Raw genomic sequence first — 144,179 nt, forward strand, 5'->3', positions numbered from 1 at the left:
ATTTCTAGAATTATTTAATTGTTGTTATTATATTTTTTCTTTCATTTTTCTGTGTATAATTAAAATACTTTATTCCAGAAGCTTATGAAAAACACACCTCTCAAAATGGAAATGACCAGGCTCCATTCAAGTACTTTTAGGCCATATGTATCATATCATCATCTTTATTATCATAATTCTTCCAGGAATATAATGAACATTTTTACTTTCTAGTAGCAGTTAATTTGCCAGTGTGGCATTATTTAAATGGTTCTTAGAATATCAATAGTAGGAAATTAATCTTATTTGTATAGTACAGTAGAGTTCAAAAATTTCTTACCTTCAGAGGTTTCTTAAAATTATTCTTTTGATATAATCACTATTTAGAGAACTAGATTGAAGAAACTGATAAAGGAAAATGTAAAATTTCTCTACAATTGGTTTGTGATAAATATTTGTAGAAAGCAGAGCTGGTTAGGTCAACAAGCACACCAAAGACCTGATATTTGTTAAAGCTTTTTTTTCACAGTGGTGAATGAAATGCTGTGATTCGTGCCATAACCCTTAGTGTTATTGAGGAAATTTTATAGATAACCTATTAGCAATAATCCCAATGTCTAAAATTATTAGACACTGAGTCATGCTGCAGACAGTGCAGACACTCACCAGTGCAAAGCACTTGATTCGTAAAAGCTCACAGTGAAACAGCTGTAGTAAGTGGATACAGCAAGAAGATGGATTGGGGTGAGCACCAGGAGGTTCTACAGCAAGGAGATCTTTTGTAATCAAGTGCCCAGAACTCCATCGGCCCATGCTGCAAACTCAGTATTAAAGTCAGTTATGAAGAAAACAACTTAATCTTTGAAACTTTCTCTGATGCCCTGAGGCTAGTGCTTCGCTATTCTGTCACTTTTCAAATTGGTCTAAGTTTTCAAAACCAAGCTGAACTAAATGCCTTCACTTCATTTCGCTGTCAGTCCTTGTTATTTTTAAAATGTTCGTTTAGTTCTTTGGGTTTATTTCCCATTCTTTTTCCCCTACACATTTTGTCAAATTTCTAATTGCTACATATGTCTCCCCCAAACAGAGTTCAAGCTAGATGGAAGTTTTCATTCATTTCTTTCAATATTAAGAAACTGGTTGCAAGATCCAAATTGGATTGTATTTGTTTCTGACCTTTTATGAAGTGAATTTATATTCTATGTAATTAGTGAAGATCCAAGTGAAAGCAACTCTATGGAATGTCTGAGATGTGGTAACATCTTCATTCCTCACACAACTGTTCATGAATCTGTGTTTTAAAATTAAATTAAATACCTCTATATCCATGACTAGAAAATCATGGATTTTTAAGATGTCATTACTCCCTTTTTTTTTTTTTTTTTAACAAAACTCTTCTGGTGATTAGTAGAAGAAAGACTTGGCAAAACAGAATTGATCCCTGGTACTTATCCATATCAGTCCAAACTCAACTGGTTTACTTTCAGTCAGCGCTAAAAGAAATTAATCTGTCTTCCAAAGAAATTATTCACAACTCCATCATGCAGTCCTAAACACTCTAGACAGCTTCAGGAGAATAATGGCTTTCTGTTTCCCTAAAGAAATGTGAAATGACTGATTTGTACAAGTACTCATCCATTTGTCCCATGCTGCTTTTCAGCACTCAGACATCTGAGGTAAAATGCATATTACAAAAGGTGATATACCTAGCACTAATTTAGATTTCTAAATGAGCTTGTATCTGCAAGAGAGAAGAGGCATTTGAAAGTTCTAAATGCAGATTTGTTTTCATCTGAGTGAAAGCTGTGAACAACTCATGGCTGTGAATTTACTGCATGGATTTTGAGGTCCTGTTTTCACTATAATACTGTCTACATTAGTTTCACTTTTTTGTTTTGACAGAATAATGTGCAATAAAAACATTGTATTCTTTTGACTCTTAGGTAAGCCAATGTCTTGTATTTTAAGAAAGGTTTATAATAAACTAAAATATTTTTTGTAGTAATCCCAAAATATTAGTATGATAAATTGAAATTAAGAGGGAGTAGTGAAAAAGACTACCATGTCCCTTCCTTCTCTCCCTACACAGAGATAGGGAGGGGAAGACTCGGGGCTCCCCAGGACATCAGAGATGCCTGGTTCCTCTGAAATTGGGTTGTTGTTTTTTTTTTTTTTTTTTTTTTTTCTGATGGTTACAGTGATAGATTCTCATGGTGCAAGGAAGCAACCAGAAGCCAGTAGAAATCTATAGGTGGTGTTGACACAGGTAACATGGAAGAAGCTTTTTTTTAAGTATTTTTCCCGCTGCTTAAGTTAAGTTCTTTGATGTATGCTGACACAGGTTATGTTTGTGGCACTGTGCTGGGACTGGCACATCCACTTTGATTCCTGGCTTGCAAATTGTGAGGAAAGCCAAAAAGGAAAAAGTGATGTTTGACAATGTGTGTATTTTATGCTTGGATTAGTGTTAATTTTTCACCATTCCACATTTCTGCTAGGGATGCACTGTTTGCCTTTTTTTGCCGGGTCTTTTTCTTCCTAAGTAAAGTCTTCTTTAATGAACTAGGGTTTGCAATGCGTAAGGGTAGTAAGATAAGATTGTTAGCTAAATTGCTGGACCACTGTTTCAGTATTGGTGAAATTTCCATGCTTTGTGTGCAATTAAATCAAAGTTTCTGGAAGATGTTCTCTTTGAACAGAAAATTTTGAGCTTTCAGTTGTGTTAATTGAAATCATCTGACTCCAAAGTATTGGCTTCTTGCAGTTCTAGTAGATAAGGCAGAACACCACATTGCTTATGCCACTGGCTTTATTGAAGAGTTTTATCTATTTTCAGTATCACTAGGGTCTTTCATACTTAGAACAACTTAATTTAAGAGTGAATATACAAAAATACATGCTTGAACTATATAGCGAGGAATGAATCCACTTTTCTGGTGATCTACAGAAGAGGTAACATCCTGTGAATCAGTCCAAATGAGGTCAGAGCTAAAAAAAATGTAAAAATGCTAGTGATAATATTTGTCTAATTTTATGCTTTGCACCTAGCCCTGACTTGCTGTTTCTTCACAAAACATAGAGAAAAATGCCTTTGCATTCTTATTAATTTTATTTTTATTTCTTGACATTTCTTTAAGTTTTCTTTTTAATCCTTTAGCAATTAGATGTGCACTTCTTCTGCTCTACTGAGTAAACTTACATCACTGATGACCTGAGCTGTACAAAAGAAGATTTGCAACTATGTGAAAAAAAAATCCTTGCTCGTTTTATTTTGGCCTTTCTGAAGCCTTAACGACATGCATTTATTCCAAGCTTCCAGTACAGTGCCTTTCAATTGTATCCACCACCTTGCAAAGATTTGATCCCTTGGTTTCTTTCCAGCGCGTTTCAATGTTTCCATGTAGCTTTCCTTTGGAGAGGAAAACATATTGTTAAGCTCATTTTGGGAGGTTGTTGCACCCACAATGAAGGTGAATTTGAGGATATTTTGATTACTGCAACACTGTAACTTTTCTGCACAACTTTTTTAACTAAGTCCTGAGCCTTAACCAGAAGCTTCTCTTCCTGTGACTCTGTGACCTGGCTGCTCCTTGAACATAGATAAAATGCAAGTCCAAAAATTCAATATCAACATCTTTCTCTAGTTCCTTTACCCTAATTACCTTAATAAGGAGATAACTGAGGTTTCATTGTAATTGTGTTTTCAAACTCTATAGCCTTTTTGATTTCTTCTACGATGTTGTATTTGCTGCCCTCTTGGTTGGAAAAGCAGCGATATGCTTCCAAAGCTATATTATTCTTTTCTTGAACTTGAATTTTCATCCATCAGAATTCTGTGTTATATATAGACATTTAGTTAATTAATCTAACCTGAAGCATTCATATAATATTACTTTTCACCATCATGTCATTACCTTTCCTGTACTGTTCTATTAGTCACATTAGCATTTCTGGTTTTCACGAGGTTTATTTCTAAATGCTCTGTCAAAATTAAATCTGCTTTGAGGAAAAAAACAAAACAAAACAAAACCACCCAAAAATGACACAACAGAAAAAAACCCATATTTTAATTATTGTTTTTGAATGAATCCACAAGATATTTTTATTTCAATTAATTGATATATCCTTTTCATGGATTTATCTGAAGTGGTTATTAACCATTTTGTAAACTATATATAATTTTCAGTTTCCTTTCTACAGCATGAGACTAATCTGAATGCATCTTCTGGTTTGATCTGTGGGAATTAACACACGGGCACAACATGTCCTATGGTTTTTCCCTTAAAAGGTAGGTGGAAATGAACACATCAAATAATCGCAATTCCTGAAGAACAAAATTATTTTTATATGATCCTTGGACTAAGGAGATCACAAAATTTAATATTTTGGCTATAGCCAGAACGCAAAATCTGTCACCCACTGTTGTGATTTATATGCAGCCATATTTGCAATTCTCTCTTTATGACAGAAAGAGCATTCTCATAACATTAATATGTATCTAGGAAACTAATAACTTGTTTAAAATAAAGCTGCAAGAACTCGAAAAGCCTACCTGGCAAGGGAAGAGTATTTGCTTTTAGAAACAGACAAAAACCCCATGCTCTGAGCCCCAGTTACTGGAAAGAACTGAACGCAGCAGAGAAAGTTGACAAGAAAAGAAATGACACCTTAAATGTGATTTAAAAGAAAAATATTTTTTTGTTCCCTTACCGATCTTAGTCTCAGATGAAAAAAATTAATTTCTAATGGCAAATACACAGATATTGGCAGTACTGAGGCATTCTTTCCAGCTAAACCAAGCTGATAAGTTAGTTTCTGTGTATGCTTGGCTAGAGGGACTTTTGCCATCCAAGAGGGACTCTCCAGAGAGCAGCTTGCTACTAATCAGTTTTAAACTAATCAGGTTATTAACGTACTAAAACAGAGCTAAAACATGAGCATTACAACCTCTTTGTGCCCTCTGGGAGTACATAATTTGAGTACAACTAAACGTTCCTGACTAGGAAGCAGCAGCAGCACTTGTTAACCATGTGCAAACTGCTGAGCCCAGTCATGACACCAGAGTAGGCAATGCTGGCTGAGCAGAATGCTAGCTAGAGATGACTCTCAGAGCCCTATCTGAGAACAGACAGGACTCTGCATCAGCCCCACAGCAAGATTTTGTGCTGCCCTAATCTTATCTGAGAGCAAGAAGTGACAAATTGCTGAGTTAGAGGAGATTGGGCTGAGATTGGCATTGGGATTTCTAATTTTTCATCGAGATCTTGCAACTAATTTGGAGTTTTGAGAATTGCTAAACTGAAGTCATCTTCAGCTTTTTCCTCCATATGTGTGTTCTTTAATCATTACATTGACACAAATCTTGCAAACTTGACAGTTACTACAGAAGTCAGCAGGGGGCTACAGTACTACAGAAGTCACCCCTTTTATGTTTCTGAACAGTCCAAGATTCAACTAAAACAATCATTTAATCCCATATAATTTAGGAGAGAAGTGCTCTGAGGAACTGTAAGATATCTTGTTAGGTCAGAAATCCTTTATAGTCTCTGGGAGAGCCCATTTTTTCAAAGTAAAAAGATAAGAGGATTGACTGGCTGAATGAAGTTTTAGACAAAATTCTTTTGGGGACCTAACCCTTTTTGGTTATGTTAAAAACAAAACCAAAGGGGACAAGGGAGCAAAACAAGTCACAGTTAATGTGAATATTTCAGATCTAGATTATATTCAAATTCAACTTCGATTTGGAATTAAATTCTCATTCATCAAGAACTAGTATCAAAAATCAGAAATTGAATTTAGGTTTTACATATCATTTTTTCATGGAATGATTCCAAAATATCTGCAAACTTGATACAGTCTGCACCAATTTCTTCAATTTCTTCGTATGCTTTTGCTTGGCCAGAGCTAGTTTAAGCAATGAGGGTAGGTTATACAGCTCAACAGAAATTATGAGCCTATAGCAGCTCCCACTGTAAGATGTAGTAGTGATAAAAGCAGTCTTGATTTCCTTAATATATTGGTCTGTAAATTGCAGCACATCATAACTGGCAAAGCCGTCCTTCCAGCAGGGACTCAATAACTGTGTCAAGGCATGCCATTTCTTTTAATTACTCAGACCTCCCCATTTCTCAAAAGATGAAAAGAATAACAAACAAAAAAAAATAATAATTGGACTTGAAATGCTCAAGGTGAGGATTCCTTTTTGTCTCTAGTCTTCATTTAGTCTCTCACTAAGCTTTATTTGAAATTTGTAATATACAGAAGAAATTAAGTTTTAAGTAATTCTAAAAGTAGATGCTAATCACATTGAGATTGGGGCTGGAAGCTGATGTCATCTTTTGTACTTCTATGTCATTATTACCAGGCTTCTTATTCAACAAGAACAGAGGAAAAATATTTTTCTTTCTAGTTGCCTAAAATGAAATACTTATTGTATTAGCCAGAAAGACTTTCAGTGCGCATCTGTGCAACACAAATGTTCTTTTTTTTTTCCATAAAATCATATGTTGCTAAGTATGCCTGAGCATGGTATTTCTTTAAAATGTGTATAACATGTTTGGAAAAGCATTTCTCCATTTGGATTCCTTTTTCATTTACAGCAACTAGAAGCAGATGAGGGCTACCAAACTGCAACTTCAAATTTACGTTATTTCAGCAATGTTATTCCTTTCTTTTAAAATCCATTGATATGTAGCTATTGTCTCAAGGAATGTTATCCTCGAATATTGTAAACAAAGATAGAATTCAAAATCTATTTCTTAGATCTGTATTGTGTGTACTTCCCATAAACTATTATATCATATTTATAATTCCTTGTAAGAAATTGAGTCATACCAGGGTATTTTGGATTGAATGAGGGAAATTCCTGTTGTATATTGTCCCTATAAATTACAGTATTTACAGTAGATGCAAGTAATATTTCCAAAAGTTTGGGAATTATGATCAAATTATTTTTAGCTTTGACTTCTTTTATTGCTCAATATCTGGGTAGTCCTTTTTATAATGTCAAAATAAATCTAATGTGTACAAAATACAGATGAAATACCAGACTAGTAGAACTAAGGTGATAATACATAATTTATATGCTGTCTTATTTTCTTACAGGAAACAGACACAAGATTAATACTGAAGTAAATAAATGGACTATATTTCTTTAGATACGTACAGCTATCCTTACAAGTTCTAAATATTTTTAGTGCTATTTTAGAAATTTACTTAACTTCTTTAGCATCCTGTTCACTTCACATCCAAAGTATGAGCACACTTTACAATGTTTTAAGCATCTTACCTGACATGTAATGGTACAGCGGAGCTAAAGTCATTGTTCAAAATGCTACAAAAGGCTGCACTTCACAGTAAGATAATACATAAATTAACTACAGCAAAAATATTCATGATATCCATTCCAAGTGGATGTTCATCCCTAATCTATAATAAGTATATGTATTTTGAAAGCAGATTGCAGAATTTTGTGGTTGTGCTAAGAGTTAATTCATGGAAGCAGCATTGGAAAAGGAGCTTCTCAGAAGTTCTTGTAAGCTAGCTTTCCTTTCTAAATGAAAATAATCAGCAAATGAGCTTTTTGTTCTTAATATATAGGCAGCTTACAAGCTTTAGACAAGGTACAGTTGGGCTAGAGAGGTGCCTGGTAGTAATATTACATCAATAATTAATCTTTCACTAGAAAAATTAAAACATTGAAAATTGTTAAAATAATATCATTTTCATATGTCAGAGATACTTAAAAATAAATGTGTTTAATAATTAAAAATAAAAAGTCATATTTCTAAATGTTTCAAAGTAATTTTGGCATGAAGTGGCAAAATATTTTCATCAATCCTAGTTTTCACTTTATATCTTTACTTAATGGGCAATTCCAATAAGGAGCTGCATGCTTTTCTGTTTGTTCTGTGAAGATGTCTGTTGGAAAGGCCGAGGGATCCATGAATAGACAGTGCTGTGAGATCAGTTCATCTCTTTTACCATGGGAAATGACAAGTATGGCCATATCAGAAAACTGTAAAGTTTGCTTTAAGGAAATAATTCAGTATTGATCTCTTCTAAATCATCACATATGGTATATTCAGTGGGATTTTGCAAATTTTGTAGAAAATAAAAGATTTGGAAGAATAAAGAAACAAAGCTGAAGTCCTTAACTTAGAGGATCATATCTACATAGCCTTGCTTTTCTCTTTATTATGTCCCTTTTATGACTTAGAAATTTTTCACCATTAAACCATTTTCCATTAAGTCTAAAGTAGAGGTTTTTTTGTTCTGTCTTGTCTTGTCAAGTAGACTACCGCTTTTTTCTCCTGATGGTATTATTGCCCTGCTGTAGACATTTCAGAGGCCATATAATGAAATTTGTTTTCAAGGCTTTTTTCTAATTAATTCTTATAACAAGTTTACAAATCCTGGCTACACCGTGGGACTCACTGGACAAGATAATTAAGTAGGTCCTTTTTGTGTTCAGCTGGACGTAACTGTTTCTATCAGGACACAAAAGATCATAAACTAACAAATTATGTTTTGTAGGTAGAACAATACGATATTAAATAAAATAGAGGCCAGAAGTGACAGACTTGATGTACAGAGGGTTGGTTCAAGAAACTACATAAGCATAAAACCAAAACCCTAGACACTAATATCTTAAACGCGAGGAAGATTAAGATACAGCATTTTGAGGTAAGCTGGTTTGGACGGCTATTTGTTATTAATCATAACCTACACTTCTAACTGCAACTTGTGCCTCTAAATATGGAGAAACTTCATAACAACAAATAAATTTTAAAAAAGAGTATTTTCAACTCTTTTGTGCACCCTGCAAGTTCCACAGCAAGAGACAGAGAGCTCAGCAAGCTGTCAGCCATCCTCATTCTGAATTCTGTAAAAGGCAGCAGCAGTCAGGCAGAGGTCCAAGGTTAAGTGTGTGGTGGCCTAAGTGACGAAAGAAAATGATGTTACATTCTTTCTCTGGGATTTCTTAATTGCATATCCTCTTCCTGCAATATTAATTTCAGTTGTATGCTCTTGAGCAAGTTTTGAATTCCTTGGGTTTTTTCTAATCATGAGTGGTGTTTCCTTCCTATTGCAAATTCATTCACAGGGATTTTTTTTCAATATTAACTTAGTAGATAATGCAATGCAGAAGATACTCTAAGAAGAGAACGATGCTGTGCCGTTCTCTATTTCAGTCACTTTGCTAAATGTCATTTCCAAAGTAGATGCTGTCAAAATGCTCCAGAAGTAGTTAATTATATCTAACAAATGAGACTTGTTTCAGAGTATCTTTCTCAAGCTGTGAAAGAAGGTATGAATTAGATAGGTGGCAAACTGACAAAATTCACAGTGAGGTCTGAGAAGATTTTGGCCGTTTCTATCTTTTCAGTATTCAGAACGTTCTTTTCTATATGGGTTTTTATGCCATGCTATCAGTATCTTCACATAATGTCCAGAAAGCAGAATGGCCATACACTTCTTTTACCTCCTTTTCTGCAGAAAAGCATGGGGACTCTTGAGTTTTAATATGGTATTAGAGCTATGGCATCTATGATGTTGGGTGTTTTAGTTTATGTTGTGTTCAGGTGGGACAAAGTAGAAATAGGGACAGTGTTTGGAGAGGGTTTTTTTGAGGTAGGAAAGTAAAAAGGATGCGGCTTGCTGAGGTTCAAGAGGAATTGACTCCACAATCCAGGCTCCATTACCGAAGAATCACAGGCCTTCCTGCTGGGTCACTGCTGAATCTTTGGCATGTCCTGAAACAGAACACAGGGATTCCCAAAAGGAAAGGAATGAGTGATTGAACTTCAATCAAAAGCTGGTGAAAAAATAAAAACTGTGTTTAATCTTGCATGTTGCTGAGGAAATGAGCAAACCAGTGCAATTTTGTATAACTTGTAGTTTCCTAAATACAAGTTTTTTTTTGTTAATATATCTCCAAAAGTCGTAAAGGTTTGAAATTTGAAGGAGAAAAAGCATCACTCTGAGACAGTAGTACGGTTGGTGTCAAGAGTAGTTAGAGGGAAGAAATGAACATACAAGTTGTCAGAAAATATTTAAGTTGCACTTTGCAAATGTGGTAATGTACTGAAACCTACAGAGCTGAAGGTATATCAGTGGCAAACTACAGCAGTGAATATTTGATTAAATGGAGACACTGGAAGTGTATAAGAATCTTGTTTTTGTGTTAGTTGTGTATTCCAGTGCCCACATATGAAATATGTCGACATAGTAGTATAGTAGTGTGTCTTTCTGCATATACAAGAATAGTTCCTCTACTATTAATTATTTTATTTCAGTTGCTTCCTGCAGTTAAAATTAATGAACCACTTTATATCAACCTAGAGAAGTTATATGCATGTGTACATGTATATTCTTTCAAATTGTTTTATAGGTGGCTTAGCTCCTACATATCAAACCAAAATCTAGTACCACAAATGTGCCAGTGCTTAGTCTTAGTAACTGTTTTACTTCTTACATTATCTCACACTAATGCACCGATCCAAATGCTTGTATGTAAAGTAGATGCTCAGTGTTAAGCTTCATCAATATTTTGTGTGTTATATAAAATGTCATGGTGATTATGCAGCCTCAGAGAGTAAGGTCATGCCATCTTAATGAATTAATTATAAACCTATATGAAAATGGCCACAGCTTTCTATTCTTCAGTAACACTAGAATAGGAAATAAATTTATTTCTCATTTAAAGGCAGTTGTCTATGGGTCGCATGTTTCGTTAGACCAAGTTCTACAGTCTCCCAGACTGAGCTATGTGTGCGCTGACAGGAAGCAGAAGAGTGTGAGTTTTGCTGAGTTTTTGCACATTTCTGCCCTTCTTAATTAAATGGCTTAAAACTCCCTGTGATGACAAGTGCTAACTTCCTGCAGTTTTGCACTGTGTTGTGTCATCCAGAGAAAACTAGAAACAGTTGTGTCGAAAGGAAAAGACAATATGAAGTGACAACTTGTGCTGGCCTGCAGGAACTTGATCACATTAACTCTCTAATGGAGGAACTAATGTATGTCACCATTGTACCATGTGTAATGAGTTCAGACTGGAGGGAACAGTGTTTCCTCTAGTTGAATATGTTTTGAATAATTTGCAAAATCTTACTATGGCTTTCATTTTTATCTATAACTGGTAAAGATATTTAGACATTACTGCTCATTTTTTCAGTTTAAATGGAATTCAGTGAAGTGAAAGATCAAATGATAAATTACTAATTACTTAAAATGTAAATAAACAACAAAATAATAAGGTACTGTGATCCATTCCATAGAGTATTTTAAAAAAAATAATCGAAAGGGAGCAACTATTTTCATGTCCAAGTAGTTCTCTTGGGGTCAATTCATATGTAAAATTATAAACTAATGTGTACTTTATATATAGCAAATTCAAGGTGCTTCATAGTATTTAAATTAAGTTTTCTTATAATTTGCAAACCTTGCATCTATAAGTGTGTATGTGTGTGTGTGTGTATATATATATATATATGTATAATCCTTTCCTTTCAAGAGCAGGGGTAGTCTTGTGGATAAGACACTTACCTGAAACTAGAAAAATTTCCTTCTCTGCCTCAATTGCTGTCACCCAGCAGCATTCTCTTAATATCTTATTGTAACTGTAAAATGGAAGCAACAGTTAATCTTTTCCTTTACCTTGCCTGCTTAGATCTTATTAACCTTAGACCTAATAACCATTCCTTCAGTGATGTCTACAAGTAATCCTGAGCTTAGCTGCTCAAAATGTTTCCACTGTGTAATAATCATAGCACAAGACTATCAATATTTAAAATCTATTCATTGTTGGTGTTCTTTAACAGAGGACTCATGAGGTAGAAGTGCTGAACTATTCCATTCCTCCTCCTTTCTGCTCATAAGGAATTTTCCTTGTCAGGATTCATTAAGCATTCAGCAACACTCTCAATGTTAATGTTTGCATGACCTGTAAAAGACATTGCCACTGAAGTTTCCAAGGCACCGTAATGATACTAACTGGTATATGAATGATTCCAAAATAATTTTAAATGAGGGAAATGAGAGTTTATGCAAGAAACATCTTGAATTGAATGCTCAGTTTTTAGAGCAGAAAGGAATTTCTGAAATTAATCTGGAAGGACAGTTCCGGTGCCATTGGAAGTTACCCTTCAGGTCACACGTGTGCCTCCCTCACCCAAATGCGTTCTGCATTCTTTAACTGTGTTTGCTCACCAAGAAATAAGCTGCATCTACAAAAATAATTCTTTCATCATTTCTAATTAAAAAGCTTAGAAGAAAATATGTAGCGATTTTGTTTGTACCACACTTCTCACATAAATGGCACTTCAGATCAGCTGCATGCTTAGTCACACGAGTCTTCCATTGAATTATTCACAGAAATGCACCAGTCTCATCAGAAAGAAAACCTTTGCTGTGTAAGTAAAGTTGACTGATGGTTACTTTAATTCCAAAGCCTCGAGGGAGAGATGAACCACTGAAAGAGTGGTAGTGTGTGCCCCACAGAAGGTTCCTGAACTTGCATGGCAAAATACTGATTTGGTGTGCAAACAAGATAATTACTGTCAATTAGGCATTTGTACAACTGCATTCATAATGTCACTTCTTTATTTCATCTAGAGCTTTTGAAGATCTGTTTCTATTTTTTTCACACAGCTGTAGCATATACCTTTATCAACTATTTCCTCTGTATAAGAGGTTTGTATATTATCACAGAGAAATGCTGTTTAGTTCACAGTTTATCAAATTGGGACTGAGGCAGTCTATTGATTTTTTTTAAATTGATATATTATTGATTGCTAATTAGTGAACTATACCTTCCAGATCAATATTTGTAATACACCAGATAAAAAATATTCTCTTGAAAAAGTGTACTTCCTTTTGAAATATGCTAGTCATAGTAAGTGAAAAACTCAGTTGTACTCATGAGGAGAAATTAAAATTACAATGATATTAAGTCTGCACAAAAACTTAGCATCTACGCACTGTCATTGGCAACTGAGTGCTCAGATACCAGTCTTATTTCTTGATACGACTACATAATTTGGAATACTGCATTCAAAAAGCCATCCATGTGCTTTTTATATACAAGAAGCAAGTTTACAAAAATTATTTAGACACATTCTTGGACAAAAATGGAGAAATGGTATTGTGGTTTACATATTCCTTAAAGGTGCTGTGTTGCTAAAATAATTGATATTATAGAAGACTAACAGAATTATCCCAGTCTGTGTTTACATAAGACTATCGTCAAGAAAATATTTTGAGGGAGTGGAGCATATAAACTTGCCAAAATACAGAAGTGCTATCCTAAGAAAAAGTTTAACTTCTGAAGACTAGTATCACCTGGCATAAGTAAAATTCCCTGGTATAAGAAAAGCACTGGGAGCAAATAGATGAAAACAAGCAGTTTGTAGTAGTGAAAAGCAATAAAGCAATTGGCACAGCATGACGGGCAGTTGGGTGTTGGACATCCTGGTCCAAAGAGGTATCTGAGTATTATAAAGTCTAATGGAGACACAAAGTATTGAACAGCATGTACAGAAAGAAATTTCATTAACTTTTTTTTTACTGTTACCAGTCAGTGTGTATCTACAGGGCTTTGCGGATGTGCAAAGACAGAAGTCCATTTCTGATTTCTGCACAGTTCCAATTGGACAGTTGAAGAAAAGTATTATAAGTATAGTGGAATGTTTCATCTGAGGTTACCGCAAGCAACTGAGCATTTATATCAGTCCAGAGATGACGATCAATAACTGTAATTGTCCAGTGTCTTTGTGTATGCCAGCACAAAAAGTGCTTTGTGCCTCATGTCCTCACAAAAACCACTGCCCACATCCATCCCTGTGTGTGAAGGCATTGCATATTGACTAAAGATCTTTGCAGAGAATTATTTTTCTGGTTATCCTATGGAGGACCTTGCTCACAGAATAAGAGCTCCTCCACAAAATTTGACTTGTTTTCACTTACAATCTTTTTTAATGACATTTTATTTTCAAGCCTTTTAGTATTAAGGCATCGTGAATCCCATTACATGTTATTTACAGGTTATAGTAATCAGGGACAATTTCCTGTCTGTTGAATTTCTTATCTCTTTCCAGGTCACCTTAAGAACAGAGCATGTTCATAGGATTTATTGAAGCTTTAAGACTTTAGTCCAACCATTTAAATCTTTTATCTTATGTAGGTGGGGATCAAAAATAATCCAAGTCAGGGAAGAATAGTCTGGCCTATAGTGACCTTCATCTGTATGCTTTAGAATGTTTTATGGACTATAATTAGTTGACCTTTATAGCACCTTGTGTGGCAAGTTGTACTATTTACCAACAATAAGTAGGTGTTTTCAAAATCATTCAGCAACTGGCTCTAATGAAACTGAAATTTCCACTGCTTTATGCATGTAGGCAGGGCTAAACTGCAACCTGGTCTAGAGAAGAAGGAAACAAAAAACTACATGACAAGATGAGAATTACATTTGTGCTCCTAGCCTCTGCTTCCTCAATCATCTGAGGTCTATAGGTAAAACTGCTTTTTAGTATGTAACACTCTTTATGCTTGGTTCACATAGTTCATAGTCTTGTTTCAAGAGAAACAAGTCTAACTCTTCAAAGGCTCCTTAGAGATCTTTTGATATGTGTCATTTATAGCCATTTTGGTCTCTGTCTGGTACCATCTGAGGTTTTATGCGAGTGTGATCCATAGTTTTTAAGCAGCCATCAAGGAAGATCTCCCAGGATCATGTAATTTATAGTTGCCAGTCCGGAGTACTTTTCTTGGAGTTTCTGGCAGGTATTTTTCTGTGCTTAGCCAACTTGAAATATATGAACATATAAAATCATGAAGACCAGGCACCTGAAAATGTTTAAATATTAGTCACCACACTCAAAATCATCTGGATAGCCAATGGGAAACAATACAATGAGGGAAATTTCCCCAGGCCTGGAGATACATGAAAAGCAAAAGGAGAAATAGGGGACAGCAGAAAGTGAATTATACATAAAATGCCTCTTCGTGGATCAAACAGAGAAGAGGGGAAATGGTGGAAAACAGGGAGAACAGTTTCACCCTTTTCTGCTTTTCTCTGTGCAGGTGCTCAGGGTTTCCATAGAAACTTGAACATAGTCTGAACTTGGGGGAAAATAACACTTCTTCCATTTCTGTTTAACTGCCATAAATGCTATACAAAAAATGATGTATGGTTTCCGTTTTGCATAACTAGGCTAGCTACTTCCACAAAAAACATTCACTAAAGCCAATGAATCTATTGAGCCTTGTGAAATTATGAATATGTATTCTTTTTACATGTCACTGGAACAGTTTTGGTCATAAAACAAATATAACTGATATCAGGAGTTAAAATGGAGCTTGTCTTTCCTCTCAGCAGGTGATGCACTTATATTGTTTAAACTAATTTCTTGAAATACATATATCTACAATTTCCTCAGTGATTATGCAAAATGATGGTACTTTTCTTTAAAGGAACACTTCTCTAATACATATTTTTTTGGTCTTTCTGCAATGTATAATATTAGCTTCAGTTAACAAATAATGTGTTTATATTATGGTACATTGCTACCTAATAAATAATATCTAGAAATTGATAAAATTAATTAAAAATAGGCTATGTGAAAATGAGATGCATTCCAAATATGTTGTTTGTAGTTGGTGAATAGTATTTTTTTTCAGAGGATGGCTACATGTATCTGTAGTTAATTCAGATACTGTCAGCCTGAAGAAGCAGACAACTACTTTGGCATTATCACCTTTCAATACTATCAAGGTATGAAACAATGCTGAATTAAATTCATAAGTGTGGGTTAATTTTAAAGTATGTCTTACTTCCATGAGAAAGTTAGAAGTGATTATTATGGATGGACATTTTCCTCTACTGTAATCTAAAAAACTGCTCCTGAAGCAAGTGCCAAGTTAAACAGTAGCTTCGCAATCTAATTTTAGAGAGTGGTTTTATGTGTATCTACACATGCCCGGGGGCAAAATATGGAATTGAGTGTATCACAGGGAAAGGCAGTTACTCCTTCGTGTTAGGAAGCAGGTAAGTTCAGATCTACAGAGGAATATGGATACTGCAGTGCTAAGAAGGTAGAGATGACATGCCCAGTCTTTGTTAGATGGACTTTCTAGGTTTTTTTATAGTAATTGATCATAGAATTTAATGCCTTTTAAAAAAAATTTAAAAATTCAGAAAGGAGCAGAATATGGTATTCCCTATTCCAAAATGAGAGGTCAGAAATGAGGAGCATCACTGGGCACAGGCAAATAAGTAGTGTGTGTGGCAGGCAGAGGGGATGGGACAAGCAGGGCTGCTGCCAGGGCACTTGGCCTGTGCCAGAGCCTGGGAATTTGGTATGGCAATGCTCTCCTAAAGCCTGTCCTTGAACTCTGGTGCACACCTAATCCAAGGTGCTCCTCAAATTTTGTTCCCAACGAAGCTATTGGATACTGCCCACCACATGACATCACTTACTCAGCTAAGCATGGACACATGTAATACACAACACTCTCCATGGTTGAAAACAGGCTGGATGAATTTGGGTCTAGATTTTGATAAGAACTCCAAATTGTGGTAATTCAGTTCCGTGTAACTGTGGCAAAATGAAAGTTTCAGCCTGCTTTTTGTTGTTGACTTTCCCTCTGTCATTTATCTCACTTTTTAAAAAAATCTCATGTATATGCTAAAAATTAAATAGGTGCAGTTATTTCTATACACGTAATATTGTTCATAAGAAATAGATTTGTTCTGAGATAGTGTCCTGGTTTCATCTGGGATAGAGTTAGAAATACACACTTTGAAAAATTTGTCTATTGAAAGATAACATATTAGTGGAAAAATACTGAGTATATGAAAAGAAATGTTTCTTGATATTAAGCCTAAAATGTCAATAATATTCTCATTTTTAACCTTTAATATTTACAGGGTATATCACATCATTTACTTTTATTGTGATGATTAACCACAAAAATTTCCTTTACCTTTTTAGGGTGTCTACTCTTTCTCTTCTATTGTGTCATGGTTTAAGCTGGGGGGCCACCCTATAGCCCTCTCCCCTGCTACCAAAAACCCCCACCACTCACTCAAACCCAGGACATATTGTAAGCATTTTTTCTGCCTTTCCAACCTCCCACCCCCACTTCCTTTCTTCGTATTTATTTTTAAAACCAAATACATGGTTCAACAAACATACATTTTTGTAATATTCATATTGCAGCTGATATACATATTCTGAATTTAATTCTTTTCTATGCCAGTTGAATTACTGCAATGATGGTTTTAACCTCTGCTCTTGGGTGGTAATCTCCAAAGTCCGTAAAAAGGGTCTCTGACTTCCACGCAATTTGAATCAAGTTATATTGGTTAGTACCTCATAGTCTCACTGAAACAATTGATAAACAGTATTTCGTAGTGTGTTGTTTCCTGAGTAATATTGGCAGAAAATGTCTGGCTCCGGTGGGCTGGAGGCTTGAATGCTAAATTGAGAATGTTGTTCTCACTGAAATTATTTTAATGATGCCTTTCATGAGCATTAAAATGAATAAATATAAATGAAAATAAAAAAAAAATAGTTGTTAATTGTACTAAACAAGAAGAGAGATGACAGATGCTAGTCATACAGCTTAGTGAACTACTGCAAAACACTTAACACTTTGGGGATGAGGGCAGACAGAGATCAAATACAATATCACAGAATATCCACAAAATTACCTCAATGGAAAAAGATCTGTCTGATTGAGCACTCCTGACACTCACCAGTTGGATAAGACTATTTGCTCAAGTTGTTCAGAGAAGAAACATTTGAAGTATAAATTAATAACAAATAATAAAAAAACATAAATTACAATTCTGAGAATTTTTACAAGTATCAGCATGTGATAAACATCTCAGCTGCAGTTGACAGAGAATACATTAACTTCAAAAATGTCTGATATTGGAAATCTCTCTTAGAAGTCTGCACCTATGGTTGACATTGTAACTTTACACTGTCAATGCCTTGAAATAATCTTTTGAAGCTCTGAAATGCACAGTTAAAATATTCTCTTAATATGAATCAACTTTAAATAGATAGAAAAGCAAACATGCACACAAGAGGAATTTCTAGATGATCCATTTCATGTTTTATTAAAACACGCTTTAGTATGCTTTCCATTACCTGAGAACTTGACTCCTGTTCAGTCTGTATATTTCTAAAAGAAATAAATTTATCTTAAACTTCACAGCTTTAACTCACCTCATCACTATTAAATATGCTTTTATTTTTTTCTGATCTTATATCACCATGTACAGACTAAAAGAGCAATAATCTGAGATTCTGTCACAAGTTAAAATCTGTAGACAGGTAGTATTTGCCCTTTCCCTGATAATTAATATAGTTAACAAACACAATAACCTGGGTACATCTTGTGATTAGCAGGGCAATCTGGTTTAAAGCACTAGAAGACTACTATCACTCCATTCCTTGAAAACACAGCAGAAAGTGCTTTTTATTTTGAAACAGTCTAAACCTTGTGAAATTATATAAAAAAAAAAAAAATAGTAAGAAATCCATTTTCATTTGGCTATAGCTAATTTGTATTCAAAATTTTCATAAATATTGTTTCCCTAATAAATAATTGCTTGATGGGCTCTAAAGTCCTTCAGAGAGGTAGGACCTTGTTTTATAGACCTCTGCTAGTGAATTTATTCCCCAATTTAAATTTTAAAAGTCCAGCTGTTTCCAGTGTTGAATTCTTAACGACTGAAATATTGGATTTATTTAGTCATGATAAATAGGACAGCATTTGTAGCATTAGAGGAGAATTAATTTACCAATCTATAGTAGTAGGCCTCGATCCCACAATTCAAATTTATGGAGACCATTTATGTGAAAGTCAATGCCAGCATTTTACACCATTAAAATGAACAATATGATCCATGGGATGCCAATATAACGGCTCTCCAGGACCTGAAAAATTTACTAAGAGACTTTCAATTTACTCCGTTGTTGAATATCCATGGAAACCACTTCCAGAAAGCTCCTAGATATTTCTGTTTTACAGCGGGGGTACAGGTGTTTGGATTCATAGCCTAATATTTCTAGCTATGTTACTTAGTAAATAAAATAGATTTTCTACTAATAACATAAACTAGGCCTAGATGTTTCATTTATTATGACATATTTAACAGATGTCACTTGATAGAGTGCTCACTATCTAAAATGTGATAGGAAATTAATAATATACTTTGAATTTTTCATTGTAACAAAATGTTGGTTTGTTGATCATAATGCTGATTGTTGTGTATTGTGTATAAAGATATTTTTATATGAATACATTATAGTTACAAGAAAATTTGGAGTATGTTATTAGAGAAACTGTTTTTCGAAACAGACATGATTTAAGTGAAGTCCTTGAAGGTAATAACACAATTTCATTAATTTTGTAAACACTTAGCATTCATTTTTTTTCAAATCTCTAGATATTTTGAAAGAACTTTTCTCTGTTGGAACTCTGTAAGTGAAATGTGGTCAGCATATCTCCCAGCACATTTAATTGTGATCCCAGGAGCAAAGTTGAAAACTTAAGGCGAGACTACATGCATGCACTTTTCACATAAAAACACATGCATACCACTATCAAAATAATGTGTCTTCTAAATGGAGGTCTGAATCTCTCAGTGGGATAACAATTTTACTGTTATACATGGGAACTTATCTTCTAATTGTTGCCTTCTTTGATGTGCAATAATAATAACATCTATAGGCAAATTTTCTGTGGAATACATCATAAGTAAGGAGCCGCACTGAAAGCATGATCAAGCACATCTCATAAGCTCTTGAACGAAGTGGCGCTATTTACGATTGCACAAAATTTAAAAGTTGTAGGGTGAAAAGACCAGATACTATTTATTAGCATACTGTAACTGCTGGTATTTTTGTTGTGACTTCTTCCTGTATTGATAATAAAGCCATATTTTCTACTGAGATTTATCTTTTCCCTCTCCAACCCCTCTTTTTCCCACAAAACCACAAAACAATAAAACCTGCTACAATAAAATTAATTGTCAAAGCATTTATTACATACATTTCTGAAGAATTAAAAGAAACCCTGGCATATATTATCCAGGACAAGAAATACTTTATGTAATTTTGTGATTCATTGTTTCATCTTTTCCCTTGGAGAAGCAAAAGTAAGTCTCAATTATGCATCAAAGGACTGTATCTATCAATTTTTTTTTCCTTAGTCTATGTTTTATATAGGTAGATAATGAGTTATCTATATAAAACTGGAATGGATCATGTTGATGCTTTACAAATTTCACATAGCTTCTGGAACAAGAAAGTCTGTTTTTCCAAAATAAAATACTGATTTAACTTACGGTCACTAATTGTATTATAAATCATTAGGATCTTCTTTCAGTGATATACACAAATACATTAGTGTTTGCTTTAGCAAGAGTGTTCTGGGCACACTAAATGAAATAACAAAGGAAGCTTTAAAACTGCAGCAGATATGTTTGCAATGCTTAGAGGCTCAGAAGCTTAAATTCTAGGTTCTAGAATTATGTAGACAGTAAATAGTTAATATGGAACTGATGTTGCAGTTTTCTGACTAACTGTTCTGTCCATTACAAATCTTGGCATACTTGTATCGGACATTCAACAAACTTAGAGTTTCTTTTTGAGCAGCCCAGTTTATGATTAGATGACCTAACTGTTGATTAGACAAAATTAACAAAGAAACAAATTTGAAAGTAAACAAGGTTGTTGCAAAGTCCTCTTCTTTATTGGAAGGTTATAAGCCAATCTTATTGCAATCAGTGGTTTAGGAAAAAAGACAAATAAGCAACCCAAACCCCTCCCCAATCCTTTTATATTAAACTTTGTAAGCAGTACAGCTGGATTTAAGTTCAGATGCAAAACACTGATTTGTTATTTCTGACCTTTTACTGGTTTTGACCTATGCTAACCAGTGTGTAAAAGCATTACAAAAGTTGCATGCAAATCCAGGAATCAATCAGAATTATAATTAGTGCTGATAACTATATTCATATGAATGGTTTCCATAACTTGTTCTCAGAAGGATAGCTCCTGGATTGTTTTTTAAGATACATTTGTTGTCATGTCATCTTAGACAGATTGCTTCTTTTAACCTTGATGTTGCATTGTCTGGCCTGAAGGACCACATTACTTACATTTTGTGAGGACTACAGGCATTTCACCATTTAGAAAAAAAGAAAACTAAACTCAAGTGATCCAAATTGAACATTTTGCAGGCTGAATGGCAGATTAACAGTGGAAAAATAAATTAATAGACTCAGTCATTACTTAGGAAAATACATCAGATTCATAGAACATGTTGACATCAGGGCCCTTCTCACAAATTTTAGTGAAATAACCATGGTTTATAAGCAGTCTGTAATGGGATTAAATGCAGAGACAATATGACTGATGGTCAGAAGTGTTATGTCTTTACATTTCTCAGTATTTACTGTATGAGGCTGATAAAGTCATCTGATATTTCTGTGTCACTGTTTCTTTATGAGTAATGCTGATCTATCTTGGTAAAATTCAATGAAATCTATTGATAAAATAGCTCAAGTTTTTGTGCTAAATAATGCTTACAGTTTAGGTCTGTGATGCTTCTAAAGTACTGGAAAGGGAGCTGGAAAACAGCTCGCACATAAATGTGTGTGGATGCAAATTATATATTATTAGATGCAGTAATTATTAGATGAGTTTCATTTTGAAGAGCAAAATGAGGACTTGAAATATTTTCTTGCAGTGTAAGAAAACTGAGATTCATGGCAGAACAGTAGATTCTTTGTAAACTGAGAAAAACCATGGCAGAGAACGCAAATAAATAGTACAGCAGGTGATTATTTTTTGTTTGTTTGTTTTGTTTTTATAGAGGATATTTCTAATATTATCATCGTGGACATGCACACAATGCACAGTAGAGAATACCGGAGGAATGTAATTGTACATTTACCACATGAAATCTAATTAGTCTCCTGTGCTACTATGTCAAACAATAAGTGTTTTCATACTAAAACTGCTTCTGTCAAACATCTTAACTATTAGAAAATTATTGGGTTGACGTTGAAGTTATTAAGTCAAGAGTAATTAAATAGATGCACTTAAGAAGCATTTTTGACTTGACAATGCCTGATCTGTGTTTGTTTTTCTATCGATGATAATGTATACTTGGTTTAAATGCATGTACTTCTTTAAATTTAGGGACCTTTCTGCCTGAAAGAGATGATCTTTGGTACTGTTTTTACTGATTTTATGACTTCTTGTGAACAGGAAATCTAAATTAATGACAACCATGAATCTGTGAAGGTAAATTAGAATTAATAAGGAAATTGATTAAATGTTCCATATGTTGTCTCTTTCTTTAAATAATGGCGTATTTAAATTTATAGGCAAGTCTTACAAAGCAGATTTATTGTTTTCTTGTCTTCATTTCTTTGGGGTTTTTTTAATTGTCATTATAAGATAGATACTTATAATACTTTTAGCTCTGCACTGGTATATAAGTAGGTAATGTAAACTTTTATAGTGACCATGTTCTAAATCCTTCTCCTATAAATTGGATAGCTGAACAGACTGTGGGCAATCTTGAAGGTGTTTTGAAGAATATTCATGAGCCTATAGCTTTTAAATTCTTAAAATTCCATTTAAACTTTTCTTGTTTTTACCTTTAACAAAGAACTTTATGGAAAAGCTATGCAGGAATAGCAATAAAGAATACATTGCACTGCATGACATTCCATTTCTTTGTAGCTGGGGAGATTAATGAACTTGCCTGTAGGTTGGCCATCGCTATCTCTAGCAATACAGAAATAAAATGGCTATAACTATAATGCAGTCTCTCTTGCTTAGGTCAAATGCAGCCTTCCCTTCAAATATGTTCTTTTAGATTGTTTTTCTTTTTAGTTTTTAATATATTAGCATGCCAGTATTTTAAGAATGATAAATATTAGTTAATCCTATCCCCAAAATGTAAATTTAATTAATTTAATGAATGTAAAGTTTAAGACCTGAATATTCAAAATTGGGCAACTAAGGTTGGATACTTAAAATGTAGACACCTAAATATGTGATCTGATTTTTGAAAATACCTCTGGAAAAGAAAGAACGTCTAAAATTAAGTACTTCTGAAAATGGCATTTTTTTTTTTCAGGAAATAGGAAAGTATTTTTCAGCAAACAAACCTTTAGTCTGACTGAACCTCAACACACCGACAACAGGTGGGAACATGATTTCCCCATTTAATGTATTTTAAAAAATAAACAAACAAACAATAAAACTTTTAGTTTTCTTCAGTTTTTCTTTCACTTTCACCATGACACAGCACATACCAGGATCCCGAAATGCCAATGTTCATGTTTCTGTAATTAAAAATAAGAAGGACAAGATTAAGAAAAAATAAAGGTTATACTGGATGATTTGTGTGAGAAAGTGAGTTTTATTTAACCTATTAGTAGTACAGTTCTATAAATTTTGAGATTAGCTAGAACATATTGAATCTCTGTTCATGTCTTGCACTCAGTGCTTCAGCAGTGAGAATAGTAGATAATCTGCTATTACTTTAAAGAGCTGAATATTCTTTTAGAAAAAATAAACTACATACAGCCAAAAATAATGGGTGACAATTTATCTCCTACTTGATAGGCAAAGCCTTATCCTAAGGTATCTTAAAGGTAAGGAAAGAGATACATAAAGTAACCCAATGCACAGAAACAGACATAGGGGCTCAGACTATCCAAGGATGCCTAGGGAAGAGGTATATAGTATGATAATGTTTTCTCAGAAGAGGAAGCAATAAGGAAACACACAGATGATATTACAAGCAACGTAACATTTCCCTTTGTTTTGCTGCTTAATACTGGTGGGCATCCCTGCATTAAGGTGGTCAATGAGGAGAAGAAACAGATTAGATGGCCTTTCACAGCTTTCGCTGTGATGTTCCTCTCCCTTTCTTATGAAACTGTCCAGAAACTGTAGGAGCTACAGTAAGTAGCAGGCTACAACTCATGCAAATTATCAATGCCAAATTAATTGCATATATAAATTACCCCTTAAAGTACTACTAGCTAAGTATTTTGGTGACTATTCAGATACAAAATATACCACAAAGAATTTATTCCTAGCATGCAAATGTATTTTGCCTTGAAGTATTCTTATCACAGAGCTTCAGATTTATCATTTTTCCACGCTACTGCACATTCTAGGAACCAGGTATGCCTAAAAAAAGTTCAGCTTTCATTCTTCAATGATCTAATTAAGCTAAAGCAAAAGAGAAGTATGGAAATTAATTTGTTGCCTTTTTTCCATGAAATCAGGCACATCACTACAGAGCTGGGTGCCAAGATGTTAATTTCCTTGCACCACAAGGATTTACAAGCACTGCCAAACTGTCTGTTCTTATCAAACTTTACTCAGTTACAAATGAACAAAAGATTTTAGATCAAATTTTACCATTTAAAGCAATTTAATTAATTAGTAGACATAGATTAGATAATTGAATAAAACTCATCCTCTACAGTGTAGAAAAATAGCTTATACAATCACTGAAAAACATGAGAAATTCTTCAGATTTCTTACCACTTGGAATTTCTGTTGCCTACTAATAATTTGAGGTGTAAAATGGAAATGTATAGCTGTTTTCTCAGATATCTTTCTAAGAGCTATCATTATTTGCACCTATGAAAAGAGTACAGCACTCTTTCTATGTATTTCTTATGACAGTATTCAGTCAGAGAGTGTGCCAAAAACCCCTGGACAACATATTAAATTGCCACAGCAAGAAATCCACCATCAGCCCTAGATCCAAATGTCATGAAGCATTACGAGAAAGACCTCAGCTTGCCCAAGTCAGACTGAGTTTTTCTTGGTACCAGCTTTTGTGTTACCCCCATGAATCTCTAGTGCTTGCACTTAGTTCAGTTTATTGTTTGCTACCTCACAGCTAGTGTTTACACAGTGGCTGGGAGGGGACTTGCTCTTTCCCTGTCCACTTCATCAAAACAAAAGATGAGCTTTTCTTTCCCTGCTTGCAGGCTGGTTCTCCCCGCAGGCCTATGTACCATGGTGAGCTGCCGCCCAAACGTCATGGAGGTGTCTGAACACTGGTTTGAGTTCAGGCCTGCCCTGGGGGGCTGTCAAAAGCCTGGGAAAATCTGAAACCAGGAGCGGGGTGGCTTACTTGCCCTCACCTTCGATCTCCACTGTTTTGCCCACACATTCCCCAAAGCATTTTGACAGGCCTGAGAGTCTCTGCTCAGTCAGCAGTCTCCTCTGTGGCACATCCCCTGTGGCAATAAAATAAGCACAAATGGTGTTCACACATTTGGTGTATTAAACCACAGGAAACAAAATAATATCCTGCCCCTGCTCCCTCCTGGACTACATGCTGGGGGCAGGGCTGGGGGGCCAGGTGGGGCAGGAAGGGTGTGGTGGTGCAGAGCAGGTGGAAGCCATCTTGTGGAATTAAAGGCAGGTAATTTCTCTCACAGTTTGTTGGGGGCTGTGTGGGAGATGCTTTGGAAAGTCTGGAGAGAGGGGTAACAAGAGCAGCAAAAAGAGTATGTAGACAGAGGGAGCTCTGTTTTCAAAGGTTTGTTTTTTCTTTTTTTTATGACCTGTTTTCATATTTCTAAAATAGAATATAGCTCTTGAGAACAGGGGCATTTCTTAGTGTGGCTGCTCAAACTGAAACACGTTGACTGACTGACAGGCAGTATTGTGCTCTATGCATGCAGTCTCCACACGTGGAGTGGGAACATGGCACTGTGCTCTCAGTTTTCCTTTTGTCCCTGCATCTGGCTCTCCTGCCCTTCTCTATAAGGCTGTGTTTGGAAGAATGGCTTGTGGTTGCCACGTGCCCGCCCTAAGAAGTGCCTGATGGCAACTAGGATCTACTATGGAGATCAAAAATTGTGCTTGAAATGAAGTTTTGTGTTTAACTGGTCTCCTAGGGGACAAATATTGGAGCCTCGAATGCTTACTGTTTGGTATGGAAAGGCACGACCTGGTAATTCAATTATGAAATGAAGTTATAGCAGCTTTTCAGAATAGGGTAGCATGGGGTCTGGGCTACGGGATGGTTATATTAAACCAATTGCATCCAGGTCTTCAAAGCTCAAGTCTTTAGTGAAATCAGGGCACCTTAAATTTCATTAGGGTGGTGGATGAATCTCTTGGGATTTCAATAGGCAATAGCTGTAAACAGTGAATCATATGGAGTACCTTAAATCCTGTGAAGCGATGATGATGCCTGGGTTTTTTCTTCTTTCTAGAGTAATCTGTGAAGAAGGATGTCAGCCAATAGCAGTACTTCAAACCCTCCAGCAGCTAAGTTGAAGTGTTTGTTTTAGCAGCATCTTGCAATTAAAGGGAGGGGAACATCACAGATCATGTCCTGGTGTCTTTGAGGGAGTGTCTACTCCCAGCACGGGAGGCCCAAGGTAAGTTTTAATGAGTGAACACTTTTTACTTTCCTTTGGTCATCCCTCATATGACAGTTTATATTTTTACACATTTTTAGTAGATATTTCTCTAAACAGAACATATACTGAAAAAAGTTTTTTCTGTATGGTTGTTTGTAAACAGCCGGATGAAAAAATTAGTCTAAGTTTCCTGTGTTATAATTGAAACCCTTATATGCTGTCATTGTCTCAAGGAATATGCACCAAAGAGGAGGAGTTTCCTGTATAACATCAGACAAAATCCTAGATTTGAAGCAGCAGTTTAGTTTGGCTGGGAGAAAAAGGTCTTTCACTACTGCTGCTGCTGTGAATGATGTTAATGGAAAACAAATGAATAGAAGATCAGTAATTGGTTGCCATAGGTATTACTTTTCTCAAGATTCTCATTGATGTGCTTTATACTGCTTCTAATTCCTTCATTGTGTTTTGTGTCTTTTGTTGAAAAAGGTCATATACGCTTCTTTCAACTGTTTAGTGTAATCCTTTGATGCACATCTAAATGATAAGACGAGTTTATTTTCTAAGGCATGGAAATAACTGACTGAAAATATTTATCTAGATCATCTCGTCATTTTGATAAAAGGGGTTGAGAAGCATTTGGATAATTTTTGTAGCAGTGTCTTCTGCTCAGGGAGAGAATGTGGGAATGTACATCTTCTGGAATGTAGAAAGGAGAAAGGAGTATCGAGATCTGCTCTTGTGATGCTGATGCTTTGTACAATTTTTACCCTGTGATGCAAGATACTGACAAGGGAGAGTGTGCATTTTTGTTGGAAGTTTGAGTTTTTTCAAAGCTGCCACACCACAGAGTGAGGTGTTTTGGCATCTTTTCCTTCTAGGTCTATGCTGAGTGAACATGCTCTCTCTAGGAGCTGTAAATCAGAATTTCATAAACTTTTTCATTTGACTTGTTAATTAGGGTTTATGAAAACTCTTTTAATTCTCCATTTTGGTTAGGGATAGAATCTACCACTGCCTGATACTTGAAGCTAGTAGAATTAAAGCAGCACAGTTTGTCTGTTTATAATTTGGAAACAAGAATGACTCTAGTGTGAAATCTTTTCCTCTTGATTTTGAATTAAAGAGATACAGTGATTTTCATCCTAGTCTGGGAAATACAGTGAAGTCATTGCTGCTCTCACTTAAGAGTACCTGATATTGTTTTCTTTTTCATTTTTGAGAGTTGTGATACTGTAGTAAATATCTTTTCTAGGAAGTACATTAAGAATAACCCATCTTTGATGTTCACTGAGTTATAAATATGCAGTTAAAATGTAATGATAAAAAAGAAAGTACCTGACCTTTTCCAAATGGATACTATTTATTCAGGATGATTTCCTAACCAAGAGTTTCTTGCCTAATGAGTTCGGTTAACAAATTAGTGCCTTACCAGTCAATTAGCAGCTTCAGGCCACTGGTAAGCAGTCAATTAGTGCTGTACTGCTTCTGTTCTGTAGTAAGTCAAACCAATTAGTAATTATCACTTCTCTTTCAATTTATGGGTATAAGTATCTATGACATAAAACAATTCTGTATTAATACATAAAATTCATCAAATACATAAATTAAATACATAAAATTAAAAACAAGTCTGGAAATACAGGAAGGATACTGCAGAATAACTTTTTTTGTTTAATTTATTTACGCCATACAGGAACAACATAAGATTGCTATGTGTACAGCAATAGAGAAATAGTTTACTGAACTGGAGTCACGCTCTTTTAATTAGGAACTACTTTTACAAAAAGTGCATTGTTAGTAGTTGCGCTGGGGTATAATTGTATACAAGAAATGTTAGGTGATTTAAATTGGGAAAAGAGCTTAAATAGAAAAATATGATTGTATTACTGGGAGAATTAACTTGGTATATTGAGGATGTGGATATGATTTTGTGTAGGGTCTTCATTTGGTACGAATTGATACAGATCCTTATGAAATGCTATTCTGTAAAACATTAATATTCCCTCTGCTTATGTAAACTTTCATTCTGCATCTAGAACCTGAGACCAGAGTAGCCCAAATAGTAATTGGAGAGAACTTCTGACAGACTTCTCTTGTAGTGTTTTGTGATGGGACTGGAGGCGACAGGGAATGGCTGTTAGCCCGTTTCTTTTTGTCTTTTGTGATGTTTTTGTCCATTTCTGCCATTTCTGTAACTTTCAGACATGCTTTTCATACAGAAGTGCCACTTCACCAAAGCAATGCCTTTCCCTTTTATTTGTCATCAGAGTAACCAGCTAACTACTGTGTAATTGCTCTACAGTTTGATTTAAGCAAGCTGCTGCTGCTGGTACCACTTGGTTTAACTGCTGACTATGTGTGAAGGAAACTGACTTTCATGGCAAACAAAGGCAAGTTTTTCAGCTTTCCACAAAATAGACACAGTCTGCAAGGCTAGTCAAACAGCAGCATAAGAGTGTTAGGACTTTGGATTTACTTCACAGCCATATAAGATGATTACGGTCTCTGGACCACCAAGATGAAACTTATGACCTAAAGAAAGTCATGACAGCTCTCCTCCAGTCTGATTATGATGTCTTTATTGTCTTTACTTCTTGTTAAATCTTTGAAATTCTTTTACTCTTTTCTCCCCTCTGTGATTTTCTTCAGAAAGGCTTTTTGTGTGTGTGTCCTGCACTTTTACTGAAAATATCGGAAGCAGCATGTACTTACTTCAAACTCCTTTCCTAATGCTTTCCTGCCTCTGTCACTAGGAAGGAACATGAGTGCACTTTGCAGCAACCTTTATAATGTACAGAAACCAAGAGGAGAGTACAACATAAAAACTGACCTTTAGAATACCTTTTTTGCTAAACAATAAGATACATTAGAAAACAAAAGTTGTTATAACTGACTAGAATTATTAAACTCATGGTATCTTTCCCACTTCAAACCTTGAAAAAAGAAGAAAAGTATTTTTGGTATAAAACTTCCAGGAACCACAAGAATCTAAAACTGTATGGAGAAATTATCTCGTAGCTACTTTTTCTACCTTTTCTCCCTACACTCAATTAGTAAAGATTTTTGTGCATATCTTTCCTGTCCACAACAAAACTTGTGCTTGGAAAAGATCAGAAAAATGGGTTTACAACACTGTAATACTACAGAAGACTGCCAGAAGGTGAGTTTACTGGCAGATTTGGAATTCTGTATGGATGGTAAAAATAAAAAATTGTTTATATGCATACTGCATAGCTGTGTGTACAGATATGTCACATCATGATTTCCTGGAACACAGAATTCCTATGTCATTAGTTTGCGATCAGTGTGTATTGACATGTTTGTCAGAAAGTAGGTTGTTGCAAATTTTTAAAATTCCATATATCAGCAGCAAGCTGAAAAATACATTACCTAGAAATTTGGGGAAATATCACATCTCTTAAATATTTCAGCCACTTCTTTCTGAGATCCGTACACTAATTACTGTGTTGAGATGGTCAGGTAGGGTCTTGCAAATGCACCATCCACCTTCTTCATGTGGGTTGACCACATGAGATTGGAAATATGTTTTGGCCAGAGAAATAATAGTGCGAATAGTTTTAAATGTCAAACAGTTATTTTCATAAAAAATGTATATTTGGGGCAAATGGAAAATGAGGGATTAACTTTCTACCGCTCTTCTATTTACAAGCTATGCTTTCCATCCTGTAATGTGCCAGATGTGAAACAGAAAAGTGTTCTAATAAGCTCTCTTATTGCTGAAATAACTGTTGGAATTATTAATGACAATTTGTTACTAGAAGAAAACAGTTTTAAACAGAACACAAGTGATGAAATAACCATGCTGCAGCTAAAGCAGATCTTTGTTTCTTGTGAGTAATGAGATTTTTTTAACAGAAGGTAGGTGATGCTGTTTGCAGAAGGCCATGGAACCCTACTTAGTCTCATTTAGTTATCACCAGTGACATGGAGAGCTCATGAAAGTGAGGAGTCATACTATATACCTGAAGTTTCTCTTTAAAGTTAGTCTGAGTTTTTTAAATTCAAGGAACTGTCTTCAGCCACAGAAATTAATGACTATTACACTGAAACTTTATACTATTGAATACTATAGTCATAATTAAATCCTTTGTTTCTCTCAGTTTACCAAGTTCACATCTCAGGATACATTGTCTAAATTATGTCAGCTTTTAACAGAAGAGGCAATTCTTATCTTAAATTACAATTCCATTAAAATCTTATTGGGGGGAAGGGGGAAATAATATAATTTAACTCTTATTAGTGATTTTGTTGTACTGTCTCTGCTGGTGTCACTGTGCCACAAAGATAGCTGTATCTTGGATTGGTACCTTGGTGATGCTGCTTACTGGTTTGAAAGATTGACACCAGAAAAAAAATTTAGGGGAAAAATGTCAATGAAGTTGAAGAATGGGAGTAGAGAGTGTGCTGTTTCCTGAATGCAGAGGGTTTGGATGATCTATTGCATGCTATGAACTCTCAGTGCAAATCTAAGGGAAATGTTATCTTCTTACAATTGAGATATGCAAATGAATAAAAGTTCCTTTCATAGGGCTGTCTTGTTTCAGAGGAGGGAGGGCCATTCAGTTAAACAACTCCCACAATTAAAATATGTAATGTTTTCTTTTGTATATATGGGTTTAAAGCTCCCAGCTATTACTAGATATTTCTAGGCGTTGTTTAGAATTACAGTGAATAAATCAAAATGCTGTTCAAAAATAGATCATAAAATAATGCAATCCAGAGCTTTCAATGAGGTTTAGAAGAAAAAACCCTACAGATTTATGAGAAAATAGGAAAGGGGGGTGGCAGTGGTGCTATTTTGCTTACTGCTGATTAGGAGAGAATTATTTTTTTTCTTACTGTTTCTTTGATTTATTACTTAAGGTAGTCTGATTAATTAAATAGCTGTGCCAAATATATAAACTTTTACCCTGAAAACAACTTGTGTATAAAATTGTTTATACTTAAGTCACCCTTCTACTAAACCAGGAAAAAAAAATGTTAAAATCTTGTATTGAGAATACTTTAACGAGAATTTACAGTGTATTTTATACTCTAAAGTTGCTATGTCATAGGCATAGTTCAAAAATGCAGTAATTGTACTTTTTCCTGTGCTCACAAATTAGCATGCAAATTAAACAAGTTGCAGAGTTACTGAATTGGCACAGAAAGGCTAGCTCAGGCTCATAACCATGCTCTGCACAATGTTTGTCCGTTATCTGTTCAGCTGAGTCATTTTGACTTTGAGCTCTGTCAGTGTAGCACTGTCAGGCCCAGTGGGAATGCTGACAAAATTGTATAGTCAGACTTGGAATGTGAGAAATTCAGGTTTGGGTCATTCATCACCTAAAACATCTTTTTTGTTTTGTTTTTTCAATAAAACTCTTATCATCCCCACCTACTTTCCTCTCTCACGCTGTAGCTCATGAAAATTTGAGTTGTCAGTCTTAGTTTATGAAACAAAGCAGGCTAAGCTAATTAAGAATTTATTGACTGCATGATTTTGAAGATTAGTTTTGTGTTCAGAAACCTAGAAGTCTGGCAGAACAGCAAGTATTGTTTAAAGGACTTGGGAGAGGCCCTTGTATAAATTGGTCTCTCAAATAATTATTATGACTTGCTATAAATTATTATCACTACTTTTTAAACTAGTTTTTAAAAAACCCTTAGAGATTAATTCAAAACAATACATTTAATTACTGTAACAAACTTAACTGTATACAGTTCAAATGTGTCAGGTAATGTTAGCTTAGTTTTGTAAATCAATGTTTCATTAAGCTTTTTACTCTAAAATCACAATGGAGCAAAACAAAACCATACAGAACAAATATGCCCATCCAAGTACTAATTCTGAATAAAAAAAGCTTAGGAATGTATGAACCGGTTCAAGCTTCAGGGCTTTTCACAAAGAAGTACTAGGAAATCTTTTAACCATTTTTGTGACTGTGATATTTCTCTTTCCAGTTTCAGTAGTATTAAGTTCAAAAGAATATTAAATAAAGATGGTAACTATGAAAGTCAAGTAATCTTCTAGTTTTAACAGAATAGTCTTTATTGATATCATCTGTTGTGGTTACAGAAAAACTTACAATCAGATCGTTAATGATGCTCATAATGGCAGAGAAAGCTTACAGACTAAATAGACAAGAGGCATAAAAGGAGAGACTGGAAAAAGAGATGGAGATAGTGGGTTGTAGCAGAACCAGAAATAGGTTTTGATTTTTTTTACATTCCCCTGACAATATTCTACTATATCACTTTCATATCCATGTAAGCGTTCTGAGGTTTCAGCTGGATTTTTGGGATGCTTATTTTAGTACATGGTATAGTAAAATTGAAGATTACCTCTGTGTAGAAAATTACCCAAATAGATAAAACCTCAGCCATGTAATGCCCACAGAATCCATTTAAAATAAATACTAATCTTATTAATTTTACAAGATGACTAAAAATATATGAAAAACTACTGAATGTATTTGTTTTACCTGCAATGTAATGAGTGCAAAGTAGAGTGTTTTCAAGTCGGACCATCAGTAAGGTGAACTTTCACACAGGTGAGGAACAAGTGTGAGCATTTTTTTATTAAAAACTAGTACAGTTCACCATTGAAAAGCAAGATGCAGATCTTTAGATGATGTAAAGGTGCTGCTGTGTATTCAGCTGATTTGCACAGCTGAATTCTATCAGAATGAAATAAATGAAGATCAAGGTGTGCTGCTTCAATCTCAACAACCACTCTCTCAAACTGTCATTTATACAGACATTATTAGTTAAATATGTTGACAACTGAATTTTGAAAGCCAGTTGAGACTTGGGATGTCTGCAGATTTCTAATATGTGAAAGAGAAGGAATGAACTTCTTAATAAACTCTGATAAATATGGAAACTACTCCTCAGATTCAGTACAGTGGTTTGTTGCCTTATGCACAGTACCGCAGGATTGTTACAGTTCCAATACTGGCTACCAGTCGCTTGAGTAGTGCAGGTTCTACAGGTACATAAAGATGGATATGGAAATCATCACAATCAAAACTTGTGAACTGTTTTGTTCAACTCGTTTGTTAGTCTTGTGCTAAATATCGTGTTTGTTATAAGGTAGCATTGTTAGAGAATGTATAATTACGAACATGCTAAAAACGTATTTGTTTGCTTTATGATTTGGGTGTTCTTCTGATTGTTTTTATGCTCCTTTCAAAATCATGATACTCACTGCATAATTCAGTGTTGCAACTTAAAATTCATGAGCAAATAAAAATGAGAGACCAAAATATTAAAGAACCTGCTGATTAAACCAGAGTTTCAGTGCTGATAACTCTGCATATGCACATTATCCTCTGAAGACAAAACCCTACCCAGCTTTTGAATACCAATTTTTAAGTTGCTAAAACTGTGCAGGTGCTGAGAACATAGATCATATTGTTGTTTATTTAGCAAAATCAACCTTTTAACAGAACAAATGTACAGTTTGTTCTTTATTATCAAGGAAATTCTATAGCAACCAAAAGTAAAGCTTAGATTCAATTACAACTAAATGAATTATCTATATCCAGAGTAATGAAAGCCAGGCTCCTCATTATTATGGGAAAGAAACTACTCAGCAGAGAGGTTTCATATCATTCCTTAACTGATTGATGAAGGAAAAGCTTACTAGAGAGAATTTGTGCAATCACTTTCTATTTCTTTCCTTTATTACCTGCTCCTTGTGATAGAACAGAAATTGACTTTACAGTATTCTAATCCCGTGAACATCCAGATTTCTGTCAGCAACAAGTTCTATGAGTTTTAACCCTGGTTTTGAGAAATTCAGAATGACATTGGATGCAAGTCATCTTTGTGTGTATGCAAGAATGGAAAGTACAGAGAACAAAATATGGTCACTGAAAAATTTCAAATATCGAGATATAGGGAACAATATATGTTTAATGGTAACACAGTGTTATTTTTTAAAAAATATTTAAATAACAATGTTATTTTAAAATAACATTTTACATTTTAAAATAACATGGTTAAGTGTTAAACAACCCAAAAAAATCATTGCACTAGGCTAAATTCAGCAAGTTTATTTCAACTGAAAAGATACTCTTTACTCATGATGATGAAGTGTTTCAGTTAAATTAGTAGTCCCAAAATTAAAGTATACAACCTTCAGCCATGTGGTATCCAAATAGCCAAACATGTTCTACCCAAGCATGTTCTGAACGTATCACTGCTCGAGATAGTGATGTCAGTATCTCAATGTACATGTAATAAATTCAAGATTAAATTGATTTCAGGGTTCTGCCTTCTTTTTATAAAGATATAAATATGTAGTGGCTGGCAGTTGCTGTACTGGTTAGAGTGGCAGTTATCTCGTAGTCTCTTATCTCTTAGTCTATTGCTGAGTTTTATGAGACTGGAAATCTTAGCTATTGTATTTATTGCTACTTCTTCTTAAAGTCTTTTTTGCCATTTTCAAAAGAATGATGCCGGTTCAGTTGTGAGGTTAGTTGATGACAGTAAATGGCATTTCAATCCCTTTGGAATATTCATCTTATGATTAAAAAAAAAATAAAACATGTATGACTTCATGAATGAATAGAAGTGCCTTCGGTGTGAATATAGTAATGTTCCGGTCATTCTAGTAGGCTGACTCAGACTGGAATGTTCTCTGTAAAAGTCTTGTTGAATACTATGACACTTTCCTTACCACCCTGAAAAATGCTACTTAAAAGTCTGAAAAATGTGTTTATTTGCCCAGCCTTCAGAATGGGAGTATTACTTTTACATTTTCATCCTTTAGTTAAGCACATGCATATTTGAGATATGCAGTGTTTGTGTTTTAATCCCTTTTTCTCCAAATTATGTAATTTTTGGCCATTAGTGATCTTGGTCTTTCTGTCTCTTTCTCCCTTTTAATATATGCTATCGACAAAAACGTAGGACCCATCTTTACTAATCTCTGTATCTGTTAACAAAAAAAAAAAAAAAAGTATTTCCAGTAAAATAATACAAATGCCAGCTTTGAATTATATGTAATTTTCATTTCTAGCTGCCAGGCAGTCCACCTGAATTTTCTTTTGTTTTCAAAACATTATGAATGATTTTTGTTTCTTGCTTTTACAGAAGAATTTCTGAACTCTAAAGCGCTAACAAACAAAAAAAAACCCTAAGCAATTCTTTAAGTTGACATTCAGTAAATCACAGCTGCTGCATTTCACCATGGTAGGATTTAAGCTTAATGCAGAAGATAATATAAGCTTAATGCTTTTCCAGTACTTTTACTTATACAGCTGTTTATTACATTTTTAAAGGTCTGTTAGCAATTTGCAGTGTTTCTTGGTAGTAAGGCATATTTGATTTATGATTTTATTAATTAAAAGAAAAAAAAATCATTGTAAAATCCTAGACCATATCAAGGCACAAAAATGTTTTATAATTAATAGCCTATGTTTTATCAATCATAGATTTTTTTTCTTTTATTGTTTTCTTGACACTGATGCAGTAATTTATGAAGATTGCTGACAGAACCATGAAAAATTATTGCATTAATACAGATGTACTTTATTGGGATTTTGTCTATGCTGTGGTGGCTATTAGTGGTCTGGTGGACAGTTCATCAGTCATCTAGAAGTGGTACACAAAATGAGTAGAAGTAGTAACATTCAAGAGAAATTTAGTGGCACATTACCAAACATAGTGCTATAGCAGTGAAAGTGGTTGCACCTACATAGCGAAGGATAGGTATTTTACTTCAGATATCCCTCTGGTCTTGCATTTTGCTCCCACAACATTTTGGTAGCTCTAATGCTAGGTACCGAAGGAGAAAGGGGGCTAGGGATCTGAAGGAAATCAGGGGACTAACATGCTAGATTGAGCTTTGATAATGTTACTGGGGGCAATCCCACCTTTGTTGTGACAGCAGTGAGCTCTCAGTGTAGTAATTTTGGATAGTACAGAATACTCACTGTCTAGGGTGTTCTCTGTGGACAGTCTTCAGTCCCTTCTTGACATTCAGGTTTTCCTGAGTTTTCTCACATACATAAAATAAAGAGGTGGCATTGTAGGAGAAAGAGAAATCAAGTGATGCCAGATAAGCTTCTATATCATCTATTCCAGAGAAATAGTTGACAAACAAAGTCTAAATTTATCCATGTGGAACATATACATATACAATACATTATGCCATTCAGAATGCTACGTATTCTGAAACAGATTAGCACATTATGTTTTGGACTTGGTTCAATCTAGAAAATTATATATGTTGCCCTGTGCAAGCATGTATTTGTATATGTCTGTATATGTGTTATCATATACTATATATATGTACTGCTGCCATATGTATTTAAAAATATATATGCGTGGTTGAATGCATGTGCATGTGGGTAAACATATTTATATATTCTGTAGACTGAATCAAGCCCTAACTATAATATCTTGTTTCTTTCAGAATAACATGAGAAAAAAGGTGTATATATATATGTGGTAACTTCTGTTTTTGCTACCCACTTGAGAAATTTATAACAGAAGGGAAGAAACATCTGCCCACTGAAAATCATCAGAGCAACCAGTGTGGCTCAGAGTGGCTCAGAGTGAAGGAGTGAGTCTGTCACGCACACGTGCAGCTCCGAGTGACAAATGCACTGTACAGCCAGAGCAGTGCATGTGCTTCTTACAAGAGAAAGCCCAGAGTTGTATAAAGCTGTCTAGGTGGTCATGTCCACTGTTTGTTGATGGAACTGTCAAAATGTTTGGGTTGTTTAAGATCACTGGACTTCACTGCTGTTGGCTTGTAACTTAAAGTAATGCAAAATTACAAAGAGGAATTAAATTCAGCTGAACAATCGAATTGCACTTACAATCACTGCTGCTTTAAAGATAACGTCATCTAAGAGTTATCCGTGTCTTGCTAGAACTGATCTATTTCATTTTCATTTACTATTTTCCAAAGACCTGAAACTAGTACAAAACTTTCTTCTTCCATGTTTTGTCAAACTTAGTCTAGCAAACGCTTTAGACAGCCCTGGTTTTCTTGAACATATTCTTAAATTGTGTATTCATGAAAGGAGGATAAGAGGAAACAGCATGAGGGAACTATCACCAATGACAATACCTATGTATTGTATTATTAAATTAAGTGGATTATACAGGCACACACATCAATGCCCAGACATTCATTCTGAAGAGAAGGCCCTTTGCCAGTGAAGCAGGTACTCCTGGAGAGCGTGAGTGATGCCTGTTGCTAGAACAAGTGGTTGAGCCTGTTCACACAGTGGGAAAACGGGGGAGAGGATGAAGGACATTCCTGGTCATGTCTGTTGATGTCCTGATTTGGGCTGTAATAGAGTTAATGTTTCTTCTTAGTAGCTAGAATAGCGCTGTGATTTGGAGTCAGTATGGGATGTGGTACGAGAAGAATGCTGATAGCACATTGATGTTTTCAGTTGTTGCTGAGATTTCAAGGACACTCCAACTCCCCATGTCCTGCCCGTGCACAAGAAGCAGGGGGGGTAACGTCAGGCTCAGTATATAGAGGAGGGGTAGTCGGGAACTGGCTCGCTCTCTCACTTGCAGAATTGCGATTGCGGGATCTTGGTATTTGGGGATCACTAGCCATGAACGAGCTGGGTATCAGTCAGTGGGTGGTGAACAATCGCATTGTGCATTGCCCGTTTGTACTTTCTATTATGGTCACTGTTTTATTACCATTATTAAAACATTTTTATCTCAACCTACAAGTCCAATTTCCTCCCCCATTCCCAGGTGGAGAGGATAGGTGAGTGGCTGTGTGGTGGGTGGTTGCTGACTGGGTTAAACATGACAGGTGAAAGAAATCCTCTTTTTTTTTTTTTTTTTTTTTTTAGGATATCTCTCCAGCATGTTCTACTGAACCTGAAAGTCAGGATAGTTTGTGCTCTATTTAGAGATAAATACTCTGTTTTGCTGTAACTGGGAATTACAGTTCTGAATGTTACCTTTTTGTTATTTCAGGGATTAACATTTCCTGGTTCTTAGAACAAAATATAACTGAAAGTATAAGTAAATGTGAGCATGATTGTGATTTTAAAGCTAAAATTAAACTGAAAATAACCTCAAAACTACTCTTCAAATCTCATTAGTTCTTTGTATGCTTTTCATGTTTGGGATGTAAAAAGGGACTCTGAAAAAACATGTTTTGTTTTCACACTTGTCAGTGATATCTGTTACTATTCATGAAGTCAGTGATTAACTCAGTCTGTTGTCTAAATAGTGTTGTTTGATTTGCTATCACTATCACTGCGATAGAGTTCATTCTTGGAGTGTCTTCAAAGTAAGAATTTATTTCTACATCCTTCTATAGCCTTTCAAAGTTACGTTTGTTCTGAGGCATTACATAGAATAACACTAAAACACTTACATAGTATAACACTAAACCAGATCTTTAGTCAACTAAAGATCTGGCCCAGAGTGTTTATTTTGTAATATAAATAAATCTAGCCACAACTCTAGGTCCAGACACTGGAGGTGTGTTCAGAGCCTTGCATTAATGTAGCATTTTTTGTGATGAATATGATGGCACACTTCCAGACCACAGAAAATGGGTGTTATTTTCTGTTCTGAGCCCAGTAAGGACTAAGTTGCAATTATTCTCAGAGAATAAATACATCCAGAAAGAGCTTAATTTCTCAGAAGAGGACAAAAAAAAGATCTATCAGCTGGCAAGATCAGATAGGAACTTTGCTGATACTCCTTATAGGACTGAGTCTTCAGAAACCTAGAGTGGTACATTTTCTTGGGCACAGTAGCCAGCTCAAATTCCCAGGATGAGAAAATACTTCAGATATATTCTGTGTCTGTGTCCTCAATGGCACGGAACTTTTCACTCTTGATGCCTACAGCCTGTTTTCAGGACAAAAAGATGAGTCAGGTCCATTACTAGGACCAGCTGTGATGTTTTTATCCAATTTTCAGGCTCATTCTCCTCTACAGGGATGGGCAATTATTAATACTTAACCATAGCATATAAAATAGAGCCCTAGAGTTAGATCTCAGAGGACTTGCTTCCAATGCTTGAATGAACACAGTTCCTTTGTTGGTGTGCAAAGATTTCAGTCACCTAGTTCTGATTGTTTAGTTTGCATTCAGACTAATTTATTGCATATTGTGTGGCTGGTCTACAAATGGAGAAGTCCTCCAAATTTTGCAGCTGTTTTATTAAAGGAAAACCCTTGCCCTCTCCCTCTCTCCTAGAAATTCTAATTGGACATTTTTTTAAAACAAACAAACAAACAAACAACTTTCTGTTGCTTAGTTGTTTAGATTTTCTCTTTTGCTTCAGAAGATAAACAGGTAGAGCCTTTACCATTACAGACTTTTTCCTGCATCTTGGTGCTGAAAGCTGGGACAAGATATTTTTCATAATATTTTGAGAAACAAATACTAGCAGCAGAGATAGACTTGTAAATACTCTACCAAATCAAACTTTTTTAATGTGATATGCAATGGTTGAATGTTGATTGTTTAGAGAGTAGGTCCTAAATTGTTTCAATCCTGCTTTAAAAAACAAGAGAAAAAAAATTAGTAAAATCTGAAAATTTCCTAGTAGTATTCTTTTCTCTTTTATATTCTTGCAATTCATCTTACAGAGCAGCTGATAATTTTTACTTTCTGGAGGAACTGATGTGTCAAACATTTGACTGTTTTTGAGATTTTTCTCCATTATTTTACTATAAACAGGGCAAACCTTTTTGCTGAACACATACGTATACAAATATAGATGTATGTTGGAATGTGGGTTTTTTGTTGGTTTTTTTTTTTTTTTTTATCTGATATTTGTCACCAACAATTCAGATCTCTTTGTTGCCAGGAGGCCATTGGCTGATCCTTTGAGACTCTGCTATTCTCTCTCAGGTGGTTACTGGAGCAAAGGGTTAATTCAGTATTGGTTCCTTAGTCTGTCATTGCCTCTTCTTTCCTTTTCTCTGTGATTTGAACAGAATACTTCAGTCTCCCAGGCTGTCAATCTGTCACTTTTCATGAGTGCTAAATACACTAGGGGAAAAAAGCAATTCATTACATTTTTCACAACTGAGGAATACCGGATGGCTCAAGAGATTGGTAATGAGCCTAGATATTGAAGTTACAGATACAGCATAGAGCTACACATGGTACTCACAAATTCAGAGATGTATCTACAGAGATGCCCTATAGATTGCACCAAAGAAACTGAAGATGGAATGCTGCTGATGGGACATGATTTTGTTGTATATGATTGCAGTAAACTTGAACTGAAACACCTTGAAGTCCAAGTTTAGCAAGTTAAATTCTTGTCATATGTGCCTTTTCCAGATGTTCTTTCAGAAATCTAATGCAAATGGACCTAGCACAGAGTGAATTTTCTCTTCTTGTCTTCAGCTGTGCTTAAGAGTCAGCTCTCATACAATATGAATATAGTATAAAGTTGATTATTTAGACCATTACACTATATCATATTATGGCATATTGTAAGTTCAAAGTGAAAATATGCAACGAGACTTCCACACTTAAATAATTTAAAATATATAAAAATAATACTTTGAAATAAAAATTTCAAATTATATTTTTTCTGTGAAATTAAATTTCAGAATATTTTCAAGATGTTTTTTGAACTTTTTATTAGGGAGTTTTATGCCTAAATACTAACAGGAAAAAACATTTCAATCAAAACTAGAGTTTGCAGTGGGCAGCTGCTCAAACAAAATTTCAAACAGCAGTGTTTGTTTCATGTGGAGACTCTTCAGGAAATGTGTTGAATAGCACTATCAAGTTGCACTAAGATTTAATGATCTCCAGGAGCTTTTGGCTCCAGTTATTTCAGTCCGGTGATATAAGGCTGCACCTAACTTTGACTGAAAATTCACAATGGTGGTCCGCTCTTAATTGAAGAAGAAATTACTACTTTTGGAAAGAAGTTTGCACTATTTGTACTTTATTCACTAGCCATTTTGAAAGATTATCTGAAGAACTTGTTTATATTTGATTGATGTAGGGTCTTTCAGATTAAAAAAAGGTTAAAATTGAATAAAAGTGGGTGGCTTGTCTGATTAGAAGTGTATGACACTATCCTAACAGGAGCTCTTAAGTGTTTTAGCAACTTTTTCATTTAGAACTAGTTAAGCAATATGGAATTTTCCAAGATAATAGGTGAATTAAAATGAGTGACAGTTAAATGATGCTCATATGCTGCTATTTGCCACCACCTGAAGCAATGTCAGAAAAACTTAGTATCAAAACCAGAACAGAAGGAAGGATTAAAAAAAACCCACAAAAAAACCCAACCAACTAAACAAAAAACTCCAACCCCAAAACCCTTCAACAAAACCACCTTAATTCTTGTGGGATGCATCAATATCTATTTCCTTGTAAAATATCTGATGTGACGAGATGTTAATTTTACGGTGTTTAAGCATGAACCCTGATCAATAATAAATAAAGCAGTTGCTTTCAACATAGTTAAAGATTGAATTTTGAACTAAAGATATCTGAGAAATTTACTTTTCTACAAGTCACGTGCAGTTATCTTCCTAGAAACTGAACAGAGTAATCATTAATGATCTTTGTAGTTTAGTTAGGAGGTGACCTAGAAATGCACTTAATCTCTTAGCAAACTAGATCCATGAGGGAAGAAATAAAACTATCTACTCACAGCTAATGCAAGTATTACAGTGCCTTTTACATACTTACATATTTTACATACCTTATAAACATGTATTTTTTTCTGCAAACAAAAGATGATATTTTTCCACTTATTAGCTATCATTACATATAGTTTGTTTGTAATTTTTATATGTACATAAGGACATAAAGAGTACATAGAAAGGACAGTAATGTGTAAAAATATACCCAGGTCAAATCATTGGTTTCAAATGCTCTTATTTAAAACTTGAACCCTCCTCTACAAGGACTGTAAGCAAAAAATTAAGAAACTGACTCCCTGGAATCTAAAATGTATTTAGATGTGACACTTCCAGTTCAGGCTATTGGAAGACATGGTTCAGTTCTGTTCACATACAAATGTAATCAAGGTGAATATTTAAATTGGAAATCTTAGTTTAACCAAGAGATCTGTGTCTCAAATTTCTATGCATTATTTCCACATGCTGCATATTTTTTTTATATTATTTTATATCTGCATTATTCATCCTTAATTGGTGATTAAAAAAAATTCTCTTAAGTATAGCCATTTCATTTCACATTTGATTACAATGACATACTACTAATATTTTCAAGCCTGTGTCTAGTCATGATTATTGAAAAGTTCATGTGAGAACAGATGGCTTACGTATGTATTTCATATAAGTCAATAATGAATCTAAAACTATGAACATAGCAACATACCAAGTGAATAGCATGTTAGAATTTGGAGTTATCTGATCATCATCATCTTTGCATATATATTTTTGAATGAGTCACATGCTTGCTTGCCTATGTTTGTTCAACTAAGCCATATGCATATCTATTTATATTTGATTATATCTAGACATACATATGCATGCACACTAACATGCAGAATATTAGTTCCTACAGTGTTGTGTGGATCATGGCTGATGATAAAAACTACTTGTTTGTAATACAGAGGGAGAGCTAGTCATATCTGAAGCCCTGTTTTTTCTACATGCTGAATCACATAAAATGAAGATGAAAGTACACAATTTTTTTTTTGTAAAGTGTATGTACAGCTTTCATTAATATATTTCCATTTGGAAGAGTGATGTTGAATCTCTTCAATTTGGTTGGTAAATGCATGAGTATTATCTTGTGTTTCTTTCTACAGTATAAAATACTCCCAGCAAAAGTCTTCCTAAGAAGTAGATTAAAATAACTACATTACTGTAACAGTTCTGTAAGGGCTAAAGAAGTATGCTTCACTACAGTTTTGATTCTAGGAAATTTTGAAATTATAATCCTTCTTTAAAACATTCTGGCTTGAAAGAGAGAAGCTACAAAGAGAATTTAAAGATTTTTCACTTGTGACCATCATTTAGAGTTCTGAGGTTGCCTGATATAAACTAAATTATATTTTTAAAAAGCAATTGCTTATAGCTGGCTCAATGTTGTAGTCGTAGAAACTAGCATGAATGAATTTCAAAACTATCACTGATTTAATGATTACAGAATGAAGCTGCCTTTAATTCATCATCTTTGCCAGATACACTTTTTTTTTTAATTCAAGGATTTGAAAAGAACATTATTGCCATAATTACATACTATCTGACAGATGGTACAATGGCAGTGATGTATCATGTTTTACTAATATATTTCTTTTTTCAGATGTTCACACCACAACTATTTACCTTTATATAACATTGACATCAATTGTGCAGGCTGCAAAACAGATCTATTCCGTTTGAAAGGTGTTTCTAATAGAATGACTACAGTGGTATTTGGAACTGCCAGCCTTGAGGCATTTTTATCCTGTTCCAAAAAGCTTAGTTAATTCATAGCTTAGGTTGTTTTGGTGTGTTTCTTTTCAGCACAACTCTTAACAAAATGGATCAAGTATATTACCAATTGAAGTAAAATAAGCAGTACTATTAAACTTAGTTCATGTGTCTTAGCATTGTAAAATCAAAGTCTTGGCATTGGTATACCTGAAAAACTTCACAGGATGGGAAACTTCTGGATCTTTCTCTGATCAGTCCTGTAATCAATACCAAACCAGTACTGGATAGCCAAACATTAGAAAATGAGTCATACTAGACAACAAATTGATCAACAGTAATGGTTGAGCAGTTAAAAACTTTTCTATTCTCTCACCTTCTAGTGAGTCTTACTTTGTTAGAAATTCAATGGTTGAATAGATAAATTCCATCAGAAAAATCTTGACTATGCATCCTTCAATCTTGCTACCATTTTGCTCTTTATTTGGTCTTTTTCTGTTTGCATCTTGGCAGATGATTGACCTTTCAAATGCTCTCCTATACTGAACAGAAAATTAATAATAGTTTTTAGAAATACTTTTATGGAGCTAGTGTTTATTGTCCTCATAATTTTCTGAGGTTACAAGAACAATATTTTGGAGGTTTCTTCCTGACTTCAAGCACTACTAAGTTTTTGAAAGACTCACTGTGTTCATTTTATGTCATGAGGTTTACTTATAATACAAGACACCTTGGAAGAAACACCTTGTCCACTGGTTATTCACTGCCAAAATACTCAATCATGAGGTACATCTCCATAGAAAACCAAACTTCACTAGTTTTACTCCGTGCAGAACAACTTGCCTGTAGTATATTGCTACAAGTCTATAATTTCTTATATTCTACCTGAGTTTCTTTCATGCACTGAGTTTCTAGCTAGCTAGATGCATCAGAAAGGATTTATGTCACTTATTAGCCAAAATAGACAAATATAAATGTTTGTTGTTGTTTCATTTGGGTTTTTTTAAATAAAAGCCTTAATACAATTGTAGCATAGACTGTGGCTGGGAAACTTGCATTCCTTTACTATATTCTCAGCATAAAAGCAATGCAGTTTTCCATTAGAAGCTCTTTGAAGTATAGGCATGTGTTTTTACTGCAGACAGAAAGAAAACCTAACAAATATATGAATATATGCATGCATGTGTATATGAAACTTGGCCATTATGCTGCTTTTTTTTTTTTTTTTTTCTTGGAAACAGAGACTTGGGGGTTTTAATCTGAAATTATAAACAAATCCTTAGTAGCTGTGGCAGTATTGGCAATCATCTTGGAACATAGGGAAGGGACAGCTGTATTCTTGATATGTGAGAAGATTTACATACTACTGAATGACAACTTTTTGCTTGGAGTTTGATAACTATTTGTTTTGCCTTTAGGTACTTAAGCTAAACTATTGGTTTACAGGACTGCATGTTTTGCAATATTCATAATTATGTCTCTAAATTATCCTCTATTAAGGTACATGTGCAACATCTGATTGTAATATGACTTACACTTACAAAACCAAAAGAAAGTAATGTAGCTTTTCAGATAAGGCATTTTTTGAATGTAAAGCTGCCATATTGAAATCTTGGCATATTTATGCCTTATCTGTGTACTCTGGAAAATCTTAGCCATGTAACCTGCTATATGCTAAGGGATCAGAGTTTCAAAGCATTAATAGTTCAAGTTCTGTACATAGGGAAGGCAATGTTTTTCTATTACTTCATTTATTTATTAAGATTCATTTTCCTTATGAAATGCTAATTATGTCCATGACTGAACAGACATTAAGAGTGCATTAAAAATCAATAATTAATTAAAATTCACTAGAAAGAGAAGATTGAACAGGTAAGAATTACTAGATGGAATTGCTAATAGGGTAAGATATGTTTTTGTTAGGCTCCAGTCCTTCAAATCTCTAAACCTTGTATTCCATCTTGTTTTGGCCTTTAGCTGAAAGACAAGCTAATACCTATGAGACCATTCATCTGTCTGCACTTGCAGATTCTTTATTATTTGCAGTTGCAAATAATAATTTTATACATGAAGGATAACAAACTCATCAGCAAATGGTGAACTGTTTCAAGATTGTTTCATTTTTGGCACTTGTACCGATCTGAAGAATACATTGTAGCCGAAGAAGAACCCAGTGAGGTTTCAGAATTACCTGCCTCTTACTTATTCTCCAAAAATAGTGCAAAGGAAATTTCTAACAGAGTATGAGTGCAGACTAAGAGGCAAGGTGATCTTGATATGGGGCCACAGACTTGAAAAGAGACCACTTCAAGTCCTTGCATAAGTTGTTATTCTTAAAAATTGATTTGGGAAGAGTATTACGCTTATCAAAACTAAAAAATAATTAAAAAAAAAAAATCCATGTGTGACTACGCTGTCTGTATGATAACTTTTCCAAGGTGCCAGGTGAAATTTGATGGCATAAATACAGAAAGTTTCATTTCAAAATATTTAATTTCTCAATTAAAAATATTAAACCCCAGGGATTCTTATTCTGTTGCAATAATTTTAGTCTTTTAAACCTCAACTATAACAATGTAAACCAACAGTAATTGGCAGATTAATATTTTCTAAAGTTCAGTAGTTATAACTCCTTGGTTCAAATATAGTCACAAGGGAGGTAGAGCAAGCTATTTGTTAAATAAATGTTATGTATGAGGTAGTTTCCCTGCAGGCTGTGCCCTGCTACCTTTACCAAAAGTCAAATATGATAAATTTGGGTTGATTTAATTTTGTTGTTGCTATTTATATTTTACGTAGGTTTGTAAATTAGCTTGTCATTCAACGTAACCAAAACATAGTGGGTTTGTCATTGTCAAGTCTTCCATTTTTTCTTGGAACTCTTAATTTAGTTTTTCATTTGTTTGTAGCTATTGTAATGGAACATGAGTTACATACTTTGTATCTCTTTCACACAGCGCAAGATCTAATTAGCTCATTCTTAATAGCAAATAATTAGTAATGCTTTTAATAGATACAGAAATATGTAGGAGGGAAATATTACAAGAAGAGGAGATTTTTGTATAATGCTTTGACATGAAGCAAACTTGATTCCTCTTGATAATGGGAGTATACAAGTAATTTCATAATCTCTTATAACATTTAAACTGTAGTTATCTCCAAAATGTAGCTGGTTTAATTTGTCTCTTCTACTCAATCTATAAAACTAGTTTTTCTTTGTTTTTACTTGTGCAAAGCTATCATATTATACTAGACAATAACTGCACCCTTGGGCTTTTAACAAAATTAATGTTATACAGTGACTCTTCTACTCCAAAGGTAGTGTAGTATCTCCAGCTTTGATGCTAAACATTTGGAAGGAGGGAAAAACATTTATCTGCTTTTAGGAGTGCCATTAATGATCCTGTGACAAGGAGATTAGGAGCCCATGCTGAGTGCTGGCACGTGCTTTTGAATTCAGCAGAGGACAAATCCTTGGGGCTTGCTATGGTTAGCAGAGGCAAAGCACTGGTGGTGTGTGAATTGACACACTTTTCCACACCTGTCTACAGTGGGCTATATGTTTTGGTTTATACCATACAGTGAATGTACTTATGAACATTGACTTCTGGGGGCCATAGGGTTTCTGCCAAAATTGCTGACTACCAGTCTTCCGGGAATTTGAGGTCAAAGTCTCTCCTGTGAATAAGAGGAGCCATCATCAGGACAGCTGCTGGTGCACTAGCTTTCCTGCTAATGCGTGATTTACTCAGATCAAGTAAAGCTGGATCGTGGGTCCATGACTCTTTCCAGTCAGAGACCTTGGACTGATGTGCCTTTGAACACCCACATATTTATAAAGCAAATGAGGACAGTAAATATCACAACTGAAAATGAAGCTGCCGTGTTCCTTAAATCTTTTAGTGTGCTGAGGTTAATCGCTGTACTATTTTTCTTCCTGTTGCAAGAAATCTATGTGAATTTAGAGATTTTCCTGTGTTTGTTTTATTTGGGTTTAAATAGGTTTGCACAGAAGATAACAATACCAAACTTGTTTTCAGGTAATACAGGGCTCTTGCACTGCATGCCACTGTTGAGCTAGTGGTAATATCGTGTGAGGTTGTATATTTTCCTCTGGCCAGCCTGTCCTAGGGCCTCACTAGGGAGCTTTTGAGTCCAGGCAGCACTCTCTGAGGTACTCGGGACTGGGGCGGGGGGAAACGGACACACACGGACACTGGGGCTTCCTCATGCAATCACAGACCTGCCCCAGCTGCCAGTATGCTGTGGTGATGGTGGAAAGGTGGCTTTCATGTAATGGGGTGGAGAGGCACTGTCCACATGTTGTGAAGTTTTTTCCTGGAGGATGGTCACGCATGATTATAATTACAATATATAGATACAATTCATAATTAGTTATACAATTACAATGTAATGTATTTCATGTGTTTTATATTAGGTGCTCAGGTGACAGGATAAAATACAATTGTGAATATTTTTTCTATAAACAAATAGTCTTGAAAGGTTTTTCCTCTAACTAATTTAATCTTTTGGTTCAGAATGGAATGGTTAACCGTGTATTTTCTTACTCCCATAGCTGTCAAAAATGCTCCCAACTTTCTCTTTATGATTATACATTTCCCTCTTGACAGAAGGAGGGAAATGTACAATCTGTTCTAGAGCTTTTGTCCTCCATGTGCATTTTAGACTGAACTCTAAAGTTACCTTTAAAACTAAAATATCCTATGCTTAAGTCTTAGATGCATATATGGAGACCCCAGGATATCAAAGAATTATATATCTCCAAATACTGATTTTGACCCTTATAATATTTTACCCTCTTCTGTTCTCTGTTCTGTTCTGTATACCAGGCTGCATTAGCTAGGTTGTTTTTTTGTTTTGTTTTGTGTTTGGCTTTTTTTTTTTTTTTTTTTTTTGTAACTTATAGAAATAAAAGCAACAAAAAACCTCTTAAAATTATCTGGAAAGGCCAGCCCTTACAAATTATTTTTAAGTCATTAGTCTCGGTTGTTGTGACAAAAAAGTACAATGTGAAGTGTAGCCTTTGCAGTATCAGCTTAGCATTACTCAGATAAATGTCCCATTTTCTTTCTTTCTTTTGTTGGTCACCAATGGGATTTTCTGCTTAAAATTAGTTATTATAGAGGTAGAGCTATTGGGAAATCACGGGTTTGATGAAATTATAAATTTCATAATGCTGTACTGCCACATGCTGTTCTGATGTGTGGAAGTGTATTGATTTAGACACATTTTATGGTTGGAGTTATGTGCCCCTAATCACCAAAAGCAATCCTATATCTTTTAAAATGTTTTATGAATTCAATTCTAACAATTTTGATAAAGAGAATAAAATTTATATGTTTTGTTAGAGTAGATGATGAGGGTAAATATCAGGGGAAAGAGAGTGAAAAGTGTAGACAGGATTGGAGAAAAAGTAAGAGTTGTGGAAAAAAAGAAGAATAAAAGAAAAGCAGAATGTAAATAAGGAAGAGATTAAAAAAGACAAAAATAACACTATCAAAATGGATTTTAAAAATTTCTTTTAAATATTCTTATTACAAGTCAGTCAGTATTGCTTCTTTAGGGAAAGAATGTAACTAGAGTGATTCCCCAAGCATGCTTACAGGACTTTAAGATGTCTTGACATTACATTCCATTTATCACTCATATATTGGCAAAATGAAATCAAATGCTTTAATGGTCCGGTATATAAATTATAAATTTAATTTGTGTTCTTCAGAAGCAATAAGTAACTGAATAAAAGACTTCATTAAATAATATTGAAGAGGCCAATAAGTTACTTCAGCAAGTGTTAGTGCATGAGTAGTCCAAGACTTAGAATCAAAAATAGGGAAATCTATTCTGGAATGCTGTCTTCAAAATGTGTTCTCAACATTGCCAAAGTGTTTCAAATAGTTATTTATTCTGTTCTTGTGTGTTGGCTTTCCTAGGATAAGATTCTGTGGTATCTAGAAGGGAAGATTATCTTGTAGAAACCAGAACTATACATAATGGAATTAAGAGAAGGGGTTGGTGTTTTTTTTGTTTTGTTTTGGTTTGGGGTTTTTTTTTGGCAAGTAAAAGAATGTATAGTGATGCTGAAAAACAGTAACTGCTGTATATTGAAAGGAAACTGGAACTCATGGAGCAGGACTACAGGAAGGAGATAATGTAATACTGGAAGCAGTAGTTCTGAGAAGAAAGCAGGTACAACATTATCCAGAAAACTAAGAGGAGGTGGGTGATGTTTGTGGCTTGTGCCATGTATTTTCCCTACCACTGATGCTAAAACTTTCAGCTTCATTTTCATAACTTCATTATAAATTGAGGCTCTTAAACTGTCTCGCTTTGGCAGGAGATTACTGAGTTTTTAAACATCAGACTTGAAGCACTGAGCTGCCTCTCATGGCCAGGACAAATTGTCATGGTACACTATCATCTGTCAGCCTGGCAACCTCACTACAACTCCCCTTACTGAGTCTATTTCAGACTTTTGAGTGGAAATTTGATCTTCATGAAAATGCCTTTTTACTATTTTAAGTTTTTTTCATGGGCTGGAGTTTTTCAAAGTTCTGATTTAAATTTTAATTGAAGTAAACAGCTGAAAAAATGTCGTGGTTTCAGTTTGGATAGGAAAGATTTCCCTCTTCCCTACTTTTTGGGGCAAGAGGAAAAAAAGACAGGTAGAGGAAACAGAGTTAAATCATATAAATTCGTATAAACTGTAGGGTTTGTTTCACCTTTTACTTCCCTTTCTAATGCTTGCCTTGCACATTTTGTGAAGTTTTACCCTATATTAAAAAGATGGGTAGTATAAGGTTTATGCATAAAGGTCTGTGCATCAAGTCTGATTTCAGGGCTTAGACAGTATTTAGAAAAATATGTATATCTTGAGCTCTGGCTTCTAGAGAAAATTTCATCCAACACATAAGAGATTAATTCATTATTTTTCCTTTCCTTATTCACATATACTAAGACACTGAAAGAACAGCCATGTTCTTTCATGTAAGCCATGACTTATGAACATACATCAGAGCCAACACAGTACTTCAAAAGCTTTTAGTCCCAATATTAGATATATTTTTCATATCCCAGTGAAAATGAAGTTAGATTGTGACTTGAGGAGCCTTTAAAACTGTAGTCCTTAAAATTTTGTATTGCATTCTTGAAGTACAGTGCAAGATCATTCCTTTAATTCTGGTACCATACCAGAAAAGCATTTGCTGTCTGCTAAACTGTACTATATATCATGAACAAATAAATGCGTCAGTGTTGAGATCACTGTCTCCTTAGAGAGGCTGGCATTCTCTATTACCTTCTATTCAGCTAACAGTAGTGAAGAAGCCAGTGACTCAGCACTGTTTGATTGTAACTGAAAATAGTCTCCCATCTAAAATTTTTAGTTCCACAATAAAAACCCCAGGAAATGGGCTGGCCAGTTGCAGAAGACAGGAGGACATTCTCTCTGACTGAAAAGAAACAGTTTTCGCTTACCCCTCTTTTGCCTTCCTTCCACCATTGACTTTCCCAATAAGAGTTACCAGATATAGATTTACCAGAAAGACAATTAAAACTTTACTTGAAAAACTTGGGGCTTGGATCTGTGTGTTCCTCCATCTTCCCAATATCCACTTACTGAAATTTTTAAATGTGTGATCCAGATATCCTACAGGTCTAGGTGGAGTGTCAACATAATACTTATGGGATCTTTGCAAATACTAAGTAAAGTTGCTGTAGTGGTTTTTACACATTCTAAAAGCAAGGTGGGTAAAAAAATAGAACCAATTTTAATTTTCAACAATTCCAACCTCATTTCTTTTTGATGTAATAAACCCTTGGTTGAACAACACTATGCTCTCTTCTATTGATATATCTGGTTTACTACTTTTTTTTGCTATCTGGGAGTTGCTTGGTCCTCCTCTCTCTTAGTTGGTTAGAATATAACCTTACCCAGCTGCATAATCTATAGGGGAGTAAACTCAACCAACCACTTCTGGATGTCCTCAATTCCCTAAGAGTTTCCATGTCACGGTTGATTTAGTGCCAGTCTTTCACACTTTTTCTCACTCACTGCTCCCTTGGACCCAATACTCTGTTCTGTTCTACATAAAAAAATCAAGTTGTGAAAACTTACAGCTGTTCAGTGAGTCTACCCTCTTTAAAAGGTGCCGTTTCTAACTACTTCTCAACAGAGGATCTTTTGATGTATCCAGAAGCTAGTAGATGGCATAAGATAGTATAGCAGTTCAGTCTAGAAATGTCAGCTGGAAAATGGTTTTGGTGATGTTGATTTCTATTTACAAAGTAGGTTGCCTGATTGGCAAAACTGTACATCTGTATTTTCCAATTCTGAACAATGAGCCCTTATAGGTTGCATATCATATTCTACATGAGCCTTTTAAGAGACTCGGAAGTAAGCTCCTTAATGTTGACATAAGTTTTTAGAAAATAGCACCAGTACAAAGATCTGGTTGCCAGTCATAGCATTTGGTTCTTAACCAATAGTGGTTAATAATGAGCAAGCACATTATTCAAGACAGACACAGACCAACTTTTCTCTGATGACTGACCAATAAGTGAGGTAAGATTTTTATTTCAGATAGGAAGTAGCTGATGGGCTCACTTGTCCTAAAATGGATATTAGTATTTTGAATCACCTTGTTCTTTTTGATTATAAAGGCAAAGCAAAGCCAGTTTGAAATACTCTGAGTGGCTATGTCAGTCATTTGCTAATGCTGGGAAATATCACCTGCTTACTATCTCTTGCTATACTTACAAATTATACTTATGGCAGTGTCAGTAGAATATTTTTTCCTATTTATCCTGTAACCTGTTATGATATTTTGATGTCAGTGGGGACTATGTTTCCCATTCTTCTTAGTACTATGGTGTTTCCTATAGGGTAGTACACTTTTGTATGTATTGGGTGCTGTTCAAGAACTGACATATTTATCAAAGGCTAACCTTTTTTTTTTTTTTTTTTTTTTTACTTTACACAACCAACAATAGAAGCCAAATAGGTAACTAAAAGGAAACAATGAAAAATAACACCACAGTCCTCCAGAAAATCCTATGTCCAACTGTTAGATTTTTCTGTAGGCATGTGACAGAGAGGTTTTATTTAGACTTGGAAGAAAAGAATATGATAGCTTTTTGCAAATATATATCCTATATATCCTAAACATGTTGTAAATAACAGATAATTTTGATGCATGTCATTTCTTACCTGCTAAGTTTATTTATTAATAAGTATTCAAGATGGCATGACATAGAACAGTGGCAAAAGCGGATGCCTTTATGCCCTCTATATAACATAGCAAAGATATGCTTTTACGGATCTTACAAAGTGAGGATCAGTGCAATTGAAGGATTACCAAAGTCAAAGAAGTGAATGATCTTGGTGGTTACATTTCCTTATTTATATGTGTATTGGAGTACAAAGTTCTGGATGTCAGCCTACATGGAGGAAGAAGCGTTGTGCTGAAGGATGGAGGTGGAGCCGGAATGAACACCAAACTTGATGTTATTTAGCAGAAGATCATAGTACAGAGTCCTATGAAGTAGAAGCACTTATCATCCCTACTACTGTGTTAAGTGGAAAAGGCCTTCTGGAATCAAAGGGGTAAAACCCCCCACATGCAGTTGTGTTGTGCAATACAGAGGTTTTAGGTATTTGAGATGTAGTGCAGCATGGTGATGCTGGTTGTGGAGTATGCTGTATGCAGAGCTGATGCAGAAGTCTATGAACATTCTGGAAAAAAATAAAAAAAAAAAAAAAGGCATTGTATGATATGATATGGGGCCTTATTTCTGTGTAATTTGGTAAACAATAGTTGTGTATGTGTGGGTATAGAGAGGTGACATGCTGTTAAGTATTACTTGTCAAAAAATATTTCAAAGTCCACTTCAGTCCTCAGCAAGCTTAAGAATTCTCCAGACCACAGAACTCTGAAACCAGAACTGTGAAGACCACAGTTGTCCAGTCTGTGAGATAGTTGCTACTATTTCAATAAGAACTTTGCTTCCTTAAATTTGTAGAAATTTGAAATGGTAAATGTTGAAGTTAAAAATACCGTCTGGTAGCATCTACTTGGCTTTGTGCAAAGCATCTGATGCTGTTTTGCACAACATCCTTGTCTCTAAATTGGAGAGTCATGGATTCGATGGATAAGGAATTGGTTGGATGGTCACACTCTGAGGGTTGCAGTCACTGGCTGGATGTCCAAGTGGAGAGCAGTGACAAGTGGTATTCTGCAGGGGTCAGTGTTGGGACCAGCGCTGTTTAACATCTTTGTTGGCGACACGGACAGTGGGATGGAGTGCTCCCTCAGCAAGGTCACCGAGGACACCAAGCTGTGTGGTGGGTGACACGCTGGAGGGCAGGGATGGCATCCAGAGGGACCTGGACAGGCTGGAGAGGTGGGCCTGAGCAAACCTCATGAAGTTCAACAAGGCCAAGTGCAAGGTCCTGCACGTGGGTTGGGGCAACCCCAAGCACAAATACAGGCTGGGTGAGGAGAGGATTGAGACTAGCCCCGCAGAGAAGGACTTGGGGGTACCAGTGGATGGAAAACTGACTGTGAGCCAGCAATGTGCACTCGCAGCCCAGAAAGCCACCCGTGTCCTGGGATACATCAAGAGCAGGGGGGGCAGCAGTTTGAGGGAGGGGATTGTCCCCCTCTGCTCCACTCTTGTGAGACCCCACCTGCAGTGCTGTGTCCAGCTCTGGGGCCCCCAACATCAGAAGGACACAAACCTGCTTGAGAGGGTCCAGAGGAGGCCCTAAAGATGATCAGGGGGCTGGAGCAGCTCCCATGGGAGGACACGCCTAGAGAGTTGGGGGTGTTCAGCCTGGAGAAGAGAAGGCTCTGGGGAGACCTTAGAGCAGCCTCTCAATACATAAAGGGGAAGTACTTACAGGAAAGGTGGGGAGGGACTTTTTATAAGGACATATAGGGTTAGGACAAGGGGTAATGGCTTTAAACTGACAGATTTAGATTCGATGTAAGGAATAAATTCTTCCCTGTGTGGGCGGTGAGACACTGGCCCAGGGTGCCCAGAGCAGCTGTGGCTGCCCCCTCCCTGGAAGGGTTCAAGGCCAGGTTGGACGGGGCTGGGAGCAACCTGGGCTGGGGGAAGGGGGCCCTGCCTGTGGCTGGGGGGGTTGGAACTGGATGATCTTTAAGGTTCCTCCCAACCCAAACGATTCTATTAATCTATGATTATTTGACTCTGTGTGTATGATATAAATCAATGTGCATTTGGCTTCAGTAGCATTTATCTTTGTCCTCTAGTCTTTCTTTCAGTTTCACAATATCTCAGATTGTAGTCTCTAGATATTTAATGTGATATATAAATAACTTGCTAGAGTAGCTGGCAAAAGTCACTAACAGCCTTTAAAAATAGAAATAACAACAAAACCAGCAAGGCTGTATACCAATATCCCTAAAATGAATAGAGCTTTGAGTGCTTTTTTAATATTTAACAAGCCATTTTGACGTATCTTATTAGGCTGACCTAGAACAGCTTATTCATACAGATTCTTCATCAATAATTAATTCATCCTGGGCAGAAATAAAAAAAAAATAACTAAAATACACAAGTAACTTAGAATCCTGCTTCTGATAATCTTATAGGCACCAAGGTTCTGATTTCCATATGATCATTGTGTTCTATTGTCAGCAGTTCCATTACATTTAATAGCTATTCTTGTGGTGTCAAGTATTAGTTGTAAATAAACCCAACCTATGTTTGAAAGTTATTCTGATGGCTGTATCTTTGGATGATATAAGTAACTAAGGGCCCCCAGTTTAAAAGTAATGTGAGTTACATGCAGTACACTCAAAACACATGATTATTTGTTGAGTTTGTATTGCTTACACTATAGAAGTGCATAAAGTTACCATCCAAACCAGTGTGTTAGGTACAGGAATAGTCAATATCCACTTGAAGAAATTTGTAATCTGTATAATTTCAAAAAGATAAAAAGATGCACCAATATAGTGATTTCACTTATTGGCAACATAAGCAGATCAATATTAGAGCTGGAACAAGAGCTTTAGTTTTTTTCACTGTACTTTTAAGTTAAACTAGACAACATTGAGAGCTGTGTCCTTGCTGTAAGACACTAGAGGAATCCATCTTTTGTTTGGGTTTTGGTTTTGTTGGGTTGTGTTTTGTTTTGTTTTTTTCCATGCTAATAATAAGAGAGAATGACATATAGTATATTCTCTCATGGAAAAAGTAACCAACCTTTAATCTTTCACTCATCAGAAAGCATTCAAACAAAATCACATTGACTTGAAGGAATCACGTATTGGATGAGATTTTTGAATGGCGTTAATTTTATTAAATATATTTAAATCTTATGCTTGTTCTTCCTGATGTCAGTTTCTGGATCTCCTTAGCACCTTCTCCATTCATCTTCAAACTGCTGAAAGCTCCTAAAACAGACTAGAGAAAGTCCAACACCCATTTGTTTTTTGGGTTTGTTTTGTTTTTATAAAAAAAAAAAAGGCAGGTGGACAAACACTAGTCATTTACCCAAGTAAATCAAGAATTGCTTCATTGAAATACTTGGAATGCATTCTACAAATAGCTGAAACATTTAGTCCTTGATGTTTGAGTGGTTATTGCATATTTTGTAGGAATATCTAGAGATTTCCTGGTAAACACAAAAAGGGGAAGTTTTGCAGTGTATCCCTGGAGAAAAGTATAGAGAAATCGGTACTTATGTTCTGTGGATTGTTTGCACTTCTTTGTTCAGATTTTATTGTGTACTCACTGATTCATATTTAATGTATATTTCATAATACATATATTTTATGTATTTTATATATTTTATTTATTATATAGGTGTCTGAATAACTATAAAAGGTAAATAATCAGGAAGTTTTTCCATATGTCATTTTAACACGAGTGTATCATGCAGTCTACTTGTACAAAAGTGTTCAACAGTACTTTGCTTTAATACTTTTGTAGTTGTCTAGTGATGAGCAGAAACTGGTCATGATCTGTTTTGTGCATGTTCAGATATCACTATAAATAGATCTTAGCTACATTTTCTCTTTCCCTCTCAGGAGTGCTATTCAGTAATGCTAACATAATCTTTTTATAGGATACTCATGTGCCCACTAAACGCTAATCAGAGGTCACGTATCATCTGTTTTCTGACTTCTTAGATTTCTGTCATCTGATTTAAGATTGTCTGCTAGTGTTTGAGGATGTAATAAAAAATGCAGAATTACTGTAAGGCATGTCTGTACTTGTTTCTAATAATTTCTGGTATATTGTTGATATAAATGTTCTTTGTAACACCAGTTGTACTGCTGCCAGTCCTGCTGTGGAAATAAGATAACTTAATCCCCAGAGGTGGCCCATGAATTATCAACTAAACATACAAAAGAACTTGCAGTAGAGACTGAAACATAAATGAGAATATATTGTCTTTGATCATTTCAGTTTACCTAGTCATTGCAGCACACACAATTCCACACCTCAGGATACCTATAATATGAAATACTATTATGTAACTGCGAAAACACTTTAGTTTATGAACCTAGGATGGATTAATAGCAAAGAATTTTTAAAAATATATTAAAATATTAGAGTTGCACAGTTTTATTTACAAATATCTGGAAAAGAAAATAGAAGATGTATGAAAAATTGAAAAATACAAAATCTTAAAGGTTTAATGTTGGAGAATTTCAAGGATTTGGATCATGTTCCAGATTTATTTTGGACTGCTAATTTCTTAGTCCTTGTCCATCATGTCTATCACTGTCACCTTTCTTCAGGAAATGGAATTATTTCCCTAATTTTCCATCAGAAATTAAACCTGTGCTTTTTCTTGGTATGAAAAGTCAGCACTCTTTTTTTCTGAAATTATTCAGTGTTCTGTTACTTCAACTCATCACCAGATACCTCTCTCAGCTTCAGCACATCATCTTTTCTTTTTAATGAGAGGAAGAAAATGCAAGACCGTCATCATATAAGCCTACTCAGTTAGCATATGTACCTGAAAAGAATACCAGCTTCCATTGTACAAGTACAGGAGTTTCCGAAGGCAGAAAAGTATCTTCTCTCCTACTTGTCTCTGTAAGAAAGTAAACCAGAAAACTATCAGAAAAGTGCAGATATCGCCCCAAAAGGAGAAAGTGTTGCAAGTGTAAAACTTACTGCTTTTTATAATTTTTAGATTATGTTCTCTTGACTGTCTATTGAGCTTTGTTGATCATTACTACAATAGGTACATGGTGATGTGTATGAAGAAGTTTGTTACTGCATAAGTGTCATTTAGTCAGTCTGCTCATGTGTGTACAGTTTCTTTAGTAAATGGGGCAAATAGCACTTTGGGTAAAGGCAACAGAAAAAAAGAACAAAACTAGGAGTATTCTCACAGCTGCTGATACATTTTTATCATCTGAGCTGCAAAAAATTCAGAGGAAGTGAAAAGAGAGCCAGAAGTTCTATTTTTCTGGTAAGCTGAGGCGTCCTTAATAACGAAGACCCATGTAACATAGATTGCTTGTATTCGTAATTACCTATCTATCTTTACAGTATTGGAGTAAATGGTTTAATTCAAGGACTTCCCTCTAACCTAATTACGGGGTTATGACAGTGGTGTTTGATTTGTCATTCTTTTCCCCTTTTTCTGGGCTGAGATATGTACTTGATGATCTCTGCAAGACAGAGAAATTAATCAGATAACTCTCAGCAGGCTGGTGGTAGACTAGACCCAGTAGTTCAGTAAGTGCAATCCTCAATGGACTGGTAGCACAGAGCAATACAAACAAAATCTGAAAGACCTCCGCAGCTTCTTTCTTCCTTTTTTAATTTTTTTTTTTTCCCAGAAAAAAATATTTTACAACTGATGCCTTTATTAGCCCCTAATTTACTTTATTAGACACCAGATACATAAACTGGAATAATAAATATCATCAATGTCTTCCTACTTCTAATTACACTAGAGAACACTGAGTTTAAAATACGTTTGGACGAGGCATTTGTAGAAACTAGATCTTTCAGTCTTTCTGGGTTTTTGAAGTCTTAAATGACTAGCAGTCACTCAGGAGCAATTACTTTATTTTAATGCCTGTATTTACAGGTGGCAAAATTGAAATGTTATATGTCTGAGGTCCTGAGGTTGCTACATCTAGTCAGTATCAGCTAATTATTCTCAGTACTTTGAAAACAGGCAGAAGAGATGCGCTTTTCAAAAGCTACTATTACATAAGTGTGTATTAGTACGACAACTGGTCTTTCAAAATGTTACAACATTACATTAAAGGTGAACGCTGCAGGAGAATTAAAATAATATAAAGATTGGAATATGTCTGATTCACATTTTATGATTTCACTGTCATAAAAAATTATGTTTATGCTTCTACAGTGGTGTAGAAGAGACCTTGCACCATATGTGAAAATATCGAATATAGAGCAGGATCCATATCTAATATAGAGCAGATTTTCCATTGAGTGAAAAACACTGTCTCAATCTGCCCAATTGGAAAGTGGAAATACGCCACTTAGTAAAGTGTATTTGAGATTAGTGATGTTTTGGATTGAGTATTTTGTGGTTACATACTGCTCTTTGGGTTGGTTAGACCTAAGAAATAGCAAAGGTGATGTAGCAAGTAATGTTCTTAGGCATGTGCAATAATTGTCTCTGATGTAATGAAAACTGGTGCATTGCCAAGGCTTCCGTAGTAGTGGATAAGTTTGTCGTCAGGAAAACGGGGACTCTGAAGCAGCATTAATAGTAATTTTAAAGGAAGGGCTTTTACGGAACTTGAAACCTTCATTCTAAAGAGTCTCTTGAAGATTCTGAATCTGTGAGATTGATTTGTGATGGACTAAGGAAGCTGCAAAGAAAGAGATTTAAGTCTCAACTCAAAGCATCTTCTGTAGGTAACTGGCAGATAAACTCAGCTGGAATGTTGATTAGTGTCACACTCACCCAGCATGAGAGTTCCTGACTAGTGGGCTATGAAACTATGCAAGAAAGAAGATAAAATACTGATGGCAATTTAAATTTTAGGTGAGAGGGGGTAAAAAAATCATTTTTTCTGCTTTGAGAATCAATTAGAAATGAGACTTCAGCCTCTGAATCTCAAAGCAGTGTCATATGTGCACTCTATTTGCACTGCAATATGTGTATGCTATCACTGATAACAAAACAAAACTGAAGTCATATATTTCAGGTGAGTAATGTGGCATGTAAATGGAAAGCAGACTTGAGGCTTAGAATTAAAATATGTCCCCTATAGACAAACTACATAGGTGGACATGCATCTTGGTGATGTGATGTAATTCTTCTGACCTTAGTCTTTATTTGTCAGATGGCTAAAGGTATGTAGGAACTTAAATCCCATGTAACTGGGATTTTAATAATTATTGTGCCTGTTAATAATTTTTGTCAAGATGAGACTAAATGTCTTTGCTGCACTTCATAATATTCTACTTAGAAGAACTTACATTATGCTAGTAGTATGAAAACAGAGATACACTCAAAGAACATCTTGACTCTGTGAGTGTGTAGCATATAAAACTGGTGCTTTCCCAGGAACAAAGTTGGTGGGTTTACACCAAGTGACAGTTGAACAGTATTATTTTTTATCCTTAGAACTCAAAATTTACAGAGCCTGGCTAGTTAAATAAATGGAAACTATGATGTGCAGTTATTTCAGTAGGAATGGCCTAGAAAAAAACAAACACACACACACACACACCCAAATAATAATAGTTTCTTTGAGATTTTCTTTCCAAAGTTGAAAGTGTTAATGTTGTATGTCAACTGACCCACAATTATTTTTTTCTTGTCCACCTGTTGATGATTCCTCCTACTAAACATTTGCTGAATACACATAACCCAGTGAAAGTTATTCAGACCTCACCTGTTTCTATAGATCCAAAAGAATCCTAAACAACCTTGAGGAGACTTGCTGTCTGTTGCCATTGTTTTTTTCCAAAAGTGTTTCCAGATTTTGAGTATCTTTTTTGAGTATCATGTGAAGGTAATAAAATGCAGATTGTCACTGAACAGTCTTATCTCTTTGGGCCATCACTTCTGAGAGATTATGGCCCAGCAGACAGACAGAAAAACAGAGCAGTTAGCACCTAGTTTAATCATTAAGCTGCAATCCATCCAAATCTAGTTAGGAAAAATAAAAGCAAAAAGCAAAGCAAAACAAAACAAAAACACAAAACCAAACCCAAAAACTTTAAGGGAGCATTTTTTTAATCTGGATGGAATTCTGTTCACAGCATTTCATGAATAACTGTGTCTAGAAGCATTCAGGTGTTATGAGACTGCACATTTCTTTTTGTTTCTTTCTTCAGGAAAAGTATAAAAAGGAAGTTTTATTCTCACAAAATGTTTTTATGGAGATGGAACTAGACTTTTCAGAACTAAAAATCATTGAGATATAGGTAAACGCTTGTTAATCACTACAAAAGTTGGTTCCAAACCAAAATGACTGTGGAAACTCAGACTATATTAAACAGAAGGAACACCAAATTGCCCTACAAACCAAAACGCACAGGCGAGTAATTCAGGTCATTCAATACAGCTGCATAGTTTAAAGCTACTTTTAGATATGCTGTCCTGAAGTATTACATATTAGTGGAACAGTGCTACATCAGCTTTTAAGTTTGGAAATGCAAAAAATAAGGCTGATTCTTCTTAGCCTCCCATTGCCTTTAAGAGTCCTTAAAATGTTTTTAATCTTTAATTTTTCTCTATAAACTCCACTGTATGCATGTAATACAGGTTTATTTCTCTAATATAACACTTGGGATAAGCAAGAGAATCTGATAGTTTTGCATGATTTTGCTGTATCAATCGATCCAAAGATCGATATTCTGAAGTTTAATGGCAGTGAGGAACATTTGAAAAACAAAGTAAAATGAAAAATTATTGTGGAGTGGTAACAATTTCTCTACAGAGAAACGTGTTACATACCAATCTTCACTGGATAAAAAACTATTGAGACTAGACTCAGTTTCAAACTAAAGGATAGCAGTGGGTTGTATGTAGTTTCAGAATGATAATTCAGAAGAAATATGTTCATTATTATTGTTTCTGTAGCATTCCATGTCAAGGAGGAGATTGTTGATTTGTCTGTGTTTCTATCTAGCATCTCAGTAAGTAAGCTTTTTAATTACATTTGCACATGGGAGTGTAATTGTGGCAACAACTGAAGCATGACATACAGTCTGACACAGATTCTTTTCTTTCATATATAATATGGGCACTTATGTGAAAACTAGTACACAATTTTGATTTTTTTTTTTTAATTTCTGTTTTCTAATACTCATGAAATGAGCATAAACCCATGAATATTTAGGTGTAGTAGAGTAGAAAGATAACTGAGGATAATAAAGGAACTCCTCTAAAGTGGAATTTGATGTGATTTTTGAGTATGATGGGAAGGGGGTTTTCATATATGAGTATGACATGGGGTAAAAGGTGATCACTTACCAGTGTCTTCTAAGTAACCATTAGTTTAAATCTTCTTACTCTACAATGCCACCAAGTTGAGTTATATGCTCTCTCTCTCATTGAGTGAAAAATTAAATGGCACTTTTTGATCTCTGTTCCTAGACAGAGCAAGCTGCCATTTCCCAAGTACCGTTCTTTCTCCATATCTTTCTGAAAAGTTCTGACATTAAGGCTACAAAACTTGTCCCATGATTTTAAAAATTTGGCCATGGAGTTAAAAAAAAATAAAATTAGAAATGTAAATACATTCATGAATAATTTATAGCTACTTGAAACACTAGACAGGTTTTATCTCTGTTAAATTTCCACTGGGAAAATATAAGTAGGTCTGGGATTAATTTGTCCCTTTTAACGATCTTGATTTAGTTGTAGAGGTGCCATGAATGGGCATGTAGTCCAGGCTACTCAATCCCAGAAAGTCAGGAAAATTGAATGTGTGCCAATCTAGAGTGATTTTAAAATGGATAATTTTTAAGAAAATAGACATAGTTGAAAATGCTTAGATTGCTATTAAGAAAGTATGCTTAAAATTGTGTTAGTTGACCTAGGTTACAGGTAAAAGAAGTTTGTATATTGTTCATGCAAATATATGTACATACTTTAGGCTCTTATTAACATATGAGGCATATTAGCATTTATCCTAATTTTACTACTGAGGCCAAGTCATAATACCAGTTACTCATGTGTGAGAGATTAGGGACTGATAGATTGTTCTGCTTTTTATAGGTGGGACTTCAGGCTAGCTGTTTTCTTTTTGGGAGAGCACAATTCTGACCAAGGGGATATAAAAAAAGGTGAAACTGTAGCGAAGACAAAAAACTTATGTGTGAGAATGAAATGGAATAGAATTCATAACACAAAGGCAAGATTCAAGGTATAAAACTTGGTAAAAATAGGGATGATGACTGGGTCAGTGTACAACAAGGAACAGAGGAAGTGTAAGACTTGTGTTGCAAAAATAATTTTAAGAAAAAAATAACAGAAAGAGAAACATGGGAAAATAGAATCAAAGTAATATATGTGTAGCAGACAGATTCCCTGAGTATTCTTGCTAATTAGGCTACATTCAAAAATTTAACAAACCAAGTTTTCAGTCAAACATTTAATTAAATTTTTGGCAAAAGTGATATAAATTTTTGCCAACTTTCAGTTTTTGACTGGTTTTTATTTTTAGTATTGGTTTTGGAACCTGTACTTCCTGCCATTTTGCCTCACTATAAAAAGTTATCGTTCCATTAAAGGGCTGTTTGCTGCCTTTCAGAATGCATGCATTGTTCCTTGTTCCCAGTGCAAAGCATGTGAAGTTTATTCCCTCTGAAGTGGATATGCAGAAAGGTCTTCTAAAACAAACTAACATCTGTAATGGTAAAATAACAGATGGCTCTTATCTGGCTCCTTCATGTTTGTAGAGAGGATCTGGTGGGAGCGAACATTTCTGTTGCAGTCTTTGATCTTAATACCTAGCATAAACCAGTATAACAGGGAACATATATCTGTTCATAGTGACCCTCCAACAAGTGGATGTGTGTGAAGCCTGCTTAACAACAAACTGGACAAACTGTCCAGTCTGGACAAAAAATGTTGGAGAGAGCATACAATCCCACATTCTGATTTTTATATGTATACGTATTTCTTTTTCTTTAATATTGAAATAGTGCTCATTTGTAATTGAGAAATGTTTTACTTCTCTACCTATGCACACTAGATTTTAGATATCTTACAGGAATTTGTGTATACTTTAATTATTAAATTACAAAATTCTATGTGGTGTTACCTCCACTGTAAAATTGAAGATACAAAAATAAACAGAGTATCGTACACATTAAGGTAAGCACCATTCACAGCATTTTACATCTTGTTTCTCCTATTCAGAACTATTATTTTATTTTTCTTGTTTCTACTGTGGCTGTTCTCTTGACCATTCTCTCTCAGAAAGTAGTCTCCTATCTGTGACCATTACTGGCAAATCAGGTTTAAAACTGGTACAGAGTTAGTCCTCAGAATACTATGCTAGATTTCTTGTAAAAAGGATACATAATCAGTGGTAACTAACCAGGTAATAAGAGTCTAAATAAGGTCATTAAAAGGTTATCAAACCAGCTTGTATGTGATTTGAATCAGTGCCTTACCGAAAAAGGGCATTTTAACTTTTATATGTATTTTCAAGGAAATTCAACTTATTCTGGTGTGCTTTGAGAACTGTAAGCATCCTTTAATGTACACCTTTGTTTTCTTGGTTATCATTAAACCTCTATAAAATGTAGGCATCTATCAAAGCAAGAATATATGTGTTTGTAGTTTAGTGCTATTCTATAAATACTTAACATTATTTGGGACTTTATAATATTGTTTCCTCATTTTTCTTTTCATCATTGTGCTTGATGGAAATTCTTAAAAATCAAAAACTGTTTAGAAAAATAAAAATATTTTGTATGTGTGGCAGATGTTATGAAGATACAATGACCATGTAGAAATTCAGACAGCTTCAAAAGATTTTAGTGCTTTCATGACTTTCTAGGGGTGGTAGGAGGACAAATGTAGTTTGTGGAGTTGGTTAAGAATAATTGCCATATCAGAATGTATTGAAGTGAGGAGCAGCAGAGACTATATTAAACATGTAAATATGCTAAATCAGCTCATGCACTAGAATCTTCTATGAAGAAGAAAGTGTAATTTGAATCAGCTTTACAAATACTCATTACAAAATACTTGTATCAAAACAAATCCACATCTTGGTGGGGGCTTTACCTTATCATAATAGTCTTTTTTCCATTTTTTAACAAGATTTTAATAGTATCTCTAAAAATGCATTAAAAACAAAAAAGTAATTATTCAAACCATTCAATTTTGGGAATCTTTCTCAAGATAATTGAATCATTCAGTACAAAATACTTCATCTAACTCTGCCACTACATAAATCTCCAAATATTTAAATCCCTTTAGGGTCCAATGCAATTGGAAATTACTTATTGTACTGTAGCAGAATACATAATTCAGTGGCAAGTCATCACTTTTGGGGTTTTTCTTTTTTTTGACCATTTCCTTTTCATAGGACTGTGTTCATAAACGAAATACCTTGGAACTGAGAAAGACTTAAAAATATAAGCAGTGTCATACTTTAAATCTTCTATATATGCAACCAATCGTTAATTTTACTTTTTATCTTAAAGGTATTGCAAAAATGTTCTCTGCTTAAAAATAATCAGCTTGGTTCTAAATAAGGGAGTGTCTGTGGCTCACAGGGCTGCTCAAAGGCGCTGTGATACTTGCCCACTTGGGAATATATAAATATGCACTTGTGGCTGAATTTGAAAACTAATCTGCAGTTCAGGTTTTCATGCTGTCTCTTTGAGATATCACATAGCAAGGGTCTCACTGGGATAACGAAAAGGGGATGTCTCTGTGGGAGAATAATAGCTTCCATAACCTTGGTCTGCTTTGTGCTTACCATAAGGCAAGTCCTAATTTGTCCCCGCAAATTGCATTTAATTACAGGCTCATGCAGGACTGTATTTTTAGTTGTATATCCCCATGTTCCTCTTTCTTTTTTGTTCCACTGTATTTTGTTCTAAAGTATATCTAGATGAAGTGAAATTGAGTTATTTTAATGGAATTTGAACTTGGCTATATCAGCAGAATTTATGGCCACTGCAGTTGAGAAACTTGCACCAAAGGAAAGAAGCTCCTCAGGCTTGATTGAATACGCTCATAAGCATCAAAGATGGGATAGCCAGGGAGTCAAGCAGAGAAACACATGCACATGTGGTAAACTGCCCTTTATTAAACGCTATCAATAGTATTTGTCATGGAGGGGCTACAAACTCTGGGTTATATGACAGATTTTTAAAACTTGGTTTTTTTTTTTAAAAAAGTCAGCTTGCTTATACAGAGCTGAAAATACAGAAATATTTGGTAGTGACCCATATGAGAAGGGAGAGTGATTTCTAAAATTCCCTTTTCCACATTTTGCTCAAGAGTATACCTGACTAAAAATACGCCTAGTTATTAATCAATCTATTACCATGTCTCCCATTCCTATATGGACTTACTGGGAAAGTCTGCCCCACTATTTAGAAGCTATAGGAAAAACATGCTTGCCAAAAAGATGAATATGTCATAAGAGACAGTAGTGATATTGCCAAAAAGAAAGAATTACTCGAAATAGCTACTGCTGTGAATTCTAAGAGAAGCTATATCAAATGTTGAAAGATCACTGATGAGATAAATTCCACAGGAAAAGCTATAAAGATCCAGACAAAAGCAATATATGCTAGTGGGATTTGTGCTTAAAGATCAAGTCAACTTAAGGGAGCCCAGTGGTAAAACTACAGAGGTCCATAAAGTGCTTCTATGCAGAAATTCAAGAGATACCCGTCATTGCTTTCCTTAGAGACTTGGTGACCATGAGTGCAAACAAATACAAGGGAGAGACAGTAATATAAACAGAAAACATAAAATATGTTTTCATGCTCAAATTAGTTTTGTTCTTTTGTATACCTGCCTGTAAGATCTTGCAGGAGCAAAGTTAGAGGCAGTCAGACAGCTAGAAATAGCTAAATAGCTTCTGCAAAATAACAGTGGTTACTCAGGACTATATATTGTTCTCTGTCTCTTTGATCTGTTTTTCTTCAAGCTGTATGTGTTAGGCTGCTGAATAGTCTCCTGTGACTGCTTGTGATCTGTTGTGAGGACTTGTGTTTTGGATCAGTTTGTAGATTTGGGTCTCTGTTCCTGAGTCTGCTTTTCCAAGCCGCAAAAACAAAATGGGTAATATTTTCTATAATATTTAATTCAGAACAAAACCAAAAGGCAGGATAAACTTAAAATCCATATTATATGAAAGAATGTGAAATCTATATAATGTGAGGGTAAAACTACAAATCTGTATTAAAATCTTTGCTTCTAAATATAAGGTAGGAGGAATGATGGAGGATGTAATATCTGAACATCAGTCTGTCTCATAAGTAGACTATAAGACCATGACATTTGTTTTTAGTTTTGCTGGAGTCTTGTTGCATGACCTTGTGCAAGCTACTTCATGATTCTGTGTCTCAGCTTCTCCATCTGTCAAATGATGCTTATAAAACACTTTGAGATGCTGCAGTGAATAATGTCATACGAATTAATAAATCTCAATTCAGAGAAAGTAAGAGGCATATAAACTTTGAAAGTAAAAGCCATGTTGAAGCAGTGTACCTGTGTATGTGACAATAGTCCTGCACACTAGGACAGATGATGTGTAGATTGTATCATTATACATATATATATATGAGAAGAGAGGACTATTTCCTAACTTCAACTACGTATTTTCAGATAACTTGAAATTTTTGGTTATTAAAGCTGTGCTCACTGAAAGATTTATTCACTCATATATTTAAATTTCTGTTGATATTTTCCAGAGTGTTGATTATGCACTTTTACCTATAACTTCCTCCTTTTATTTAAAAATAAATAAATAAATAAATTCAATACTGTATGGTATGGTTTGAAACTTAAGTAACTCTTATTTGCCTATTTTGAGATGGCTGTTTGCCTACAGAAAAGCTGTGAAAAGATTAACTTTTATAAATTATCATTTTCTGATATTTTTGCGGCAGAGGAGAAAGTCAAGCTAGGAACAGAATCCACTTTATATCGTAACATTCAAGTGCTTGATGATTCCTCTTTTCTTAGCTCATGCTGAGTGGTAAATATTAAATGCTTGATTTATATAGCTGATTATGGGTCACATTTTTGCCACCGTTACGCTGTGAAACACCTTCCTTGCAAAAGATGTATTGAATTCAGTTAAGTTACTCAAGCACTGTAGCACTGCCACAGTTTCCTCTCTTACTTTGGGTACAAGCTGGAGCAGAAGACTCTCATGACTTCTGTTTAGACGCTGAGGAAATATTTCCTGATGCCAGTGTTTCTTGATGCCAGTCTTCTTATTATCATTATTATACTTCCCCCAGTATTTCTGTAATTTAGTATTCAATTTCTTTGACCTGTAACTTCTAGTGAGATTCTGGGGATATGGACTTTTATGAGCATATTTATTCAACTTCCCCCAGTATTTCTGTAATTTAGTATTCAATTTCTTTGACCTGTAACTTCTAGTGAGATTCTGGGGATATGGACTTTTATGAACATATTTATTCAATTTCAATATTCTGTATATAGTTAGAGTGAAAACTGCATAGGTTGGTAATGATTTAAGTGTTCTCAACTTAAACTCCTAAATTCTAGTTATAACAAACTCATTAAAAAATAATTTAAAATATCATGAGTTTGCATTTCCCTTGAGAATATTTTATGTAACATTATCAGTAATTCCTTGTTGAAATAATTGCTGTTAACACTTTTCTGCTGGACTTGTACATTCTCTTAGCTTTAGACAAAAAAAATCATTTCTTCTTTACTTTGCTGAAAGTTGCTGATATGAAAATTACCATTAAAAAGTTTGTGAATTGCTTTCTTTTTCTTAATTAAAGGTTTTGTAAGTAACTTATTTGTGGATCTGGAACATAAGATGATAACTGGCTATGCTTTGCTGAGATATTTCCATTCATTACCAAAATAGTAACAAGAGAAGTCTTTTTCTACCAACATTAATAGATTAGAGTCATGCACACTGTCAGATAAAAAGTAGTCTTACATAAATTCTATCTGGTTCAAATAAATAATCTACTTTTTAAAAACAAGTCAAATTCATATTTTACGGTGTTTTGTTTCTGCTAATTTGCTGCACTCATAGTAGCTCAAACAGCCTTACTGGTTATTAGCTTTCTGAAGTAATTTAGAAGTTAATTTTTCTTTCTTGTGAGAGAAAAATAATTGCTGTATACACGAGCATAAAATTATTTAGAGCTGGTAGAAGTAGAAAAACATGAACAGAAAAAGAAATCAGTTAATTGTGAACCTGTAGTGTTTCTCAGTGCTCAGAACATAGTCATGAATTTAAAAACAAATTATATTGGGATTTTCAAATCGGTGCCAGGAAGCATCCTTATATCCTAGTTTGGCTGTTACAGTCTGGATGGGTGGACAATCAGATGAGTAAAAAAAATGTTTGGATGATCAAACCCAGAGGAGGGTGGTACTGTACTTGGATGCCAATAAGATGTGCAATAACACAGGGATCTATCCTGGCACCCATCCTGTCTAACTTTTTTTTACCAACAATGTGGATGAGGTGATGGAGAGCTTGCTCATCAGGTTTGCAGGTGACACCAAGCTGAGGGGAGCAGCTGATCTTCTCAAGAGCCGGGCTGCTGTTCTGACCTAGAGAGGTTGAAAGAATGAGCTGATGGGAATCATATGAAACTCAGGAAGCACAAATGGGAGGTCCTGCCCCAGGAAGGCAGAGCCCCTGCCACCAGGACAGGCTGGGCACTGACTGGCTAGGAGGCAGCTCTGTGGAAAAGGAACTGGGGGTCCTGGTGGGCAGCAAGTGGGACAGGGGTGAGGAATGTGCCATGGCAGCAAAGTTGACAATTGGGCTACATGAACAGGAGCACAGCCAGCAGAGTAAGGAAAAGGATTATTCCCCTCTGCTTAGCACACCTTAGATGACATCTGGATACTGTGTCCAATTTTGAACTCTCCATTACAAAAGAACTAAATAAACCAGAGTGAGTGGAGGACCACCAAGATGGTTGGGGGCTGGAACACTTGCCCTCTTTTCAAAAAATGAACAATCCTACCCCTAATTCCCCACACACAGTGCTCCGATTCAATTGTATGTTAGTCCTGGTACAAGCATCCACTTAATGACGGCTTTTTTTTTTTTTTTCTTCCTCCAATGTGGCTTTGGGAGAAGTGTTTTGATCTGGCGAAAAAGCTGGTGATTGTATATCACATATTTAGATCCCAATTTAGATTTGGATTTTTCAACATTGTTGCTGAATTTTGTGTTTTAGATGAATAGATACTGGGTACAGCATGTTATGTGGACTTTGGTTGTGTATTTTCCTGTTCATATATTTTCTGTAATTTCTTTCAGAAATCATGATAAAGTGACTCAGTTTTGTCAGTACAGAGAGTTAAATAAAAAGAATCCCCTATGTATATAAGCCATAGATACATTAGATCTGATACAGATTCAGCTAATCCACCATCCTGGTGGCCATTAACAGATTCCTGGGAAAGGGTGTATAAACAGGAGAAACATAACCCACTATTTCCTTAGAATACTCCTCCAGCTGCAGCACCATGTACCTTGAGGCTTGCTTTTTTTTTTTTTTTTTCTCCTAGGTTTTAAATAGTAGGTATATTTAACAGTGGGTATATTCTTTTTCCCCTTTTCTTTTGGAGTCATATCTAGTCAAATCAGATGTGTTACTTGCAACCCACTGGAAAACAGGTTGTGAGGAAAACTGTTTCTCTGGACTGCAACCATGTCTTGAAGTTCTTAAGATGAGCTAGGAGTAGATGTATGCATTAATTTGCCCTTTTTTTTTTTTTTTTTTTTTCAATGTGTGACCCCATTATTTTCAGTGGGTTTCATGTGTTGTATTATTAAGTGCTCAACTCCACCAGTACTGATAATTTTCATGGATTAGGTTTACTTGCCTGTTGTGTTTGGGATTTTTTGATTTTGTTAATAGCACTACCTGTGTCTCTTGCCAATGACTAAAGCAATGTTAAGATCAAATCATTCTCCTACACCATTACTGTTCTCAGATGTGCTGTTGCTGGCAGGTAAAAACCAGCACATCCAGTGCCTCCTGCACGTGTCTCTGTGCAGTGGCTGTGTTCTTCCAGGCACAACAGAATGGCACGAGTATAGTGTTGGCCATTTTCCACGTCTTTGGGGCGTCCAGCAATGTGACAACAGAAGTCTGGAAAGCAAGTCTTCTCATTGTCAAAAGGAGTAAAGCATGTCTGATGATATGGAGGAATGAAAAATAGATTAAGAAAATTGAAATGTTACACTTTGTAATTTAACGGATATAAAATGTTTAAAGTAAATACTAGTGCATTTCTGTTTCCCTAAAGAATCATACTACTGAGTATGTTATTTCCCAACCACAACCAAAAAGTGAAAGAAAACTTCCACTGCATCCTCAAGTCATCTCCTCAGAAGTTTTCACACACTTCTGTAGCCTTTCCTACATCTTAATTGGGTACATCAATGCCCTATAAAATACAAATAGAAGCTTTTTCACTCAGTCTATCAGTCTGAGAATTCAAAAGTTCAAGAAGCACAGTAAATACCCTGTGAAATATCCTATAATTTAAGAAAACCCTTATGCATCCTAAATTAATTTCCACCTCAATTTCTCAATACATTGGTGGAAAATCATTAACTTGTGGACTTTCTGATTGCTATTCTGATCAAAAAGGGAGGAGTATTTTTTTTAAGTCTCTTTGAAGAATAATGAAAGCAAATGAAAGATGAAGCAATTGAGTAACATCAAAAAGAGTTATAATTTGATGCTGACCTTTCCCTTTGCTGCTGGTCGATTTCCTGTTCAGGATTGTATATTTTCAAATGTACTTTGGACAGACGGATCCAAATTACGGCCATGGATCTAGGTGCACAATGAGACTGAGCAATTTCAAAAACAAATTTCTTGACAATTTTAATGTTAGTGTTTCCCTGATAAACAAAACATAGATTCAGAATTAATGTCACAATGCTTTTGATTGTCAGCCTTGAGTTTAATTTCTAGAATTTACTGCACAGCCATAATCACGAGTTTAAGTTTTATATTACAGTATGATTATAGGCAGTGTATAGTTTCCGATAATTTCAGATGTGTGTATTTACTGCAGAAGAATATTTAACTGGATGTTTTAATGAAAATATAATCTTTTTTGGAAAGCTCACCTATGGTAGACTGTTAGACACTTCAGTTTGAATATGAAAAGACAGGAGACCATGCTTATCTCTGCCATGTTACAGTTGTTAGTTAAAAGCTTTTTCTGATGTTAGAGAATAATGAATTGTCAAAGCAAGCCCAAACAGAGTCCAGTAACTGTTGCACTAGTAGGTAAGCAGTACTATTAAGCAGACTACTTCTGGTTTGTTGGTTGTTTTTTTTTTTTTCAGTTGCTCTACTACTCATGCGGACCAGAAAAGTAATGGGATACAAATGCAGAGTTGCATAGCAACAAGTTTCTTTTTAATGTTGTTATTTTTTTTTATCATAGAGCTTTTATGATTTTTACATATAAAAAATAATATTAGATATTTTTAAAATCAACAAGGGCAAAGGGATCCATAACTGTTTAGACCAGAACTATCCACGCCACAGATGTATCAAATGCCTACAGAACGCATTCTTTCTGCTTTCATTTTTTTTTTTTTTTTTTTTGTTTTGTTTTTTGTTTGTTTTTTTTTTTTGGTGGGTTGTTTTTTTTTTTTTTTTGGCTTTGTCGGTCTTTTTTAACAACATAGTAGGCAATTTACTCTCTTGTTTCTCCTAGTTTTCTTGGGAAATAATGGCATGTAAAACTGCTTTCATCTCCTGCATTCTGTAATGACCTTGTGGTACTGATATGCTAATGTATTCAAATGAGACATTATGTTTCAAAACCCACTAGCAGAGATTAAAAAATGCCAATATACTAAAAATAGAAATACTTTTGGAATGGGGGGATATAAATTTAACTATGTTCACTAACCTAGCAGTCAGGTTCTGAAAATAAATGTTTTGTCAAAGGCCAGTAGCAATATGGGAAGGTTGGTGCCACAAATGTTTCAGCAATAGATGCAATGATTTCTTCAGTAGAGAAGTGTTGGATAAGCTTTGTTGTTAAACATGAGAAGCCTCAGTCATGTTAAACAGTCGGCCAAACAGCTTGAGCATTGCTGGAAATGGAAGGCTGTCATTTTCCTGAGTGGCTTAGCTTGTGAGTCTTTACAAAAAGTAGTAGTGAATTGATCTCAGAATAAATACCTTATAGTCCTGGAACTGACTGAATATCTTAATAATGTCTGTTTGTTAAATATTATGGTCAGATCAAATTTCTTTTGGGGCTGAAGGCTAGATAACTTCCTTAAATTAAAATAAGGTTGTCATCAATAGGTAACTGGAAGAATGTTGTGATCCTGTCATATTTTGTAATTATTAAGTATTTCCTAATTTGGCCATTAGAAGGAAATATCAGAGGAGTTCTGGTTAGGGGTGGGGAAAAAAAAAGATGTAAACATAGCAACTTTTGCCTTTTCTGTCATTGATTTTGGACACGAGTTGAGATTTTTTCAGATCAGGCAGTTCTTGTGTTGGTTATTATAAGGTAACAAATGGAATTAAACTTGAAATTTGCCAATATATTGCCCTGCAAGAAAATACGACTATTAGGTCAACACCAGTGTTTTCAAAGAAAAACTTGCTAGCATTTAAATATAATTTGCTTTTTCAAATGATGTTAGTGTCTCTAAATCAGCCCATTCATGAGACAGTATAGAGGTCAAAGATTTTTGTTAAAAGGATAGGTCTGAATTTTTCTTTATTTACCCCTTAGATTTCTACAGATGTTGAGATTATTGACCGTCCTTCATAGAAGTCCTTAATGTTTTAAACTCTGTATGTAAGATGAAATCAAACTATACTTTTAGATAACTGTAGGGTGGATAAACAGACATGGAAATTTAAAGAACGATAATTTGGAGTAGCTTGTTTGCATGTTCCCTTCAGACTTTGAATTTAATACAGTTTAACAGAATTAATTACCTTTATTCATTCTTTAGCTATTTCGATTTATTAGGGATAAACCAAATAGAACTACCTTTCACTATCTCTGAATTTTTGGAATTATCTGCATCAGTTAGGTAAAAATATTAATTGATTTCTCTGTAAATAGTAATTATCTAGTGCCCCAGCTTCCATCAAAATATTATTTTATAGCAGAAATAGTTTTAATTATTGTACAAAATACCTTAATCTTTAATCTCCTGAGGAAAATTTTACTGTATAGGAGATAAGTGCATATTCCTTTAAAAAGCTGCACCCTCCCCCCAAGTGTCAACATGTTTTCTGTATTTTGTCATTTACCAGAAAGTGATTGGATCAGTCATTTTGATATGCCTAGAACTAAAACATTTGGGTGTAGTTGAGAAGCATGGTTATTTGGATCTGGGTTTTATCAGACGTTTTTTTCTAGTTCTTGTTGCATAAACACCAGCTGACTCAATACAGAGGCAACATAAGTACTTTAAACATTATGAACATGTTTTTTAATTGCCTCTTTGTTTTGACAAGAAAATAAGAAAAAAAAATGTTTATTAAGGTCCTTGCCTGCATAAATCTGTGTCACCTGAGTACTTTCTATGCGACAAACAGCAGTCAAATTTCTCAATGTATGTAATAAGAAACCCTTTAATACTCAGATAGCATTATTGTGGCTTTTCTGGGCTCTACTTTCAGTAATTTGAAAATAAATTTACTTAGCACTCAGAACATTATTGTGTATAAATCCTCTTCTCATATCCCCTTGAAGTTAGAAATATGCCATATAGTTTTCATGTAACAGAGCTTCAGGCTGGGCAATTTTATGTAAGAATTAATATTCACTAGATATATTTGAAGAGGGATAACTAATTAAGTTGCCCATGCAGGCTTGTTTTCATACATTCGCTGATTAATAATACTGCACTGAATTTCAGTTTTGTCCCTTGTTTGATACAACTGGAGACACTGGAGTCTTCTGTGGCTGTTTAATAATATCCCTTTTTTAAACATCAAGCTCAGTGTTATGATATTTTGTACCACATCATTTGTTTCTGTGCTATTTTGTCAGTAAACATAAAATAATTCTCTCCCAACTTCTACCTCCCCCCAAGTTTACCCATTTGATTTATGTATAGGCAGAAATTCCATCTCCTCTTAGGTTTTATATTACTATACAAAGTAGGTTAAACTCTTCTGTTCTCCTCTGATATAATAGCTCCTGCAATTCCTTACTGGGAGAAGTGTGGTTCACTGGAGAAGTATGTGGGTTCTTGGCACTTTTTCCCTCTACCTGTCTGAATTTATGTCTCCTAAACATATATTTTATGCAATATTGAAGATGTAATTTGTCTGATGCTGTAGACTTTTTCTGCTTCTTAATGTCTTCTCTTTTCAAACTTGTACTGTTTTGTCTCTTTTTGCCAACTAGCACATGAGCTTTTTTTCCCCCATCGTCCTCAAATGATGAGCTTCCCACATAATAGTGGAAACTAGTCCTTGCCCTTCATATGATTATATTAATCCCATTTCTGTTTTGTCTCTTCTGAAGGCCAATCATGCTTTCTTTGTAAAATCCTAATCCACCTTTGTTCTTAAAATGCCATTTAATTTTGTGTCAGCAATGACTGTCATTAATGCATTCCTACTTTGTGTTAATGTAAACATGAAACAATATCAATCATCATTTCAGTCCTTCAAGAACTGATAACCTCCCTGCAGTCCGATAGTTTGTCTTTTAGCACTACCTATTATATTTTCATTAAATAACACTTTATCCACAGTTCTTCAAAGCTACTCCTCCAGCATAACTAATAATTCTGTGCAATCATATGAATCTGAACTTCACTAGTGATTTTGTAGATCTTGTGTAGAGAGAGTTAAAGCTGCATATGACAAAAATACAAGAATTATCTAATATCTGAGCACTTCACAGGCAGTGGAGCACCAGGGAGTCACTTTTGCAGGGGGGGACACACGGAATAAAGGATTTTAAAAAAAGGACAGAGCTAGGAGGAAATGGGGCCAAACAATATTAGTTCCATTGTTCTCTTGTTCTCTTACGAACACCTCATTGCTTGAATTGATTCTGACCATAGATGAAGTGAAGTCAGTTTCTTCAGCTAAGGACGCTGTATAAACAGCCCAGGTAAGCAGGTGTAAGCCACCTTCATTTCAAGATTTGACCTTAAATCAGCTCTTGGCTATGGAGCAGCTAGGTAAAGTTTATAATTACTTAGCTGAAATTCTGTCAGACAGCTATCGTAGCATGACGATTAAACACAGAATTCATGAGAAGGTGGAATCCTCTTTTTGTGGGAAGGGGAGCAGTTACCCTCGTTGTGTTTGCAATTACAGAGTTGATTTTTGGTCATCATTTACAGAGGAATTTTACTGCCTTAAATTCCTTTGACATCTACTGAAAAAGACCTTTTATAAATTAGTCTAGAGAGCAGAGACCCTACTGATCAAGGAATAATAATTTTGCTATAATCCACTTGGAAGTACAGGGTGATGCACCTTTTAATCCACTATGCTCTTATAATTTATTAATGGAGAAAATATATAAAACTTTTACTAGAGGAAACTGCCATACTTTTTACCTTTTTTTCAGCTTCTTTATCCCATAGTGACATAAGGAATGAGGCACATTAGCCTGTTAATCTTTCCAGAAGCATATGTACTTAGTGGATAACTATAGTATTACACATTTTAGTGTATAGTGCAACAATATAACATATAGCTACCCTAAATCAGATAGGAGGTCACTTTCTTCATGTTGCTACCTTGTTTTGACAGTTAGAATTATAATTTAAACCTGTCTTTTCACCATCTCCAGTTCTCACACGAGAAAGCATTGTTAAAATCGTACAAACTTTAACAAGACAAATCCTTGTTCTATTCCGCTGTCCCAGCAACCCTACTACAAGCATGTCAAACAAATAGTAATGAGATGAAAGCATACAAGGACACTTGTAAACACTACCCAAGCCCTAGTAACCAAACTTGTCTTTTGGGGGTTTTTGTGCACCTTTCTAATATTTATGTTCTACAGAATTGAAGAAAATGGTTATTTTTCTGCAAATATCCATAGAAGTGAAATCTCTGGAACCAATGGGTTATACTGCTTTGAAGGTGAAATAATTTATATGAGTGGCAAATACTGGATTAGAAATTCCACTGTGAATGTTGTAGGAGAAGGGAGGTAAAGGGCTGTACCCTTTATGTTAGCACCTCTCGATGTTGCGCATATATAAGCAGTGATGTTGATGACTGATCTCCGTTATTTGTGTTGCAGATGAGTATCTCCTTGAAAACAGAGTTATTTAGTGTTAGGAATTTCACTGGAAAAAAACTGTACTAATCAGAAAGGATGAACAAATTGCAGGTCTTTACTTTTCAACTTAAGTGAAAATGAGTGAATAAGCACAACTTTTGGGTAACATAAATTTGTATTAAATATTTTCTATGTTTAGATGGAGTAATTTTCTACATTGGTTACAAATAATTATCATAGAATCATAATGCAGAGCGCTTGCGCATATGTGATGACAGCAGTCATTTTTGTTTGCAAGTAGAATTGCAGTCTGTACAAGTAACTTTGTCCATGGAGTTTGTATGAACAGCTTGTATTACCCAGAAAGCAATTGCATGCACGCTTTTCACGAAGTAAGCTCCAAATCCCCGGTGAGGTTTCCCTAAGAGAATAGACCTGTTAATTCAAGCAGTTTGACTACATGCCAGGAACTCTGGAGTGAAATCCTGTCTCCATAAAAATCCAGTGGGAATCTTGCTATTAACTTCAATAGATGCAGGATCAGGTAGTATATTCCTGTGTGACTTCAGTGCCACATTTTGCTCCTATAGGCAGTACTATTGTGAAACTAGAGATGTTTATTTCATTCATTCGTTCAAAATATGCCAGAATTAGGATTAAATAAATACTATAAATAAGCATGACAGTGTCGATTAATGAAGTATGATGTTAAAAATAAGTAAAGATTACAGTTGAATCTGGCCTAGTGATGAGAGTACAAGAGTGAAGTAACCAATTTTTCTTCTACTATATTTTAATTCTTATGGATATATTACTAAAATCTTCTGTATAGCCATCTGTATTGCAAAGGTCTCAGTAGTCTTTGGTTTTCTACTTTTCATAATAAATAAAAAACTAAAAATAATTATCTGTTACAGTCCCTATGTAAAGTGCAGAGGGACTAAGAAGCTCCATATATTCATGTTTGCTCTGCAAAACTGTATTTGAATGCAACTAATTAAATAATGTCTGCTACGTTTCCTCTGCAGTTTCTGACATATTGAAAGTTGCATAGTGTGCCAAAGAAACACTTTTTTATACAGTATAATTATATACAAGTATCGCTGACACTGTCACGCCTGTAAAATATTTACTCAACTTGTAAAACACTGAGTGTTAAAACCATGAAATATAACTTTAAAAAAAGAGAAAAATCTTTAATCTGGCAAAAACATATTTGAAAAGAATTTTAAATGTGTGTGTTGAAGAGGGGAGTGGAAATGAATTTCTTTCAAACACTGCATACTATGTAACAGTTTGGCTTATTTTTTATTTAGATTAAGTTGACTTTAGTAAAAAATATTTTTGAGTAATATGGTTAGAATTTGTATTTTAAACAATTTACAGGTGATTTTTGCTTAGCCAGGCAATATGTGTTTAAATTTTTTAGTCACTGGACTGTTTAATCTCTTCTCCCTTAAATCTATATTTGTTTACCGGACAGGCAACCTTTATATTTCACTTTGATTCATTCTCTTTGGTGTTTTTTTGTTTTGTTTTGTTTTGTTTTTTTCTACTATACTCTATTTTACTCACCAATGTAAATTCATAAAACAGCTGAAACCAATTGCTAGTTCTGTCCATCTATGGGGAGAATGAGAAAGAATCATCACTGAATTTATATTCAGCTCAACCAAGGGTAAAGTGATAAAGGCAAAGCACCATGCTGCAAAGCAAGGCAAGCTATGCGCAGGTATAACCCTGGAAATAAATTAGAACAGCTTAGGAGGTTCTCTATGACTCTCAAATGATGGACCTTTGCTTCAGCTAAGAATGTGGTGAGGTGGCACATGAACTTTTAAGTCTGGGATTTTTGTATGCAAGCTGGAGAAGGAAGGCTACACAATTACCGGGAGATTTCAGCTTTTTCAGAGGGAGTCTGCCCAGCTAATCCTGAGAGAATTGGCTATAGCTATTAAAATTGAGCATTTACAGTGTGAACCTAGATGTATTTAATTAGTGCCTATTGTTGCGCTAACAAGGATCCCCTATAGATCACCATATTAGTTGATATTGGGTATGTGCTGGCTATCAACATTAATTTGTAGGAATTTGTTTGTTTCCTGTCAATCAACAGACCTTATAACATTTTCATGAGAACTTTGTGTGGTTGAGTCAAATTTGTCCATAAATTAGGTAATAAATGTAATTTATAAAAAAATGTTTAAAAAATTTTGTGAGAAATTTTATTTTTTAGTAGACTTCATTGCTCCCTGGATACCAGAATCCTTCATACAAGGTGTGCTGTCTTTTTATTCAGGCTTTGACAGAGAATTGCTTAGCAAACACCGCACCAGTTTCTCTTTTGCAAATTACTGCTTGATTCAGGGATTGCTTGCCAGGGGCTTATATAGAATGTAGAAAGTGTTCTAGGTAAGAATTTCTCTGTGGTGCTTGTTTGATGTCATCTCCCATGTCACCTGTGCTACAGTGTTGTAAACTGGTGTCTCCCTAGGGGAACTAAAAGGGAATCCCATGGGAAGCTTGAGTGAGAATAGAGCTACCTGGGCTGAAAGGCTGACATTTCATAGACACAGAAAAGAAGTTTATGCCGTCCTTTAAAATGAAACTTTGAATCAGGTGTACTTCAGTTGTCAGCTTTGTGCTCAAGCAGTTGTAGATTTGTAGAGTAGAAGTATTTTACAGACTTACTGTTTTTCTGTTCAAGTTTCTGAAATAATTTCCATTATCTGCCCAAGAGGGAGTTTTCCTATTTTATTTAGCAAGAAATATGAATATTTTTATGAGAAAGATCATTAGTATTCAGTGGTCCCATAGCATGGTTCTATGTAGAAAGGATCGTAGATGATGTTTGGGGGGGGTGGTGGGAAGGAGGGAGAGGGAAGGGAGTGCTGCTACCTACAGCATCATCAGAAGCCTCTGGCTTTCTGACTATATACTCACTATACTTTTCTCTCTATCCAATAAGTTGGCTCTCTGCTTCTCACTAAAAGTTTTAGGTGCTTGTTCTTTGTCCCTAACCATTTCAATGCTGAAGTACTAGGTGTTGCAGAGTTGTAGCCAACCTCATCTGCTGCTTCTTGCCACAAGTGGAGCCAAAAGACATCACCACGAATAGGGCCCTGGGTTCTCATGCTGCATGTCTGTGCATAAGATGAATAGTTGTATGTTTCATAATAACAAGAATGACACATTTCTCCTTTCTTTTGTTACTGCATCATTTGATTTCCTTTAATTTATTTCAGCAGAACAGAGAACAGGCAGTTATTTGTACCTTTCAATCATCCAGTCTACAAATTTTGTGATGAAAAGACTAGAAGAAAAAAAACCCTGTACTGTGATCCCTAGATTTCCAAAGTAGTCTATATTTCAATTCTACAGCATTTTCTGAATTTATATGGAAGGCATATATTAAAAGCAAATTGTGTTTTATTAAAAATCAAGAAATCACCTCATTTAGTGAAATCTTAAATTCAAATGGGTCCATGTGTAGAAATAATTTTTTCGATGTAGCTGTTGAATGAAGGCTCACTGTATTGTGCTGTTTTCATTATTCTTTCCATGAGTGTTCCATTTTAGATTCAAATCAGAGGCTGACTTGCAGAAGAGAATATACATCAGAAAAGACAGGTAGATCCACTATAAGGAGGAGATGAGAGGATATGGAACAGATTTCACACTTCATTTTAATTTGGAACATAATATATAAGTCCTATGGAATGCCAGAATAGACTTTCACCCCACTGACACAAGATGTAGCTCAAGTTATTAAAATTATGAATTAAAAAATCAAAACAAGCTGTAGAACTGAGCTGGTATCCGCTATAGTCTTTGACAGTGTATTTGAGCTGAATTTATTTTTCTGTAATTTTAGGACTTAAAGTGTCTTAATGCTTAGTTCCATGAACTAGTTCTCTTAGGAGAAAAGAACATTCGGAGAAAGAAAGTCTGTTATAGGTTATTTCTTAACTGGATTTTTTAAATGTCTTCTGAGTTTTCTTTACATTTTTGTTTTCAGTGTTAAAACAGCAAAAGCTGTTTGTTATTTCCACATCTATCTAAAAGTTCTCTCAAAAAAATTTATTTTTCAATTCTTAATAACATAGTAATTTATAATTGCATTAAAAAAGGATTTTTAAATTCACCAAAAAAAAAAAAAATATATATTTATGCTTCAGGGAATAAAATCATTTCCCTGTTATTACAGAGTAAATAATTCTTGTAGCGGTCACTCATGTAGTTTGGATATTAGACTTAATAACTCAGTTCTTTTATTCATTATAATAAATCTTATAAAGCCACAGAGTGATGAGGAAAAGTCTGTCAAATAAAAAGGCTGACAAGAATTAGTGGGAAAATATCCTTTGTTCTCACAACACTGGACACAATTCCTCATTTAACATATTGGTGAAGAAATAGCAACAGAACTCTTCTGCCTACTCTGAATAGTTTAATTTTATTCAGTGGATTTAATTGTTGTACCTGCAGACGGAAGTTAATCTGTTGCATGGCATATAAACTTTGCAGAGTAGGAGATTTGCTTTAAATTGCTTTGCTATTGAATCCAATTTTCATCCTCACTGAGGGAGAAAATATTTTTTGTTATGAATGGATGGTTATATATTTTAACTACTTCACCTTTACCTCTAAGAATAGCCCTAACAAGAAGTTCATTATTTTCCACATAGTTCTCATAGCTATTTTTCAGATACCTCTGTCTACCAAGACTTGTTCTGAATTAGTGAGGATTGCTGTCAGTTTGGGGAATAGTGCTTAAATATGGCAGTCTTTTTCATTTGCAAGCATGATTCTGCAGTTGGCCATATCTCATTCCAGAACTCAGTGGAGTTTCACAAGGAATGGATTAAGTGCATCAGCTATATTTCTTTGAATACCTGTGTACAATGAGTAGCTTTTGCTCTGTTTCACAGATAAGCTGGTGCTCAGGGAGTGACTTGCCAATGCTGAGGAAATTGTATTTTACCAGAATTGGAGCTGAAGAATACCTGGTTTCTTTGCCTCTTCTGAAAACATAATTCTCTCATTGTGTAGCTAATTGGCATTTAGCACTTTCATGTCCACGATAACGACCTAGGAGCCCTGAAGAAAAAAACATTCTCTTGCACAGGAATTTCAGTCTGTTAGAACCTTCCACATTTTAAAGGGTTGGAGATACAGGTGGACTGGAGAATAAGCACTGGTGGGATCTGTCCTTTGCTCAGTCAGTGGATTACTGAGGATGTTCTTTCAATCGTGAACAGAATGAAGCTCCTAAAGTACAAGAAAATCACCTACAAGTGTTCATACTGTTAACCTATCATGAGATGAATAATTATAAAAAAGTGAAGCTTGTACTGGGTGTGGTTAGAATACATTTGGTTGCCTTTTAAGTTGTGTTTGATTTAGACTAGAGGGTGAACCTGCTCCAAATGAAACCCCTGGAGATTTTCTTTTTTTAATTGAGGGAGGAAAAGAATATGTGATTTTTTTTTTTGTTGTTCATCACAGTGAGAGTGATTCCTTGTTGGCAGTGTTTTGTTAATACTTCTAGATATATGACAGTTTTTCTCTCCCATCCTAGCCTGACAAATGTGCACACACACACACACTAACACATATGAAGCAATGAGTAGTCAAATAGGATTGTACATATACTTATGATACCCATACTTGTACAGGGTGATCACTAGAAAGTGATTTATGGGGATGTTTTTTTGAGTTTCAGGGAAAATAGAGCTGGAATCTATTTTACTGTGTTACAAATCAGTTTTGAAGATGCATAGGTCTGCCTCAGCTGTGCCCTACTATGCCCACCCCAAGATATTCCTGTGTCTACAACATTTTAAAAGGTTGTGTTCTTTCTGTATCTGTAGCTAATTACATGTTGTTGCAGTATAATTTCAAGATTTTTTTAAAATTCATATTTCATCTTTCAAAGAAATGGTGGCAAACAAAATGGCTATACATCAACATTTTTTCAATGCTTTTACAGTTTCTTAGACTGCAAAGTGGAAAAGGAAGAAGCAAAGGTTGCATTCAACCAAAGCCCTGATCCAAGTAGTTTTGGAAACACAAAACCTCATTAAATGTGATGTTCCACCATTTTTGCCTCTGTATAACTGTAGCTTATTATAAAAACAATCAAAAAAATAAAGGGGCGTGTTTCAAAGGCCAATAGAGAAAATGAATTTGCAGGTTCTAATACTATTCAGTATATTAACTGACGCGCAAGTAATCTAGAGGATTTGTCATGCTTAATACAAAGAAATGTACATCATAGCCAGAACTTCATCACAGAATAGTAATAAACTCAAAAGCCCATTTCCACCATGAAAACTATCAGTTTAGATTTTTGAAGGGATTTTTGGGTCCAAAGTCCAGTTAGAGTTTTCATATTTAGAAATTCTCCCGCTGATTTGATAAGACCTGGGTATGTAAAATTAAATATAATTTTTCTGCATTACAGTTTCAGGATTTTCCCAGTCTGAAACATAATTGCAGTGCATTTTGATTTGGTAGTTGTGGAAACAGTTGCTGTACTCCCACATTTTCGTTACATGTACTTTCCCCCCTTTACCTTATGATATCCAGAGAATTGAAATTGTGTTGTTCTTTTTGGGACCCCTGAGCTAAATCCATGTCATGCTGAAATCACTGGAATTTGGAACAGCTCTTTGTGTTACGTTCAGGGGAGAATTTTTTTGCGTGAGATTTTTTCCTCTGCTTGAGTAGAGGAGCTGCTGTGTATCTTGGGCTGCAACTATCCCCTTGATATGATTTCAGCCATCTGGGAAATAATTATTAATTAAATAATTAATTATACTTTAATACAGAGAAATGCAAGTGCATACATCTAAGAGAGAAATATAGGCCACAATTTCATGGTGGAGAAGATGATTTGGGAAAAAGCAGCTGAAGAAAATTTCATCTGAGGAAATGAATGTCTAATATTTTAGGACTTAGAGAGAAGGTAAATAGGAGCCTTAGGTGTAGAAATAGCAGACTGTTGAACACAAACAATGTTCTGCATATAACAAAGATGATTTTGCTACTGGAATAATGTTGATAGCTTTGTCTATTCTTTGATAATATGGCAGTTTACAGGAAAAGTTTCTTAAGAAAGATATAGAAATATATTTTAAGATGAGACTCAAGGAATTAAAAGGACTGGCATGTATGTTGCTTATGGTCTAGAAATGCCCATTTATGGAGGGAAGACAGATTTGATTTTAAGGAACTTACTAAGCTAGAAGGCAGAAATACAACAAGATCCCGTAGTATCAAATTTAAAGTGGAAAAGAGGAAACACGATGCAATATTTAAAAGTAACAGAGAGTAACTACTGAATCAGATTTCCAAGGGAAGAACAAAATTTCTCATCACATGAAATCTTTTAATCAGTTTCTTGTAAGTATTACGCCCTAGATGAAGCTCTGTTCGCCAGCCCTGGCAATGCTTGCATGTCTGCTTCAGAACTGACAGGTGAAATTTGATGGCCAATTTTAAATATAGACTTCAGCTGTAGAGATCACTCTTATCTTAAGAAGTGAACTGAGATCTTGCCTACTCTCCTACAGCAGCAATTTTTACTAAATATCTTAAAGAACTTAATTTCAATTTTTGGATTTATTCTGCTGTCTGCTTGCACTTAACTGCATAGAAATAAAGAGTAGTGAGTTTATGTGCCATAATGCACATGAAATGAAACCTAAGTGTCTATTTAAAGGATGAAAGGGAGAAGATCTGAATCTCTTAGTAGTTATATCACATCTATTCTGAATGCATGGATTAGTTTCTTTTGGGTCAAAGAATGCTTTGTAAAATAGACCCATCCAAACCCCAGGAAAACAAGATAGTGGTCAGCATTGAGATGATGTGAGGGAAATTAAAAGAACTGTAGAAGCTATTTGTAATATCTCTAACAGTTTAGTTTATTTAACACATATTAATTGTAACTGTAACCAAAACCAAAATAGCATGCTTTGAACTGTGCTAACCCTCTTTAAAGCTACAGAGTTTAATCTGATGAGAAAATCCCACTGTTCAGCTAAATTTCTTTTTCTTTGTTGCTTCCCAGTGCATGTAAGGTATTGCATTTATCACATATTTTGCATCTCTAGAGTTTAATCCACTTGCATGTATACGTGAGGGTTTTGTGAGGCTTTTCATCTGCGCTTTCTATCAATAGCTGTTCTTCAAGAGTGATTGAAGACCAATTGGTTAGTCATGAGTTTGGACAGTCTATTTAATTCTAACTGCTTAAAAATAGGGTGTCTCAAAAGGATGGAACTTCTCTAGAAACAACATTATTACAGTATCATAATTTCACTCACAGAATTAACATCTCACTGCACCCATGTGTTTCCTGCATTGTGCAAACCTCTGAGGAGTAACAATGACAGTTTGTTTGTTGTTTTAATATGTATTTGTGAGTCCTGAAATCTTTATACAATATAATGTATAATATTGTGCAATGTGTAATATTCTGGCACTTCATAGCTCTGCGTGGAGAACTGGAAGAACACATTGCATATAGAAGACAGATTCTGTGGAATCGTGACAGTGAAAATACAAGCTCTTGGGCATCCAGGTTAGTTTACAACAGAGGAAAGATTTCCAAGATTGCACATGTTTCAAACTGACATGGAATTTATGTGCCTAACTTCCTTTTACAGATCTGTGCATTTACCTAGGTAAAATTGGCATTAAAGAGTTTGTTTAAAGTTTTTTGTTAAAATATGTAAATCATCTGTCTCTATGTCATGAAGAAAATCTATCCACTAGAAGTTGCTCTCAAAGTTTTTTTAAATTACTGCAACTATACATAAGAGAAAAATAATATACAGAGGAGTTACTATGAGGATAAATACAATGGATATCGTGTTACGTTACATTTGAATTTCAAGGTGGAATAATATATTGTTGGCAATCTGCAGAAATGTACTATGCCTTTCTTTGATGTCTTCCTGGTATAAAGATCTCCAGTATTAGATTTTAACATCAACATTAGACTTATGCAAGCCGAACTGCAGCATTTGTTCCATTTAAATATTATGAAGTTTCTCATTACTGAATATTATTTGGTTTGTGTCTTTGTATTGTTGCATTCTCTCCAAAATGATGGTTTGGAAACCAGATTTATCTTTTGAATGAATGAGGACGTTAAAGGGTTATATAGGTTTTGAGTTAAGCTTTAACTTGTTATCCATGAGGCCTCATGCTTATTTAAAGGTTTTGGAGTGATTTGCTGGGATTCGTTTCCCTTTCTTCTTCCTGCCCCCTCCCATTAATTCAAGTGTTTATTTTTCTCTGTCTGTGAGGAGGACTTACTTAAAAATGTTTCTTCTTACAGTTTTTAGTATAGCATGAGAAAAGAACAGCCTTAAGACAAAACTTTATGTTTGCTGGTTTGTTTTGTTTTTTTTTTTTTTTTTTTTTAACAGGGTAAGCTATTGTTCTGCTTTATGGCTTTTAAAGTTTCATTTGTTAGTGCATAATGAAGCAGTGTAATGTAGTAAATTAATTTATACTGTTGGATTTTGTTCATGTTCTACTGTGATGTGAGCATGCATTATGCATTTGGATTTTATTCTGCCTGTGGTTATTGTTGTTCACATGTGATAATAGGAAAGGATTAGTATATTTTCTTTCTTGAATCTTTATTTCCCTGCATTTTATACATGAAAAAGTTGATGGTGTAAGTGCATTTGTTCTAAGACTATTTAGTGCAGTAACAACAACATAGATAACATGAACAAATAAACATGGATTTAGCCTATAACTTCTGGGAGATTTGCAATTAGGTGGTGCAGTATTTACAGGAATTTCTCAGATCCTTCATTAAGGGTTTTGTTTTTTTTTTTTTTTATATGGAAAAACTTATTTATACTCATATTTGTCTCTTTTGTAAACTATAAACTTGCTGCTGCACTATGGCTATGTAGAACTTTATGAAAAACAAATTCCATCACTCAGAACCCCAAAATCCTAATATGAGAGACCAAATTCTGATGAGGTAGTAATTTATTCTTCAATACCTATTTAAGGACTGTGATATACATATTCTCTAATTCATGTCAGCAAGGTAAAAATTTATTACTTCATTATTAAATCTATAATAAATCAACTAGAACTTTAATGATTACAGGAGTCCAGTCTTTTAGAAATAGTGTAGAAACATTAATATTGCTGTGAGTTTTGTTTTATTTTTCAGGTTAAAATACAAACCTCTAAAAACACATGGCTTAAGCTAAGATTGTTATTTCTCTAATGTGTCTGCAGCTTTTATTTTAGATGTTAAGTCAACTTCATGACATCTTTTTCATACTGACAGTCTAATGGACTTCAGTTTCTATGAGATTTTTACTAAGCATTTTCACTAAATCTCCTTTGTCATTATTATTTGAAATAGAGTTTAATTCAAACTGGGGGTAACATTCCTAGCATGTACTAGAATTTGTGACAAGCTGCACTCCAAGAAAAGCAGGAGCAATACATAAATTGTTGGTGTACTCATAAAGCCATTTCTAAGAAGACTAGGCTGGCTGTTGTTTGAATAATGGATGACCCAACCCATTTCTCTCCATGGTCTGTATTAGAAAGATTATTTGTTGTCATTAGCACAATGCATAAAGTTGTTCTGTTTCTTTCCATGCCGTGCTGCTTTTTTGTTATATTTTTGTAGGCTGCTGAGAAACATACCCATCAGTGCATGATCAGGTGTCAGTCATGCTCTGTCGTATCTGATTTGTTTTGCTCACTCTTTGGGACTTTCTCTCTTAATTTCACAGCTAAGTTTGACATTCAGGGTCTCTTCCTGTGCTGATTATCTAGAGCTAATGAATGCTGCTTGTATATGCATGTATTTTCACCTTAATATAAAAAAAGTTTTGACATTCAAAAAATAACACATCAGTCACAGACTTCTAAAAATAAATAGATTAATCAAAGATACCTTGTCTTCTCAATGCTTCATTCAAATTATGTTTATTTGTACATCTTAGTTTATAAGGAAAGTATAATTACCTATGTGATGTTATATCTTTATGGATTTTTAACTGTGACTTTTGGTATCATTATGGTTGGAGAAGGAACTAAAAAAAAAAATAAGATGAGGTATTTCAACTTAAAAAAAACCCTGGTGAAATAAAAACTAGTTAATCATTGTTAATAATTTATCCTTTTGGTAATCATTTGGATATTACCAAATGGAGCTTCAGATGAAAGAATAAATTTGCCACTGATTTCAGTGGGACCTCTTACCAGCTCCTACAGCAAACCCAGAGCTTGGGACCTGCAAAGGCTGTGGCAGTCAGTAAAATAGTTAGTGGAAGTAAGGCCATAAGAGGGATAGGGGTGTGAATATCATGCCTAAGGTGTTACTTTTCAATATGACAGTAGTGGCTGGGAACAAAGCTTCTGTATCTTTTATGTCATTACAAAGATCAAAGTTGGACAAAAGTAATGGAAGAGATACAAGTTCCATTGTGGTGTGGTGCAAAAGCTGGAGGACACAGTGCAATGCTTTCAGGAGCACAGTCACCTTCAACATCATGGAGATGCCTTTAATAGACCGTGCAGTCAAACTAACGGGTTGGGTTGAAGTTAAGTACAGTGAACAACTCTGTCTTGTTCTGTTATTGCCTATTTTAAAACTAATTCTGATACTGATCTTTCTTAAGTATTCTTAAGTTTTGTCATGAATAAATTGATATGAAATAGTTAATCATAGAAAATACTCAAATGTTTCTATCAGGGAAATCCACAGGATAATCTTTTAACTCTATAAGGCAATTAGAAAGTATTTGTGAATGGCATTTCACCTCAAATACATCCTGCTTTCCAAGTGAGCTATGTCTATATCATGTAATATTTACATCCATTCAGACTTTCCATTAATGCGTGAGAATAGATCCTTCCTTGGATCCATGTATATAATGTGATGAGGTAAGGGGAAATAAGCCACTTAAATTTTAAGAACCTGGCCCATAAAGGGTCCATGAATCCCAGCTTATAGTGAAATAAGATAAAATATACTCAGTCAGGACAATCATGCAGTTGTTTGTGTTGCCTTAATCAGATGACTGTATTATTTTTAACTTATGCACCATTAAAAGCCTGAGTGGATTTTGGAAAATAACAGCATAGTGCTGTTATCTTCAATGGCACTAACTCACTCACACCAGATGAGAATAAACTCCAAAGGGAGGAAATGATTCAGGCATGACAGGCATATGTTTATATAGAAGGCCTAATGTGATTTGGTATGATTCCCATTAAGTGTTGGCTTTAAGGTAAATTGTGGAGACTTGCTAAAATCCTTTGGCATGAATTAGAAGCTTTTGTTAAAAGCACACAGCTGACAAATGAGATCTAAACAAAAACAGAGCTGTAGGAAAGGTGGTAATCAGAGACACATGTGGAAAGTATCAGATAGGCAGCAAATACACTGAGTTTTGCAGACAGCAGCTACCATCAGTGCCCAGAAAGGAGGTTCTGCAGTCATGGCTGAGGAGCTGGGAAAGCCTGGAAACACTCAGATCTGGAAGGAGCTGCATATAAGAAGGATTTCCCAGGTGTTCTATGAACAGTAACATAATGCTAGTAGACTACATAAAATTATGCAGGGTTTTTGGAATTTAGTACATAACCGAAAAAGAAAATAAGACGGCGACAGCTCAGTAAAGGGGGCAGCTGGCAAAATGCTGGATGCTGAAGCTGGAGGTTCATGTGGTGGTTGAGAAGAGGTGGTTCTTGGTGCTCAGTTCAGACTGAGATGTCTCCAAACCTCCCTTCATTAAATTTGTTCCTTTCCCTTTCCTTAGCTATTAACTGCCAAGTACTCCACTGATCCTGTACATTCAGATATGAGGGCAGAGTGGGAGAGTTTCTCCTGTTCCCAAAAGTCACAATCTTCCAGCCTCCCCTGTCTTGGGTGCTGTCACCACTACTCATTCAAGCACAGTTTCCAGCTGTTCCTCCTTCATTGGTTTCTTGCAAGGTCTAAAACCATGTCACCTTCCTGTTCATCCTTCCCAGTGCTACAGTCTGCTCACTTTCTCCTGTAACTGTTTTGCCTATCAACTCAATCGGAGCACACTGCCCTCAGGTGAGGCCGCTGTCACCCCCCAGCCCAAGGCTGGAGACACCCCTTCTGCCTTGGCCTCAGGCCACAGCTCTACCTCAGTCATAGCCTCCAATTATCAGGGCTCTTCCTCCACCTGGAGCTAGGGGCCCGAGCCTTGAGTGCACTGGCACTGAGCTGGAGGCATAGCTCAGTGTAATTCAGCAATGCAGTTCGGTGTGTGTCACCTTCACTTGAGCTAAAGAGACATAATTAGGTATAATAGTCAGTAGATCAGATTTAAGTGCCCAACATAAAGGAAAATGTATAGAATATTCTAAAGCATTTCATGTATGTTAGCTCTTCATTATTTTCAATTAAGGCTGCAAATGAGCTGTGTAAGGTGAGCATATCAGTGGAGATTGCTGTGTAGTTGAAGTGCATGTGAGTACAATTTAATAGGTGCCACTTTGTGCCTGCTGAGCTGTATTTTCCAATCAGAGAGAGAAAGCTGATGGAACATACATTGACAATTTGTGCTTGAATTTTCTGGAAGTTGATCATTGTGAGTGTTCAACCAAAGTCAGTACGCAAGATTCAAAGCGGGTACAATTCCAAACTCCCTTCCCAAGTGTGATTTGCTGTAGTAGTGAGCTCTGCATCAAATTTTTGTCAAAGCATTTCTAAATGGGCTTTCTAAAATGCTTCTAGAAACGTAATTGCAATGTTAATTGAAAAAGTTGAGCTCTGTGACATTCTCATAAATCTGGGGAAAGCGTAACAACTTTACATTTATACTACTCTAATGAAAAACACCAAGACAGAATCTTTAAACATAAATTGTGTCCAGCTTCTTTGCAAACTAAATTTGGATGTGAAGTCTCACTGATTTGAATAAAAAAATGAAACTAGTTTCCTGTTCCTCTCTAATCCACACAGTAAAATTCTTACCTGGGGTATAAATGGATATAGTGATCTCAAACAGATACCACAACCTCAGACAGAATTTCCTCCATATAAAATGCCATACTGGCTTGTTTCAAGTCAATAAAATTCCAAAGACAGATGTATATCTCAGGACCACTACTAGTTTAAGATTTGGTTTAACTACTTAAAAAAAAAAAAAAAAAATAAGCCAACCCCCCCCAAACTTTTAAACTTTAAAAATTAATTTTTAAAAAGGAAGAAAAAAGTTTAACATTAAAAACTTCTAACCAGTTTTAACTGGAACTACCAGTTTAAAACCAACTGAAAATTGTAAAATGCTCACAATATCTCAGGAGAAGTAAGTTTTAGAAAAATTTGAAAGACGTGTTTTACTCGCAGTGATTTTGCTTACAACACAACTTTGATCATCCATCTGGTTAGACTGCAAGAGCTATTCGTGAGATTCACAATAAAAACCCATGTTAACCAAGTACGTTACTGCATTGCAACAGTAGGAGCAGGTTTCTAATAAAGAGGTACATTTGATCGGGACATTTGGTTCCAGAATAGCAGGCTGCAGATGGGGAGGAACAGGTTACAGTATATTGTTTCATGAAGGTTATGTGCTTTACATACAAAGGCTACTCTAAACAGCGCAAAATGCCAGCCTGTTCAGGCTGCAAACACTATAAATGCAGTAGTACATTGCACAGAGGTAAGCTGCACTGGGGTCACAGCATTATATTTTTCTTAAATGCAAGAGAAATTTTGAAAACTTATATTCATTTAGTTACACTAAATGCTTCCAAACATTTTAAATAAAAGGAACAACAATTCAATTAATTTAGAAAATCATGAAGGCAAAATGTAAACTGGAGCCAAAAGTGAAAGAGCAAGATTAAATTCTGGTTTAGCAGTATACATTTGAGACAAATCCAGGAAATGAGGTCACAAAATATAGAGCTTATTCAAAAATCTGGTAACAACTGCACTAAGCCAAGCAGTGGAAAAGTACTGAAAACAAGGACAGAAAATGCTCAGGGATACAAAAGAACTATACAAAGTCAAAGACAAGGATGCCTGTAAATTTTACAGTGAAGTAGCCTAAAGAAAAAGTGTAACCAAAGGAAAAATTGTGATTTAACAGAAATTGTAAGACCATGTCTGTGAAGTAAAATGTTGATTATAATGGCAACTGAAAAGTTGAAAAAGATCTTTGTTTGTTTTAGATAGGAGGTGAATATTGAAGGAATGTTGGTGAATTATTTCCCCAACTGCTCTCTGAGGAGATGGCAACTAATGCCATGAAGAAACAAATTTCCCATGAGAAAGGGTAACGTTCAGAGAGCATCTAGCTCATGGCAAAACAAGCAGTTAAGGAACTGGCTGGCAAAGTGCCAAGGTTAAGAGTGATAACTATCTGTGTTTTGAAGGAAGTGGCCAGAGGGATAGGGAAGTGTTTCAGTATCTTTATGGAGAGCATGAAATGGCTTAATACCCCATTAGAGTCTCATATTCCTTAAGCTGAAAACACAGACTGTTCTTCAAAGTTTACCAGTTATCACTGTTATTCTGCTGGACAAAGTAAAATCGTAAGGACAAACTTAAAGAAAGATAATGAAAACGAAATATGGTGGCATTAGGGAAAACTGTAGAATCTATAGACTGAGTTTTGCACTGAGTGTAATAACATGAATTAGGAACAGTAACCAGAAAAGGAATAGGAAATTGTCAGGAGAGCTGTGATTTAATTAAGGCTAGTGAGGCTGGATTCCCTAAATGAGAAATCAAGTCTAACAAATGTTATGGAATTTTTCCAAGCACACTCAGTTATAGTATATATATCTGTAAAGGTTTCTCTTTTATGGTAAATGCCTGTTTAATTAAGATATGCATTAATTACCCTATCACTGCACACAAGTATTGTTTGTGTGCTCTATATTAGAGTAGATTACAAGTTATTTTTGAACAAAACCTCAACAGCCTGCAAGAGTACATAGTTACTTTGGGCTAGATCAATCTCTCCTGAAGAAACAAACTCAAATAGCAGTGCCTTCTCAACAATTACTCTCAGGGAGGGGTGTCAGAATTTTATTTTCTGTCAAATGGGTCAACAGAGCCAGTCCTATGAACCTCACAATTTTCTGCACTGAGTTCTGTAAGCATGGGAATTATCCCAGAGTCTCATGTTTCCTTTTAATGGGTATTTCCATGCTTGGAAGTGACTTAGCTTCACAACAAAGTCTCAAACTTACAATTTCTTTGTAATCCTATCTCAGAGGATGCAGGATGAAAAACTGTGTAGTTTCTCTGGCGCAGTACCCTGAAGGCAGTTCTGTAGCTCCTCTGCCCAGAAGAGTGTGTTGGGCTTGTGTCTGTGGGGGCCTGGCTTACCCTTAGCCCTGCACTGTGAGGTACCGACTGTCCAGGTTAATAGACTCTGAAACATTATGGCTGATGGTAAAATACAGAGCCAGTTCAGAAAAGTAGTACTTACCTCTCTTATACAACTGCAATTACTGTTGAATCTTCAGAGACTTAAGAACTTTTTGTTATTAAAAAGAAAAATTTGCTTTCTCTCCTGAAACTTTTGAGAGGATTGCAACAGCAGCAAGATTATGGATATAGTTCATTCACTGAAGTGAAGTAGTAGAAACAGCGACACTAATGTAAACTATTTTTCTGGGTTTTTTAAATGTGAATTGTTCTAATTAATTATTATGATGTTAAAATATTTAAATAGAACATGTTGGAATTTGACTAATTGCTGGATTTGTGTATGATGTAACTTGATTAAATACTTGTAGAAACAGATTTTGTCTTTTTCCAGCATATATAAAGATATTACAAGTAATGTATGCTGGAAGAGAAACTGTCTGACACTCAGACAGTTTGAGTTTTAAGCATTTAATTAGGTATCTTCGAGTCTACATTCCAAAAGATACAAAATGAAATAAAAAACCCACTACTCAATTGAACCTTTAGCCTGGAATTTGGGAGATATGGATTATGATCTTTCCTCTTCAATGGATTTTGTTAGGCTTTAGTCATATTTCTCAGTCTTGGTGCCCCAATTTAACATCTGCAAAAAGAAAATAATACATCTGGGAGAATCTGTGGTGGAATTCACATTAATTTATATTAGATGTTTGGAATTACAGCAATAAAAAATTATAGAAATGTCTATGAATTCTGTCTGGAATATAAATTGGGTTAAATAGACATCAAAGAAATCTAAGTTGAAATATTAGTAAGACTATATTTTATTTATTAATGATATTTAATTTGTGTTAGGTACTGCAATAACACCTTGAATAATAGAGTCCCCAGAGGATGTAAGAATTGAACAAATATATGAAGATAATTAATTGTTTATTTAGAAAAGGATAACTGCTTAAACAGCAGCACACGCTGTAAATCTCATTAAAAGTTAAAAAGTTCTCTGAATATCTTCCATGTATATTGGTGTTTCCAATCAGTGAGTCTGTCCAGAGAGCAAGCTAGAGATTCTGGCAGTGTTCAAACAGTGTTCCTTCCCAGCACAGTGGCTTCTGTCAAATTCAGGGGAGAACTGACTTCTGTTTTCCGTCCAGAAATGTATCTGCTGCTTTCCCTGGAGTTGGCTGCTCCGTGCCAATGGACATCTGGCCTACTGTGTTCTGTACATAGATGACAGAAGTTCCTAGCTGTCTATTTCTAATATGCTCCCTGTGACTGACACTTTTCAGTAATATAATTTAATATTAATTACTATAGAGAAGGATGCCTGTATTTTGTGTGCAACAAAATACACAGCTTGTTTTCAAACTGCTTTTCTTTTTATACTGAAAACATGTCAGAATCCAGTCAATGTCTTTTGAAAGTATAGCCATATGTTTTCCCTCTGCACCCATGTCAGGACCCATATGCTTGGCTGAGTTTGTTTTCTTTGCGTGCTCTGGAATATTTATGTGGCATTGTCTCTTTATTTGTCTGCAAATAACTTAGTTTCAGTTTTGAGCTAACATTTGTTCAAGGAAACAATAATTTTCTAATTAAATATGCATTAAACCTGATGGAAAACTATTTACGCTTTTTTAAAAGCACCAGGATAGTAGTTTTGCTACAGCAAATTCTGTATCACTTAAAAGATAGCAAATTAATTCTTTCCTAGCCAAATATTTTCAGTTTTACGAAGCTATGTGTTGCAGTGATTCTTTTGTGCTTAACAGCTTGTGCACTGATAAAGAACCTGTAGCAGGCAGCCATTGAGAAGCAAAAAGATAAACTGCTCATGAGAAACCCAGATGACATAAAACTGAATTTAGTCAGAAGTTCAAGCAGGTAACTAAAACGTTGAACATCCAACTCATACAGCTGTTTCCAAAGGGTTATCTAACTAGATGGGACTGAATCTATTAGAAAAGGGTTCTGCTGTGACTGTTCTTACACTATAGCTTGTTTTCTGATGTATGAAGCTATAAAACTAAAATTATGCATAATACTTACCATAAGAGTAGTATTGTAGCTTTTCTAACTGCTGCAGGTAAATTCCTAGAAACTTTCATAAGCAAACAAGACTGTAGTGGTAGAGAAAAGTCTGGAATTTAGCAGTTTCAGTCATGGACTGAGCAAGCCAGCCTGCCACTGGTAAATAACTAGAGTTAGTAAATACAGGGGTGTAGTCAATAGTATATGCAAGTAAATCAAGCTTATCTAGTTTTATATGGACTGGTATCAAATTCATTGGCTTCCACATGCCTCTAGGAGACAATATAATTCAGTTTATCTTCTTGGAAAATTAAATAGCACATTACAGAATGAAACCATGAAAGTGAATGAGCGTATTCTGTGTTACCTTAGTTCAGAATTAGACTCTGAGAAGAAAATTCTCAAGTTTGTCCATATTTCTGATGTGTCTTTTTTCTATTTTTTAAGTCATCTCTTTAGGTATTAATACCTTCTGAAAGATTAACTGCCCTAAAACTACATCCTTCGCAAATAGACTAATTGCATATCTCTTCTAACTAGTGATGCTTAGAAAATCTTGCCATTAGTGTGACAGCACATGAGTCACTGCTAACATGTCAGTCTTATGTACTCTGCATCCTTCCTGTTATCCCTAAAAAGTAAAATGGTTTCCCTTGAGATAGTAGCGCAGCAAGGGGAATGAGTAAAGACAACCACACTCTAATCCATTATTGTCCTTTCCCTTTCTTTAGAATAATCTTTGCAACAAGGAATTTCCACTTAACTGTTGAAAATGCAGATCATTTATTATCATAATTCATTTGGTAATTCACATTTTCCTAATATATTAAAATCAGTTAGTTAAGAAAAGGGTGAAAGCTTTCTTCTTGTTTGTCCTAGGCTTTGTTCAAGTTTCTTGTATGGAAAAGGAATTTATTTACACGAAAATCAATCTTGTGGTCTCGAGGCAAAAGTGATGTAGGGAAAATAACAGTGAAAAAGAATTTGTTGGTCTGTGAACCAATGTAATGCTGAACTGATTAAGGGTATGCAAAAAATAAATCATATTAATCTTGATCAAGGAATTCATGAAGTCAAAAGATTTTTAATTATTAGCTGTGGGCATAAAATTATCATTGGTTGTTGATAATCATCACAAGGATTCAATATTACTATTGTTATTGGAAATTTTTCCCCCTCAAAATATGTTCAGTAAGACTTGTTAATCAACAGTGAGCTTGATTTCAGCAACTGAATTATAAAATGCAGCAACAAGACTATTTTTGTCTCATTTTTTTTCCCTTCATTTTCTTTACCTCTTTAAAATTCCATCTTTAGAAGGTAATATTTTTTTAAGACTGTGGCTCACAGTAAGCTGTATTAATTGAAAGGTAAAAGAATGCTTATATGTGAAACCGGGAAATGCTGATGAGAGATCTTCCTGTGAAGCAAATGGCTTAAACATCTCTGAACCAGCAGTGATACTCTAGAAAGGCTTTTTACAGCTACAGGATACTTGTGCCACAACTTCCGTGTAACTGTTCTGCAGTCATCAACTAAGCTTCTCTGCATTCTTAGCAATTACACAAGTTATTTCTGGAACAACAAGTACAAACTCACTCCAGGCTGTTGACAAACCTGCAAATAATTGGCAGTCAGTTTGGCACATTAATACTACCTATAATAACATGAGTATCATTTCCAGCTAGGGAAAAAGCTCACGTACTTCAAGACAAAACAGTAATTTTGGAATAGAATGGATCATTCTGCTTTAAATGAGAGGGAAAAAAAAAAAAAAAGAGAGGAAGGAAAGAAGGAAGGGGGGCAAAATGAAGCATTATTCACAAATCTGTTGGAAGAGGAAGTCTAGGAATAGTGTTCACATTTTAAATAGTCACAGTATTATTGTTTACACAATACAAGATGTAACATGTTGGCTTCAGTTCTCACCTCTCAAAAGAACATCTTGTTTCTTTGCTATGGTTTCAGCTGCTCCTGGTTAGTCTTCTGTGGATTTTCTGCCTGCTTTTGGAAGTAATAGCCATTTCCCAGAAGATGATATGGAGATTTTGTGTCCTATGTTGCAAGTGGATACCTTAGGGAATAAATCTTTTTTCTTGCTCAGTTTCTGGCCAGAGAGTGTCAGGAGGCATGATGAAGAGAGAGGCTCAAAATGCCTCAGGGGAAGTGTGGCACTGATGTCAAACTTGCTCTGCCCAGGGATTTCTTTTAGGCTGTCAGTTAAATGGAAGTTTCAAAAACCATACTACCATTTTTCCCCCTCAGTTTTTTCCCTTTTGATAAAAGAAGCCAGACTTAACTCAAATTCATAAATTTACCTAGAAGTTCGTTAAAAATTGCCCAGATTACTCTCTGAATCATAGTATACTTCAGTTTCACTGGAAACTCTGTGCAAGGAGTAATTCTAAGCAATAGTATTGGTAGAGTTACTTTATTATTTTTAATAAACCATTAGCCAAGCACTAAGATAACTTAGAAGCTATAGATTAAGAAACCTTCCATCATGAGGCCATTATTATCAAATCCAGCCCAAAGTAATTATGGCCAATGGCTGTTGTCTCATGGCCTGTGAAATAAATTGCTGAGAACAGCAATAAAAATAAAATAAAACCCCCTCAAACCTGTCCTTTCCACTGATTTGTACTTTGCACAAAATATATACAGCTATTCTAGGGATTTTTAGTTTTCAGATTATAAAGAATGTTTTGTGGGCTTTTAGCATGACATCAGACAATTTGTAACATTATCACATCTAATATGGGCAAAATATTTGCCAGTTTACACGGATGAAAATGAAGAGCAGTATGAGAAGAAATTACTTATGGTTTAAATCAAACAGAATTTATTTAACGACTTATTGTTATTATTTGAGAAATAATAAAGAGAGTTAATAATGAAGTCCTGCTAAGTTTTACAATCCATTACTTCAACGATTGAGGCTTAAGATAACAGAAAAATGTGATCAGATGTTATTCCCCTTTCACCTCAAGATCTAGGACTGGTAGCTAGTACTGTCCAGTGCAAATGAAAACCAAATTTTATCATATAGATTGTTTCAAGGATGATTAGAACCCCAAGTCACTAAGAGCTTCATCCAGTGGCTCCTGAAGTGCCCTAGTTGTTGTGGGTACTTTGGACTGATTTGCAGAGTGTGGCTTGTAAATATAAACGGGGATGTAGCTTGGGGTGGCTGGGTGGTTGGGGAGAAGAAAGGTGTGAGTTTTTCAGCCAGCCCTAATGAGTTAAAAATAAAGGCAGGACTGTCCCTTTCAATGGCATTTGTGGACTTTGGTGAATGTAAATCAGCCATGAGATCATGTCTTCAAGATACTATCAGCAAACCATTTTCAGAGGAAATCCATCAAAATTAGTGGGGTCACCTGGAATGAATTCAAGAACCAAACTCAGGAAAACTTGGACCTGCAGCAGCTTTCAAGAAATGGGTTTCCCAGTCAACCTCTCCTGGGATTTCTGTGTGGAGAGGGAGTTTAAAAGGAACTTTCAGTTAATTGGTTTTTCTTTTCCTTAATGAGATTTAACTGCCCTTTTATGCGTTACAATTTTGTCGGTGCATTCAGACAATTCCTAGTCAACTATTTATTGGTGGTTACTTTAATGAATGTTAGCTAAAATGAACATAGCAGGAAGGGAGGCAAAATAAAGGAGACACATTGTCTATCAGCACTTTCAGTTAAAAATACACCAGCTATGGCCAAAGAGCTTCAGTTGAAGCTTGTAATGGTCTATTGAGTTCAATACAGCAGATATATAACGTGTTATACAGTTCTCTAAGTGAAAAATCCCTAGTAGTGCAGATGCTGATTATTCCAAAGAAAAAGTTACCTTTTTAAATTTTGTTTCCATCAGAGAACCTTGTACTGCGTTAAGAGCTATCATGAGCTCTGCCCTAAGGGCTGAGGGTGATCCAGCTGACGTTCTGCATAAACACAGCTGTACAAAGCTGTATTGTTGCACTGATGTATAAAGTGGATTGGATAAAAGCTGCAGCTGTGGCCTAAAGATTTTCCAAGCCCTTGTCATTGTTCTCCAGAGATATGCACAGGTTCTGACTAATAACATTCTTCTTCAAATCAGACCTTCTAACCATATTATACATTAATTTCATTTTTAAAAAAATGTATTTACATCTTTTTTCTTCAAAGCTATACTTACTTATTTATTGTATTTACATGTAAAAGTTTCTACAGATCACAAACCTTTCAAATTTAACTTACTTTTGTTCCCTGGGACTTTTAGGATTTCTTGGTCATAGTTTCCAGTATGTTTTGTCTGGAAAAATTCCAGTTGGGAGGAATAACCTTTTAAAGGGTGTTCAGAATACTCTAATTTTACTTCCTTTCCTCTTCCCTTATTTTTTTCCCTAGCAGTTCTGATGCTAAGCTGTCCTCTGTCTTCATGGCCTTTCCTATTTTTACAGCCTGTACTGAAGCCAAATGCTGTGATATATTTAGAATATTAATGGATGTACAAATAATATCAACTCTGCAATTAGAACTTTATGGGAGTCTGTGGCCTTTACTTACCTAAATTGGTGTCATCGTTGTTCTGTGTAAAGTTCTTCTTTATTTATATAAATGTGATCAAAATGAGAGAAAGGTCTTTTCTCATTTTGGCTTTTCTACCTGTTTAGGTGGGAAGAGGATCACATGCTATGTCAGGGAGGATGTGGCTATTCATGAGCTAACCCCACCTGGATTAGTGTCTAAATTTCCAGTGAATCTTTACCTGTCATATCTACCTTACAGAAGCAGATAACTTGTTTATTTAAAAATATGGCTGCAGTGATATTTTGTACAGCAGTTGCAATCCTTTCTCCTTTCAGAGAAAGAACATTCCTGTTCATTGCAGGTCACATTTCCAGTTATTTAGGATAAAGTATAGTTTATCATAGGAACACATCATCTGTTACCTCACCCTTCTTAGCATTGTATGCATTACAAGGATATGTAGAGTGATGGTAAAAAAAAAAAAAAAATTTTTTTTACTTTTACACTGATGACCTGTACACTAAGCTCTGTATTTACAGCAGTTTAACTGTGTAATGGATGTAGACAAGAACCAACTCCTAAACTGATTATAAACCAATACAATAGTCTTAGAGGTTAAGGTTTCTGCAGTGTCTATTTACTAAATATGCATTATTACATATATTGCATATTTTTATATGTTTATATGGTTCATACTATATGGAGACACAGCTTTGGAAAATTGGAGAGAGGCTTTATTTGAAATTCATCACAAAAAGCCATAAATCAGTATCTGTGGTATTTTTTCTCACACCTTCCTCTAGTTGCCCCCCTCTTCAGCTTGTGTTTAAGAACATAGGCCTTTAAGTGCTTCTCCAATATGGAGGAATTAGAAATTCTAAATCATAAATATCTATCTAAAACCAAAGATGTCTATACATGAAACTCATGCACTAAAAATAAATGTCTCTATTAGTAAATAATATTTTCATGAGAAATTTCAGAAAGAAATTAAGTTTAAAGGGTTTAGAATATAATAATGAACAGTTAAAGAAAACATCAATGTTTACATTAATAATGGGTGGGAACAAAGGACATAACTCTTGTTATTGACAACATACAACTTTTGAATTTCGTAATTCTGTAATGTTTTAGAAAATGTCCTCTACATTGTCTGCCATCTAGTTAATTACAGAGTGAGATCAAGTGTCTTCTAAAATATCTGGAATATAGAGTGTTAACTTTGAAAAACCTTTTATCCAGGGTATTTCTCTCCACTGCCTCAGCCAGTCTCAGCCAAATTCTGTTTCCTCTTGGCCTAAAAGGGCAGAAGTGTCTCTGGCAGGATCTGGTGGTGGGAAGGGTGGCAGCTACTGCAGCTGCCTCAGATGTTGCTGCCTCATTGTACTTGCTCATCTCCCAGGACAGTTCCTAGTGCTGCAGGGACAGGGGGAATGTCTTTAGAGAAATTTTACAAGCGTGGGTGTGTTGATGATGTATTCCAGATAAATTGCCTTGGGATAATATAGACAAAGTACTATATAGTATATATAGTATAGGCAATAGTCTGTACTATAGTTTATTACTATAGACAATAGTAAACGGATGAACTGTCTGCAGGTGAAATACATAGTAGTTATAAACACTGATATAGAAGGACTTAACTTTGAAAAGAGACTGAAAGTGCCTCAGCTCTGTTCTTAATTAGCTAACTCAAAATATAGAAGTGACTGATATTAAATTATGTCAGTCATTCTGGGGAGAATTCCATGTTAGAACTATGAAGAAGAAAATTATTCTAGAAAGCTGTTGTTGCCACAGTCCATTTTGGATTTGGAGACTGGACTTGAAATACCGAACATTTTAACTGTTTTCCAGATGCTTTCTAATACAAAACTGAAACCTTTATACTATCCAGTGACAGAGTTTTACACTTTATTCAGCCTAAAACATAACTATGTATCTGACCTGATATATTATCAATCTTTTAAAATGAAGATTACTGTAATAGTCAAAGAATCATGTGACTTCAAATTTTACAATCATATTACAATATTTTCCCAAAAATTTTTTGCAAGGAATTGAAGTAAATATTTTCTGACCATATACATTGCTTACTGAATTATTTTTTTAAACAAGTTACTCAATTAAATATCCATTTCATGTTCCTCAAAGCTCAGCCTGAGGATGGTATTCAGGAATTAAATAAGACCCCAAGTCACAGCCTATTTCATTTCATGTCTTTACTCTCCTGCTTGTAAAATAAATTTTTAGACTTATTTAGTCTTCCATCTAAGGTGTTACCAAACAACATTTGTGAAGTATTAGTAGCTAGGTGTTATAAGTAAAAACACAGTCATCTTAATAGTTCCACTCAGCAGTATACTGAAGACCCTGACAAGCTGTCACTGTTCTCTTCATTGGTATCATACTGTCTAAAGACAGAGTATTTCTAAGTGTTTGATCAGTGAAGTGTTGAATTTTGGAAATTGAGATTTTTCAGGGGAAAATTGATTTGCATCAACCACACTGTAGAAAATCTGCTATGAAGAATAGGAGGCCTCTAAAAGATAATGGTGAGAAAATTATTTTCCTACAGTGCTGAAGCCCATGAACAAATCTGAAGCCAGAGGGAGTAAACAATAGTAGCTTGACATTTGTTTCTAGTAAAAGGTTTTAAAACACATGGGTAAAGATATTAGGTGTTTGGAAATGAATGTTTCTTCTTTTTTTAACTGCAATTAAAATTTTGATAGCAACTACACAGAAGGAAAAAAAAAATCCATGTTTGTCTTTTCAAAAACAATCAAAAACATGGCATGGATAAATACACAGGAACTAACCCAGGTAACTGGGGAGTTTAAAATATTATGACAAATATGTAAATTATATAGATATAGAAAGACCAAAGCAGTAATACCCCCTTATTATCTCATAGATCTGGAATCTGAGACGCAGCTGTTTCAAAGAGGGGGAGACCTGCAGGATATGAAAATAACTGGATCCAGTACCCACTGTTATGTGATTTTAAACTTTACTGTTAGGAATGGATTGAGCATTATATCGTCTTCTCATAATATTCTTTCAGGTGACTGATATGGACTGCTGGCTTTGCACTAAATTCTCTGTTTTCAGCTCTCTGTGCCCTCTCATTCGGACAAGAGTAACAGGGTGGTGCCTTTCCTGCCCTTTCCTCAGATTTCACTCCAGCGCTATTCCCCTTCTCGGCTAAATGGAAGGTTGCTTTGTGTACTGGAGACATTTTTCTTTCTCAAACTTTCCAAAGTCTTTAAACATAAGAAATGGAAATGAGCAATAGCAATATGATAGCACCCCAATACATACACCACAAATGCCCACCCTCAGGTGCATAATAATGGTTTGAGACATGAGCTGCCAGCTTACTTCTGTGGTCTTACTCAAATGTTAGTGCTAAAGATAATGCTTAAATACCTCGATGATAAAGACTTAACACCACAATTTCCTTCTCTGTAATAGGAACCAAATCCCAGAGTCCTTATTTGTGTGAGTCAAAGAATCAGTGTGAGGTTAAAGATTATTAATATTTATTTTCATTTTATGCCACTTTCCACTCTGTTCTTCTCTATTACTTGTAGCTTCATCTCTCTCAAGAGACACTGTAACTGGCAGTCAGGGATGTATATGGAGTGTCACTGGAAAAAAACAGCACTTACAGAAATGCACACCTATTTTAACAAATACCATATGAATAAGAGTAGCAATTTTATCTAACTGATGAGACCATACTGCAGTACACAGATATAAATCTCTGCAAAAAACTTCCTAGATCTTATTTTTTTAATAGTTCAATGGATTGTAGTAGAGAATCCTAAAATACTTCTAAAATGTTAGTATGTCTGGTCCTTCTCCTCCTCCACATTGATGTGGTTGAAGCCCAAGCTACCTGTTTTAAGAAATTAATATTGTCTTTGAATTGGTAGAGAAGCTCAAGTGGAAAATCACAGGTAAGGGTGAAAGACTCATAAAGATAGTCATCGTGGCTTTGAATACTTCTAGATCACCTTACAGTCCAGTATTGGAAAATATAATTTTCTGGTATTGTAACTTTAAGTAATATTAAATTTGGAAGACAACTACTGTACATAAAATACAATACCGTTACTCCTGTTTCATTGGTACTAGCCCTAGGTTCAATTTTAAAATTAACTTTCTTTGCTTGAAAAAACAGATGTTTTTGGAAAGAAAAAATATTTAACTTCATATGAAGTTTTTGATTGGGAAGCACCTCCTTCTGGAAAAATCTGGAGAAATCCTGGAGAGATTTTTCCATTATTTTTTTTCAAATGAAAAACAATTGTTTTAAAACTGCTAAGTGCTTTCCTATTAAAAGAAAGATCCATTTGGATTAAAAATGTTGCCATATGTTATCATATATCCATTTAGTAACTTATTTTACTAGGAAATATAAGAAGTGAAAATATATGGGAATATGCATATTAAATCAAGCATTTTATTTAAGATACAGTATGCTTTTAGAAGAATGGCAAATAGTCATTTAATTACCTGCAGGGGTGGATAGTCAGGGTAATATGTGTGTTATAAGGGAGAAAGGAAAAGTCCTTGATAATTAATGCAGTATCTTATGTCATGGATATGTTTGCAGGATTATACACAAAGGTGTAAATGTTATGTGTGGTTTAGCATATACAAATGACTTGAATGTGAACACTTTGCTTTTAACAATTGCTTCTCATGAGCTCACAGACCTGGTTGTTAACATTAAGCAACAGTCAGATTTTAGGAGCTAGAGAGAAGCCAGTCATGAATTTGGGAACATCCACTTCTCACACACCCACAGATGCAATGGAGTTCTTATAGATGTGCTCTCTGCAAGACTTTTAATGTCTTTTTTGTATGCTGTTTTGCCCACCCGCTATGAAGTTCTTTTGTATATCCTGCTTTTTCCAAAGTCCTTAGCATAAGTGTCCTTTGAGCAAGTGTTCTAAACTCTGTATTAGTGTTTTGGCTAATGTAATGTATCAAGCTCTAAGTACAAAAATATGATGTCCTCTGTGTTTTTCAGAATCATAAGACATTTGTATACAGTTTGCCTCCCCTCAGTTTAGCCTTATTCTAGCTTGTCTTGGCTTTTTTTTTTCTTTGTTTTCTTTCTTTCCCCTATTGAAATCTATCCTAAATCCCAAGCTGTTTTGATCTTTCTTTGTCTAGTTTCTGTTTTGCATAGACAAAAGTGTGCAGTTAAGCATGTGGTTTTGTTTGGCTATCTGATCTTTAATACATCTGTATAGTATATATTACAGCTGTTATTATGAACAAGCATTTACATAACATGTAAACTTGCAAGGTTTTTTAGATGGGTAAAACAAGTTCTCTACCCCAAGACACTTGGGATCTGTATTAGGTATGACAAACGCTGAGGCTCAGGAGAAGTATTTGGGAATTGCAAAAAGTGTGTTAGGATAATTTAAGAGATACTGAAGGGAAGAGGAGTCCTGGCACTAATGGCTTCGGACATGGAAAGAATTCTTGGCAGATGAAGGCAATAAAGGCATTCCAAGTGTGGGCAGCTAATCTGTCAAAATTTAGGCAGAATGTTCAAAGGAAATAAAAGGTTTAGGAAACTTTAAAGAATTAATGTGAGAAACTGCGAGAAGGCTGAGGTGGAACTGAAAGCAAAGAGATTTGTGTGATAGAAAAGGCTTATACACAAAGCTTTATACATCAGAAAGGTAGTTTTGAATTTGATGCAACCAGATATAGAAAGTCAATGGAATTTTCAAGAGGTAAATCAACCCTTTTATGCTGTGCTGCAGAATCTGTGCTGTATACTTAGTCCCAATATAGTTGATATGCAGAGCTGACATGTTAAGGTGGCTGTGCACTTTTACTTGAGCAAATACACATATTTACGGATCACTGTACAACATACACAAACAGACAATTTGTATGGATACAAATGTATGTACGTAGTAGAGCAGAAAAGAAGGCAGTAGCTTTACATTCTGAAAAGAATGTTGATCCTATTGACAAGATAGTTGTGTGGTGTGCAACAATTATAGAGTATGCATGTATCTTCAGCATAAAAGCTAAGGCACCTCATTTGTCTGTTTATCCTACATGTGTCAAAACAGCAGTCTAGCTCTCGAAGGACAGTTGCTCTAACATGAGTTACTGTAGACAGTTATGTTAAGAAATGGAAAAGGAAATAATATAAATATTCCCACATACATCATACAACCTTTGTTGACCAGTAGAAAGTATTACATAAATAGATAAATAAACTCAACACAAAATCATTTCAAACTTAGATTATTGTTGATTTATTGTTGCTCTCACTTTGCAGGCAAATTGTACGCTCGCATATGCCATTGTGATTATCCTGCACTCTGCTTTTTCCCTCAGCCAGCCCAACCTCTTAGACTAGGTTTGGGATTTATTGATAAAGTTCTTACTTGTTACCCTTATCCATTATCACTGTAATTACATTCTGTTCCATCCTCAAAGTTTAAAAAAATACTAGACAAACCAAAGCCCTTTCTTCTTGTGGTTTTTCATGCGCATAGTTTTTCCTACACACAACCACAGTGCTTCATAAAAATATTCCTACAAGAATGTATATTGATTGTCATACTCTGTGTCTTTGATACACTGGCTGTTGTTCAGTAACTGTTGTATAGACTATATCTGTTTTGCTCAAATCAGTATGATCAAAATTCTATTTTGTTCAGCTATTAGCATATATATTTCCCATTTTTTCTCTCTCTTTATCTGAAGCTATGCACCAGAGGCCTTTTTCTAGAAGGAACAGTGCTTCACCTTCTCTTCAATTTGTTGAATGCAGGCAAGAGAGGGAAAGTTTAAGAGGAAAATTGCTAATGTAGTATCCTGTTGAAGGATCTTCTTCAACTGCATGGTTGCACACATTTTTTGAAGGCACTTTAAAATATAATTTACCATGAGATCACTGTACCAAATTAGAAATGGACACATCTACTAATTCTCTCTTTAAGGTGCACTCTTCTGTTTTAAGAACTTGAATTTGAACCTGTTTAAAGAATTTCTGTTTGATTATTAGACAATAGCATTTATAAATTGCAGTTGAGACCATGAGGTAATAATATAAAATAAGAGTAACAGTGACATTCCTTTACCAGGTTAGATACATCTGTCTCAGAAAGTATATTGTTCTGGACCCCTAATATTTCAAACAAAAGCTGCTTAGTGCCTAAAACTGATGGTAATTTAATGTCTACTAGTTCAGTTTTGCCTGAGGGATTTCCAGCATATTAAGAGGTATGAGCATGAGATATCACAGAACGTACCATTCTGATTCATCTTTTGACTTCAGTGTGAGTGAATTGATTTAGGGCAGACTGAGGATTTTGGATTACATGTTGACTTGCATGAAAAGCTTTAATAAATAAACTGCAGAGGTTGGTAAAAATACAGCCTTTCTTCATGTTTGGATGTATACAATTCTGAGTGACTCTGTAACCACATAAATATTGGTATCATCATTTATTATCCATCAAATCAATTGGTCTTTAGTTCCCTATCAGTATCTCCAGTTGTTCAATATACACAGCTGCCAGTGTATTCTCTATCATTTCCTGCTCAATAGAAAGAACAATGTCTATCCAGCTTCTCCAGGCCTGGGGATGGTTATACCTTCTGAACCTTTTGTTGCCACTTTTTGTTTTTATTTTGATGTAACAAATTATGACCTCCATTTTTCATTTCCTTGAAATGAAGATGATAACCTTTTGAATGTCACATGCTTTCTCAGTTTATCCAAATTATAAACTCTTTGGTACCTTGTCTTCTTTCTGGTTTCCAAGTAACATGGAATACTTTTCATCTGGGCCTCCCAGTGTGTAAGAAGCGAAATAGATAGTGGATTCACTTCTCACTTCTGTTTCAGCTGTATCCAATTTACGTATTTTTATCAGGGATTTTTCATTAAATGAACTACAACTTCTAACATTGTTTCATGTAATCCTTGTTCTTCACCACTTCCACAGTGTTTACTGAAAACAAAGTTAGGATTTTTGGAGAGAAAAAGTGTAACTTGGTTATAAGTGCCACAAAGACCACGCATTGTGAAACAGATCCTCATGGGTGGTACAAATCTTAATCTTATCGTTGAGTTTTTTGACATTTGTGGGTATTGATTATCTTCAATTTTAAGTTAACATTATTCTAATAGTGTGCTTGATAGTAGATGACCTGTTAGATTTCCAATATAAGTGTTATAACTCAATAGAAATTGCTTTTTGTATTGGAAACTGTTATCTTTCATGATTAGCGTCATTTAGCAGCAATATGACATACATGAAAAAGATCTTTGTCCTGAACTTAGAACCTTAGAACAGAGTAATTTTTCACATTTAGAAGAGCAACAGAACCTTAAGAAAATTAAGAACAATAATACCTTGTGTTCACATGTGCCAACTGTCTTTATTAATCAGTTTCTGAAATAAAGGATGAATTAGTTCTTAGAAGGACAGTATCAGTGTTGTACGTGAGAATAAAAGCTGTGAGTAGCCAGTGTTAGGATTACATTGCCAGGATGAAATTTACCTTTACATCCTGGTTTTACAAACTCTGTGTAATCATATGTGATGCTAGAAACCCCAACTTTTTTACATAATATGTGATATATATGTGAAAATCCAAACTTTACATGGAGGCAACTTGCTAGCAAACCTAAGCAGAAGGAGCCACCTCCATCCACCTTTAAAATCTTTACTTGCTAAAACTTCATTTTTAAATCATGCTGTTCTTTTTCTGTTGATTTTTTTTTTTTCATCTGTATTTTAAAAGCCCCAGCTGAACTTAGCTGTGATCAAGACGCTGCATAGGTACCAGACAAAACATCCTTCCAGAAAGGCATCATTTGTGCCCCAGAGTCTAAGCAGGCTGAATAGAAAACATAAGCAGCGAGGGGAAAAAAGAAATGTTATCTTGCTTTGTGAATGGGAAGAGAAGCATGAAAAGATCTAAGGTAATGATGTAGACAGTATTTCACCTTACCACTGAGAGTAGTTCAAACAGTTGAAGTGCATTGACTGAGCCCTGTAACACTGGCATGGGTTAGCTCATTAGTTCTGCTGAGAGACATGGTATAATACAGATTTTCTGTATTGGACACAGGAACTGAAATTTGCTGCATACTTGATTTAGACATTCTAGTTTAAGACTCTGCACTACTCCCTGGTGAACTGTTTAGACATGCTCAGAGGCTGTATAAATAATTTATGACAAAGGTATGAGTTGTCCCCAGATCCCCCAATGTCTTCTTCATTGCCAGACATATCTGTTTGATATTCTTGATGCTGAATTTCCCATTCGTATTTTTCTGTTGATCATACTATTTGCCATCTATCAAACACATGCAGAATGGGCTAACACAGAGTAAAAATATGCAAGGTCTTATTGTGTTGAAAATGGAATAAAGAAGCTATCATGAGATAAAAAAGTCTTATTTCAAAGTCACAAATATATGTTCAACTTATCCATCCGTGGTCTGTCTCTCTCTCCAAGATGAATAGTCTATTTTTTGTTTGCATATCTGTTAGCAAAAGCCATATGATCTGGCTTGCATTTTGCTTACTAGGCTAATCTCTATCTGACTACTTATTGATCTTTTCCCTCTGTTTTTACCTGCTTGCTTGCATACCTGCTGCTTCTTTTGAATAGTGTTGTTTTCATTTGCTATGCCAATGTGTCTGTATAATGAAAGAGCTTTTTTTGCTGTTTTTAAATACATTTGTGATGCATTTCAGGTGCTTGCTTGTTCAAATCAGTTATTGTACTAAAGGGAGAATGAGAAACACCATAGCTGCGATCAGCTCACTCTAGGTGGCACTAGCAGACACAGTAAATGCCTCTAATAAACTGTAAGTAAAGGGAAGTTGATACAGCATTACAGTTTCACTGCAGTGGCATATGGCAGACAGTGCAGATTTCAGGTATGCAAGCACTGACCTGTCTCTGTCTAACCACAGTCTTTAACACCTACAGAATGCCAGTTAAAAATGTTCTTGAAATGGTGATAACTGCTTGATGCAGCAGTAGGCATTTGCACAGCTGCATTATTATTTTTACTGTAAGGGAACTTTCTGATTTCCTTTTCTGTCTGTTTTATGTAACACTTCTATTTTATGATTAAATTTTACTCTTCTATTGTACTCACATAAAGACTTTATCTTTTAAAACTTCATCTATTCTGAACTTCCTTCTTGAGACTATCAGATTCCATACAGGGAAAAGGGGAAAGAAAATCTCTTCAAAATGACAATGGGGATAAACCAGGGAGGGATGTCAGCTCAAAAAACAAGCCTGACATATTCTTTCCTCTTCATATTCTGCAATCTTCCATGACTTAAATCAAAGACTGGATTCTGCTCCGAGGAAAATATTGTATCTTGCTGGTTTCTGGGGTTTTTTTTGTTGGTATTGTAACACCTTTCTACAATGGTAGCCAATCAACTGATATACTGAACAAGTATTTTAAAGCATTATATTTTATTTCTTTTTCTCCTGATTCATTTTGCTGCTTCTATAAGGAAAAACATACCAGTTTTGTTCTCACTTTCGCTTCAATGAAATCAGATAATACAGGGCTAGGTACAGAGGTTTACAGGGCCAGGCTGATACTATGTAATCTGTTCATGTGTTGCCAAAAGAGGAAGCATGTCAAGTATTAAGTGCATAGGTTGGGTAGGATAGTGATGATTGGGGCAGGAACTGTAAAAACATGAACATGGCTCACTAGTTGACCAGTAACCCATGCAGCTATTGAGGGGATGTTGAGAAAATTCCCTTAACAATCTTGTTAAACCCACTTTGATTGTAAAGGATGACTATTGCATTTTACCTCCCTGAGGCCCTAATATGCTGAAGCAGGCAAGCTGTGCAGTTTTAGAGGAGGATACAGACTCCTAAAAATAAATTAATCGTATATGATTTTTCATGCTGACAGATGCTAGAGTTCTGATGAACAGTTTTGTGCATGATGTTCTGGCTTTTCCAACCTAATTTGGCCATAATTTTTTACTTGCCATCTGAATATGTAAAATAATGTACAGAAATACAATCTGTTGTCCTTAGAGGCAGAATAGTTTCTGCTAGTCATATGTTCAGGAAGAAGCATTATCCAGAACATGAGGCTAAGACTGGAGGAAAGTTTGGTTAATGATACGTTTTCATTATGGCTTCAGATAGGTATTTAGGATCAGATTTTAAAATGCTTGAAGATATCTAGCAGAGCTTTCAAAACCACTCTCATAACTGTTATGGAAAACCTATTATTATTATCAATCTGTATGTTTAGGTACCTAATTACTTTTGAAATTTTACTTTTATCTTTTCCTTGATCTACTTTCTTCTGCATCTAACTCCTTTCAGGGGCAAAATATTTACTTTCTGAGAAGGCTAGAAATGGATGAGATGGAGGTGGAGTACAGTCTGTTGTTGTATTTGGACTGTGGCTCCTAAAGGTTCTTCAGCATCTATATTAGGCACTTATCATGCACTACACTTTTTTTTTTTTTTCATTTTTCTACTATAACCAGTACCATGTGAACTTCAGATGACCAACACCATAAAAGGCAACAGAAAATCTCCCAAGAAGTCTGAGACCATTCAGCTGACATTCACTTTAGACAATGCACGTGGGGAAAATTAACACTAACATTGCATATAGGATGGTTTCTGAGATGACTGTTAAGATTAAGTATGAGATATTAAGTTTTTCACAGGCAGTCCTGTGAAATTATTAGCTCAGGTCTTTGTAGTCATTAAATTATAACCAAATTAATTGCAAGGATTTTCCAATTTCTATTAGAATTTCTTATATGGATTAAAATAGATCTCATTATTGTTTTACTTAGTAGATTCATGATGTGACCACATCTTGTATGCTTTATAGAGTTATTGTTTTCAACTCCAAAAATATATATATATAACTTAGACAGAGGAGTACAGAAGGATGACAAGGTCTGTCAAATATAAGGAATGGTATCTCTGTGACAGAAGACTAAGTAACATTTCCCAAACTAAAAAAACAGATGTTGCAACTGAAAATATATATATCAGTTAGTGATATGGGATATAATGCTATGATGGGAATGTTTAGAAGACTGACACAGCAGATTTGCTATCAGTAGCTCCCTATCAGACTTTAAAAGCATATTGAGAAAGTTTCGGCAGGAATCTGACTAGGGTCCAAAATTTTCCTTTAATGATACAGCAGGAAAGGACTTTTAAAACTACAGACAATGACCAGGGGTTCACAAAGCAAAGAAATAGTGTTTTTTTTAAAAAAAAAAAAAAAAAACTCAGGCAATTTTGTGATGGTAAATACAAAGTTATAGATTTAGCAATAGTCAAATGCACAAATCTGAAATTGGATGTGATTGACTGCATAATTTTTCTGAAGACAAAGGTCTGATTATGTCAGCCATGATTTTTCATTAAGAAAAAAAATACCAAAATCATTTTGAGATACATAAACAAAAGTTTAATTGGTAAAATGTTAAATAATACAGCTGTTTAACCCTTCTAAATTCTCAGTTGGAAAATTGTGGTGAGTCTACATTCATCACAAAGTGAAGCAATTGCAGAAGTATTGAGCAAACCAATAAAAACAACTGCAGGTTCAGAAAACTGAACTTGTAAGGAAAGTTTGCAGAAATTGATGTGAAGGTGGCTGAGGGAAGGCATAATTTTTAAGTATATAAAAAAGATTTAGGAAATAAAACATTTTCCCCATTTTAATCAGTTATATACCTCCATTGTGCATGTTCGTTTGGAATAGGGTAGGAGATCTCTGCTTTAAAAAAGTTTAATGAACTAGGCAGCCTGTCTTCAGCACCAGTTCCAATATTGTTATCTTAGACATAGCTGAACCACAATTAGCAGCTGCAGGAATTGTTAAAGCAAAGGTAAAGCTAAAATGTCACTGACCAAAATTCATTCATTGGTGGTTTTCCATCAACAAGTGTGATCTCTCCTGTCAAGACTCTGTCAGCTGATACACAGTTTCATGGTTGCCTGTGCTGGCTACTGAAATTAGGCTTTCAAAGCCTAATTTTGCCTGCCTTTGCAATAACCATTAGCGCCTTCGGAAGCAAGCAAGCCACAGGGCAGGTCAGGTGCAGCAAGGGCTGCACAAAGGGCACCGGCTGCCTCGGCCTACTGGTGAGGGCCTCCTTGGGTGAGGGGAAAATTGAGATTTCCCCGTATCAGCAGTGTTCAGCCTGGCTTTGGGGAGGACCCTTCATTCATGGTTCTATCATTCACGTCAATAGCAGTTAATAGCTCATGTTTGCTTGCATGGATGTTGCTGAAAAGCCAAAGCCTCTTTATTTTCCAGGCTGGCAGGTTTTTGGATCAGCTCTGATCTGGCTTAGATTAGTTCACAGTACAGAGACTTTCCTGCCAAAAGTGATCAACGATCTCCTGTGGGTTATCAATTATGGTCATTATTCCATCTTGATCATAGCCAATTTGTCATCATCTTGGGATTGTACAGGTCACAAGGTCTGCTGTTGTAACAGATTTTCAATAATTCCACATACCTGGTGTTAGTACCCCATTATGATGTTCCAATGTTATCCCATGTTGTTAGAATATCAACGTGTAGGCTGCCACACTGTAAATCTCTTCACAATTTCTGCTTCTGATGTCTGTTTATTTTTGTATTAGGATTGCATGTGCCTTGGAGTTTGCTAGAATAGTAAAGAGAAGGGAAGAAAAATTTTCACTGATTCCAAGTCCAGGTTTTCTACTTCTGCAAGATAACACTAGTAATTTACTGTGTCTGCTATTCTATTGTCCATGTTAGAATTCTAGATGACTGTTGTAATATCATCTTCTTTTAACAGGCAATGTTTTCTGTGTTATGTAGATCATTGCTATACCACAGCTTCACTACCAGAACTTTAGTTATGTTTCTTTCAGTAAACTTAAACTTTTTAGAGTAAATCCTACCTGTAATTTCATGTCTGCATGCTAGACGCACATATATGTCAGGTGATAAATACTTTTGGCTGACTAATAGTATACTTTGTTTAATTTACTATTGCAACATGCAAACTTGTACTAGACTGGAATCTCTCAAAGGCTAGGCATAGTTTTCAGGTGACCTGCAGAGTTATTTCAACATGACTTTTATATGAAAAGAAAGTGTGCTGTGAATTGTACCAAAGGCAAGAGTGGAACAATTACATGGTTTAGCCAAGTTATTTCAATTCTTTACTTTCTTTGTAGTTTTCATGTATTGTAAATAGGATTGCAGTTAGAATAATGGCAGCAGCTGAAAAATATTCATGTTTATGTGAGGTACCTGGCATTTTCTGAAGTCGATGCTTAATGCACTGGAACTGAGGCATAGCTATATACCTGCAGTACAGGTACCTATCTTCAATAGATGGTAGGTAAGGCCCTAATTATTTTTGAGGATATAGACTTCAGTAATTTGGATGACTAGCCAAATATTTTTATCCTTTACTTCCCTTGGAATTGCTAATGGTCTTAGAATTCTATTCTTTCCATTCAGAATTCTATATCCACTTATCCTCAGGAATGAATTTATATAGTTGCAGAAGAGTTATGCACAGAGCTAGATCATATTGTGTCCAAACAAAGGATCACTGATATGAAAATGAGCTGTATCTCTCTCTGTCTTATCTGTCAGGAACAAGTCAAGTACAATAAGAAGCTTTTTTTGAGGCAGCATGGGAATTGAATCCCTCCTCCTGCTGTGCTGTTTGTGTAGATGGTTAGTACATGGCTTTGATAAGAGAACTTATTTGTGGAACAGAATTTGTTACTGGATAAGAAAGCACCTGTGTATCATCTAATTCATGGAAAATTACAACAAAAACATTTTTCTCGGGAGCCCCTTTGTGGGTACTCCTTAATGACCACAGTGTTCATTTATCTGTATTGCTGAATGGAATAACCATCTTTATAATATGATTGTATATTTTAAGCCTTTTCAAATGTGATTGGATTATACTTATGATTTCCTGATAATTTGTGGATTTATTCCTCAAAATTTAATGTTGAAGGATGTTAATGTATTAAGATAATAATGTTGGAAAAAGTATATTAGGAACTGCACAGATCCTCAGCAGACCCGGTCTGAGTGGGGCAAAAGAGGACCTTCCTGCATACCCACTCTCCTGTTATATGCCCTGTGGTGGTGTGATGCACAGCACCAGACAAATGTTTAAGAGAGGGATTCTGCAACCTGTTGTAAATTCACATGTACTCGAAGACAAAACAGAGATGGCTGTCTAATTGCACTAAACTTTCTTGCTATATCGTGACAGAAGTAAAAATATGTTTCCTGGGTTCCATTTTACTTTTTGGTAAATTTAGCTCCAAGTCACAGTAAAAAAAGTATTGTATATGAATTTGATACCAATTGGAGCAGTAGGATTGGTGCTTCCTGTGGGTTGTTTTTCCAGCAAATCGATCCTGGCCGTGCTGCAAAGTTAACACACCTTAACGTACAGCTGAGAGGACTGGTTCTTGTGGCTGTATAATGCTCTAGCTGAATTGCAATGAAAACCTACTAAATATACTTTGCATTTGCATATAGTTTTAAAGTTACATGAGTAGACTGAAGTATAGACATTATGAGTGCATCCAGTGGAGGTGACATGCTCAGACATCTCAGTTATCATCAGAGCTGAGATTACTAAATAAAAGGTTAAAATGCTGTTGTAGGAAGCTCTCACACAATGCTCACTGAAGCAGGTTTGTATATTAATAATCCTGCTTGGAGCTCTTGTGTCAAAATATGTTGTGGTAAAAGAGGGAGATGGAAGGAAAAAAAAACAGATTTTTCAATATTCCTAGTACTGAACACTACAGACAGACACTATTAAAAAATTGACCCAAGTTGGGCTCTTAAATCCATATTTAGGCAGCCAGCAAAGTGACTTTTTTCCTGAAGTACCAAATACCCAGAAATTTCCATTAAATTCCCTTAAAGCTGTGCAAAATTGGCCCCTTGCTCAATGCAAACTCGAGTCCCTCATCAGCAGTATCAGTTAGCCTGGAACTGGCATGCTTCAGTCAAGCCAGAATCAGGTAAAACCAATAATCCTTACTGGTTTATTAATCTGTAGTTGCTTGCGTACATTTAGTTTTCATTTTCCTCCCTTAACATGCTAGGCCGGTGCAACTAAGTCTTACTCAAAAATTTGCAAAAACACACCAGAGAAAAAGTAAGCAAGACATGTAAATATGTTAGAAAAAAATGAGTAAGGAAAACTGAGAGAAGAATAAATCTCATTTCAATGAAATTAGAGTATGAAAGGATTATTCACTAAGAATCTAAAGAAGATGAGCTGAGATAGCTGGCTGAGTATGTGGGCAAGTTAGTGCTTATTGTGATAAATGTTGTTTATGTACACACCAGCAGGAAGTAAACTGAGATTGCTTTTTCTTCACTTAAATCCTAGGAGTGAAGCATTTGAACAATTGCTGATCTGAAAGTATTAAGATTAATAGGGTTAATTTTTCCATTTTAAAAAAGACAAACACCCCCTCACCCCAACATTCATGAAGTCACTCATGAAGGACTAGAGATCCAGAACCTGTCAAAGGATTGAAATGAGCTCTTAGGCAGTAACTAACAGTGAACTATTTTGTCCTATCTTACACCAGCAGTAGATTTTATATGCTTGTGAACTAGTGTGTAGATGGTATAAAAGATCTACACAAGTAATAATAAGATTATTAACAGTTTAACCAAGTAACATAAAATTAATGTGCTTTTCTTTTTTCTGTATACATTAGAAGTATGAGGTACCTAACTTATGATTTCATATAGTTGTTCCACATGGCAATCCATAGTATTCTAATGAAACATTTTAAAACAGGCATTGAATTTCAGTTCTTAATAATAAAAATTGTAAAATTCTTAATCTGGGGTTAATGTAATCTTAACCTGGATCATCTTGGAAAATCTCTCTGTCTTTTTTCATTATTGTTTCCTTTATATTTCTTCCCTAGTCCTATATTTAGAGAGTTAAGAAGGTCATTCTGACCAAATGGCTATAATATCTCATATTTGTATTTGTCAGTTCTTCCAAGTGGCTATCTGATCATAGCTTTTACACTGCAGATGTATTTCCATTTAGAATAAACTGAGACTGGCTGCATGACTCTTCTACATAAATCTGAGTGCGTTTAGGCTTCTGATAAAAGTGTCCAGTAAACTTTGGGCTCTGTCACAAAAATGAGCTGGGATGCCATTCTTTCTGTTATCTTCTTTTGGGATCAATATTAGCAAAATGAGTGTTCCAGGGCTTATTATAACAACTGGAATTCATTTCTATATGTTGCTGTAAATATGCCTTTCTGACCCTGATTTGATGTAATGTTACTATTAGGTAAAAGCAAGATATTTTACTTAAAGAAAATGAGAAGACTATTTCCAGTGGTTATAAAGAATAGGTTAGTACTTGCTAGTGAATAATATATGCTGTTGCTTCCTGTTCTGTTTTTTTAATACATGTTTGCATTTACATTTCTTACCTGAAGGCAAAACAGTAGTTAAGGGGGAAAAAAATATCAAAACCAAAGTCAAACATATCTTTCAATATTGAAAAACAAATGTATAGAATCTCTTTGAAAAGCATGTGTTTCACATGTGTTCTTTGCCATAACAGCATTTAAGCAAACGTGTGGGCCATTACTACAGATGCAAAATGATTGTAAAATTCCACAGGTACGAGGAAGACTTTTAATTATATTGAATTTTACAGTAATAATCATGTGTAAAGAATATACACAGAGAGCTAAAGTCTGTTATTTGTATACAAGTATTTATTTTCATACAAATACTTATTTGTGGAATATTGCTATATTTTTTTAAGTTATATCTGAAAAAAGATCATATACTTGTTTCGCATTTGATGAACATTCTTAGATTTGAGTATGAAATGTAGACTGTTGTCTACTTTTATGTCTAAGACATTTAATGGGTTAGTACAAGTGAAAGTTTATCTATTTTTGGAACTCTTGGATTCAGTATGAATAATAAGCCAAAGTCTAAATTAAGTTTTGCAAAATTTTGTTCATTCAAGTTTGGACAGTAGGATGAAAAGAATAAACACTTTCAAGCATGCTCTCTTCCGCAGAACTCCTTTCCTTTTTTCCCTTGAAGTTTGAGCACTGGCTTTGTAACTACTATTCTGATAAATAATTTGAATATTTCAGAATAGGTGTTTGGAATTTTGAATTTGCATGTAGAATGATGAAAGATTATCTGCTACATTGGAATACTGTTCAGCAGGAGGGCTGTGACTATTACTTAATTCCTTGGTTTGGGTTCAGGTTGTTTTTGCTTTAGCCTGAGATGATATTGATTTGTAAGGACTTTTTTCCTTGTAATTTTGCATTCTGAATTATCTGAACAAATGATAGTGTTCCTGACAATACTGCTGGGAACTCAATTGCTACTAAAGCATGCAGTAAAGCTGCCTTCCAGCATGGTTTTGCAAAGTCCGTAGAAGACAAAAATCTAGTCTTCAGTGTCTTTTGACACACAAACATTAAGTAAACCTGTCTGTCTTGGAAAATACATGTAAATCTTTCAAGTACTGTATTTATTCTCCATAAAGGCTTTTTACATGCTGCTAGTAGAAACCAGAGTCTATATCATAAGGGACTTAAAACCAAAACAAAATGGTAAAGATAGACTGGAATTCTATCTGAATATCTAATGTAAATGAAGACATCTCCAACAGGACTTATTATCCTACTGCTGCTTCCTTTATTTTTGCCTTTTGGTCAGGTTGATATTATATCAATTATCACATTACTCTGTTTTTTTCTTTTTTCCAAAAACTTGTACAAGAAACTCAAAATATTGCTTTATTTAGATAGATTAGGTCTTCTAGGATCTCATGTATTTTCTTTTGGACAGCAGAATCTACATGTGGTCATTTTCTGAAGTCACGATTGTTCAAATAGTTTTAAACTTGAATCTCTAAAATGTTTGTTGGTGATGCCCATATGGTATTAGGAAGGCTCATTAATCAGTTTTTCTAATAAACTGAAGGTGGCTCAGTAAATTTCTAGCTAATGCATTTTGTAAATATTATCATGATTATACATTTCACTGAGTTGTTATAAAATGATTTACTCCCCTGACATATCCTTGTATGTGAGAAGTAGTAGCTCAGATGATCTTATCAAGAGGAAAAGGTTAAATTAATGAATGATTCAGTCAGTCTTTCACCCTTCATTAGTAGTGAATTAATTTCTTAAAGAAATGAAAGATCATCTTGAGTTGTTTAATGTGTAAAATTCATTTTAAACACACATAGGTCCTCATCTATTTACAGAATAACACATTATTGGTGAACTTCAAAAAATATGTATCCTTCAGAAATAGCTAATCATGCTAAATTGCAAGACCTTCACTGTATCCCGGCTCTGTAGTAAAAGCTAAAAACAAGCACAGGTTAGTCAACTTGGTTTTAACAAGGAGGCACTCTATTTGGAGTAAACATTTGCTATGTTAATAATGTATAAATAGGATATGGTATTTTTAATGAATTTATAGGACTAGCATTTCAGTGTTTCAGAAGGTGGCAGTGATACGCCTAGAAATTATTACTGTGGTTATACTTGCAAAGTACTGGAGAATAAGAGTTCTCATCTAATTTCATAATGAACGTGGAAAGACTGCTTTCCATACAGAAAATATTTTTTAAATCTATTCAAATATTTGAATAAATGTAGGCAATCTCAGACAGTGCTCTTATAAATAGATTAAGATCAAATAGTAGGGCAAGAGGTCTTGAAGGTATTTCTTATGTTTCCTTAAATGATACTGGTGACTCACTAGGTCATCCTTCTTTTGAATCAGTTTTGAACCAATGTTTCATAAAGTACTAGTGGGAAGTTAGTGTGGGAAGTGCTCTTTCAGATGAGACCATATGCGGCCATGAAAGTTTCCCCCGTTCTCTCTTCAGGAGTAAGATTCGGAGGTTTGGATTTTTGTTTTGCCTTGGTTCATTTCATTCCACCTACTGCATCTAAAAATGCCTCCTGTAGTTTTAATTACAGTAGCCATTCCTTTATTTTAAAAATGAACAAAACCAAAGTCTTGATTAGTGTTTTCTCATGTGAGGTCCATTAAATTCTATCTTTAATATGTTTGCAGTACTGTAAAATGAAACTCGAATCCATAATTCAGTCTATAAAATCATTTTATTTCTTTAAGAATTGCAAAAGGTACTGTCTTTTATTATTCTTATTGAATACATGTAGGCCATGTGGTAACCTTTGTTATATTTTATGTTATACCAGGCTATGTAAAGGTATTTTTGTTTTGTTTTTTCCAGTCAAATTTGTTGCTTTGATTGGATGGGAATTTTTTTTGATAGAAAGATGTTTCTATCTATATAATTTATAATTTAGTGTGTGAAAGACAGCACAAAGAACATGATGATTATTCAGTATTTTCTTCTTTTTATTGGACCAAATATGCATATATCATTCCCCTAAGACATCTGAATAGATAGAAACACTGTGTGTAATGGCACACTTACCTGGTAAATATTCAGCTACTCTGCATAGCAGTTTGTTCTGTTCAATACCATCTGGCATCTGCAAGGAAGAAAAAAAAAATGCCAGCTATATCTGCAGGTAACCTTCCTGTTACTTCACTAACACCATCCAGCATGTCATGGCTGAAATATTTTTCATGGTTGATTTATTGACAACATGCAGAATGCATGCAATTTCTTTCAGAATGTTACTGTTGACATAATTCTGAGATTCTTGATTTGATAGCAGAATCATGAAAGTGATCAAATATATCAGCCTTCTTACTGAAGTGATTCATATTATTGTTTTGATTAACAAGAAGAGGTTAAAAAGATGATGCCTTTGGTATGGTTTTTATAGTCTAAATATAGACACTGAAAAGCAAGCAGCAAGATTTTGGAAAAAGACTTGGAAAGAGCAATGAAACATTCAGAAAACCTGAAAATTTTTAGGTATATTTTAGGATCAGATGTTGTTGGTTTTATGCTGCTCCATCTGCTTCCATATTAGAGAAGCTGAAATGAGACAGGAAAAGGAAAAAAAAAAATCTTTAAATGCTTATTGATGTTTTCAATTGATGTGTTCAAGTATGTTCGTATAGTGACTAATTTTGATGAACATTTTGTGTACTCCAATTATACCAAGTCATGAGTTTACAGGCAAACATTTTGAATGGAAACTTATGAATATATGAAATTGAAATATAATTAAAAGACAAAAACCCAACATAGATAATTTTCTATATAAAGGTGAGGAAGCTTATCAGTTTGTTTGTTTATTTGTTTCAGGTTCAATGCACAGACCTGTTTGCTTAGTCTAGTAATTGAGTTGATGGGACTTGGAAGAAGTTGAGAGTATTGTGATAGGGGGGTGAAGGGGACATGGGAAAATGAAACTCAAAATTAGAAATGTATCTCTTGATGCATATGGAATCGTGGAATTACAACAGAGATCAGTGTCATGGACAAAAATATAATTTTTTTGGTGATGACTGCAAGCTTCTAGAGTAAGAGAATAGGGATCACAGTCTGAAATCTTATCTAGATACTTTCTTTTATTCTTTGTTTTACCTTTAAAAAATAAAGCAATTTTATGATACCTTGTTTCTTTTAAGAATGTCTTCATTACTGTAATTTAAATCAACTCCACTATCAGATATTGGAACGTTTGTGTTTTTCCCTAGCTACTGGTACATATTAAAAGTCCAGTGATGCTGAATCTAAAATGTGAGGTTTCTCACAGATGTAACATATTGTTCATCAAGGAGTAAAGAAGGAAGAAAATAGATGCAGCATGTCAGGACATGTTACAGCTCTGAATTGTATACCCTTCTTTGCCTAATGTGGGTTTTTTTATGCAACCTTAATTGGAATGAAATGTTTATAACAAATATTTAATCAGGATTCAATGATTAAATAGGCAAATTTAATTTTGCTGTCATTATTTTTTCCTAGGTAATCAATGCAGATGTGATTTAATGACAAAGTCTAATTGAGTACTTTCATTTTGTGAAAAGAAAATTAAAAGGAGAATATTCACTTTTGAAATTAGAAATAATGATGGAGGCACAGGACAATTCCTGGGGATTAATGACTATCTGAGAAAGCTGAAGGCTCAAGGCTTAGCTGTGGGCTGTTAACCTCAGGTGGTCATTAATTCTTCAAGTAATGCTCCATGCCCTGATCATTATTACAACTAAACAGTGATGGAGTAGCAAGTTTCAGCAATTAAACCATCAGCAATATTTTTAAATGCATATTTTTCTCTCCCATTTGGATATCCTGACACAAAGCAGAGAATGAATCAAACCATTGATAATATCCAGTCAAACCCTTGGTGTTTTTCTTAATTTGTATGATCTATCATTGCGGACATGCCATATTATGTCACTGCATTTGTTGAGCCACTCATTGTCCTGGTGGCTGTGCCCCGCACACATTAAATATATGGCTGGATATATGGCTCTAGAGAGCCTTGAAACTCACACAGATTTTTGTTCTCTCTCCATCTCTCAGTAATGATGCAGATGCCACTGGCTTGACTGGCATCAAAATTACAAGGTAAGTAGCATCCTCTTGTCTCCACCATTCTACATGCTAATTTCCCCATCTTTCTGCAATTAAATATGTAGCTAAACCTTATTTTGCTAGATTCTTTGAGGCCGTTTTATGGCCTCACTAGTCAAAGGAGAAGCAAGACAGAATCCTCTACAAGCTAAAACTAGAACTTGTTAAAAAGTGTAAGAGCTTGTACCAACATATCACTGGTTTGGTATGGCTTTTTTGATACGGCTTCACACAGCGATTTCTGATGATCTGCAGCTATAGTTTTACTCAGTTCTGTGAAGAGGCAAAAGATCTCATACTATTGCTCTCTGTTTGACATCTACATGATTATCTGATACTACCACATTAGATGGAATTTTTCTATACCTAAGCATTACATTTATACATACTATATTCACATACGTTACATATATGACTAGATATATGGCTCTAGGGAGCCTTGAAACATATAGAAAGTCTACGAATAGCCCCAAGTCTTGGCAAAACATGCAGTCTTCTCTAAAGTCAGTCAGTAAGTGGTTCAGAAACAACTGTTGAAATGCTTCAGAATTCTACTGCTGAAACACTTCAGCCTATGAGTCAAGGGCAGATTAACAGACAAAAGCAGCTAATCCGAAAATCAGCAGTTTGTGCCTGACTGGAGCAAAGAGATTAATGAAGCATACAGAGTTAGGTAGGTCTCAATAAGATGTTAATAACACATCTGCAGAGAGGTGACCGAGTCAGTCACGGCGGGCCACTTTCTAGACTGACTTCAGGTGAGAAAAGAGCTGAGGACTGATGGAAGCCTATCCTAATTAGCAAAATCATTATCACAGTGTCATCATGGTGGTCATAGATAGCAGTTATAGCTCAGGTAGCATGCCAAAGCATTTCGGTGTCATCTGCTAGTTTAAAATGCAGCATGTATGAGAATGTATGGCCTGCAGAAGAGGCATATGAAGGTTAAAATGTGTTACATTTCTTGTTTTACATAACTTTGAGTTTTAACTTATCAGTTTCATTTACATGAATGCAAATGTGAGTATAATAGAATAAATTATTTTTGATTTAATGTAAAACAATAAAAACTCTAGGGCAGCTTTGATTATTTAAGTTGATTATAATAGTTAAATGTTGACAGGATAATGCATTCACCATTTATTCCACTGAATAATAAATCTTTTGATACAGTTCTCTGCTTGTCAAAATAACACTCTCTATTTTGAAATAGTCTCCCCTGAAACGTACATTCGTGGTTGTGATGTCCCATAGCTGCTGCAAGGAGGAATAAATTGTATGCTTGCGCATTTTGCCAGTCCGTCAGCATGTTGGTAAACCACTTCATATACAACATAAATGTTAATGCCAACAAAGTTAGAATTATGGCTGCTACTATCCCCCCTGCCTATGTGGTCCATCTTTGTTCCATGTCAGTCATAATACTTGAAAGTTTGTTGTTGTTTTTTTTTTTTTTTTTTCATTTCTTCCTGAACTAGTGTCTAATAGAATTCTTCTTCTGATGATGTTCCAGCAGAGTCATTAATGGGAAGAAAACAGCTGCACTTTACTGATTACTGTAGAGATCCCAGCATACTGGGCTTGGGGGGAAGGGAAATAACTCCATGTGTGCATATCCGTGGCAATAAAAGTAAAAATGAAAAATAAGCCTAAACCTACTTCACAGGTATTTTCCCAGATTTTTATCTCATACTCCCATCTGATCTTTTTCATATAGGCAGCATAGCATAGTATGGGCACAGGTCTGAGTGTAATTACTTCAATCTCTCTGTAATAAATGGCAAGATATTCAATACCTCATTTCTGTGTTTGAGTTCAAGAAAAGTACTGCTACTTATCTAGCTGTTGCCTAAAAATGGAGGCAACTTCCAAGTAGTCCCTTGGATGGTATGTGAGAAGAATGGCTTGCAGATCACTTGTGGTTTTGAAAGATTATAGCATTAGTTTGCACCCACATTGGACACTAGATATCTCTGATAGTTTCTGTCTAAGTGTTTGAAAATTACTGTAAAATAACAAAATATATCAGATGTGTCTATATCATTAAAACAATAAACATTTTAAAATTCAAATCCTTACTGTTGAACCCTGAATGTTTGAATTTCACAAGGGGTCTTCATTTTACTCTTTGTAAGTGAAATCTTATATACCAAAATGTATTTCAATCACCAAAAGCTTTGATTTTTATATTTTAAAATTTTTGCTAAATTGATCTCTCTGGGGGTAATATTTTCTTTTTCCCCACAGACAATATATTTGATAGTGTAGCCAAGGAGAACATCTGATACTCTATCAATTTTTTTTGGGGGGGGGGGACGTGAGAGTGGTAACAGGAGATTTGAGGTTTCCAGCTCTTTCAGAGTCCTGAGTTTCAAGAAGTACTGCAGGCTGTCCTCCAGAAATGAAGCTATCTAAGAGGGATTAAATAAGACTCCACTGCCTTCCTCTTCTTTCATTCTGTGAACTTTTGAAAAAGCAACTTGGTCATCTGAGCTCATGCCAAGTCACACAATGATTAAGACTGGTTGAGATGCTGCTGTCAGTCTATAGACTTCCAATACATTATATTTTCTTAGCAGTTAGGGCATCTTATTCAGTTATCTCTGCTTATATGTTTAATGTTCTGCTGTTCTTTCCTAGTGTTCAGTAGGTTTTAACAGTAGTTTAGATTTGTGTACCGGTGCTTCTGATAAGATCTTTTTTAAATGTTTGTGATTACAGTTAAAATTATCATATCTCTGTAGATGGCATGTGTCACTCAGGCTCGGACTTATACAAAAGTGTCAGGCTTAATGGCTGTGGAATATTTTCTCTGATTAAATTAAAACTTTGCAATAAAAAAGATTTTTTTTTTACTGTTTAAACCCATGATTTTAATCCTTCTTTATTTGATTTTTTTTTTAATTTATTTCCCAACAATAGAGAAACTCCATATTCTGTGTATAATCAAGCATGTGTTTTATATTTTGCATTATAATTTAGAAGTAATTAAATTAATTTAAAATAAGTATTCAGTTTTGGAACTTTATGAAATATATTAAGTGAAACAAAATTCACTTTCACAATTACAAAAAGAAAGGGAGAAATAATTTCTATCTCTGTTCATCTGTCCCTCAGTATTATTAAGAAGGGGTGCTTAATTTTTAAAAATGTCTGCAGGACTTCTGGTGCTATAAATGATCTTTATTACACGAGTTGACCAAAATCCACCAGGGAGCACATTCAGGTTAATACTTGGAGAAAAGACCCTAATGTGTCTCTTTATGGCAGAGATATGCATTATTTTCTTTACTGAAGAGTACATAATAAAACCTTTCATAAAGCTGGCTTCACTTTTACATCCACAAGTTTGCCACTTTGCACTGCTCTCATTCAAGAAAAAAAATCCTTTATTGGTTTGATTCTTGCCTATTATCTTGATTCAAAGTCTGCCAACAACAAGAGAAAGTCTATTATTAGTTTAAATGAGTTGAGCTGGCCTGCATCACTGCAGATATTCAGCAGCTTCTGTGTATTTATGTGTCAGACTTCATTCACAAACAGGAAAATATGACTGACTGTAGTTTAGTGGGTGCTGGTGAGGGTAAGTATGCAAGATACAGTAGAAGGGAGGAGCTTTCAAAAATATATTATGTCAGCATTGGTATACAGGTGTTGTTTTGATCTTGTTAGCTTGGAGTAACCGTAGAGGTGACAGAGACATTGGCTGAAGGAGATGTTGGTGAATCCTTTCACAGTGTCAGGGGCCAGTTTATGTGGCTGTGACTACTGTTGGCAGCTAGGTGAAAAGTAGCTTCATTTTGTCATAAAAAACTTCTCAACAGTGAGAACTAGGAAAAGTGTAATTCCAAAGATTAGTTTACTGAAAGCATAGAAAAGCAAGCAATAAATCCTGGATAGGTTTGATGAAATTATTTCCTACAAATGTGGGAAGTAACTTAAATAAGGGACTGGGAGTAACTCACTGTGGCTTCTCCTACCTAACATGATGATAAGTCACTTCTGGTTTCTATGCATTAGTTTGTTTCTAAAATAAATGGTATTGACTGTCTTAATTAAATTCATTAACTAGGTTGATCAGAGGTCACTTTATAATAACTGATGGAAATTCTCTACTTTTTATTTCATTTATCATTCTATTATAGAATAAAGATCAGATGAGGAAAGGAGAAGGCAAAGGAATTAAAATGCTGCAAGTTCCTCGCTGTTTCCAGATGCAGCTGGCAGAGATGTATTGACTTCAACTTGTTTTGACTCAACAAAAAAAGTGAGTTGCATAGCCAATGAATATACTTGTGTCCAAGAATCATCAGTTAAGACTCATGAATGCCAATCCATAAGATTAGAACTATTGTTCATGATATTAAGACTGAAGAGGTGTGTTTTCCCTCTAAGATAGTGGACCCAAACAGGAATGATTACAAAGTAGCGTGGGAGACATTATCTGAGTTCAGTTTATATTATTCTATAGATAGGTGGAGTGTAAGGCTATAACTTCAGGACTCCTTATCTCTTATGGGGTTTCAAGTAACAACATGTTAGCTTGAGTTTCTCTGTTTTATGCACTGGGAATGTAAGAAGTGACAACATGTTTAGTGTTTATAAATGCAGAAAGTAGCTCCCAACACTAGCTTTTCCTTTCCTGATGCAGCTCTGCCTCCTCTGTTTCCTTCTTTATCCTATACAAGGATACTTCTGTGCCCCATGCAAAGCAATTCCTTTATATTTGAGAGTTAAAAATAATACTGAATTCTTTGTAATCATATAAGGTAAAAATTAAAGCTTCTGCCCACAATATTTTGTTACCATCATGTGTTTAGTCTTTGTGGAGCCTATAAATGAGCAGAAATCTTAATCAGAAAATCAAACTGACCTATAGAATATTTTGATATGATTAATTTTCAGACACTTAAAAGATTAAATCATAGAATAAGTTACATTGGGGAGAGCTCACTGGAATTTATATATAGTGAAATTTTGGAATGTGACCATTCAAATTAACTAATGCCCCTTCTGTATCTTAACTTAAGTTGAAAGATACAGAACATATTTCTCCTTCTCCTCCTTTATCTATCATCTTTGTCTTCACTAAAATATGGGTTAAGATTCTTATCCTCCTTCTTTATCTTCATTAAACCACTATCGCTTAAGACAAATTTTGTTCCCATGGTTGGTTTTTACAGGGTTATTGTGCTTTTCTGGTGTAAAGGAGTATATGAAACTTTCAGCTTTCAACTTTTCATCCAGATAGTGGTTTGGAAAAATCTGTGGTATTTTTGTGCAGAAAAAAAGCCAAGATTTTTCTCTTTTTTACTTTTTCTGCCTCTACAGTGTAACAGTGATCTTTTCCTCTGATTGCTGATCTCTTCCCAATAAATTACAAACATATAAAATGTTATGCCATTGTGCTGGTTTTGGCTGTGATAGACTTAACTTTCTTCCTAGTAGCTAGTATGGGGCTGTGTTTTGGATTTGTGCTGGAAACAGTGCTGATAACACTGTGATGTTTTCCTTACCACCCAGCAGCACTTACACAGAGTCAGGGCCCTTCCTGCTCCTCACCCCACCCCAGCAGCGAGTGGCTGGGGGGGCACAAGGAGTCGGGAGGGGACACAGCCGGGACAGCCGACCCCGACTGACCCCAGGGCTATCCCACACCGTACGGCGTCAGGCTCAGCAGACGGAGCTGGGGGAAGGAGGAGGAAGGGGAGGATGTTCAGAGCGATGGCGTTTGTCTTCCCAAGTAACTGTTGGGTGCGTTGGAGCTCGGCTCTCCTGGGGATGGCTGAGCCTGCCTGCCACTGGGGAGTGGTGACTGAATTCCTTGGTTCGCTTCCCTTGCGTGCACGGCTTTTGCTTTCGCTATTAAACTGTCTTTATCTCAACCCATGAATTTTCTCATTTTTACCCTTCCGAATCTTTCCCCCATCACACTGAGGGAGAGTGAGTAAGGGGCTGGGTGGTGCTTAGTTGCTGCCTGGGTTAAACCACAACAACCACTCATTCAAGTTGGCTTTTTTCTGTGTGGTTTCTTAGCAAACAAGGCATTTCTCCTCATGCTATATGTGGAATGTACTTCATATTGTGCATTTCAGCCAGCAGTTTAAACATGCCTCTTGATGGGTAAAACATGAATGGCAGTCTTGCTGGCCCATCTGTTTAAAGTATTTTTGAAGTGCTATAGCACAAGCCATAATATTTATGAAATTTATATTCGTTTGGATACTGACAACATTTTTAACTTTAACTTTTATTTTGTTTCTGGTTTTATTGCCATAAAGATAAAATATTTCAGAAAGGAAAATGTACTGGAGCTTAATTCTGCAGACAAAGGCAAAATTTTGCATTGAATAAGCAATTGGGTTTTTTCCTTTATATTTCCCTGGGGGAAAAAAATAAACAACAAAAAATAATAATAATAAAAAAAACCCAACATATGCCCTGAAAAATTTGGGAGCAATTTTCATACCTTTGGAAGCATAAAGCTTAAGTCTGAGTCATCACAGCTGTGAGTAAACCCACAAAAACTAATATAGTTCCAGCAACGTGCATCATACAGCAATATGTAACTAATGTAAGGGAGCTTGGAGTTGGGCTTACTGGTAGTGCTCGTTCTCTTCAAATTAGTTTATAGGCTCTGCCAGATAAGATTATTGAAAATCAAACAAGCCTACAACATAATGAATATTTTCCTGAGCCAAATATTCATGATGTAAAAACAAGTTATTCTAGCTCTCACACCATGCATCCAAAATAATATCATGCAGCCAAACCTGTCTTTGAATAAGTCCAGCAGAATATAATTAAAAGTACAGTAATCAGGAGGTTATTTAGCTCTCATTAATTTTCCTTTCTCTGTCATCATATTCTTCCTAATATGCCTTCAGGTTCTTCTTAGCAAAATGTATTTTTAATTTCTAAGCATACTTTCTTCAGCTGGCATCATGCACTACATTTTTTGCATATATGAATGCAGAAATTAATGTAATCTGTTTGTACATTTATCAGATTATATCTACCCCATTAGTCTCCATAATGGCTAAGTAGTTGTTCCTTATGTATCTGCTGTGCTGACCTCATCTATCAATGGGCCCACAGTGGAGAAGATTCTCCTGTTTCTAATAATATAAATTACTTTTTAAACCAGGCTATGATTTTGAGCTGATATAATGATATAATTTACAAGAGTGAAGTTGTTTGTGTTCAGACATATTTTTAGTATATAACATCCCAATCCTACACCAGGACTAACAAGATAGGAACACAGAGTCCTTAGGGTCCCACAGCAGGGTGCTTTTGTAAGTATGATCAAAATTGTCAGTTTTGAACATGAAGGATAAGAAAATTACTGTCTAATTCATTTAAGCGTCATTCATGTTTTGTACCTAGCAGATACATTAAAGGCAAGTTAGAAAGTTAGTTCCGAAACAAGAAGTATTTTCATAACTTTTAAATTCATCATGCTAAAATAAAAATTAGTTTACTTTAAATCAAATATCTTAAAATCAGTACAAAGTGAGCTAGAAGTGTTCTGGGGATTGCAAAAATGTATATATAAAGATGTGGAATTGCCATGTGCATTTTATTCCAATTTGGTTTAAATCCATTCAAATGAACACTCAACATATTAAACATTATTGCAGAGTATAACATGATCACTTTCTGTCATTTATGTGCATCTCTTTCCTTTGTAGTTTGCTAGTTCTTAGAATAATGGAATGTTTTTTTCTGCATTTTAAACAGTTTGAATAATTTTTAGATATATTTTGGCTGCTTGTATGCCAAATCCGAAGTATGATTGTGAAATGAATGCTGTAAGCTCTGTGATTCTGTTCTGTCTTAGAAGCTATGAGGTAAAATATACTCGGTGGACAAATAACAGTTTTACTGTGCAATGAATAGCTAACTATTTTTGCCATCAAAATACTATATTATTTTTTTTCAGTTTAATATTATCATTTAGCTGTATTGTGAGTTTTAAATCTCTGTGCTAAAGACTAGATGGTTGGTGTATTGAATATTTTGTTAAGCTATTGTAATATATGAAATTTGTTTAATTTGGATAAGGACTGGGATTTTTTTTTTTCCTTAAATTTAAATTCAAATCTCCCTATAAATTCAAACCTCTATTCTTACATAAAGGCTACTAGGCATATCACACCATTTTTTGGAGGTAACCATGGCATCCATGTATTAAAAAAGTGTCAACTGATTATTCTTTTTCTTCTTCAATCGACTTTAACTCCTTATATGTTGGATTAGAAATGGAATATAGACTGTCCTATATCCTCTGTATATATCCTCTTACTGTCTCGGGGACCTGTGGCACCCGCAGGAAGTAATATATGTCAGTAAATTTCAGAGGAGCTGTTTTGTGAAATAGTTGAAATGAGAGGCCTTATTTGATGTTTAGCCAATAACTTGGGATTCTTTTCTATTGGGGCATCTTTTTCCAGAGAGGAAAATGACCGCTCTAAAGCAAACCACAGCAAGCAGCACCATATGACAGTGACGAACATCCTTCCAGGGCAGAGGTCTCTGCTTAGTGTCAAACCCATTCCAGCTCGCATCCCACTCCTACTGTGGCTCTTTAGGCAATGTTCAAAGCCAGATTTAGCTGATTAATGCCAACATAACTGACTAGAGTTTCTCATAATTCAAATCCTGTTAGTAGTATGGATGTCATGCATCCTCTTAGGTATGAGTAGGACTGAATTTAAAGTTAAGAGCTGTGCCTGCTATCCAATACTAACTGCTTAGCCAGCAGAAACAATTCCATACTGAAATAGGAAAACTGTTTTCATCAAAAAAAATGTCATACAGTATTTAGTGATTTGGAATTCACACTGCTATTTTTTCACTTAGAGAAAAAAATAATACTTACAATAAACATTTTCAGCCAATACAGGAAGACGATGAGAGCAAATCTTGAGACCATGTGATTTCTACTGAGAGGAGAATTAAGGGGTTATTTTAGAATCTCTCACAAGTTCTTACTTTTATTGCTATCATGCCTGGTTCTTCTTATGCACTGACACATCTGTCACCTCTGACTTTTTCTGGCATCAACAACTGACTGTCAGTGTACATAAGAAGCCTGTAACTGTCTCATGCCCCCTTATAAATTATGAATCCTAAGCCAAGGTTTCTTCAAGTCAGAGAGGGATGTCTATACTAATAAATTCCTAGAAAATTAAATTTAAGGAATGTCTAGTATAACTCAAGTCCTGTTGTGGAATCAGCTGAAATAAAACATTCTGGTACCTATCTTAACTCCTACATTTGATAATTAGTGATGGTGTTTAATAGCTATTTTTTATAATTTATGGTTGATTATGCACCATAATAGTGACTTCTTATGTACTTTTTGCTATTTGAAGGGCATCATCCAATATATTATCCATAAGGTTTCATTAAAATGTTATTTAAAATTAAATTTTATACAGCAAAGTCAGCAATTTTGTAAAACAGTTCATATATTTTTTACTGTTTGCAAAGATTAAAAACTTGAGAAAATATTATTGCATATATAGAATCACTTACTGTCTTAAATAATTTAAGCATATTGTAAACCTGAGATAGAAAGAGCTGGTAAGTTGGCTGACATAATCTCCATTATTCTATAGACACTGTGAAAAATATATAGAGAACTAAAGATTATGTATATTGTTAGGTCATCCATAACCAGATACCATTGTAACAACAGGCATGTGCTTTTTGTGGTGTTCTTGATAAAACAATATGGACAATCAATTGACTTCATTAAAAAGGTACAGCATAATGAAGAGATAAAACCCCAATGCTGTCTAATATTATCTTTACAGTGTATTACATTGTGATCCTGGATTTGTATTTTTGGAGTTGGGTTGTTCTGGGGTTTTTTGCAAGTGAAGGTTCTGTAAGCTGCAGAATAAACTTGTGACAGGCAAAGGAAAGGTTAAGACCTTTTTCAGAAGAAGGCAAGCACTGTTTGAACGGGTAGGTTGGTATGTATGGCTCTTAAAGAAACAGGAAAAATTTGTATGTTCAGGACAATTGATTAGATGATCCACAGCAGACTTCTGCAAATTCTTTTAAAAAGCAAAATAGTAAGGATGGTTTTGCTCTCATGGATGGTGCCTAAGTTGTTTGGGCTTAGTAATGCCATATAAAATACCTTCTGTTTTCCCCCATTGTTTCATTTATTTATATGCTATTTTGCAGTATGAGAGCATTAGTGACAGTTACAGAGGGCAAACCTTCAATGTTATTTTGCTCTGGCAGTTCAGATTCTCCTTCTGTCTTTTCTGGCAAGTCTTCTCTAAGTGACATATCTTTTCACTTAGTACTATGAAACAATTGCCAGCAGAAGTGAATGGAAATAGTTTCTTCAGGTGGTCTCCCAGTCTTTCCTTTCTCTTTCTGTAGGAGCTTTCTTGCTCATTTTTTTTCAAATTAACAGAAAAGACTAATTAGCCAAGAGAAAGCTTCCCTTCCCACACACTTGCAAGAGCTTAACCCAAGCCAAACATTATTTAAAACTTGAAAACTGACTGTTCGTAGATGCATTCTGAAAATGGAAGCAGATACACAAAGTGAGGGGGTTTTTAACCTATATTTGCAAAATCTAGTATAGTTGAATTGAAACCATCAGGTTTTAGAAATTTTACAGACCAGTCAATCTATGTAATCCGATTATCAACATTTTTAATTTACTCTGTAATTAGTGTATATTTAATTTTTTGTTTCAGATTGGGTCTTTATTTTGTAACACATAAAGCATGATATTCACTATTCTAAAATTAATTCAGAACTTGAATTTGTTAAGATCAAAGTCCAGTTCTTAATGGGATTTGAAAATGTTTGTTTCACTGGAGAGAAACTGCAGAAACTCATCTCTAAAATCAGGATTTTGTGAAGTAATGAAGGGCCTAAGGATGCTTGAATTGGACTGTGTATTTTTAGTCACAACATGGAAGTGGACCATAAAAAAAAAGTCAGTCAGTCTTAGGATATGCATAACCCTTTTTGTTGGCCTTCTGTATGAGAATTACGTTTAAATAATTGATTCAGAAACAATCTAAAGGCCATTCAGTTGTATTGCCATGCAATTATATTGGTGATCTTTAAGCTTTGTAAAATGTTTATTTCTAAAGTAGGACTTTACATGCAACTTGATATTTTTGTTCCTCTTAATAATGCACACTTCTTGAACAGTTGTTTCCATGAAAAAGAAAATATACCTGAGTTACTAATCTGGTTTATCTTGTCCCACAATTTTTTATTAAAGAGGAGAAATAAAACACTTCTGTGGGAAATATAATGACACATAAACAGCTGAATTAGGATTAAAACTTCTGGAAAACGGTAACTCATCTGGCCAAGAAGAAGACCAAGAAAATACTTTCATGTGAAACAAAATAAACAGAGTTAAGAATGGATTCATGACCAGTTTTATGGGCAAAGGATAGAGACAAAAGAAACAAAACACCCAAAAGCAAATCAAAATGAACATGATAGAGGCAACTATAAGTAAAATTTAAACATGAGGCTGCATTTCAGTTATGCTTCCCTGACCACCATTTTGAATTAGGTTAGAAGAATAATATTAAAAGTCTATTGGGAAGTAAACAACGTTGGCTTAATACTTTGTGCTCAGCAAAACATGATAAAATGCCTTTATATTAAGGATTTAAAGGAAAAACACTTTTGCGTATCCAGTCTAATATTTATTTCACTGTCCTGTACCCTTTGGAAGTATGAAAAGATCATCCAGTCTCACCCATACCCATACATTGCAAAATTTAAATGTCACCTCATTGCTATTAATTTGATACTGCAGCTGGGTTTAAACTAAAATCTTCCAACATCCAGAGAAACTTGGGGACCACCAATTTAAGGACAGAGAAACTGAAAAATTACTTATATAAAAGAACACCATGGTGGGTTTTTAATCTGTTTTAGTTACGGATGAGACCTTTTCAAGTTTTTTTGTGTACCCATGCTTACCATCTGGATTTTAGCTTGATTCAAATCTTTTCCACTAATTTATCACCTGGAAATTTACAAGGACAAAGTATCTCATTGTCTCAAGTTAAAACTGGCAATTAAAAGAAATTGTTACTATTATCACATCACATGATGAAATTCAAAACAAATGTCCTGAGCATACTTAAGGAGTGAAAGCTAGTATAGCCATACTGGCCAACCTGAGGTAGTTAGCTTTGCCAAGAGTAAGTGCAGTTCTAATACATTGGTTATACTGCTTCCAGGATGTTTGCAGCTATCCTTCTACTGCCTTGTGTGGGTGTATCAGTTCAGATGGCACCAGATTACCAGTCTCTTCTCTAAAATCTGTTAATGGCTCTCCCAGTGAACACACCCATTAGAGTAGTAGAGAGAGATTTTAGTGCTGTAGCATCTTAATCACTCTCAGTGCATATTTCATTAATAAAAAGAGGTTTGGGTCCTTCTGAAAACAAACCTTATGTGATTGTGCTTTTTGTGTATCTCTGTGCTTTCTTACAGAGACACTTGAGTTTGTTATCTAATTTCAACGAGGAGGCAATAAAGATGGGAAGACAAACCTGAGAGGAGATCAAAGACAAGAGTTGGAGGCTAGGTTTTCACAAACTAAAAAGATTTAACCACAAATAGCACAGAGGTTCTTATAGGAAAATCAATATTCTCATAGGAAGACCAGTGATTTTTAGGCAACTAGCAACTTGTTCATGCTCTGTAGTTCACTTGTGTGAGTGCATAACAGCATATTTACCTCAGTCTCGTATAAAGATGTAGATCTTCATGTATTCCCATTTTGTGTGTCCAGGAATTAATTGTTACAGGATTTGTTTAATGCCTTGAAACTTTCCTTGATGGTCTCCCCAAAAGCTGTACTTCCTGCACTGCAATAGTGACAGCAGCTACAGGTTTCCAGCCTCACCTGTCCTTGCCTACAAGGGGAAGTCTGTACTGTCTCTGACTTGGAAGACAAGAATATATATGTCTACCTGTGATCCTTACACCTCCCTTCCTCCTTCTCTCCCTTCCTTCCTTCCTTTCTCTTTTCCTTCTCCTTAGAGTTAATCAACTTACCTTGCTTAGCAAAATTTGTGTCTGATTTCCGTTGAAATGAGTGACACAGTTCCTATTAGCTTCTATGGGAATAGTAGCAGGCTGCAAGTTATTGACTGCTTTCTGAGGTTACAGCCATAATCTATGGAGATTGGCACACTTCTAATAATTTCAGTGGAGCTTTGTTGATTTATAAATGTTAGTCTGAAATCATCAAATTTTAATTCCTTTAAATTAAAAAAAAATATAGCAACATAAGGATTCATCAAAGTAAAATGGAAAAGAAATAATTTAACCTTTGAGAGACAAATGTATTTTTTTCACATACTTAAGATTAGTGCTTCAGATACCACATGAACCAAATTCCCATCTACCATCTAGCTACCTTGAAGTCAGCTTCAAGGTAGAGAGTAAGTCCCGCATGAAGAGACACTTAGCTTCTACTGTACATCTCCCATGGTCACTCACCAACAGATGGTCCAGGAGTTGTTCTCCTGAATTAAGGTCTGAGCTTAATTAAGGTGAATTAGGCATTCATCCCTTTTAAAGTAGTGCTCTAATTAATACCAATGGCTTTCAGAGAGACCAGCAATGAACAAAAATTGTGGCCAGCCTGCCACCAGCCTTTTTCTTTATTAGATCTGTGCAAGTTAACTTGGCAGAATCTAATGCTCAACAGATGAAGTGTATGGGATGACACTATCACATCACTTCTAAAGAATGCATATTCTAAATGTGCCAAAAACATTCTGAGACCAATTTAGCTTTTTGACAGTCTTTTTCAGTATAGATTTTCCTGTCCTCTATGTTTGTTCTTACCTCTGCTCTCTTTCCACCTTGGGCACAGCCTCTAACTTATTCAGGATTTTTTTCCCTTTTCCTTGCTTGAAAAGCTCTTAAAATATATAACCCTTCAAATTTTATTTTTAAGAGCAAGACATCATTTTTCAGCATCTTATTCTCTCAAATTAGGAACAATGCTTCACAGTAGTTATCAGACAGTAGTTACTTTCAAAACAGAATGATCTTTAGAAGTATGTCAAGTTTGACTTTGTCACTTTGGCAAAGTATCACATTTAGTAAACACTGATAAAAATCTGAAGATTAACTTGAACAATTTAAGATTAAAGTTACCAGTCCAACATAGGGAAGCCTAGCATGAGATGTGGTTAGCTTCCATGTTTGGTATCTAAAATAAGAGTCACTGCAGATGGTGCTAGCCTTTCTTGTAGAGTTTAAAATATCATTTTACTTATTGTGACAGTTAACTGGTCCTTGGAGGTCAGAATTAGGTAATCCCTCTGTTCTGCTTAATCTATATAAAGGTATGTAAAGCTGCATGACTATTTTACAGAGAACTTTAAGTATGGTTGTCTTACTGACCACAAAGGTGAAGTGTAGTTAGTTTTATGAAAAACATGCTTCTTACTTTCATTCAAAACTGAGTTTAAAAAGAGAGAAGGTTATAAAATTAAAGATGATTCCAGAAGGAAAATACAGCTCCAACAGCTACCAGCAATAAAACCTGTCTTATAAGTATTTTAGGAATTTCAGAAATATTAGCTGCTGAAGGAGTCTGTAACAGAACATGGGACTGCGGATAGAGCAATCATTCATCATTTAACATCTGAATCATTTATTGCTGACTAAAAAGTAATACATATCAGAGAAGTCAAATAATCCCTTCCCGTTATTATATATGATTCATGAATTTCAGATATTATACAAATGCATCATTAATCTAAAAGGAAGTAATGTTTGTCAAAATAACATTTAAATAGTGTTAAAAATAGAATTTAAAATTATTTTCAAAGTAATTGTGATTTTTTTTTTCAACATATTTAGTGTCCACGTTCACAACCACCCTTTCAGACAATATAAGGATTTTTGTAATGTAACTGACATACAAATAGTCAGAACCTTGTCTGCACTTCATTATATGCTTGTATTTCTGCTATGGAATAAAAACCATACACTCTGCTGCCAAAGATTGACAACTTTTATAATTTAAAAATCTGAAGAAACTAACATCAAAACCTTTTTGTTGCATCTGTACTTACCCTTACCTTATTCAGTACCTATATATTCAGAATTTTAGACTGAAAGATACATGATACATATGCAAGATTTTTTAGATGTTTGCAAAAACTGTAGTTGCTGATGATACAAAAGGAGTTAAGTTCCTCTGTGAGGTCACCAACTGTTTTATTTGTTCATGATGCCTTTGAAAATGAGAGAAGGTTTTGGCAACTTGTCACTGACAAGCTCCCCTCAGCTGACCCTGCTTTCAGCAGGAAGCAGCACTAGATGACCTACTGAGGTCACATCCAACCTGAATTTTCCTCTGATCTTTTTGGTACCTAGTTAGGAGTGGAGGAAGGAGGTTCTGGGATGAAATAAGTTGCAGTTTTAGATCTTTAAGTGTCCAAAGAGGGAGGGGTTTTTGTGTTTCGGAAGCTTTCGAGATCATCCAGGGAAACAATTTTTGAATGTCGAAAGTAATTTATGTAGTTATTTGGAAGACAGGTTTGACCTTGTGGTTTGTTCATAATGTGTGAAAGAGCAAAAGTAGTAATTGTCAAGCCATTGTAATAAAATCATTTGAAGAAAAGATGACTGAAGTGTTTGTGAGGATTTATAATGAAGTGTTATGTAATCTAGTCATAAGGAATATTTATTTTCTAGCTGGAGAAGTATGAAACGAAGAAATTGAAGCACGTGCATCTTGACTTGGTGTTAGTCCCTGCTTTTGAACAACTCGTGCTATAATGAAAGTATAGTAGGATTTGCACTATATTTAAAGTGCTTTTGCTGATAGAGAAATATTGTTTTGACGAGACTTTGGAATTATTTTCATATCTATGTGTAATTATTTCAAAGCATGCCATAAAAATTATTGGTATTTGTTACTGTCACTAGATCTGAATGTAATAAAGTGAATCTCTGATGTGATATCTAATGTTCTACTTCTGGATTTAAAAAGGTTGGCAAAGCTTCCAGCAACATTTCCTTTGCACCCAACTTCATCAGTACCTTTGTGTTCACAAAAGTGGATCTGGAGCTTTCTCTACTTCTTTTGTTGGAAGGAAGTAGGATCCTGTCACGAAGGCACTAGACTGGAAGTCAGGACTTTCCTGCTTGTGCCACAGACTTCCTGTGTGGCCCTGGACAAGTAATTTGATTCCCACCACTGCAGTTTTCTATCTGAAATTGGAAATGTTGCTTTTCTATTTCAAATAGTGGTTTAAGAAAATATGTATTAATCATGTTTGAGATAATAAGATGTAATGCTGATAAGTGACTATAAAGTAGTACCTGGGTACATTCTTATTGATAGTTGAGTTTTTTATATAAATTATTTAACTCCGTAATTCCTTTAGGAAGTTTCTATTAAAAAGGAATCCAACAAAAAGTTCTTCATTTTAAGCTTAAAAATATTGATGAATTGGCAGCGGAAAACAAAATCAGGAAAACCTTTGGTCTTAAATCTACCTGTTGGTAGATGGTATGTCTAAAAGCAGGTTCATTTCAGGAAAAGAATCTTTATACTGGTGGTTTAGAATTCAAAAGTTAGTGAAAAATAGATGTCATTGTCTTAACTCTCAACTGAAGATTTTCAAATTATGCTTGGATAGTAAAGAGGCAATACTTATCCTGTTACCTGCATTATTAATACAATTTATAATATTGCTTGTATCATTAATACTGTATTGCAAGCACTGTAGCTTCTAGATCTCTCAGTGGCTTAAGCTGGGGAAAGCTATTTAAAGAAGTCCCTGAATCAGTGGTGCCAATAAACTTTTTATCTTATATTCTGTTGTATAGACTTATGAACTTCTCCAGTTTTTGGTTGCTTTTAAGAACTCTTCTCCAATATTCCTCTATTTGTTGGTCTGGCAGAGGCTTGTAAGTGAGACTTGCAGGCATTGAAATGTTGCTTAGCAATTTGCCGAAGCCAATGCTTTTCCATTGCTCTCCTGCTGTGCTTGAAATTCACCCATTTATGTTTTAGTATGACAATATGAAACAAGCAAAAATAACCACTATTTGTTTTATCATGTCTCTGGGACAAATTTGTCAGCCTTTCATCAAGCAAGACTTACACTGTCCTCAACAGGATTTCTGTGTGATGAAGGACTGCTGCATTTAGTGCTTTCAGTTTTTAAATCTTACATGCTCTGTGCCTGAGTATTGACAAATGCACTACTCTAACACCTTATTTATTTGTTATTGAAAGTAGAAGTTTGCTTTGCCTCCCTCTTCTTGATTCTTGTTGATGTTAGACAAATTTACATGGATGATTGCTCCCTTAGCATGCTTATCTATCATCATAACTGTGAGATATCACCATCAATGCAAACCCGAAGAGAAGAGATCACCCAAATTCTGCTATTTATTTAAAGGACACATTAACCTTCAAAATCTGATTTGTTCTTTATTTACACATCCATGGACTTCCACACGTTTGTAATGTTTTTATATAAACTGTTCTCGTGAAGCAGGTTTCTTTACACTAGTTCTAATGCCTAATTTTTCTGAGTATCTGAATCTTGTTGCTGCTATATCAAGCCTCCTGAATTTCTGGTTTTGTAAGGAGAAGTGCAACCAAAGCATAAAAGTCTCTATGTTCAGTTATGTTAAATGTTTGAAACATTTTTGTGAATGAGATCTTATGGGAGATTATGAATTATTTATTTGACATGATTTTTTTTTTCCCCTTATTTGTTTAATTTCTTGAGGGCTTTTGGTTTGTTTATGTTCTTCCTCCTTATGCACACAATGTATCACATAAACTGTAGTGTTCAGTTACAGGTGTCTGGTCTGATAAAGGCTCTGTCCAATGTAGTGTTGTCAGATAGTCCACAGTAGGTTACTGTTCCATTCATGCAAAAAGAGGTCACCTGAGCACCATTATCTGCAAAAATCGCTCATCATGATCATTGCTATTCTAGTAGAAATTCTCCTTATTGCTCCCTTCCTCACTGACAGAGTATGATGGCACTCTATATCCCTCTGAGTCATCTGTCAACTCCTATTTATCATTCTTCTTTATGTACTCTCAAATAGGTCCATGCATATGACTTGCACATTCCCATAGAATATGAATACACTTCAGAACCTTCTTCAGACCAGTCAGTCTGATTCTTGTGCATGTTCATACTGAGAGCTTGAAAATGAGTTTAAAGCTTCCAGGTTGAATAAGTTCCTTCATGCTGTTATAGTAGTTTCTGCTTAGCTCTCTTCAAAGGCTAAGTAGGTATACAAGCAAAAAGAAATGCAGCTAAATAGAGTGTCCTTCAGATTTTTTTTTTAAATATATAAAATTCACGGAAGTCTTAATGGCAAGAGTTTGAAATGAATTTTAAGTATCCTACTCCCATTTGAGACATTGAAAAATCTTCCGTCTATCTTTAACCATTATAATTCCTAAATCACATATTTTTCCCCCATTTCTTGGAGGCAGTGAGCACACCAAACAGTTGAAAATATAGTACAGCTTCAAATATAATGACATCATCATCATAAGCTGATCTAGTCAGCACCTGTTTTGCATCCTCTTCACAAGTAATCTTGCAAAGCTACGTCACTGCATTAACTAGTAACTAGAGAATCTGGTCAAGGAAGAACAATTTATTTGGTGACAGTATTGGGGTTTCTGTTTGGTGTTTTTTTTTTTTTTTTTTTTTTTTTTTTTTTCTTCCATGATAAAGTGAAAACGATACATTCTGAATGTTTCCATGTACCTGAAATGTAATTAATTGAAGAAGTTAGATTTTCAACTTACGTCTCCTCTGTATATCAGTTGGAAAAAAAGAGTGCAGCCTGGATCAGTTAAATTGATACTGCTTTATGGTACTTTTCTGTTTGGCTGAAAAAGCTTTATTCAATTTAAAAACCTTTAGTTGAAACCACTTTGACCAGTTCCTAAAGGTAATCCCTTTACCATCTATTTTAATAAGTAATTTTTAATAGCCTTTATACAATATGTGAAGGAAAATGTTATCCTCTAAAAGAGGTGCCCAAACTAATCATAATGGTAGACTGAATTCAGAATGGAGACTTGTGAGACCATAACTGTCCATAGTAAAACTATATGTTTAAGCTTTTTTACCAAATACAGAGAGATATATTAGACCCTTATAAATGGCATTTACACAAGCCAGTGCTCAAACTGAATGTTTAGTGTTTATTCTTTTCCCAATGCATTCATGCACTCATCGGACTTGACTCAAAGCCCTGAACCCTCTTATGGAACTAGTTATTCAGAGGAAGAAAGTCTTCCCTTCAAAAAATATATTTAGGGATGAAGTTTTACCTAAACTTTATTCAAAATGTTAGTGGGTAGAATATTTTTATGTCCTATGAGGCTAAACTTTCATTTCCTTAATGGGGCTTTCTTGGTCTCTTGCATCCTAAAATAGTGTCCAAATTTCCATGATATACAGTAATCTAGGCAAGACATCTCCAAGATTTCCCAGTGAAGCAGTTGGTTATGTATGAACTGGCTCCATCCACAACCCAAAGGTTTGCATATATCACTGGACCATAAAATATCCTGGCCCTAATTGCTACCCCTTCTCCATCTCTCAGCAGATACAACTGTTGGACTACTAGAGAGAAAAGATGTAACTGCCAGCAGCTTACTGTGTTTTAAATGGTATCAGAGAAACAGATCAGATTTGAAAATAATCATCACTAAATATATTTTCTATATTCTCATTTGGTTAGAGTTTAACCTGTTTGATTATATCAAGGCACTTTCTTAGAAATGTGACAGCTCATCATATACAATGATAGAGAGAATATAGTTGCTAGCACCCTGTTAACAGGAAATAAAACTGGAAATTTCTGATCTGATTTTGAAAATTATTCAAAAACTCTTACCTTTTCTGGAGTAAGACAGTACTTTTCTTTGAGCTGTTCATGTGAAAATCTTTGTTTTCCATTTTAGCAAGGATACCCAAGGAATTTTCTGATGGCAGCCGGCCGAGTCTATTTCCATATCTCTCTCTCCACTCTGGGGATAAGGAGCCTGCAGAGTTTTTATTAATCTCAGAACAGAGGATATCAGTGAAGGGCTGCCAGGATGAGTGACAGATGAGAGATCAACTTTTAAATGCATAGTCAAATCAAATAGTTGTTTTCCAGAAGAAGAAACAGGAACAGAACCTCAGACATCTTGTTTGTATTGAATCTCTATCATTCATTTAATGTATATTAACTTGAAATGATGGATGTAATTTACCATAAGTAGAGATGTAATTTCTGACTGACTAGGAGCAGAAAGAAAACTTCTAGAATACGGCTGAACTTCAGAAGCCTACATCTCATTTGCATTTAACAGGTATATTGAATCCCTCTTTCTCAGCAGAAACATAGCTAGTGGTGCATCAGGAGTTACTTGTTGATTTGGTGGTATGTAAAAAAAATCATTTTCCTGTTATTGTCAAAACAATTGTCAATATTTAAAGTAATTAGCTACTGTCATAACAGGATACATTTTAAGCTTATAAAATTGCATATATAATGATCTTTTTTTTTTTTGAACTCCACAGTCAGTTGTAAAGTTCCAATAATGGTTTGTAAAATCTCTCTTGACTTTTCAAGAATGTGTCTTCTGCCTATTTTCATTTGGTTTTACGGCTGCAAGAAACCTAGATTTTGAATGAGGATCTATAACGGACCGAGAACCCTTAACAATGTGTATTGGTCATTTAATGCCCTTCACAGATGATGAAAAATATGCTTTCATCCTGGTTTTGGACGATTTCAGGGGAATCTGTTCAAAAGCAGCCATAATTTAGAGTTATCATTGCATGTGCCAATACCAAATCTGTAGTTTAGACAAAATTTTACATTTACTGACAAACTAACACAAATGATTGGAAACTTCAGTTAAGGTGAAGTAGCAACTAAAATATGATTAGTCTTTAATATAAGGTGAGGCAAATGGAAAATCTGCTACAATAGCTATTGCATAATTAACGTGCAGAGTGCTGTTATGGGAAAAAATATATTTTGAAGCTTTCAGAATATGATTTTAATGACCTACACTTGGGTTAAAGATTAAACTCCCTCTTTAACATTTGTCAGCAAGCCCTTGAGTGTCATTAGTGTAGCTGAAAATATTAAAAATCACCATTTTTCTTTTTCTCCAGAAAATGTGGTGTAGCCCAGCTGGTGTTCTAATTTCTGTTACTTCAGTTTCCTTGAATAACTATCTACTCTTATAAGATAGTTTCTTTTAAAAGAAAATTTAAAACGAGTGTTTTAATTGAAGGTAGAGTGTTACA

Source organism: Tyto alba, unplaced genomic scaffold, assembly GCF_018691265.1.
Source record: "Tyto alba isolate M040663 unplaced genomic scaffold, T.alba_DEE_v4.0 Super-Scaffold_1, whole genome shotgun sequence".
In the NCBI taxonomy this organism is placed as follows: Eukaryota; Metazoa; Chordata; class Aves; order Strigiformes; family Tytonidae; genus Tyto; species Tyto alba.